This window comes from Podarcis muralis, chromosome 9 (genome assembly GCF_964188315.1).
Source record: "Podarcis muralis chromosome 9, rPodMur119.hap1.1, whole genome shotgun sequence".
Lineage (NCBI taxonomy): Eukaryota > Metazoa > Chordata > Lepidosauria > Squamata > Lacertidae > Podarcis > Podarcis muralis.
The window spans coordinates 60774403-60915900 of NC_135663.1; the positions used below are offsets into that span (position 1 = coordinate 60774403).

A 141498-nucleotide genomic window follows, 5' to 3' on the forward strand; every position below is an offset into this window, starting at 1 on the left:
CTTCCTGTACTCAATCGGAAGCCGTGTCAGATGTTCAGATTCAGAAAAACATTCGCAAACCGGAACACTCACTTACAGGTTTGTGGCGTTCGGGAGCCAAGCCGTTCAACTACCAAGGTACCACTGTATTTGAAAATGATTCCTAGATGGTATTTAACTCTCAGTAGGTTGGCTAAGATGTATAACATAGAATCAGATACATGTTGGAAATGTAAAGAAATGGGAGGTACCTTTTTTCATATGTGGTGGACATGCAGAAAGGTGAAAGAATATTGGGAAATTATTTATAATGAGCTGAAAAAAATGTTTAAATTTACCTTCCCCAAAAACCCAGTCCTTTTTGTTGGGAATAACCCAAGTAGAAATTCCCAGGTGCCAGTAGTTTATTTCTGTATGCAACAACAGCAGCCCATGTTTTGTTAGCCCAAAAAGAGGATTGGCAACTTAAAGATGTTAGAATATGCAGAACTTGCAGGTTTAACCCACAGATTAAGAGAGCAAGAAGAACATCTGTCTAAAGAAGAGTGGAAAATATTTATTGAATATATGGAAAATATTTGTACACAGCTGAAAACACTGGCAGCATTAAAATAAATCCAACATAGTAAATAGTAACTGATGTAAAAGTTTGAAAATTGATTTGAATGGTTAAATATAGAGGAAGCCATGAACCATGGAAGGAGAAGCAAAGTCACTGGATGTTTCAAAGTTTGTAAAATGTTTAATTTGTTATGAGGCAAAATGAAAACTAAATAAAATATATATAATAAACAGGCTTATAAAGTTAAGACACACACATCCCATCCCACAGATGTATGCCTCCTCAAGTTAGGCGTGAACTCTCCATTACATTTGTATATTTCCAATATTTTTATTTTTATTTTTGCTACTATAAAATACCGTGCTGAAATGTTTAAAAGTCTCTGATGATCATTGAATCTTCCCGCCAGCCTTGCCATCCTCTCCTGGCGCGCCTTTGGAGAACCACTAAATCGCACCCCGTTCACGCCGCGTATTCAAAGCCACGCCACCTCGCACGCTAAGAATTCTGGGAGCTGTAGTTTGCCAGGGGTGCTCCTAAGCAGGGTGAGGCTCCCGCTCCCCTCACGGAACTACCAATTCCCAGTGAAGAAAGAGATGTGGTGGTCAAGCCACTCCGGCCACAGCCTTTTATCAAAAGGTCGCTGCGTATCCCGTTTCCCTAAGCAACACCCAATAAAAGCCTCCATAAAAAAGTAAAAATAAAATAAAATTTCAGCCGTGAGAGGGGCGGCCGCAGCCGGCTTTCTCCCCCCCCCCCAAATGCTTTACTATCCCCTCAAACGCGGCCTGTCTGGACGGAGGAATCGAGGCGCTCGCTCGGCCGTCCAGAGACGGAGCGCGTGAGGTAAACCCTGACCAGGCCCAGGAAAAGCCACGTCGCTGAGGCGGCGGGGCTGGGAAGATGGGCCGCGTAAGCGCTTCTCGTAGTCCCCGCCGCTTCAGGGCGCTCGCCTGGGTGTGCAGCGAGAATTTGAGGCCGAGCTCCGGGGCAGCAGCAAGGCCGAAGCGGCCCCGGAGGCCTTGCCTGCCGCCACACCCAGCCCGCTTCTCTTAGCGCGGGAAGCCAGAGGCGACTAGGCCTCGGGCAACGGCAGCAGCGTTTTCTCGCTGGGGAAGAAGGTAGAGGCCGGCTTGGGAGCCTCGGCCCAGAGTGACTGGGGAAACCTAGCCAAATGGGCGGGGTTTAAATTTTAATAATAATAAAAATATCAGCACCTTCGCCAGAAGAAGGAGGCGGAAGCGAGAGGCAGAATAAGAGACTCCGCTCGTCCCCTCAAGATCCTTGAGGACACCTCGCTCTCCCAAACGATTCCCACCCGCATTTTATGCTTCCCCATAAATCTCCCCGCCTCTTCTCTCCGGTAGGAGCTGCTCGCCTCGGCCGCCTCCAAATACCTCCAGGCTCCAAAAATAAATCTCATTTCCCCTCACTGCCACCTCTTTTCGTCCCCGATCCCTTGCATAGGCTTTGCTTTTCCTCCCTCCGAGATCCAGGGATCCTTCGCCCCCCTGCGGATTTCTTCCAGCTCTCTCGCTCTTTTCCAGCCATCCCAGTACTGCTTTCCCAGTAACCCGCTTCCATTCATTCATCCATCCATCCTGCAAACTCCCAAACATGCCGGCGGATTCCTCGTTGGCTCTTCCGCAGCGCGAGATCTCCTAGCCCGATCGCCGCCTTCCTTTTTCGCTCCTCCCGGCCAGATCTTCGCCATCCTCCCGCCCCCGGGCCCCACTTTTCCCTCCCACTGCCCGGGCGGGAAAGGGGAGGGATCCGCCGCTGCCCTCCGGGGGGGAAATAGAGGAAAGCGGCTCTTTAAAAGCGGGGCGGCGCCGGCGCCTGGGATCCACTCGCCTGCTCGATCCCTGCCTGGCCGCATCCGCTCCTGCTCCGTCCAGCTGCGGCACAGCCTCCTTCGCTTCCTGCCCATCCGAGGCACCGGGACCGCGGATCGCTGTATGTATTCCCTTCCCTCTTTAAAATGTTTGCGGACTTTCTCCTCTTCCCCACCCTCGCTTTTCCGGGGTTGCTTCCCCCCCTTGCGCAGGATGAAACCCTTTCACCAAAGCCTTTTTCTTACCGGACAAAGGGATCGTTTGATTTTGCTAGGAGGTTTAAGGGTGTGTATTGCCTTGAGTTTCCGTGTATATTTCGCCTTTCGCTGATGTTAAATTTAATGGCTTTCCCTGGGAGCTTGCTGTTTAATCTAAGGCATGCCAGAGATACTCCCTTTTCAGAAGAAGCCTGCCTTTGTCAGGGCGTTTGAATGACTCTTGTGGGGGTTTTTTTCCCAACTGCTTTGCAATGCTGCTTCCTCTATCGGTGCGTGGTATCCCTTACATGTACACACACAGGAATTTAAGACTCCAAATAACTTGAGACTTCAGTTCTTCTGAAAGCTGTTATTTCAGAATTGCTCTGAAATGCTCCCATTGTCTCCTTACTGATGCTTGCATATAGATCTAGTGAGTCCGTTTTGGGGGTTTGTTAAAAATGGGGCTCCTCTTTAGAAGTATTCGAGAATAATTTATTTTGCACAAAGATCACTCCACCAGTCTGTGATCTGTATAAATTGATCTGGAATAACTACCACACCCACTTAATACTCTCTGTGTGCAGATTTAGTCTTCTGGAAGTCAATCGGGAGGCAATTTATATGTTGCCATTACTAATTTTTAACAACACATCCCATTTTACTATACTCATTCCTGAAGTGTTCTTACTGTAAATACTTACTTACATATGTATCCCACCTTTTCTCAAAGCTTCTCAGAACTGTACATGGAAGTTGCCATGTTTTATCCTTAAAACTACCCTGTTAAGCGAATTTGGCTGAGAGTGACTGACCTGGTGGACTTTGTGACTAGGCAAGCACTTGAAGCCAGGTTTCTCCAATCCAGCACTCTTACTAACTCAAGTTCATTTTGTGGCAAATGCTTAAATAATTATAGTGGCTCCTGGTTTATTTCTGGGCCCAGAATATTGGTGCCAGTGTTACCTTCAGACTGAGGTCTTTGCAGTTTGGGACTGAGCTCCCTCTAGTACCTGAAAGAACACCTGCCTCCCTGTCATCCTGCCCTTTATGTTCAGATATTCTGCCTTCCTCTGGGTACCCATATTCAAGACAGGGGCTTCTCAGTGGTGGCACCAGACCTATGGAATGCCCTTCCCAGAGAGGGGCACTAGGATGTGCCTCCTGGCTTTTGGCACCATTTAAGGATTTTGTACTGAGAGAGCAGCAATTTCACTAGCATAGCAGTGATATATCTTATCCCTATAATTGGTATAGGATTGCTCTGCCCATGTTATTTTGTTATATAGAGTTAGCTCACTAGTTGGGCTCAGCCTCCATTGCAATATAAGGAATAATAGACTTATCTTGAGATTGTTATTAGGATTACAGCTAGACAACACATGTGAAATGCTTTGAACACTTGGAATAATTATGCAAATGTTATTAGATAGATCCATAAAATATTAGCTATCATTGTTAGCATAGACATTCCATACTTTTGAAGCTGCATTCTCATGATTGAATTCAGAGGTAAAAAAGATAGAAGATTGTTCTTTTCACTGACGACATGTTTTCAATGAGTCTTTCGCTGGAACATATGTTAGCATGCACACACACGCATGTAGCTGGAACATATGTTAGCATGTTAGCATGCACACACACATACATACACCTTCTCCTGGTAGCATGAATAATTCAGCATAAGAATATAATATAAGCAGAGCTGGATCAAATGTAAGATCAGTATTCTGTTCTCACAGTGAATGACCAGATGTCCATGGAAAGTCTGCAAATAGGACCCTAGTGCAGCAGCCGTCCCCCCACTTGTGATTCACAGTACAGTGGTACCTTGGTTCCCGAACTCAATCTGTTCTGGAAGTCCATTCGACTTCCAAAACGTTCGCAAACCAAGGCGCAGCTTCTGATTGGCCCCAGAACCAATGCCGACAGCTGAAAAGGACGTTCGCAAACCAGAACACTCACTTCCAGGTTTGCGACGTTCAAGAGCCGATTTGTTTGGGAGCCAAGCCATTCAGGAACCAAGGCACCACTGTAATGGTATTCAGAGGCATCTTGCATGGCCATCATGACTAGCAGCCACAATCTAGAAGAGGATAGTAATTCTTATCTTGCATGAAAAGGAGTTGAAGTGGTCTGCAGGAAGAAAACTAGAGCTGATGGAATTTCATTGGGGTAGATATGCTAAACCAAATGTTTAGCCAGCAGTGGCGAAAAGCCTCTTGGTTTTAATGGAAGATGCATCTAGCTTGACTTGTAATTTCTGCCTAGGCAGAATTGTGATAGACAAAGTCTGGAAGCTGGGAGAGAAAGCCAATCAAACCAGCCCCAAAACAAATTGCCTGAAGAAGGGAAACTGAGAAATGTTGTAATTTGAACTGTTTGGGTCAGCTTCTGAGAGGCTAAACCACAAGCAAGCACAAGGCAAACCAGTTCTTGAAATCCTCACATATTCGGTTGAGTGTCTATTGCACAACAGACCCCTTTCCTCATTCCATCCAAGTTCAATGATTCATTTTCCTCTGCTGGCAGGGGAAAAGATCCTGTTTCAGAGAGGCTTGTGTGTTTGCCAGTAGCTAACAACACTAATAACGGTTGACCTTAAAAACTTTTACTTCTATTTTCCTTAAGAAAACTCAGTATCTCTCCTATGTCAATTTGCCTGCAACCACACGGTGCCTGAGATTCTGTTCTGTTCCTTTATTTTATTTATTGCATTTATACCCTGCCTTCCACCCCAAGAAGTTCAATGGTGTACATGGTTCCCCCATCTTCATTTAATCCCCCCAACAGCCTTGTGAGGTAGGTTAGGCTGAGAGGTGGGCCACACAGTGAACTTCATGGCTAAGTGAGGATTTGAACCCTTGGGTAGTAGTCTGACACTCAACCACACTGGCTCTTTTTATTTCTCTCTGTAAGCCTGAAGAGCAACAATAACCCATTGCTAATATCACATCTTGAGAAAGGGCTTGAATGCTACTGTAATGTTCGGACCTTTTCTCCATACTCTTATCTTGAGCTGCCCATGTAAGCCTGCCTGGAGTTCTTCTGACATCCCCCTTGCAAGGTTTGTTACTCAGTCATCCTTCAGCAAGGCCTCTTGGGAGCATCAGCTGGTAATCCTATTTTGTGGCTACAATGCAGCTTTTGAATTTTTCTGTGAATATAGGCCCTTCACTCTAGCTGCTGGAGAAGTCTACAGTGTTTATCCAGGGGAGGAGGACTTGCAATGTACCATACTGTGGCTCTTTGCAAAGGCTGGTTCTCATCTAACAGGCCTGCATTTTTAAAAAAACCACTTGGTTAGCAACAGACACAACCTCATTTGTGCCTCTTTTCCTCCTACCAGTTATATGCCTGCCAGATCTCTCTTAATTCTGAAAACTCATTCGCTCAGTGATTGTGTCCAGGAGAGACATTGAGATTCTGGGGTAGGGAAGAGAGTTGATATTGTGCCAGAGGGGCCTCTCAGCACCTTGCATAGATGCCTACCTGTGCGTAGGTTTGGATTGCACAAATTCGGAGCCTACACGCCTTGCACAAAGGCAAGAATAGAAATGTGATGAACAACAAATGAATGTTGGATGTGCTGGAGAGGCAGGGTCAGTTGGCATGATTGTGATACCCCACTTTTATAGGGAAACCCAACATTTGCAAGGACCACTGAGTCAGAGACCAGTGGTGCATTCAGCCCCATCAGAATACTCACTGAGGACCACATAGGTAATTGCCATAGTGTTGCCTTGTTTCCCTGGCTGGGTAAGGGACAGTTTTATGACAGCTTGGGTGCCTTCATACTCCTAGTCTACCATAAGAAAAAAGATTAGGAGAGCAGTGTGCACAGAACTCTGTAGCTGCCATAGTGCAAGACTCGATTTCCCCAACGGGGAAACATACAGTGCTCTTACGGCTGCGGGGTGGAGAAGCAGTATTTGTGAGCTATGTGGGTGAGGTAGCCCCCACAAATAATTGCTTGTGAAGCTGTTTAACGCTTTTCTACAACGGAGACACTTGTGTTTTCACTTGGTCTTGCTAGAAAAATGTTGTTGTCTTCATAATGATTCACAGATGTTGTTAAATGTCTTGCTGAGTTGGCGTAAGCCGGGCTTTAAAACGCTTCCAAATGGAGACGGAGAATGTTTTATGCCATATTTGCTGTGAATAAGTATCCAAAAATGTTCCTTTTTAAATTTGTGCGCAATATAAGAATGTGACTGGGTTTTAGTGTTCACAGTAGTTTTAAACTGAACATTACCCACTTTTTTCTTCTTTCTCACCAGAACAATCATGTTTGAAATTAAGAAAATCTGCTGCATTGGTGCTGGTTATGTAGGTGGACCAACGTGTTCTGTCATTGCACATATGTGTCCGAAAATTAAGGTCACTGTTGTTGATGTCAATGAAGCTAGAATCAATGCATGGAATTCCGATACACTTCCAATTTATGAGGTAACTGAATTTTAATAATGCAGTTTTCCATTCTTACCTTACTATACTTGTCATATCATATATCTCTTCCAGACTGTATCTCATTGTTAGATGCCTCCAAAAATGTGTGCTTCCTTTTTTTCCCTTCCTTTTTTCTTTTCTTTTCTTTTTTTTTTTTTTTGCTATTGCTATTTTTTAATGCTATTGTCATTATTAGCATGTGTATCCCACTCCAAGGAGTTCAGGGTGGTCCCAGTTTACCTTCACAACAGTCAAGTGAACTGAGTAGAACGGAGCAGTAGTGACTGACCCAAGGCCACTTAGTGAACTTCATGATGGAAGTGGAATTTACTAGTAATATAATAGCAAAAGAGGAGGGCTTGGACAATGGCTAAGCAGTGAGTCATATGCAACACTTCTAAGAGCTTGAAATCATTTGTGCCCCTTTAAAGAGGTGCTTAACTTTGCACTAGGAAACAGAGCACAACCAGTAACATATCACAGGATGTAGTGTGGACTGCTCTCTTTTAGTTGCACAAATAGCAGGAGGGAAACATAATTAAAACTGCAGGTGTGGGCACAGACCTGGAATTCAAAGGAAAAACTCTGGCCTCTTTTTTTATGTGTAAGAGTCATATAACACATCCATGTCATTGAAAAGGTTGAGTTCCTCGATGTGGCTTAGCTCCCCGAGCCAGAAAAGTAGCCAAGTTTGTTTGTAGAAGGAACAAGAGGCACTCAATCCTTTTCACTCTATGAGGCACAAAATTGATTTGAATGTAAATGGCTGGAAGTTGTTCCAAGTTTACAGGATTAGATGCTTCAGGACAGGGCATTAGATCTGGTTATTTTCAGGCTTCCCTAAAGAACATAACACTTTACGAAAGGTTATTCTTTTGATGATTAGGGCCTGGGTTTGCCATTTGGTTATTTAAAATGAACATGCATTGCACATCCAGGAATTGCACAATTCTGTGAAGAGTCAGCACATTCTTTCTGACTGTAGAGCGGTGATTCAATTTTATCTACCTCACAAATGGTTTATTAATGGGAAACATGTCTGTTTCAAGACATGGGGAAGTGGTTGCCACTGACATCAGAGCAGTGGTTAATGCTGTTTTAGGGTACACTGGCAGAAGCACAGCCATGTTTTTCAATAGAACATTGAATTATTGTTTCTGTTTAGAAAATTGCTGCAAATTGTGGCACAGAATTACACTAAATGACATGTTATTTTTAGTCAGTCTTCAAAAAGGGATGGGGCACTTAGAATTCTGAGTTCCTTAAAATTATTGGGATTTAAAGTGCTTCCTTATTTTTTGAATATATGACCCGATAGGGTTGCTATCAAAGGTTGTTGATCTTTTTTTAAGGAAACTCTTGACATTGTTGAGCTTCTTTTTACAAAAACTTGCCTAAAATCCAGGACAAAGCACCACCCTTGAAATCCCGGGGGAAACCAGACCTTTGGCAGCCCTATGACCTGAATATGTTACTCTTAAAACAGCTGCTGGAGTTTATAGTTCAGGTTGCATCAAGGGTAAATAATGGCAAGTGGCCTTTGTTAAAGCCCTGTTTCTCTGGATGAGTTAAATTTTAATCCAGAGTATAAAGTATATATACTGAAATGGCTCAGTGGGAACTGGGTATGCTTCTTAATACAGTGGTACCTTGGGTTAAGTACTTAATTCGTTCTGGAGATCCGTTCTTAACCTGAAACTGTTCTTAACCTGAAGCACCGCTTTAGCTAATGGGGCCTCCTGCTGCTGCCGCACCGCCAGAGCACGATTTCTGTTCTCATCCTGAAGCAAAGTTCTTAACCCGAGGTACTATTTCTGGGTTAGCGGAGTCTGTAACATGAAGGACCTCTGGAACGAATTAAGTATATAACCAGAGGTACCACTGTACATGCCAGACATTGTGGTTGGGTTTGCACAGAATACTATACCATGTTTTAGGGTTGCATGTACTAATTTATGCAAGCCTATCAGAGCCTCTGGTCTGAGCAGTCACCTCTCCTCCTCCCACAGAGGCTGGGAGGAACAATGAGCCCACGATTCAGTTTTGCTTTCCCTGATTCTTGACGTTTTTATCTGCAGGCCAGAAATCCTGGTTTATAATAAACTCCAGTTAATTGGAAAACAAACCGACTTCACACCATGGTTCTGAAGTGGGCTTCTTTACCAAACTAGAGTTTATTTTGAACAATGATTCCTGGTTTGTTCATGATCACAAGCCAAGCGTTAGAACAAAATATATCGATCAAAGGGGTTGGGGGTCTCTTATGGGGAATGCATGCTGCTTGTTCAGGTATAAAGCACATTTTAACCCTTAAATAACTTGCTGATATTTTTCCAGCCAGGGCTAAAAGAAGTGGTAGAATCCTGCAGAGGAAAGAATCTCTTTTTTTCTACCAGCATTGATGATGCCATCAGAGATGCTGATCTTGTGTTTATTTCTGTAAGTAATTACTTTCCCCCTTGAATAATGCTAGGGGCAGAGATTTTGGGAAGTGGAAGAAAACAGTCTCTTTCTCCGTCTGTCTTAATAAGCTACTCTCAGCTGGCTGGTTCATGTTAGGGAGGGAGTGGTTTGCACAGATATACAAAAACCTTTCTGCCCTTTTTTGTGAGTTCCACAAGCACAAATATAAATAGTAGCAGCACTGACAATTTTGTGTGGTGCCTGCAGATTTAAATGGTAGTTTAAATAATTTTGCTTTCAGATAGGAGTTCTTCCTAACCTTACCTGAAAATATCACTTTCCACTTTTTGTGTGGAAAACATGTACTGTACTCCGCCACTGAGTCATAGCCCATCCCATAAAAAGTGTTGGGGGTGAGGAGAGAACGCCCCAACTGGACTTTGAAAAATGAATTGCAAATCTCATCTTGCTAACAGTATGTTCTAGATAATCAACAAATTGGAAATCAATGTTCAGAATTCTTTTTGTGTGTTGGGACTCAGACGATTCAGTTGCTGAAATTCACTCCTTTTCCTAATTTAAGAGAAAACAACTCAAAGGGTATGGGGAAGCAAAAAGCAATTTTGCCTCCAGAATAAAGATTTCAGAGCGCTACAGTTGAAGAGATGTCATGAATGGCCTTTTCATAAATTGGGCATGAGCTTAGGGATGCTTCTTTAGTAGCTGTGTTGTGATAGATGGCTCTGCTAGCTCCTTCATTCACTGTGCCAGCCAGCAGCTGGATGAACAAATGGAACAGAAATCTCTCTATGTTGGAAGGAATTATATCGGCAGTTCTTTTTTGTGGATGTAGCCATTCACATAAAGAGGATGCAAGTTGTACCGAGGCCTGTTTTAAACTACTTTTTCTGTGAAGCCTGCCCCCACTCCCCAAACCTAGAAAGGGTTTTCTTCATTCAATAAATTAGGGTGCATGCAAGCTGTGTGACTATATGTGTTTCTGTGTTTCTTTGGGAGAGGTGGCCTGTTTCAAGAGGGGGAAAAAGAACAGCAGAGTCCTTAAGTTGAGCAGGTGAGAGAGCTAGTCTGATCTTAAAGCTCTTATAGGCATTTGGCTTTGCCACATAATCTGCATTGAGCTGTGCTGAAGAGGCCTCTGGTGGAATCCCTGAAAATTCCTCCTTTGATTGCAGCTTAATAAATATACTCAGGCTGAATCCCTGCCTGATATTATTCCTCAAACACCAATTGAGATTGTAGGCTTGAAGGCAAATACACCACTGTAGTACCTAACATCTGGACTTTCATGGAAATTTGGTTTCCTTAGTTAGCCAAAGTTGAATGAGAATTTTACATTAACATGACAGCCAAGAAAGGGGATATCAACATTTTTTCAACCTCCTAAATAAATGTCCTTTGCTTATACCTGCAACCAGGTTAATACCCCAACAAAGACCTATGGCATGGGAAAAGGTCGGGCAGCAGATCTGAAATACATTGAGGCGTGTGCGAGACGGATCGTGCAGAACTCAAACGGATACAAAATTGTGACTGAGAAAAGCACCGTCCCTGTCCGTGCTGCGGAGAGCATTCGTCGTATATTTGATGCCAACACGAAACCTGACTTAAATTTGCAGGTAAAATAACCATTTTGAATTGAGTGCATTTTGATCTCTCTCTTTTAATGCATTTGGGATTGGACTAGATAACCCATGGGGTGTCCCTTCCAACTTTATCATTCTGTGATTCAGATTCAGTCTTTGGTCTTTGTGTGCAGGTTCTGTCTAACCCAGAATTTCTAGCTGAAGGCACAGCAATCAAAGACCTGAAGAATCCAGACCGCGTGCTGATTGGTGGAGATGAGACGCCCGAGGGTCAGAAAGCAGTTCGCGCTCTGTGTGCTGTCTATGAGCAGTGGGTGCCCAAAGAGAAAATCCTTACAACCAACACTTGGTCATCTGAACTTTCCAAACTGGTTGGTATCCTTCGAAATTCTGACATCGACAAAGTAGAGAAAGTATGAAGTATCGGCTTAGCAGTGTTAGATCTTTGGTATTTTGTTAGCCTCTGAAAAGCGCTGTTACAAAATATCAGAGAAGAAGCAAGTTTCATCTGTCTGTTTCCACAAAAAGGCTTTTGCTGCACCACTGATTCGTACTCCCAAGGCATCAATACAAAGGTTGATGGCATCTGGGCAATATTTACATGCTGTGACTGTCTGTAGCATGTTGATCCCAAGTCCTCAGCTGCTTTATCCATGACTGTGTGGCCCACTGGTCAGATCAGGGTTGTTAAGTCAGTAGCAGCCAGAGGCTCCCTAGGCCTACCCAGGTCCTCGTAGTAGCAGAGCAGCCCATGTGAATAAGCCTGGAAACTGCTGCCTTGGCTTGGGAAAATCCCACTGCTGTTTACAATCAAACCTTGGTTCCTGAACGCCTCCATTTTGGAATGTTTCAGCTCCTGAATGCCAAAACCCTGGAAGTAACTGCTCCGGTTTTCAAATGATTTTCAGAAGCCGAACATGCTACACGGCTTCTGTTTTGAGTTTCCCTACTGCATTGAGGCTTCCGCTTTCACTTTGCGGTTTGTCAAACATTTCAGAAATCAAACGTTCGACAACCAAGGTTTGGACTGTACCTTAAAGTTGATTTTGCTGATTGAGCACAAACTACCTGCCTTCATCAGATTAATTTTGCAACAAGCCCTATTTCATTTTGGTGGGGTTAGACAGTGCCTGTTAGAAAACCTAAAGCAAATTAAATCCAACACCAGGTGGGTTTATAAAGGAAGAGATCTGAAACAAGTGGCCTGTCACTGGCTCTCGTGGCTTTAGAAGTAAACTTGGCAATCAGTATCTCAGAATACTTATTTCTTTGTCCAGTGCCAAGTTTACACTATCAGGTAATGTGATAAGACATATGTGCCTCTGGTATCGGGGAATTGTGTGGGGGACTGTGGTTCTGATAAAGAAGTCATTATGCTCCTATAAAGTAGCTATGTTCTAACACAGATGTAATATAATAAATAGCTTTGCTAACAAAGATATATGGATTTTCTAGGACCCATTTTCTAACATTCCGTTCCCATAATAGATGTACTGTCATACTTAATCTGTCGTCCGCCATTCATTTCAGCAGAAAGAAGAAGAAGAAGAGGAGTTTGGATTTGATATCCCGCCTTTCACTCCCTTTAAGGAGTCTCAAAGCGGCTAACATTCTCCTTTCCCTTCCTCCCCCCCCCCCCAACAAACACTCTGTGAGGTGAGTGGGGCTGAGAGACTTCACAGAAGTGTGACTGGCCCAAGGTCACCCAGCAGCTGCAGGTGGAGGAGCGGAGACGCGAACCCGGTTCCCCAGATTACGAGACTACTGCTCTTAACCACTACACCACACTGGCTCATTCTGAAACATTCTGAGGTTGTTTTCTTGTTTCTTTGTCATCTCCAGGCAGCTAATGCTTTCCTCGCCCAGAGAATCAGCAGTATCAACTCCATAAGTGCTCTTTGCGAGGCAACAGGTGCGGACGTTGAAGAAGTTGCAAGAGCCATTGGAATGGACCAAAGGATTGGAAGTAAATTTCTGAAAGCCAGTGTTGGTAAATGCGCTCTCTCTCTCTCTTTCTGTCTTGGTTGTGACTTTTGGCAATATGGTGTTTAGACAACAGGCCTTTCTAAACATGAGTTTTGTGGCCTTCTTAAGTCTGTTCTTCAACCCAGATTTTTCTCAGTAACAGTTGCCAATTTTTTTATTTTTTTCTCCCAAATGTGTAATTCCTTTTTTGGACTCTAGCTACAAAATCCTGCTTATTTTAACAAGACATAGAATGTTCTCGGGAGAGAAACTTCTTAAGCATATTCATTTATTTGGAAGGCTCTTAAAACTGGTCAGCATTGATCCTGAAGCAAATAAGTTTTTTGGTTAGCTATCACTGGATATAAAGACACCCATCAGGTGTTTTTAAGGTTACAAACACCTGGGAATAAGCTCCATTGAACTCTTTAGGGGTGTGCATCTCATTAAATGTACCTAGGATCAGAGTGCACAAAGAGAAATCATACAGGTGGAGTAATGAGGTTCTTCCTCCCCCATACAGGATTTGGTGGGAGCTGTTTTCAAAAAGATGTTCTGAATTTGGTTTATCTCTGTGAGGCTCTGAACTTGTCAGAAGTCGCTCGTTACTGGCAACAGGTAAGAATGTATGCAGTGGAAATTAAATCTCTTAATATAATTACTCTCCTACCTTGTTAGCAAGTGTTTTGTTAGAACTGAGAATAGCATCTATTTTCACATCACTAATACTTTTGTTAATACCCCTTTTGCTGCTTTTCAGGACCAAATTATTTATCACTTTTGAGTCCCAATTGGGAAGAAAAACTATTTTCAAATATGGCAACATTTTCATTCATTTATATAGCTTTGGGATTGAGTGACAGTCTTACATCAAATACATTGCTTGGAAATAAGTCCTATTGAAGCCAACAGGGCACTGCGCAGTAAGGACTGATGTAGATATACCTGGATGAGCACTTTGGGCATATTGGACAAGTCTTTTAGGCAGCAAGGAAACTACCCAGGGGAAGCAAGAAGTTGGAGTGCCCGTAGAGGAATTTATGGATTTGGCAATGGGTTCTATAATTCTATAAAGTAAAAATCCAGAGATACAAAGTTCAGGGTTAGCATGGAGAAGGAGAAGCCAGTGTACAACAGAATCTGCACCAGCAATTGCTTAGGGTGAAGCTGACAGCCTAAGCAGTCTGCCTCGCCCAACTACAAAAGTAGTCCCGGAAATCGACCTCACAAAATGTGCCTAGTTCTGATTCTTTCTGAAAGTCAGACTGCCCAGAGGGTAGGACATAGGCCACTAGTGATCCATTTTTTTCCACTTGCAGAAATTGGTAGGGAGGAGGAAGCTAGGGCCCCAGGAAATTTGACCTCTTGGTGTGGAATGGGCCTCTGGCACTGGGGCTGAGGAGGAAGCAGACTTCTGCAACCAAAGGTCCTACAGGCTTGAAGTAATCACAAGATCGGCTTTTTCTCCTGCTGGGTTCAGAAATTAACTAGCCACATCGGCCTTTTCATTATTATTTTTTAAGAGCATGGGTTGGATCCAGACTATTAGTTGAACTTAAGTCACATTGAAATCAGCGGCACAGGTTAGTCATGATTTAATTGCTCTCATTCAAATCTATAGGACATAAGTGCAACTCACTGAAGACTAGATCCAGCCTCCTGATTCTAAGCCATGTTGTAGAGAAACATTTGAAAATGCTGAGTGATGAAGAGTGGGAGTTTGGTGGACATTTCTGCTATCTGGATCCCCGTCATGGTCTTCTGTGATCAAATCAGAATAGCCCAAATAGCTGCTTTGCTGCCGTGATATTGCTCCTAACTTTAAAATAGCCATTTTAGACCAAATGTGACTAGGAAGAATATGTACATTAATGCAGAAGAAGCACATGTGTACATGTAATTGAGCTGCATGCATTTTCTTTATCCTTTGGCATTTGAGATCCTGCGCACTCCTTTTATCAAGTGCAGACTCATGGAAATTACTACTAACATTGCATTACCATTGATTTAGATTCAGGTAGGTAGCCGTGTTGGTCTGACTGAAGAAGTGTGCATGCACACAGAAGCTTATACCAAGAACAAACTTAGTTGGTCTCTAAGGTGCTACTGGACAATTTTTTTATATATTACCATTGATGTGGCTCTCTGCTTCCAATCCAATTGCAGGTGATCGACATGAACGACTATCAGAGGAGAAGATTTGCTTCTCGGATCATTGACAGCTTGTTTAACACTGTCACCGACAAGAAGATTGCTATTTTGGGATTTGCATTCAAGAAAGACACCGGCGACACAAGGTAACACAAAGTGAGCTCAAGCCGCAGTTGTAAAAGATACCTGTTCTCTGAGCTACTTCATGCCATGAGCCAAAATAGACCCAACCTGCGTTTAGAGGAAAACAGGACACTGTTCCCAAAATAAATGCCAAAGATTATACCCTAAGGTGTTGCACTGATATAAAGCTTCCATCAGCAGAGTAAAGAGGGGAGCTGTTTCAGTACATTCCCTAAATTTGCTCTGGAAGGAAGCCCTTGAGGAAGATTTGGGTGAGTGGGTGTGCTCGGAGGGCTGTTGGAGGGAGGGGAAACTGCTGGACACAGCTGCTTTCCATTCTGCTGACAGAAGTCTCCCCCCCCCCCCAGTGGAGCAACACTGTTGCATACAACCTCAATAACTTGTTTACTACTGCAGCATTATTGCCCATTTTTCTATTCAAAAGGCTCTTTGTTTTTGAACGAGGTCCCTTTAACAGTCTTGCTGCATAACCTATGGACATTCTCAGTTGCGTGAACTTTAAAATCTCTTTTCCAAGCAGCGATGTAGCTTATGAAGAGGAGAACTCCACAAGTAAAGGAATATGCCGTATGAGCCTCTGCTTCTCCCACTGATTCACTGGAGGAGAAACCCTTGCATGTTGGGGAACTCCTCTACCAGTTCTGAAAACATTGGATGGGGCATGTGGGACTGTGCCACAATGGGGAAAGGCAGTAACCTGGGATGCTCCCATGTCCCAAGGAGAGAAGGTTGTGCTCACCAACTTTCTCCCCCTGACCCTGACCCTGACCCTCGATTGGTTGAGTCAGGGAATTCCCCCTCTTTCATCTTCTGGCCCTCACTTTTGACTCTAGAGAGAGTTGTGCAGTTGGCGCATGTTGCAACAAGCTTGTGCCTTGAGACACAGGTTTCTCTGAATCTGAGTTTCTCCCTAAAGGGGGCAATTTGCAGGAAACGGTTGCTAAATTCTCACGGACCAATTGATCCCCTGTGACCCATTTGCCTTTGGGGTTTTCTTGCAGCCACTTACCCATGCCCCCTGGGCAGCCTCCAGCCTCTTTGGCCAACCCATCAATCATCCCTGTAACCCAGAGGGATATGTTGCATAGAGATTCCCAAAAATGGGGAGAGGTTTCGACTCAAGGTGGAAATTCTGCCCTATTAAAGAGGGGGTTTTTTCTGGCCAGAATTCCAAGAACTGCACAAGTAGTTCCTTGTGCCCTAGGACTTGTCTTAAACAGTAGCCCACTCCTGAAGACACCTGTGCAAACTGCTTTTGAAACCAAGGTGACTTTTAGAAGTAATTTGTGCTATGGCATGAAGCTGGGTTGCTTTTTAAAGAAAATAACAAGATTTAAAAATCCCACTAGGTATGTCCAAGCCCTAGGTGCCTGTGAAAGTACTTTTTGCATTCTGCTCTTTGTAGGTTCTATCTTTATGGGTTCAAAATGTCATCTATAGGACTCTGAGGGCTAGAAACATTCTTGTTATAACGTTGAAAAAAGAAGGCTGTGATAGTTAAGAATGGGAATTCTGTGGCAGACACCAGTTTCTAGTGAACAAAAGGGTAACTTTCCTGGTTTTGAGTTCATGATACAAGCCAGGTAATTGGATAACAAAATATCTGATAGGACAGATAATTTCCCCTTGACCTGTTAAATTGATGGAACTTTGTTATTTACCCGAGCTTAGCTTATTTGGAGCTCTGATTTATCTGCCCAGCAATTGTTCTTGGCTTGTGGTGAGTTCAATGCTAGCTAGCTGTGCAGACAGATGTTCATCCAGTTGCTCAGCAGTGCAGCTTGATTGAGTTTTAGTGCTACAGACCTCACAAAAGATCAAAAACCAGTCTGATGGGGCAACAGACCATACAGTGGAAGCTTAACTGTGTATCCAGTTGTAATGCAGTGAAAAACAGATTTTGGTCATATAAACAGGTGACGTGGAAGATCAGATTTGGCGCAAGTTGAAAGGGGGGTTTAATTAAGGCTCACGTTAAGACAGTGGAATAGTATGAGACAGAGGAGGAGGGAGTTGTATTTTTTAAAAAAGTTCTGTAGACACTGACTCTAATATAATGTAGTTTCTGTATAATATGCAGCTAATTTGCCATCTGATAACTTCTTTTCTAGTTACCTTTGGCCTGGAGTGGCCCTTCTCTGTTTATGGCTTTAGGATTAACAGAGTAAGCCAAGGCCATGACTCAGCAGCAATTCCCTGATTTTACCGTTTGAGTTGACAAACACTCTGTTAACCACAGATTTTAAGAGGAAAAGATGGCGTTTTTTTGAGACCTTTACAGTGCAGAATGGCAAGCTTGGAAAAATGTTGTGGCAAGGATGGAAAAGCTGCTGAAAAGCTGTGTTTTGTTTCTATTCCTTGTTTATTCATTTGGTTTTGCTACTAGCAATATAAGACTTACTCTTGCAAGATAAGACTATGACAACAAGGGACACTGTTTCCCCAGGTTTGTCCAATCATGATGATCATGCAAATGATTTGATTTCCGGGAGGCTTCAGATGCCAGATTTATAGTGCTAGCCTTTGTCTGTTTACTTGGAAATAAAGTTTCACTGTGTTCAAGGGGACTTACTCCTTAGTAAGTTAAGATCCTGTAGGACACCAACTACCTCCTGCCCACTTTCATTCCACAAATCACATTGCAGCTTGTAGTTACCAAATGCAACTTTCTCATGAAGCCTTCTCAGTAAAAGGTTGATGGGGTTGTTGTTTTTTTCTGTAGAGAGTCCTCCAGCATCTACATCAGCAAGTATTTAATGGATGAAGGAGCGAAACTTCATATCTACGACCCTAAAGTGCTAAAGGAACAAATCATTCTAGATCTTTCTCATCCAGGTGTATCTGAAGATGATCAAGGTGAGTGGGGCTTGCTTTTTACAAGCTCCTCCAGCTCTGAGGGTATAGGCTTGTCTGTACAATAAAAACAAGCTACTCTTCTTCTTCTTTGGCGATCACTCGTAGCCGATTGTCTTCCATGAACACAGTCTTAACAGCGAGTCTCTAAGTGACTGTGGAGGCTAATTCTGGATCCACGCGTCCTTCCACAGTGGGGACATAGGTTTCTGGGTGCGATTTGATCACAGGTGAGGGTTTGCCAAGCATGCCTTCCTCTTAGCACGTTTCTCCTTTTCGCCCTGAGTTCGTGCTTCTTCAAAGTCCATGACACCTTTGGTAAAGGCTGTTTTCCAACTGGAGCGCTCACAGGCTAGTGTTTCCCAGTTATCAGTGGGAAGCCCTTTAAAACAGTAGCAAAACCTAGAGCACATTCCTCCTTCCATCTAGTGCAGGACATTTTGGAGTAAAGCTATTTAAGAGTCAGAAGTGAAGAACACCGATGTGTCCCTTGCAAGAGGTAGTTTCGCAGGACTGAGGCATAAACTGGAAAACTCCTGTTCCTTACTGCCGACAACTCAAATGCTCAAATGGAACAGGCCTCCCATTGATAACCATATAAGGCAAGCGAGCTGATTTGTTAGGCTGTAATTAAAGTTGAGTTTGACCAAACTGCAGGATGCAGTGGAAGACAGGAGTGCCTGGCATGCTCTGGTCCAAGGGGTCACGAAGAGTCGGACGCAACTAAACAACTAAATAACAAATAATTAAAGTTGTAGGTAGGCTGTGTATCTGTGGAAAGTGGGGTTGGGGCAGTTCATAGTATGGTATGTGGGGTCCAGAGACTCTCATTTTGTTGAGTTTTAAAGCACGTTTCTAGCCCTCATCACTATACAGTTATGCTTGTAAAGGAGATGAATTTATTTGACCCTATCTACATCAAGCTATAGGGACGCGGGTGGCGCTGTGGGTAAAAGCCTCAGCGCCTAGGGCTTGCCGATCGAAAGGTCGGCGGTTCGAATCCCCGCGGCGGGGTGCGCTCCCGTTGCTCGGTCCCAGCGCCTGCCAACCTAGCAGTTCGAAAGCACCCCTGGGTGCAAGTAGATAAATAGGGACCGCTTTCTAGCAGGAAGGTAAACAGCGCTTCCGCGATGTCACGCTGGCCACGTGACCCAGAAGTGTCTGCGGACAGCGCTGGCCCCCGGCCTCTTGAGTGAGATGGGCGCACAACCCTAGAGTCTGTCAAGACTGGCCCATACGGGCAGGGGTACCTTTACCTTTTTACATCAAGCTATATTTTATCCTTATCATCAAACTCCGAATATAATTACACACTGTATTAATTAACATCATTTTTAAATATATTAGTGGCCATGTGATAATTTTAGCTTATAAATTTTATAGTTTAATGTCTTAATTTGTATATTAAGGTACTTTTATAGCTCTGTTTAGAGTAGGTAATGTCTTGATAACATAAATGTTTTAAGTTTTTTGTATCAATCCAGTATATTTTCTTTCAATTGTTGAATGATTCTGTGTACATTGCGGCAGCCTTTGGCTATGTGCAATAAAACTGACTGACTGACTGACTTTCAGCACTTGAGGTGTGCTGCAGCCAAAATTCAGCCATCCTCAGTGCTCGGCTTTAGTTACTGATTTATTAGTACAGAGTACACAGAGTCCTGACTGTAACTGCATACTGAAGTATAATAGCAGAGATCGCAAGCTATTGCCCAGTCAAAGTCCTTTATGCTTTCTAAGTGCTCGGCAGAATAATCCTAGGCTGTCACTGTACTACGACTAGAAAGATGGTGCTGCTGAAATGGTGGGACAGCTGCCATCACCAGTGTGTGCTCAGTCTGGAAAAGGAGAGGCAAAATGCACAACTAGAAAATGCACATGGCAGGGAAAGAACAGGCATGTCCCCAGTGTCCCTGGAAACTGCCAGTGCCCACCAGTTGGGGACTGTCCTACTGCCAGTATCCAGATAATGCCCATACATTGGGTGGGTGGGGGTTATGAATTCTCCACAACTGATACACACGCATGCCAGCATCACACAGGATCATACGACGATGCCTCCATTTGATCAGCCCCAATGGCACAGCAACCAACAGCCCAACTACTCCCAGTCCCCAGGCAGCCCTCCAGGTGGGGGTGTGGAGCTCCTCCTATGCCTTTACCACCTTTGCTTTCAAGCCCAAAGGGGGGAGAAAGAATCACCACCCACCACCCATGTAGTTACTGGCTGGGATGCCTTCAGACATCACACACAGCCCTTCTGGGCCAAGAGTTCAAGACCAGCCTGTGGAATGGTTGGCAGCATGTTCCATCAGTGCATCTGAAGCCTATCCATCACAGCAGCGAGATGAGCGCCACGCACCATAGTCAAATTTGACTGGAATTTACTGTCCAGGGGTCCTTTACAGGAGCGGTGTATCTGTCCTTGATTTAAAACATTTTCATCCTCTCCTTCAGCCAGAAAAAACCTCCCCAAGTGGCTTACTTGTGTCATTGTGGTTTGTTTTTGCCAGCAACATAGACCCTGTGCCGGCAAATCTTTGGCATAAAATGGTGCCACAAATCTCTCATTGAAATCAATTCACAGTTATAACCTCAGGGAGAATACTATGAAGATGATGTGCAGATGGCATCAAACCCTGGCAAAACTTGCCAAAATGAATAAAAACAGATTACCGTATTTTTCCCTCTATAACACGCAGATTTTTTCTCCTAAAAAGGAAGGGGAAATGTCTGTGCGTGTTATAGAGCGAATGTGTGGTCCCTGGAGCCAAAAAATCAAGCAAAAGTCAAATCGTGAGTCACGGAGAAGGGAAACCTGAAAAGAGGAAGAGGCTGCTTTCCTGCATTCTGCCTCAGGGTCTTACTGCCCACCCTCCTCTGTTTCGTTGCTGTGATTGCTGAAACGGAACAAAGAGCAGGGAAAGCCCCTCCCCTCCAGGCAAGCAGAGGAATTAGAATTCTTTCTAATTCCTCTCTGTGCTCCGGTGCTGCTGGGGGAGAGGGAGAGAGAGTGGGGGAGGGAGAGGGAGAGGGGGGGAGGGAGAGGGAGAGGGGGGGAGGGAGAGGGAGAGAGAGGGGGGGAGGGAGGGAGGGAGAGGGGGAGAGAGAGAGAGAGAGAGAGAGAGAGAGAGAGAGAGAGAGAGAGATGGCTGGTTGGGGGGGAACTTTTACCTTTCTTTCCTCCCACCCGTTAAATCCCTCTCCAGCATTCTTAGCCAGCTGCTTCTCTGCACACCCCTCTCATGTCCCTTCTTTGTTTTTCCTTCGCTCCCCACTTAAAATGTGGTTACAAAGCATAGATCAACATGGATCCTCTGGATCTTTGCATTGGGTCACCCCAAATTCACCATCAGATCACATAGCATGTCCATGGCTACAGCCTGCACCCAAAAAATCACGCACCCACTGTTGCCTGGGGCTGCAATGGTGCAAAAATGTGGTTACAAAGCATGGATCCACAGGGATTCTCAGGATCTTTGCATTGGGTCATCCCAAATTCACCATCAGATCACATAGCATGACCATGGCTACAGCCTGCACCCAAAAAATCATGCACCCACTGTTGCCTGGGGCTGCAATGGTGCAAAAACGTAGTTACAAAGCATGGATCCACAGGAATTCTCAGGATTTTTGCATTGGGTCACCCCAAATTCATCATCAGATCACATGTCTGTGGCCACAGCATGAAGCACAAAAATGATACATCCACTGTTTCATTCAGAATGTTTTTTCCCTTGTTTTCCTCCTCTAAAAACGATGTGCGTGTTATGGTCAGGTGCGTGTTATAGAGCGAAAAATACGGTACCCATGTGTTGGAGATGTAAAAAAGAGAAAGGGCCCTATCTACACATGTGGTGGAATTGTATAGAAATCCATGAATTTTGGAATAATATATACAAAGAACTCAAAAAACTACTTAAACTTACTTTTTAAAAAAGACTGGAAATTTTCCTCCTAAGCATGCTGCCAAAGGAACTTGGAAAATCAAAAAGACAATTGACCATGTATGGGATAACAGCTGCCAGAATATTAGTGCCAAGAAACTGGAAGAGTCAATCAATACCCCATATAGCAAATTGGCAGAATCTAATGGTAGAATACCTGCAGCTAGCAAAGATGACAGAAGGAGTTAGAGGTCAGACAAAACACAGAGACTATAAGGAATGGAGAATATATAAAGAATACTTAGAAAATTATGGTGTAAACAGAAATCTGGCAGAATTAGACTGATCCTTGAAATTCATAAAATGTAACTGAGGTATAATGAAAAATCACAAGAAACAGGTAACTGTGCTGTATAATGTATATAACAGATAAAGTACAATGAGAATACTTGGAAGTCTTTTTAAATGTTTGCAGCACTTTTTATTTCTAATTGTGTGAATAATCAATGTATTAATAAAATACTTAATGTTGAGGAATTCCATAATTACGTATGTTTTTTCTTTTTATTTTTTCCTTGATTTTTATACCCTTGTCCTTATCTTGTGTTTTTCTTTTCTTTCTTTCTTTCTTTCTTTCTTTCTTTCTTTCTTTCTTTGTTGTGAAAGAAATGGCAAATACTGTATCGATGTATTCATTTTAACTCAATAAAGATCGACCTAAAAAAAATAATGAAATCAATTCACAGTCCTGCTGTTTCTCTCCCTCTCTGCTCCTTACAGTGTCTCGACTGGTCACCATTAGCAAAGACCCGTATGAAGCCTGTGATGGAGCCCATGCCCTAGTTATCTGCACCGAGTGGGACATGTTTAAGGTAAACAGAGTGCCATTTAGCAACATTCAGAAGAACCAGGGCTAGCAACTGCCGTCCCTGAAACAGTCTCTGAGTTGTTGGGTTTTATATATATATATGTATATAGGAGCTGGATTACGAGCGAATTCACAAAAAGATGTTGAAGCCAGCGTTCATCTTTGATGGCAGAAGAGTCCTTGATGACCTTCATAATGAATTGCAGGGCATTGGCTTCCAGGTAAGTTTTGCTTTTGCCCATCCACTAATTCACATTAAAATCCTTGCATGGTTTTAGAGGGAAGCAGAGCAAGGATTTATTCAATCCCTACACCAACATGGCCTCTTTTGGTATTACTGAGAGTGCTGTGTATTTTCTGGGCTTTATAGAATCATACAGTTGGAAGGGGCCCTGGGGGGTCATCTAGACCAACCCCCTGCAATGCGGGGATCTCCACTAAAGCATCTATGACAGATGGCCATCCAACCTCCAATGAAGGAGAATCCACCACCTTCCAAGGGAGTCCATCCACTGTCAGAACAGTTCTTACCATCAGAAAGTTATTCCTGATGTTTGTTTGGAATCTCCTTTCTTGTAACTTGAAGCCATATGATAAGTCAGAACATAGAAATGATTACCCGTGTTGTTCCAGGCAGGTATTGGTTTGTAGGATGTTGGTGGGCCTGAACATGTCTTGGGCAATATATACCTTAGGCTGCATACTGTGGTGGCGCCTTGGGCCATGCCAGAGTCTTCAGCAGCAGTGAATTACACTTATCTGTGGAGATACCTTTGCACAAACCTTGAGTCATCCCTAGATGTAGCTAAGTTACTTGGTCTAAACCACTGAGCCTCTTAAGCTTGCCAATCAGGTCAGTGGTTTGAATCCCTGTGACGGGGTGAGCTCCTGTTGCTGTGTCCCAGTTCCTGCCAGCCTAGCAGTTCAAAAGCACGCCAGTGCAAGTAGATAAATAGGTATCACTGCGGCAGGAAGGTAAATGGTATTTCTGTGCACTCTGACTTCTGTCACGGGGTTTCGTTGCGCCAGAAGTGGTTTAGTCATCCTGGCCACATGACCCGGAAAGCTGTCTGTGGACAAACACCAACTCGCTTGGCCTAAAAGCAAGATGAGTGCCACAACCCTGTAGGCACCTTTGACTGGACTTAACTGTCTAGGGGTCCTTTACCTTACCTTACCATGAACTTACATGCTTTTGTCCTAAAAGTTGCCAATATTCTGAGTTACTGTAAATGGGGCGGGGGGGGGGGCGGGACACCAGCTTGGCAAGCAACTAGAGAAAAAACTAAGGACGATTCAGCAGAAAGCTTTGTACTCACACCAAGGATATGTGGCTGACCATCCCATTCAGAATAACGAAAAGGTTTTCGTCCAGATCAAATTGGCTAGAAACCCAGGTTATTTATCATTTATTATCTTAGTTGTTAAATTTCTATACCGCTCTTCATCCAAAGATCACATGTTCTTTCAATATAAAAGCACAATCTGGAGCTCATTTTCCTGTCTCAAGTGTGCCGGGTTGATTTGGGGTGAACCATTGTCTGCATTACGTAGGTCGATCTGATGTGCATGGTCCTGATTTTGGGTGGGGGACAGGAGTAAATTGTCTTTAGTTCCCTCATTATACTGTTGTAAGGATTTTAATACACCTTGTGAGAATAAGAACCAGCCTAAGGCGTTCACACATCCTCCCTGTCTTTGCAACATTTATCTGGCATAGAAGGCAATAGTTGTGGAATATTCTGGTTCAGATATCTGAAGGAAAGATGTCTCTGAACTCTAGATATTGAAACCTTTCTGTAGCACTAGCAACATTCAGGATAAGGGAATTCCTACATTTTAAAAACAAGGGATCATCTGGCTTGAGTGCTGCCTTCTCTATGCACTGATCAGAACCTGGTAGAAACACACAAACCTAGGCATGTTCTCAGTCTTAGCACATTAGAGATGTTGGGATGGGGCGGGGCGGAGAGGGAAGCTTATGCCTGAACTGGCCTAAGAGGACCGTGTGACTTCAGAAGGTACTTGTGAAATCACATTTTGGGTCCTAACATCATTTTGGGAACACCAGCGATTGTATACTTTGTCTGACTTAACATCCCTATGTTTTGTTCCCTTTAGATTGAGACAATTGGGAAGAAGGTGTCGGCAAAAAGGATTCCGTTTGCTTCTTCATGTGACATACCAAAGTTTAGCTTGCAGGATCCTCCTCTGAAGAAGCCAAGGGTATAGGTTTCAATTGTCACCGAAGGGCTCTTCCCATGTGAGCTGTAAACCAGCATGAATTAAAACAAAAAAACGGGGGGAAATGGGACACAATGGAGCCAAAGTTAAGTGCTTGTCCTTTTGATATCAATGGGACAGGTAATCATGTCCTCAAATATTTCCTTTTGAGATCAACAGGACTAAAAAGTACTTAACTCTGACTGAATCATGCTGAATATTTTCTCATAATGAAGACATTTTTTTCAATAATAGCATTGTAGCTGGGACATTTCAATCCAGAATCTGTTTTATAATCTCTATTTTTATAATACTGGAACTTTTGTCATTGAAGTGAAAAACTGTACAGTCATAGATGATTTTAGTAATTTTTATATATATATATATATATAAACTCAGCTTCAACCTTCCAAGACTTCCTACTCTGTGAGGTTTACAAACTGCACTTTAAATTTTTATGATGTATGTTGCAATCCAAAAGAGAAAAGGGATTTTCCCATCTTGTTTGATACGCTAATCTGTACTATGCCATGCAACATTGCTCATTTTAATTTGACTCTAGGCAGGTGTGGGCAGCTTGCTCAAGGATAGCTTTTCTTTTCACCATAATATGTGAACCACGGGGCTCAACGGAAGGTCTGTTGCTCCCATGAAACACCACATCTTCCTATTTTGGTGTTGGGATGGCTGCAGAGATGGGTTTTCAGGATCAGAAGGCAGCCTGAAGTCAATACATTCCTTGTGGTAACGTTATAATAAAATCAATGATTGGTTATTTGTTATCCTGAGACTTGCTGCCTGGGACAAGCTGCCTCATTCCTATCCTATCCTTTCAGCAGCAGGTTCTTGTCTATAAAATAACATGCCTCTATAGAACTGGCTGAAAATATGGTACTAAGCAGTGTATGAATGCAATATAACTTTACAAACCTGAGAGCCCTATTAAAGAGGAATGGTCTGGATATGTGCTCTATATTTTGCTAACTGTTCTACCATTACAGCACGACTAGCCACAAACCTGATCATCAGAAGTCATTAAAAATCCTCCCAAAGCAAGCAGGAAGATAAGCTTTTTATAACATGGAGTCTGTACTTTATTCTCTTAGGTACACAAGCATGGGCTAGTAGCTTTTACAGCCTCCGCTGAAAGTTAGAGAATAAGGAAGATTTCACTTCCCATTGTAGCCAAAAGCTGCTTCTATTTGGTTTCAACAACTTTTGATTTCATCCAGAAATAAAAGTGGTTTTTCCAAGTTTCTGCAGTGGCTCTGAAGTCAAATCCCTACTACAGCAAATGCTGTCTTTACTAGAAGATCACACTATGTCCAGTTCTTTCTAGATCATAGATTTAATTTTACTAGAGCAAGGGTTCTTAAAGTGAAAGCTCTGCATGTTGGTAAAAACAGGCAGATTCTTCCTTTCCAATTACCAGGGCATTGAGCTAGGAAGCGGAATTCCAATCAGCGTATTGTTAGTGGCTCTTTAATCTACACCCCCAATTCTATTCAACTTGCTAAAAGTCATACAACGGCCACCTGTTTTTAATTGTTTTTTGGGGCTTCCTACATTCTTATACTTTGGGAGTGGAAGCATAGCAAAAGCTCACAATCCTTCCTCTTTCCTTCGATCAACTGCAAGCACTGCTCCCTAGAGCTGCCTTTCTGGCAAAACAGTCTCCCAAACCATTTTCATTAACATATTTTTTTGCATTAAGTCCAATTTCTGGAAGGGACATCACTCATAAGGCAACCGCATATCATTCATGACTGCCGTGAAACACAGTGGTTTCCCACTGCTGTTTCAACACTTAACGCTCAAGAATATTGCCAGAACAAAAAGTTCACAGAGTTCCAGCAGAACAGAACCTTATGTCATATATTATAATCTGCTTACTACCTCATTGTGATTACAAAAATAAATATTTGTCTACTCATTGGTAACGGTCTACTGTGATGCTTAGCTTTTTCCAGTATTAAGTTGGTTCTATTACAGTGGTGCCCCGCAAGACGAACGCCTTGCAAGACAGAAAACCCGCTAGATGAAAGGGTTTTCCGTTTTGGAGGCACTTCGCAAAACGAATTTCCCTATGGGCTTCCTTTGCAAGACGAAAGCCCATAGGGAAATCTCCGGGACAGCGGGGAAGCGCAGCGCGTCTTCCCCACTGTCCTCGGACCTCCTCCGTAGCCTGGCAGCGGGAGGAGGTCTCTCTGCCCCCCCGCCAGGCTTCAGAAGGCTGCTCCGAAGCCTGGCGGGGGGAGGAGGTCTGTCCGCCCCCTCGCCAGGCTTCGGAAGGATGCTCCGAAGCCAGGCGGCGGGAGGAGGTCTCTCCGCCCCCCTGCCAGGCTTCGGAAGGCTGCTCCGAAGCCTGGCGGGGGGAGGAGGTCTCTCTGCCCCCTCGCCAGGCTTCGGAAGGCTGCTCCGAAGCCTGGCGGGGGGAGGAGGTCTCTCTGCCCCCTCGCCAGGCTTCGGAAGGATGCTCCGAAGCCTGGCGGGGGGGGGGCGGAGAGACCTCCTCCCGCCGCCAGGCTTCGGAGCAGCCTTCCGAAGCCTGGCGGGGGGGCGGAGAGGTTTTTTAAAAACCCTGGGACAGCGGAGGACTTCTCCGCTGTCCGGGGCGATTTTAAAATGCTGGCGGGCGAGAGCGAAGGCTTCGCTGCCGCCCGCCAGCATTTTAAGATCGCCCCGGACAGCGGAGAAGTCCCCCGCTATCCCGGGGTTTTTTAAAATGCTGGCGGGCGGCCGCGCTGTCCCGGGGTTTTTTAAAATGCTGGGGGTGGGAAGAAAAGCCCCCCCCCCAGCCTTCAGAAGAGGTCGGGGGACAGACTGTCCCCGGACCTGGTCTGAAGGCGGTTTCCATAGGAACGCATTGATTGATTTTCAATGCATTCCTATGGAAAACCGTGCTTCGCTAGATGACAAAACTTGCGGAACGAATTAATTTCTTCTTGCGAGGCACCACTGTATATACCTTTGGGGCGGGGGGGGGGGGACATTCCCGGCGTGAGATATATAACGAAAACCATGGTATTCCTCCCAGCCCTAAAAAGGATCAAAGAAGATGCTAAATATTACCAATGTGGTGTAATTTTCAAATGATCTCATGCTGTTGTGAATCTGTTGAAGGGTTTCTGCAGTCCCACCCCACAATGAACAGACCTTCACTACACCTTATTACGGTACAGTTGTTTCATAACTGTAATAATCCATCCTTCCACCCCTAAATTGTTAATACAGTACACAGAAATTTCAGTGATCCGTACTGCAAAATGCAAGACTTAAGTGTGAAGTATAGAAATATGCCACATATTATGGCACAAACTTGATGGGGTTAGAAAAGAGGCCCTCTCCCCCTTGGAATTGATAAAACACCTCCTTAGATCAATAGCAATTCTTGGGTTTTAGTCCCAGCTGTGCAGTGCTTAATTTCTAACTGTTTATGTTTGGACAAAATTTCTAACTGTTTATGTTTGGACAAAATACTAAGATCAATTTTTCCTCCTCCGTAAGGGATAATTTCAATTTCCATAAAGTTCCATTCCCTTTTCTTGAAATTGATTAGTTGAGACTGACATAAGGTATATTTAATTAGAGAAACCAAGCCAACTTTTCTGAGTTTTCTTTTGTACATCCAGTGGAGGTCCTTCGCCTTTGCACTCAGCGTCTCATACAATTTGTGTGTGCGCAGAGTGATGGTGACATCATAAAGAAACACTCGTGTATGCATGCAGCATTTGAACAGTTCCATTTAAAATGAGTTTGCTCTTTGAGCAGGAGCTCTTTTGTGGAAAGTTTCATATTGCATTGCCTCTTCAACAACAAGTGCTGTGTAAAAGCTCCAGTAAATGCTGTGTGTGGTTCATATCCACATCTTGGAATTGCAACCTATTGCTGATAATGCTATCGCAAGCCCATGCTACACTGCTATCCCTATGTTCGCTAGCACACCTGCTGATGAGATCAAACTTTTCACAAAGCAATGTTTGAATAGTGAAACGCTAAGGGATGCTATCGATGCATGGTAAAATCCAGCCAGATTTAACCATATATCTGATGGTAAAGGACGTGCTCTCTCAATCAATATTGACAATTTTGACTGTGCCTCATAATGTTTGCACATTGGCTTGTAGAATTTTTTTTTTTAATTGAAATGACAAGAGTGTAAATATGGGTGCATACAAAGTTTGAAGAAATGCTGCACACTGTGTTCAGCTGTTTATTACTGGTATTATCTGCAAGATATTTAAAATATGCATCTAACTCTCTTAATTTTCCCAGTGGGTATATCTCATGGTGCTTCATATGTTAGAAAGCAGAGGTTTTCTAAGGTGGATCTGTACCACTTACTTAGAAAGAAGACCAACAAATCCCTTAGAACTTAATTTTGAATGTATATGTATAGGATTGCACTGTAAGCCATATAACACACATTAACATTTTTTAAACTACAGTAGAAGATAGCTGAGTTCAGAAACAACCTGAATAATTCATGGCTAAGTTTAAATGCTTGCAGGGGCAACGACAATAACAAAAGCATCTTGAATGTTCTTCCTTTATTTGTGATGCTGCCATCTGGAATCCATTAGAGTTGCAGAGTTCTCCCTGTGAACTTTTTACATTTCAGATGTCTTTCTTCTTCCTCTTCTGTACCAAATTCTTCAAGAAAAATTCGCCTGCACAGACAAAAAGAAAACATGCATCTATTTTAACAGAGTAGCAAGCATCTTGTGACTGTATTCTTTAGCCTGTGTTGTAGGAAAGAAACGAGCAGTAGCATCTACAGGAGGCAGCTGAAAATAATCCTTGCTGCCTATTACTCTCTTAGCACTGCAGGAATTAACCCTGTGTCAAACCGGGCAAGTCACATAAGCAAACTACCGTATTTTTCGCCCTATAGGACACACTTTTTCCCCTCCAAAAATGAAGGGGAAATGTGTGTGCGTCCTATGGGGCGAATGCAGGCTTTCGCTGAAGCCTGGAGAGTGAGAGGGGTCGGTGTGCACCGACCCCTCTCGCTCTTCAGGCTTCGCACAGCTCTCCGCAAGCCATGGGAGCCTGCGCCAGGCTCCCACGGCTTGCGGAGAGTTGGCTGCATGCTGAAGCTTGGGCGCGCTGAGCTCAGTGCGCCCAGGCTTCGCGCAGCTCTCCGAAAGGTGCGGGAGCCCGGCGCCGGGCTCCCACGGCTTGCGGAGAGTTGTCTGTTCTGGGGGCTGGGGTCGGGGGAAGCTCGGGCTTCCCCCGCCCCAGCCCCGCGCCTGGGGGGGAAATAAATTTTTTTTCTTTATTTCCCCCCCAAAAAACTAGGTGCGCCTTATGGGACGGTGCGTCCTATAGTGCGAAAAATACGGTATTTCCCCCAGCATAAATCATCTTGGTTCTTAAAAGGTTTTAAATGAGAAAGACTTGGAATGTTAGGCAGCAGAAAAAAACAAGAGGCTTTCTAAACCTTCTGATGATATTTAATCAGAGGTAAGTCACACCAGTGTCAATGTAATAGGATTGCTGCATTTAATGAATATTTCCTCTTGCTGATCGGCTTGGCAAAGGAGCCGCTTTTGGATCGGGAAATAGCAAACCTGGAAAACTTGCAGATGGTGGTTTCCCTGAAATTTTAACACTGAACACGCAAATGTAGGGAAATGCTAGCATCGTGGCAACTGTGCTGTTGATGGGGAGGGAGGTATTCAGTTGCTGTGCTACCCATAGACTGCTAGACTATTTTGGATGGCTGTGAAAAGGAATAGCACAATCCTTGTGTGGGTTATAGTTGTCAGGCATGGCTTCTCAGCATTTGTCACTCACAGATTTTGCACTGAACATTATATGTAACTCTGAGGACATAGATAAATCTCAGGAGCAGCACAAGACCTATGGGCTGCACATTATTGGGTGCTTCTGTAAATCATGGTACGGCCAGAAAGCAAATGATAAAAAAATGGACCTTGAACTGACACTTCTGTAAATCATAGAAGAGCCAGGAAGCAAATAAATTTTAAAAATTCTGGCCTTTAGCCGTTTTTGTTTTTTTGCCATGCTTTCTGCAGCAAGTTTGTTTGTTTAATTCACACCAGCAGATATAATCCCATGTTGAATGCAGTATGTACAACTTTAAAATAAAACTAAATTAGATCACTGTAGTTCACACTGCATATGAACTACTTGCTCTACTGCTTTTGCCGCCTAAAAGATTACAACTATGAAGATCTATATTTCAAGCTTCGTAAGTAATATTTCCCATCTAAGTTGTATAACACACTAAGACTATAATCAGTGTCAGAAGCAAGTCCCATTGAATACAGGTATTAGTTTAAAGGGAACTGTACTTAAGAGTTTGCATGTCACAACAAAAGCTGCAAGTTACCAATTTATATCTGAATTTTAGCTATGGCCACAATCTATTGTATCTTGCCTCTATCCTATTGCCATTTCTCCACTGGCATGAAGGAACATGATACAAAATGAAGAACGTGATGGACTGCACCCCAGGCAACTTGCAACACATGAGACAAAATGCCTAGGCCGATTATCTAACTATTATGGAACAAATAACATTTTCTATAGCCAAGTTACAGGGAACCAGGCAGAGGGCCTTCTCGGTAGTGGCGCCCGCCCTGTGGAACGCCCTCCCATCAGATGTCAAACAGAAAAATAACTACCAAACTTTTAGAAGACATCTAAAGGTAGCCCTGTTTAGGGAAGCTTTTAATGTTTAATAGATTATTGTATTTTAGTGTTTTGTTGGAAGCCGCCCTGAGTGGCTGGGGAAACCCAGCCAGATGGGCGGGGTATAAATAATAAATTATTATTATTATTCTATAAATCATGCCTGTCTAGCTAGACTTCAAAAGTAACATGATGGGCAATATTCAGTTGCACTAATGTTAAGGATTAGTGCTAGTGCAAGTGGATTCCACCCCAGTGCTCCACATCCAATTCTATGCCATCCCCAAATCTGTTCCAGAGGGTTGGGAGAACCCCGCCCGGAAAAGATTTAAAGGACGAGGGGAGAGAGACCTAGAGGGACAGAATGTTTTGTTGGGCAAGGAGAAATCCTTGGGCTGCACTCACAGAACATTTTGCTTAGTGTTACACTGAATAAAACCCAATGCCTGTACATATAAAGCTAAAGGTCTATTGCACTTGCTGATAAGGGGCAAGTTTAAACCAAAGTTTGCATAAATTTATATAGTTCAGCTAATCTAGCAATCTCACCTGCTTTGTAGGAGGAACGCACAAGAGGCCCACTCGCAGTGTAATGAAACCCAAGATCATTTCCTACGTTTTCCCAATGTTTAAATTTCTCAGGAGTAATATATTCTTCGACCTGGAAAGAAGAATACATTTTCATCATGATTCAGTCATTTCAAAATGCATATATTCCTAACCTTAACAAGCACAGAGTGCAACATCCACAACTAAATTGTACATGGATCTGTGTTCCAAAAGAAACTGAGGCTGACATAATTGCCTCACCTTAAGATTCCCGTCCCAGAAGGCATATCCCAAGTCACTTTCAGCCTTCAATCCAGAAAATGTGATATATTTTCAAACAATAAACTTCCAGTACAATTTTACCTTTAAATGTCGCTTTGTGGGTTGCATGTATTGTCCCAAGGTCAAACAGTCTACGTCAGCCTCACGTAATACTATAAAAATTAAACATATTATTTAGTGAATGACAGAAATATAGCATTGTTTATTCTTCTAAACCTCACTGGCGCCTGTTTTTAAGCAGCACATTTAATAGAGCAGATAAAGTATGTTTGTTGAAACTGCCAGGTTTAACTCCCTAAATGAGGAAGAAAAAAACCCTATCAAAAGTTAAGAAAGAGACCCAAAATGAAAACTCTTTTCAATCTCCAATCAGCTTGCCCCATATCTGAACTCAATATGCAGGAATGACTTTGCTTTAAGGAGTGAGCCTCAGAAATTGTGCATGGACAGCTTAGCATATGGCTATTGGAATAACATGCTCCAACACTCAGCTATGGTCCCTACACAGCTTACAGTCATAGGAAAAAGAAAGTGCACTCTCTTTGTTGCAATGGCCCAGTCAAAATCCAGACCTCAATCCAATTGAAATGCTGTTTATAAACAAATGCCAGCAAACCTCAATGAACTGAAGCAACGTTGTAAAGAAGAGGGGACCAAAATTCCTACACAACGATGAGAGAGGTGGATAAAGTCCTACAGAAAACAATTACTTCATGTTATTGAATCATAAGGTGTATTTAGTTTTTCACAGAAAACTTTTCCATTTTGGTTTTATTTCTGTTAAACAAATCACAACACAGTGTAATATGTCATGTGTTCTTCATCTGAGGTTGTATTTACCTAATTTTAAGACCTACTAAAGAACAGGTGAAGGGACGCGGGTGGCTCTGTGGGTTAAACCACAGAGCCTAGGACTTGCCGAACAGAAGGTCGGCGGTTCGAATCCCCGCGACGGGGTGAGCTCCTGTTGCTCGGTCCCTGCTCCTGCCAACCTAGCAGTTCGAAAGCATGTCAAAGTGCAAGTAGATAAACAGGTACCGCTCTGGCGGGAAGGTAAATGGCATTTCCATGCGCTGCTCTGGTTCGCCAGAAGCGGCTTAGTCATGCTGGCCACATGACCAGGAAGCTGTACGCCAGCTCCCTCGGCCTATAGAGCGAGATGAGCACTGCAACCCCAGAGTCGGCCATGACTGGATCTAATGGTCACCGTCAGGGGTCCCTTTACCTTTACGGAACAGGTGATTGTTGTTATGTCTTCATATGTAAAACTACCGAATTCAAAGAGGGTGCACTTTCTTTTTCCTTGAATCTGTGAATCATGGCCTCTACCCCCACAAAATCCTGACTTACATTTCAATGTGTTGTATATTTGTTCATCTGTTTCACCAAGACCAAGCATGATGGATGTTTTGGAAATTACATCAGGCTGAACTTTCTTAGCATGCTTCAAAACACTGAGGGACTGGTCGAAGTTTGCGCGAGGATCCCGAACTTTTCTTTAAGAAAAAAAAATAGTAAAGAATAATTTAGCATAACAAGAATGGATCTTGTCATACCTCTGAAAAATCTTCTGCAGAACCCACTGGATTAGATGAGTCAAACTTAGGAAGAATACACAGATCAAGAATACCTTCTCAAACATTTAATTGAAAACTCATTCACCGTAACTAGATTGAAAGGGTTACAGGAATTTGGCAATGCCCATCACAACAACAACAAAAACTAGCCTTATCAGGGAATGAAAGATGGTCAGATACTGTATTGTCATAGTTCCAGAATCTGCCTTTCATAACTGCTTCCAAAGTTTTTTGTTTGTGTGTACACACAATTTTTCTTCTATCTTTATAACATTACCTTCAATGTGTATCAGGCTGAAGAACATCACCCTTGCTCTGAGAAAAATATTCAAAAGAATGACAGAGAGAACAACACTCTCTATGCTGGGTGATATCCTCATTTAATCAAAATGGGGCAACTATTGCAAGTTATTTTTTTTTCACCTGCATAAGCAGACAGATGTCTTGGTATGAATGACTAGTACATGTGATCGGATTTATGACAAGCCTATGAACAGCAAAACAGAAATCTAGGAGACAATTCTCAAGCCACTTAAATATTTGGCTTTTACAAAAGGCATTCATTGTGCTGACGGTCCTAAAAGTAACTTCCAGGGATCAATCCTTCATGGAATATGTAAAATATGGAATGTCAGTTTGGGGTAAAACACCTCCAGTTTAATCACTACCACTGGAGTTTGCTTTCATTTGATGGCAAAGCATACATTTATTATGACCAGTAAACAGCTAGAGTATAGAGAAGCTCATTCTGATAAAATCTGAGAACTGTAGTTATACGAAGCAAAAAGAGGTTCTTAAACATGTCTAAACAACACAGTACAGCTGCAGTGACACTAAGGATGCAGAATAAGTCTTCTGGGCATGAACCATTCTGTGGGACCCACTGTGAACAGAAGACAAAAGCAGATTCACTACTTACCATATTTTTCGCTCCATAAGACACACTTTTTTCCTCCTAAAAGGTAAGGGGAAATGTGTGTGCATCTTATGGAGCGAACGGTGCTGCGCCTCTTCAGTGAAGCGGGAGGAGAAATGGAAGGGGCTCCGTTTCTCCTCCCTCTTCGCTGGATAGGTGCTGCGCAGAGAGGGCCACCGTAACCTCACTGGGTTGTTGTGAGGTTGTTGTGTGATAGGCCTTGCTTAGCCCCCTGAGCAACTTGACGAACAGACAAGAGAACATTATTCTTGTTTTCCCTCTTCAGACAGTCTTGGATTCCATCACTGCCCAAACCATGTGCCTCTGTCTCTCCAAATGGCCAGATGATCCAATTTTTTTTCGGGGGCTTTCTGTGAGAGAATGAAATCCAAGCACTAATGCCTGTTAAAATGCTTCTACTGTTCACTTGCAAAATCAAGCTTTTGAAAAGAGGCTCTACAGAAATAAAAGATTCAGAATATTTTTTTCTTGTTTTCCTCCTCTAAAAACTATGTGCGTCTTATGGTCGGGTGCACCTTATAGAGCAAAAAATACGGTAGTTTTCAACAAGCAGAAAATGGCTTAGCACTAATGCAGGCAGACTGCCAGTCCCTCCTAATAGCATCTTCATGGAACCATCTCTTAAATTGAAATAGACTGCTCTCACAAATCTTGTTTTACTTTATCAGTATATATCACCTTTCATCACCTCTGCAATTCTGGAACTGTTTCCACATTGTGAGCATAGACATCGAGCCCTGACAGAGCAACTGTCTCCACAGCTTTCAGGTCCCCTCTGAAATCAGGAGTTAAACATTCCACAAGAATTTTGGGATTCCTGAGACACGAGGGTTGGAAAAAACAAAACAAAAGTGCAGAGTGGTCAGTTGAAAGCTGCATTAACCTTGCCCCAAAAGCAATCCATTTAGTTTTTCTAATATTCACTCCTTACCTTTCTTTTAAGTGCGATACGGTCTTTGCAAAGTGTGCTGCTCCACCATCTGAAACATCTAATAATAGAAAACGGCAGTTATTTTACAGGAAGAACAAATACCATATTTTTTGCACCATAACACTCACTTTTTTCCTCCTAAAAAGTAAGGGGAAATGTCTGTGCGTGTTATGGAGGGAATGCCTACGGGTGGCATGCCTACAGATTTTCCTCCTCTAAAAACTACGTGCATGTTATGGTCGGGTGCGTGTTATAGAGCGAAAAATACGGTACCTACTTTTACATAGCTATAGTGGCGTCGAGGACCATTTGTGTAAATTTAATGCCTGCAAATATTAACTATTGAAGTAGAGAACAGCGATCTGCACAGCTTACAAATACCTTAGATGAGATTTCTGCATACAGAATAACTGTATTTGCTTTTGAGGGAGGAGTCTTTTTTTGTAAATAATTTTTATTTGACCTTAAGAAGATATAAACATATAACAAAAGGAATTAAAAACCCATATAAAGAAATTACTCTGAATCTCGGGACACCCCCATCCCCTCCATGGGTCCTAATGACAATGTTTACAACTGCATATCAATTTGTTATCTGCATTTTTTATCCATCTAAATTGTCCATATTGTTGTTACTTTACAAATGTGGTTAAAATCCTGCTAATGGACTCCTAATTATATTATAAATTTTTCCCATTCTTTTTTGAAGTCCTCTTGGTTTCCGAGCTTCCCAGTTAATTTTGCCATTTCAGCATAGTCCATCAACTTGGTTTGCCATTCTTCCTTGGTTGGAATCAGCATAACTGTATTTTCAAAAGGAGTCAAAATTAGAAAGTTACTTACCATCTCTGTCCACGGAGGTCAATACAACATAATCCAGCCCCCATTCAGCAATTGCATTCGCTGTGTTATATGGCTCTTCGGGATCTAATGGAGGGGGACTTCTTGCTGTCTTCACTGAGCAAAAGAGACAGCCTCTTGTACAAGTGTCCCCCATCAGCTGAAACAGGAAACAATTGTTTTTAAAAAATAATAATACTTCAAGAACCTTCTATAACGAATATTAAAAGAATCTCAACAGCTCAGCCAGCAGATGAGAAAGAAATTATTATATAGTCCGGAACTACCCTGAGCCCGGCTTCGGCTGGGGAGGGCGGGATATAAATAAAATTTATTATTATTATTACTCTGAGTAACATATGATACATGGAGCCTGAGACCCACATAACCTCTTGTTTCCTAGAATGGCTAAGTACAAGCAATGCCATGAGACAACAGCCTGGTGAGTGCATCTTTTTAAAACCACAGTTCAAATTAAACTCATTTAACTCAATTTTACAAATTTAACTCAATGTGAATGAACAACATTCTAGCTCCCTCCTCCCCTTCCCCCTCCTTAAGTGTGCCAAGGAAGACACAAGCCAGAGCCTGGCTTGTCTATACATGCATAATTCTGTCCCCCCCCCTCTCCTAACAAACCACAATGGTATATCAAGGTTTTCTTGTGACTGCAAGCTCGCCTCTGGTTTGTTTCCTCCTCGACGGAGGAGAAAGGGGAGGAGTAACTCATTGTTTTAGCTATGGTTTAGTATTATCTGCTCTCTGAGCACAGACGAAAACAGCAGGAAATTCCCCCAATTTTCATATTAATAGCTTGACACCAATAAGGGCAGGCAGGAAGAGGATATAAAATCATCTGCACGTTTAAGAATTCCCATCTTGTCCCCTAGATGGGCAACACTGAATGACATTTACTGTGAAATGGTCCTTGCAGCCAGTTCTTATATTAACACAGCAGAAGGGCTGCAGCAGTCAAGTAATTGCACACAGTACCAGTAACTGATTTAAATAGAAAGATCACGTTGTAGGTAAACTGGTTACTCCCCATGCCAGCACCACACCACCCTGGGACCACATATTATGGGGTGCAGCCATGCTATATGCACCTCTCCGTGTGGTCTGCTTGCTGGAATACCATGAGATGAGACTCCGCAGGAGCAACCCAGTCAGATGGGTGGCATATAAATAAAATCATCATCATTTTCCAGATAATGTACAAGGCATCCTTAAGAGCCCTGGTTGCACGACTGCTTTCTAGAATGACAAAAGCAAAGACATGCAGTCCCTCTCACTCCATTCCCTTTATTCTCTGCAAATACCTCTGAGTAATACAGAAATGGAGGCAGTGAGAGATTTTACTTTCTTGGGCTCCATGATCACTGCAGATGGTGACAGGACGCCTGCTTCTTGGGAGAAAAGCAATGACAAACCTAGACAGCATCTTAAAAAGCAGAGACATCACCTTGCCAACAAAGGTCCGTATAGTTAAAGCCATGGTTTTCCCAGTAGTGATGTATGGAAGTGAGAGCTGGACCATAAAAAAGGCTGATCGCCGAAGAATTGATCACCTTTCGAATTATGGTGCTGGAGGAAACTCTTGAGAGTCCCATGGACTGCAAGAAGATCAAACCTCTCCATTCTTAAGGAAATCAGCCCTGAGTGCTCACTGGAAGGACAGATCCTGAAGCTGAGGCTCCAATACTTTGGCCACCTCATGAGAAGAGAAGACTCCCTGGAAAAGACCCTGATGCTGGGAAAGATGGAGGGCACAAGGAGAAGGGGACTACAGAGGACGAGATGGTTGGACAGTGTTCTCGAAGCTACCAGCATGAGTTTGACCAAACTGCGGGAGGCAGTGGAAGACAGGAGTGCCTGGCATGCTCTGGTCCATGGGGTCATGAAGAGTCAGACACGACTAAACGACTAAACAACAACAACAATACACAAGACAAATATGGGACAATTTTGATGTGCTGTTTCCAATAAGACCATCAGTTGTCAGTGGTCAGCTTACCATTATAGTCGCTGTAGCAGTAGCATATTTGCCCCCTCCCCAACACTCTCCGATGTTTGGACAACGCGCTTCCTCACACACCTACAGGCAATGAAATAGTTATTAACACTGTGAGAAGGACATAAAGTGCATTGGCTACAAGGAGTCTCACCACTGTAAAGCTAATGATGAGGTAAGTACTACTGTTACAATGAAAATTATTTCACATGGCAATACCCAATGAGGGTATTGCATGTTGGTACAACCCTGGTCTGCTCTCAAGCTGTTCAGGGAGGGTTTCAATGACAAAGAAAACAATGTGATAACTACTCCAGTGCAAGCTGCTATTGTAACTCTCTGGAAACAAAAGAAAAGTCATAAACACAACAGCTGGGCTCTAAACCTACGGAAGCAAGTCCACTGCAAAGGAATTTACTTTTAACTAAGTGTGCCTATGATGGGAACTTTAACTGCATAAACAACACTCAACAACACAGTAAATCATCTAGTACAATACAGGCATTAGAATTACCGTGTGGAGATTTAAATTTCTCAACGAATTCTTCAATTTGTTATAATTTTTTCCAATTGGAATCTCAGTTTTCAGCCATGGAGGAAGTCGCAGCCTATAAAAAAACCAAAAGCCGTACTTATTTTGCTTTAGCAGGTAATGTTTGTAAGTCTGAGAAATTAACTGACTTTCCACACAGCTGACCTATTTTGTAAACACATCGTTCTACTCATTCTAATGAGGTAATTAAGTTGCTTTAAATACCTTTCTCCTTTCTGACGCTTTAATTCGCCTTTATAGTCTGCCCACTTTGTTTTGTCTGAAAGTTCTCCAGACATAAAGTCTTGCAAATCAGGTCCATTTTGCAAAAGTCCCTTCTGCTCCTCTGGCAATGAGCTTGATGCTCTCCACTGTTTGTGCCGATTGCTTTCACAGGTCTAGGAAAAAGCATATGCACTTTTATTTCCAAATAACACATTTCCAAATAATTTATTAATTTTTTAAATCAAAAGTTACAACACAGCTTTGTCCCCTGCTATATTTGTGCACTTATTTCCAACTAATGAGGTATAAAAGCTTTATCCAGAAGCTGGAATTTGTAGATCATGGGTTGGAAGGGATCACAAGGGTCATCTAGTCCAACCCACTCACTGTGAAAAGTGAGATTACAGGGAACCTGGCAGAGGGCCTTCTTGGTGGCGGCGTCCGCCTTGTGGAACGCCCTCCCACCAGATGTCAAGGAAATGAACAACTATCTGACTTTTAGAAGACATCTGAAGGGAGCCCTGTTTAAGGAAGTTTTTTAAAAAAAAATAATAATTATTGGTTTTTCCATGTATAGATCCTCTAACAATATTCTCTAACAATTTTCCATATTCCCCCCTCACCTGGACTTCCCTCATATTCCCATTTTGTTTTATTTCCAAATTACTCACCCTCCGTGTTGTTTCTCAAAATTTTCCCAATACATATAGTCTTACTTTTTGTTATATACAATTGTTTTTGTTTATTCAAACCCTGCCAGTGAGTCCAATTCTTTATGATGTCTCTTCATATATGTTGTAAATGATTCCCATTCTCTTTTAAAATCTTTGTTATCCTTTTCATGTAATTTATCTGTTAATTTTGCCAGTTCTGCATATTCCATAAGTTTCCCTTGCCATTGTTCTTTTGTTGGTATTTCACTGAAGGCAGCCCTGTTTAGGGAAGCTTTCAGTTTAATAGGTCATTGTATTTTAGTGTTTTGTTGGAAGCCGCCCAGAGTGGCTGGGGAAACCCAGCCAGATGGGCGGGGTAGAAATAATAAATTATTATTGTTGTTGTTGTTGTTGTTGCTGTTATTTCTTCTGTCTTCCAAGCTTGTGCTAATATAATTCTTGCCGCTGTTGTTGCATACATAATTTCCATTTTTCTTTTTTTAAATCTTGATCTAGAATTCCTAGGAGGAATGCTTCTGGTTTCTTGGGAAGCTTTTAATGTTTGATGTTTTATTGTGTTTTTAGTGTTTTGTTGGGAGCCGCCCAGCGTGGCTGCGGAAACCTAGCCAGATGAGCGGGGTATAAATTATTATTATTATTATTATTATTATTATTATTATTATTATTATTAAGACCAGGGTTCGAATCCCCACTCGGCGGTGAAGCTCGCTGGGGGCGACCTTGCGGGCCAATGACTAATCGCTCCTTCGCCTAGCCTACCTCGCAGGGTTGATGTGCGAGGAGGGGAACCACGCAAACCGCCTTCCGCTCCTGGGGGGGGGTGTTAAAAGTGGCCTATAAATGCCATTAGCAAGTAAATAAATGATAATATTGGGGGCAGGGATTCTCCCAGAGGGAAGGTACCAGGGAAAAGGGCTACACACAAGCCTATCCCTCCTCCCCCCCATATGCTCACCAGCCTCCCCAGTGACGTCAGCCTCCTCAGGTTCTCCCGGGGGAAGCCTAGGTGGAGCAGAGCCATGTCGTCTCGACCCCGACTCCTTCCTCAGGCTCGATGTACTCGGCGCTCGCCTACCTTCCCCTTTCCTCCTGCCGTTTGGGCTCGGAGACGATTGCTGTCGCCTTCCGGCGCCTTGACGCCCCACCCCGCGGAACGCGCTGGCGTCACGCCGCACGGGGTTCAAGACCGTGGTGACGTACGACGCTCTTCCTTTCCTCCTCTCCGCGAACAAGGAGGTGAGGCCCGGCTTTCTTTTTTCCTGGCGAGGTGAGGGGCGGTATCCGGTTCCATCCGGGGCGCCGCGGCTGCCTCTTGCCCCGAGCGCCCCGCGGAGGCCGCGGGCAGGGCTCAGAGAATGAAACGGGCGTCGCTCCGAGGTTGGGTTCGGCGGGGGCTCCTGAGAGGGAGGCCTAGAAGCAGCCGCCCCCCCTTCCCCTCAACGGCTTTGGTCTCTCTCGCGCGCCCCGGCTTCGTGTGCGCCTGCGTAAACTGATGCCGGGTGAAGCGGGGGGGGGGTCCTCGTTTTTACGGCGCGCCCCTAAGAAGGCTGCTTTCGTGGCAGAGATTATTTCAGCGCAAAATTGCACGGCTGCTTTCTCAACCTTGCTTTTTATGTTGGATTACAAGTCCCGTCACGCTTCTCCACTGGCTGTGCTGGCTGGGAATTATGGGAGTTGTAGTTCAACGAGGTCTAGGGACCCAAGGCCAAGAAAGGCTGCAGGCTCTCTGCTTCAGCAGCGTTACTTTAAGGTTTCCCAGAGCTGAAAGTGCCGGTTTTGCTTCCTGCCTTCTGCAATAATATATAGTGGGGTTTTTTTGTCATGCCAGGGAGTTCTCGCTAGGCCTAGGAAAAGTTTAAGCCAGGGTGGCTGTCTGAATGTTGCTGCACTTCTCATTATTATCTCTTGCCATTGGACATGCTAGTAACATCTGGAGTGCCACAGCTTAGCCACCCCTGGTATAAGCACTGTGTGAAGAGGAGCATGCTTTTTATATGGCCTTTGAGATTGGTAATAGGAGTGGGAAGTGATGGTGGCAGGGGGAAGTATTGGTTAAAGCAGAACTTTCCAAGCACTGTCTTAACAAATTAGTGTGTTAGCTGCAGTGTGTTGGTGTGTCGCACGAACGCTCCCTGCACTCATTCCAGCGATGGAAAGGGGTTGGCTTAACCTCCAGTTTGCTAGTAAAACTGAATTACATTGTCACAAAATGATGCATGTCTAAAAAGTGTGAAACCAGCGTGAAAAGTTTGGAAAGCTCTGGGTTAAATCTTTTGCGGGGCCAATGCAGTTGATCATAATAGTTTTAGTAATATTTCTCCGTTTTGGGGGTGCTCTGTGGCAGTTTGTTTCCTGGGGTAAAATTCTAAAAGAACCTAAACAACTTCAATCCAAAGCTCAACAACTTCGGGGTAAAAATCCTAACAACTTTGGTTGGCCCTCACAGCCTTTCACTTCATCAAATTTGTCCCTCTTTGAAAAAAGTTTGGACACCACTGATCTAAATTGATGTTAAAGCCACAACACAAGGGTGTTGCAAAGGGTGTGGTCCAGGTGATATCAGTATCATGTTAAACCTGAAGTTTTTCATTTTGCTTTTCCTGTTAGATTTAAAATGAAGACCATTCTCAGTAACCAGACGGTCGACATCCCAGAAAAAGGTATGTGCATCCACTTGGATGTTTTTACTTTTGGTACTGCCTCACACCCCCCCCAATACCCCAAAATCTTTAATGTTCTTATCACTTGAAGTTGCTGTATGTTGTGCTAATGTTTAATTATCTTCATCCAGTCGAGGTTCGTTTGAAGGGACGGACAGTTATTGTCAAGGGCCCCAGAGGAACCCTGCGAAGGGACTTTAATCATATCAATGTGGAACTCTCTCTCTTGGGAAAGAAACGCAAGAAGGTGAGCAATTTGTGGGTATTGTGAGCGGTACTGTATATCATGTTTCTGCTGACAAGGGAAGCTGTTGGCCCTCTGCAATGTTTTCAGATTCCATGTTAGCTTTGTATTCTCAGTAATGGTTGCTGGGTTCTATGGCTAGAATTTCACGTTTGCTGGTAGATGTGTCAGTTTGTGAAGCACTGCACCAAGGGGGCAGTTGGCTGTGGAAAACCAGTAGGTGGGAGGAGGGACTTAATCCTTTCCTTTCCAATTTTTTTCTTTACAAACTTCATCTCCGAGCTGCTTTTCTTTGGGAGAGTTGCACAGGGAAAGTGGCAGGCAGAAAGGCTTAGTATCTGTTTACTGTTTTTCAGTGCTTTGGAGCAGACCTGTGTACTGTAAAACATGTAATCTTAACTTTTTGAAAGTGAAACATGCACTTATTTAAGATCCATATGTACTTATTTACAGAGGTTTCTAAGCAGTTTATGGAGACAAAGGGTACTTTTGGGTGTTTTTTTCTGATAAATGAACCTCTTGCATATGATGTTTCAAGTGTGAGATTTCCAGAGGACGTTGTTGCATCCTACAGCACAGCCAGTTAGTCTGCAAGAAAAATGAGTCCCCCGTTTTTTGTTTCAGGTGCAAAAATGCTTGTGGCTGATTCATGTTAAAATAAACTATGATGATAGGCAGTGGACTAGATCAAGACATTTGGTGCTATTAGAGCTATTAATAAATTGAAGCAATACTAACACATGCCAACTGGTTCCCAATCTCTGTGAATTGTTGTGTTTTAATTAAGAATAATTTGGAGCCGTGAGTTAGCCTTTCTTCTATTAGCAAATGTCAAAGGTATTTTGTCTTTGGTTTATTGTTCACTGAATTTTAGTTTTCATTGTAATTAACAGGACATGGCTCTTGGCAGTGAATACGCACCATTCACTTTTCAGAATGTTAAAATATTTGTGTATTACTCCCATTATATGGGAGGCAAAGTGTACTGACAGTAGTCCACTTGTACTCCAAATGTGAGTCCCGACATAGCCAAAACAGTAGCTCCATACACGAGAGGGACCTATGGCAGCAACTCCAAAGTTTGCAGTACAGTTGTACCTTGGAAGTCGAACGGAATCCATTCCGGAAGTCCATTTGAACATTCGGACACCAAAGTGCAGCTTCTGATTGGCTGCAGAAAGCTCCTGCAGCCAATCAGAAGCCCCATCGGACGTTCAGCTTCCAAAAATAGTTTGCAAACTGTAACCGTCACTTCCGGGTTTGTGACGTTAGGGAACAGCTGTTCGAAAACCAAGGTACGACTAGTTTTCTATGGGGGGGGGGAGCCTCAGAGGCTGGGTACCAATGAGGATCCAGTGGTCAAAGAGGCACTTACTGCATGTGCTGTAGAGGGAAATGAGGGGCAGGTGGAGCTCATCAACCTAGGAAGGTACCTATCTAGGAGAAGGAACAGCCTGGCCCTTAACCTCCACTGTCTTGCGGCTTTCATGAGAATGGTTTCAGGAGTGAAAACAACGTGAGAAGCAGCAGTTACGAGTTACTGCTCTCCACAGCCACAACAAGCACTGTGATTCTCCAGTGGTTTGACTTCACCCCTGTAGGTACACTCCATTGCCTCTTGAGACATACAGATGCCAACAACAACAGTTAGGGAAAAAGGTGGCGGCGGTGGAAATTTAATATTCTAGAAAGACTATATCACTGTTAGTCTAGAATCCTGAACAGGAGCACTCCACACTGCAATATTTTGTATAGCTGACTACACAGTTGAATAAAGACAGTCATTGAGGCTTGCTGCTCTCTATAAAAAAATTTAAAGAAACTCTGAACTAGTTCACATAAGATGTGTTCTCCACGTAATTAGTCCTGACCATCCCTGGGCATTCATTCCTACAGATACTATAATGTGTGAACCGAGTAATTACATTAAAATACAAAATACAGCTGCTGTTAAAGTGCTGGGTGTTGCATCAGATGAAGGTAATTATATGAAGCAGTTAATGTCTTGTGTGAACTTGGCCTCAGTTTCTCTAAAGTAGTAGCACTTCCTTTAAAACCGTATGTGTGTGTTGCTGATACAAGAAACACATGTAGCAATGTTGACTTGGCAGTTGAGGATAGCAGTACTACTTGATCATTTGATAAATACCAGTCTATAGAAATTGGAAATAATCATATTTGCTGGTGTGGAAATTCATTAATCTAATAAAACTTAATTCTTGTAATGTTTACATGGAAAACTTGTTTTATACTTGGAAATGAGCAGCCTGTTTTTATACACTTCGTTGTTTTTTTCATTTCCGTAGCTGCGTGTTGACAAATGGTGGGGTAACAGAAAGGAGCTGGCAACAGTCCGCACAATTTGCAGTCACGTGCAAAATATGATCAAGGGTGTCACATTGGTAAGTTTCCAGTGGGAATTTGCTATTAAGTGTTGATATTGCCAACTTCATCTTTGCAGCTACACTACAGAGTGGCTGGGGAAATCCAGCCAGATGGGCGGGGTATAAATAAGTTGTTGTTGTTGTTTATTAACATACTATTTGTAGCATAAAGTGCTTTAAGAGTCAGTTTGGACAAAAGTTTCTCCTTTCCCCCTGTTTGATTTTAAATGTGTATGATTCCAGGGCTTTCGTTACAAGATGAGGTCAGTGTACGCTCACTTCCCCATCAATGTGGTTATCCAGGAGAATGGCTCACTTGTGGAAATCCGTAACTTTCTTGGGGAGAAGTACATCCGTCGGGTGCGCATGAGGCCAGGTAAGGAGCTAGTTACTGTGGCAATATCTGTTACCAAGATTGATATAAGAATTGGGGGGGGGGGTAGTCACACCTATGCTTCAGATGAATCCTATAATGTCTGAAAACCTGTATTTTTCCAAGCAAGTTGTTTGTACCATATGATAACTGGGGGAAAAGCTTGCAGAATCGGATACTTGTCTTTTGGAGTTCTGCCTTGCTCTGGATTACCTCCATTTTTCAAGTTTAAAGTATTTTGAAAATGCAAAATTAATATGCACTAATCTGTAAAACATAATTGTGATAATGTGCCCCCATTAAATTTCTGTAATGAGAAAACCTCCAAGCACTGGTTTCATTCCTGCTACAGAAGCACAGATTAATGGGCATGTATTACAATAATTCTGTGTCTTGCATGTCATGTGACTTCAGGAACAAAGATACAGAAAACGCCTTTTCCCCTGCTACTGATGTAGGAACTTAATGTCCCAGTAGGCTAGTTAAGATGGTATTTTAAGTTTGGGAGTTTTATGATGGAGTATGGACAAATTAAAGTACCTTTTTTTAAATAAATGATTTTTTAAAAAAAAAATTCATTAATAACACTCCAATGGATACAATACAAAATATTGCCACATCATAATACAAATAATAAAGCCAATTATACATTCCAAATTATATATTTTAGGTGACTCCCCATGTTCTGGCTGACGGGAGAAAAATTTTATTCCTTGTTCCTGTTTCTCCTCTTGTTTATTCCCCATATACCAGTTCCGATCTTAATCCTTTATCTTATTTTAGCAGCCACTGGTGTGAGACTTTGAGTCATATTTAACAGATCTGTACGTGTATCAGCATGCAAGAGGGATTTTTATCCTATCGTTTTTGTCCTTCCTGTTGTTGTCCACCAATTGCATTGGGCAGAACCCCATCAGCAATGAGTGCCCACTTCCCTCAGGCCTGTTGGTCTTAGTACTGTGCTATGTGCGTACAGGATACAATTTATGCTGGTGGCGCTGTGGTCTAAACCACTCAGCCTTTTGGGCTTGCCGATCAGAAGGTCAGCGGTTCGAATCCCCGTGACGGGGTGAGTGTCTGTTACTCTGCCGCAGCTCTTGCCAACCTAGCAGTATGAAAGCACGCCAGTGCAAGTAGATAAATAGGTACCGCTGCGGAAGCAAGGTAAACGGCGTTTCCATGTGCTCTGGTTTCCCTCATGGTGTTCTGTTGCTTCTGAAGCAGTTTGTCCTACTGGCCACATGACCCGGAAAGCTGTCTGTGGACAAACACTGTCTCCCTTGGCTTGAAAGCAAGATGAGCGCAGCAACCCCATAGTCACCTTTGAGTGGACCTAACCGCCCAGGGGTCCTTTACCTTTTACCTTTTTTTACAGTTTATTATAGTAAGGGATCATGGCTAGATAGCTGAGATATTCAGATAAGTATGCAAATGTATGTGTTCTATTTTTTAAAAAATGGTGGACTTGTATGAGAAGGATAAATTTCTTTGATTGGAGAAATGTGTGCTTTTTTAAACATTTTTAAAGGGGTCAACTGTGCAGTATCGCAAGCCCAGAAGGATGAGCTGATCCTTGAAGGAAACGACATTGAATTGGTATCAAACTCTGGTATGTCAGTTAATGATTGTATTGTGGAAATAATGGTTTTACTTTGATATGGTCCATAAAGATGCAACATCTGCCATTTAGTTCAGCTTGCGTTGTCTGTATACTACTAAAACATTGGAAAACTTATTTTAAATAATGTCTAAAGTTAAAAGAGAAGCTTATTTTGTTGCAGTGTGTTTAGTTAAACTAAACAAGGTTAGTTGTTTTGTCTTCCATAGTCTGTTGCTATTGATTCTCCAGCAACAAATAGGAACAAGTGTTGCTAATGGGACATTGACTTGACAATGAAACTACCTAGCTTGATTTGAAGTTAGCAGTATCTGTCCCGGTTCTTGTTGAATTGGCTTGTTTGATTAAATTGGGAAAATATGATTGCTTTGTTAAGCCAGTCTTGCTTAAATTATCCTCTTTTTGTTACAGCTGCCTTGATTCAGCAGGCCACCACAGTCAAGAATAAAGATATCAGGAAATTTTTGGATGGTATCTATGTCTCTGAGAAGGGAACAGTACAACAGGCAGATGAATAAAGCTCTATAAATAGGTTTGTGTTCTTTTCACATTTCACAGATGGTGTATTCTATAAAGCAGTGTTTTTCAACCACTGTTCCGCGGCACACTAGTGTGCCGCGAGATGTTGCCTGGTGTGCCGTGGGAAAATTGAAAAATTCGAAAGATTAAAAAAAAATGTCAAATTTTCGCCCACTAGGCGGGCGCCGGACTGTGTCCACCCTATTTTCCATCCGTCCTGGGTGGGGATCAGATCGGATGGGATCGGATGAGAGCAGACAGGCGGTCCGCTCTCATCCGATTCCCCATAGAGAGCAGCGGGGCTCTGACATCTCCCTCTCCGGACACAGTGGTGGTGTGCCTCGTGATTTTTTTCATGAGACAAGTGTGCCTTTGCCCAAAAAAGGTTGAAAAACACTGCTGTAAAGGACCAAGTTTTACCATATAGGCTGGAGGGTGAAATCTTATTTGGAAGATGATTTTTGGTATCCAAAATATCACAGAGGTTTCTATGCAGCAGAAATCCCTGGTTGAAATCTTATCTTGACCACACTGGGTTACACTGTAAGACTAGCTTGGAATCTTAAAAGGAGCATATCTATTTTCTTTCTTTGCAGTGGAAGCCATTTGTATTCATAGTGCATTCCCAGTTCCTTGAATGCAAACTGCTTTCTCTGCAGAGCACAGGAAATGCTCCAATCTTAGGAGCAGGTTCCCCTCTGTAGAGACTCACTGCACCAGCCGAATCCAGGTCTCTGCTCCAACTAAGAGAAGCCAGCATAGCAGTTGCTGCACCATGTGGCTTGTAATAGGAAGAGCACAGAGTCTTCCAGCTTTGGATCATGCTTCCTGATCCAAACCTGAGTAAAACCTAAGTAACTTCGTAGACTTGAATTGTCTTTCTGAACACCAGAAAGAATAATAAATTGTGGTTTTTTAAAAATAATAATAATGCTGCGTTTCTTCTGCAAAAGCATTACTCATGGTAGCTTGCAATGTATAAAATTAAATTTTCATAAAACCAATGATAAACAACTAAACAGGGAGAACAGGTGTTAGGGGTCTAGTGGTTCAAAATCTTAGGCTGCAGACTTGGATGATTTCTGCTTCTTATTTGCGTGTCACATGAATTCTTGATGATTATTCTCAATATTCTCCCATTATTGGAACGTGTAGTAACTTTAAACCATATTTCTCATGTTATTTTGTAGGTGCTTAAAAGGGGATTGCAGTTGTAAAATGTTATTTAAAGCTTTAGTTGTTTTTAATAATCCAATCTGTTTCATTGTTTCAGATCCTAAATTGACAACCAGGGCACAAAGGAGTATGGCATGCAGCAAGCCTTCAATTCACATCAGGAGTTGGCTGTACGAACCAAACAGTTTGACATTGTTTGGAGAAAAATTAAACAATATATTTCAATATTTTATGTTTTGTCATTGAGCTTTCAGCCATTCTAACATTTTGGTTTCCGGCATAAGCATTAAATAGCTTATTAATTAAATATATTATATATTACAGTGGTACCTCACGCTAACCCAGAAATAGTACCTCGGGTTAAGAACTTTTCTTCAGGATGAGAACAGAAACTGCACAGTAGCGGCACGGCGGCAGCAGGAGGCCCCATTAGCTAAAGTGGTGTCTCAGGTTAAGAACGGACCTCCAGAACAAATTAAGTTCTTAAACCAAGGTACCACTGTAATCTGGAAAAGTGAAAATGGGGTAAATGGGTGGTATCCCACTCTACTTGGTGGAAGGCATCTGTCATGAAGGAAGGAGGCATTTTTGGCAGTTCATCCCCTGCTGTCCAGCATATCCCCCCCCCCCCCCACCTCCAGAACAGATTGGGGGCAGATGGCGCAGCTATAGGGATAAGGAGGAATGAATCATCTGTTCACTAGCAAGCAGCTTCCATCAGCATAAGAAATATTGGATTATCACCCAATGTAAAAACCCAGTACAGTAAGTGGTTTTCAGGTTGTGTTTTCAAGAGTTTCCTCATCTCATAGTATAATATTTGAGTGTCTAACAAACTTTACAGTGAAATGGAATAGTTGTCAATTTGCAACCCATTTCATCTCTGACAACGGCCTAGCAGTTTTTACCTTTAGGGAGGAGACATTGCCAATAGACAAACAATGCCATGCATAATGTTAAGATATGGGTTTAATTGGATACTTCCTTGGAGTCAGTCACACTGACCAAATGGACATCCTTCTAGAAGGTACTTCTGTCTTGAAGCAGTAGAGTCGAATACAAAAACCTGAGAATTCCTTTAATGTCCTGGTTACATCAAATGATAACTGCTTGGTTCGTTTTTTTTCAGCGATTCCCCTCAAACTTTGTAGTGCTGGTTTTTAAACAATGATGCATAATGGCTGGTTTATTTTTTTTAATGAATTAGTAACCCTGCTGAAGGTTGGGGCGGGGGGTGACCGGAAAACGGCAGCTGAACCGATGTTCGTTTTACTGACATCTCATGAAAATAAGCAACTGCATGTATGAAAGTGGGGGATGGGGAACCTTTTTGTTGTTGTTGTTGTTTTGTTGCCCATGAATCATTCCCTCTCGGCCAACACCCTGGGAGTCAGGTGCAAACCCACTGATGCAGCAGGTTCCAATAGAGATCCTTTTTCCAGACCTGATCATGGTATCAAAGGGACATTTTTGCTAGTGGTCCACAGCACATAAATAAAGGTAAAGGGACCACTGACCATTAGGTCCAGTCACGGCCGACTCTGGGGTTGCGGCGCTTATCTTGCTTTATTGGCCGAGGGAGCCGGCGTACAGCTTCCGGGCCATGTGGCCAGCATGACTAAGCCGCTTCTGGCGAAGCAGAGCAGTGCACGGAAACGCCGTTTACCTTCCCGCCGGAGCGGTACCTATTTATCTACTTTCACTTTGACGTGCTTTCGAACTGCTAGGTTGGCAGGAGCAGGGACTGAGCGACGGGAGCTCATCTAATCGCGGGGATTTGAACCGCCAACCTTCTGATCGGCAAGTCCTAGGCTCTGTGGTTTAATCCACAGCGCCACCCAGGTCCCACAGCACACAGGGAAAGTGTGAATAACCTTTCCCTCATCAGCTGCCTGCCAAAACAGCCATGTGCACTTCATTGAGGGTGAGGGTGGGGAGGTACCTGTTAGGGCCTGAATTATATTGGGGGTGTTTAACTGTCCATCGCTAGCTGCAATTCCAATTCATATTAACACACCCCAATAGTTGCACAGTGGGAGGTACAGGAGAAAGAGGACATGCTGCAGCAGGGGTGGGTAACCTGTGGCCCTCCAGATGTTTCTGGATTTGCATCCCCTATTGTCTCTGATCATTGGCTGTGCTTACTTGGTCTGATGGACGTTTCCCAACCCTGAGCTGCACATGGATCTGGAGGTCAAATGCAGCCCCTGGGCATTTGATTTTTCTCCCCTTCCTCCCGCCCCAGTATTAAATGTTGGCTCTGTCCCACAAGTTGTAAGCCAGGTTCTGCAACATGCACCCACTTAGTATCTTTTTAAATACTTTCAAAGAAGCATATTGGCTGCTGCTTTTTTGGCGCTGGGAACTCGACACATTTCTGCAGCTTGCGAAAATAAAGACTTTCATGGGTAATGTGCATATCAAAGAGTGACAGATTCAGAGCAGGACCACCTTGTGTGCACTGAAAGTTTTAATATGGATAAAGGTTTGTGTGGTTTACACATCTCATAACTGTAACTATATAGTTCATTGATCCACAGAGCATGCCTTTTATTTTTAAATAAAAGGGTGTACACAATAAAGTGGGTCAATTTTTTTAAAAAGCTGTATTTGTGCCGATTTGATCCTGAACAGCCTAGACTGTATCCCAGCTTTTAAATATATATATATATATCTGAATCATCCATTGAAAAGGAAGGGAACTTTGAAAAGCACAAATGCACCAATATTTCCCAATTTCATTTTAGAACAGTGGTGTTGTTCATGCTTCCCAAATATGGCTGTCTCCTAGGAAAGTTGGCATTTCTCGCTAATACAGGATCCCCCCCCCAAAAAAAGTACGCCAATTTTTAGTATGTGGGTCCTGCAGCAAAACATTCCATTTCTCTGCTTCCCCAGGCCCTAGTTTCCCATTTTGGAAGATCGGAAGGTAGCCCTCTCAGGAGCGTTTCCCAATTTATTTATTTGTATACCCCCCCAGCCTGCTAATACTCTACCCACCCTTATGTACAGATGGTGTTGTTTTTATGGCTGCATAAGGACTCAGAACTGCAATTGCAGTTTGTATGTATATGATAATCTTAAATACACACAGGGCTTTCCAGTCTAATCACCCCCCATATTCAACTGCTAAAGTATTTCAGACCAACTTAAACCTCCCTATTGCTAGCCTCTTCTCCTTTAAGATTGCTGACATCATTTGATCTGAAGTAGACATAACAGGTATTATATATCAGGACTTTCTCATTTACAACCTGGGCTTGAAGGAGAGGCTGCTGCAATCACATGCTCTGGACATGTTTTTGAGGCGCCGCTAATGCAGCTTTTAGCATTTTGTTTACAACCATGAGGACTAGAACACTTCTGATCTAGTTGACATTTTCAGTCATATGATAGATAGGGTACCTGCCCTACTGGAGCTTCCGCAAGCCAAAACAAGCAAAACGAAATTGTGCAAATGTTACACCTGCAATCCACAACAGCTGCAGGCATAGCACCACAAATTATGAGACATTTCTGTAAAAGTGCACAGATTGTGACGCATACCCTTTTCATGTCAAATTGGTTCCGTCACTGTACTAGGTTACCAAAGGAAAGCATTTATGCTTGAACTGTAATATATTGGACTAACACCATTTTTAATTCCTTCGTATACATCAGTCCCTGCTCTCGTCCCGAGATTTTCAGGCATGACAACAGCTAAAGCTTCCTTTATGTAATCGAGTCTTACTCTGAAGATGGGAAAAAAAGGTTGAAAGGAAGGTAGACACTCTTGTATCGTTTCTTTTCCCTGTGTCTTTTCATGGTGTACGTTGATGTAAAAAGCAAAGGACTTGGAGTTCTGAGTGACTTTATGATAAACATGAACACACAAGTAAACCTGGGATTTCCTGACAGCATAAACATGGAACAAGGGTTCTTGATAACAATCCTGAATCGACTATCATGGGAATTCTCATGCAAAGCAGCATTTTTTTGCAAGTATCTTGGAGTGATTTGGAGTGCTTTCAATAACTTATCCTCGCCATTGACATTCACATGCAGGAAAAAAAAGACCACTCTATATCTGGTTGAGAACTTTCCTGTGTCTACTTTTGACAGGAATGCACATGTACTCCATATTTTTCGACCAATACCATTTTCTCCTTTTCCTTTTGTGGAAGACAATAATGCTTAAGAGCAAGATGAGAGTCGAGCAAAGGCAGCACCCAAAGAACACGAGCGGCTTTTTCTGTGCTAGAAGCAGGCAGAACGTGCAACCTGCTTCTTCCTCGGGCTGGTCACAGATGTTGCTTGCAGTCTCCAAGAGAAAGCCGTTGTGGCTAATGAGACTGTTGTAGAACGGAACGGACGCCTTGGCCTTGGCTTCGTGGGTGAAGAAGCCCAGTCTGGGTTTGGATTTTTCATCGGAGAGTTTAAACGCAAAATAGCCTCGGATGTTGACTTTGTCAATGTGGTAAGCTGGAAACGACAAGAAATAAGCGAATTATTCACTGTTAAATGGCGTTGCCCGACTGTGTGAAGCAAAAATATGCTTTTACAGTGGTACCTCGGGTTACATACGCTTCAGGTTACATACGTTTCAGGTTACAGACTCCGCTAACCTAGAAACAGTGCTTCAGGTTAAGAACTTTGCTTCAGGATAAGAACAGAAATCGAGCTGTGGCGGCGCGGCAACAGCAGGAGGCCCCATTAGCTAAAGTGGTGCTTCAGGTTAAGAACAGTTTCAGGTTAAGTACGAACCTCCGGAACGAATTAAGTACTTAACCCGAGGTACCACTGTATAGTATTTAAAACAGATTGGAGAGGCTTGGCATGTCGATTGGACGCCTTCCTCCAAACATGCCGCTCCCTAGAAACAGCCCTTTCTGTAGTGGTGGCAGTCACTTTTCCAATGTTCTCTGGAAATGCTTCACATTAAGTACAGTAAATGAATTCACAGAAATTGCAAATGCTTGTATGCGTTGCTATGTGTTTAAATTTGCTCAGTTGGTAGCTGAATTCTAGAGAGTTCTCTAGTAGTTCTCATGTGATTGGCTAATCTTAGTCACCTGGCAGGTATCCGGTGAAGGAGAGACTCCCATTTTATGTGAAGCAAGATGGCTGTGTTTTAGAAACACTGTGAACCCTGCTAAGTTGAATTGAGCGTTGCAGGGCTGCTTCTTGGCTTGAAAGAAAGAGCAAAGCTGTAGGAGAAAGTAAAAGTGGAAATCTCTCATAGGAGCTGCAAGGCATGACCTGAGATACATTGATCTCCGGAAAGGGAGGGAAATAAAGTTGTTAGGAAGTTAGAGGAAAAGTCTATAACCCATGCTTAGAAGCATGTGACTGTAAATATTATGCTTTATTCTTCTATAGCTTGGAGTTTCTGCAAGCAAAGTTTCTGAATGTTAAAGCCTGGGCATTGGTTTAATTTTCAGAGAAGGGTGTCAGTCATATACCATATTTTTTGCCCTATAGGACGCACTTTTTCCCCTCCAAAAATGAAGGGGAAATGTGTGTGCGTCCTATGGGGAGAATGCAGGCTTTCGCTGAAGCTATCCGCAAGCCTTGGGAGCCCGCAGGCTTCAGGCAGCTCTCCCAAGGATTGCGGATAGCAGCCTGTTCTGGGGGCTGGGGTCGGGGGAAGCTCAGGCTTCCCCCGCCCCAGCCCCGCACCTGGGGGGGGGGGGAATAATTTTTTTTCTTTATCCCCCCCCCCAAAAAAAAACTAGGTGCGCCCTATGGGCCAGTGCACCCTATAGGGCGAAAAATACGGTATATGCTTTGAGCTTCTTGGCTACGATTTCACTGCCCTTACTTCAGCATTTCAGTGGTAGGCAGGTGGAGGAGCATTTGAACGAGAGCTATCTCCAGCTCCCATCAGTGGTGGCTGCCTGCCACCTTAAATTATAATCCTGCTTGGACTGTAGCTCTATGACATCTATGAACCAGGGCATAACATTTTGGGTAACTTAAAAGAGCAGAAAAATGGGTCACCTGGGGTGGATCTAGACACAGGGGGGAAAAACCTGCTATAAATAAATCAGAAATTAGATAGTTATAACGAATTGAATTTCTATGGAAAAATCACATTTTAAAATTTCCTGCTCTTTGGCGCCATCTGGTGTTGCATGTTTATAGCGCATTCAAATCGCTGCTTCTTTACTAATGTAGCTACTGGGGAGCAAGGAGGGGAAAGTACCATTGCACAAGTGTGCTGTGCTAGCAGAACAGCTGTGGTGTTGTTTATTAAATTTGTATGCTGCCCTTCATCCGTAGATCTCGGGGCTGTTCACAGCATAAAAATACAAGATAAAAACAAAAATAATTACAAGATAAAAACACATTATGTGTCTCTTCTAGATTAGCATCTTTTACCATCCACTCACCTTTTAAGGCTTCCTGGACATATTTTTCAATATAGTATTTACGAAGTCCATCGTCAATTAAAGACTGATCATCTATCCCGTTTGCCGTGATGTAGATATTTAGGTCGCCGTAACGTTTTCTAATCCACTTCAGGATTTTGCGTAAGCCGGCAGGCACGACCGCTGAGCGAGATGGGGAGTTTAGGCAGGTGATGTCTTGCAGAAATTGAACGTCCTGATCAAAGTTGTACCGACTCCCGTTTTTCGACTCGTGGATCACAAACCGCGTGGTGAAATGATTGAGCGCGTAAAAATCAGCAGCCCCTTTCACCAGTTCCTTCTCTTCCTTTGTGAAATACGGCAGAGAAGAACGAGAGAGCCCTCTGCTATTCTTGTAGTCGAGGTATTCTCTCATAGCTGCAGGATAGTCCCCCGTCTTAAAGATCGGATCGGAAAACCAAGCTATTTCAAACTGAAGGAATCTCTCGGCAGCTTCCCAGTGGGTGTCCACAAATGGGTTGGCGGGTTCTGCCCAATCAGAATGCAAAGACAAAGAGATCTGACCATGCTGCGTGGATCGATACTGTTTATCGTAAACATGCCAAGCCGAGGCATGGGCTATCAATAGATTATGGGCGGCCTGATAGGTGTGGTTACTGCTGCTGTTATAAATATCGCTGAGTCGATTAGGTTCATTTATTGTGATCCAGAATTTAACCAAGTCCCCAAGCTCCCGAAAACACATCTCTGCGTAGGTCCGGAAAGCCTGGACGGTGGACTGGTTCACCCAGCCACCATTCTGGACTAAAGGACCAGGCAGGCCCAAGGAACGGTGAGTTGGATAATATAAGGTGACCACAGACTTGATGTTGAGTTTGAGCAGCTCACTGATCACGCATCGATAGTAACGAAGGACTTGGCCGTTGATGGATTTCAAATCGCCGCTAGGCAGAAGCAGGGACCAATTCAGCGCAAATCTATAATGGGTGATTTTCAATTTGGACAGCAGGTCAAGTTGCGTTTTAATGGTAACAAAATCCGTACATTGAGCCGGTCGGGTTTTCAGTTTCACTCCCTTCACCTGGTAGAAAAGTCCATCTCCGGTAAGATTCCAGAGATAGAGGTTTGGATCGCAGAACTGTGGTGAGGAAGCGACAGATTCTGCCTGCAAATGACAATCACATAATTTGATTTTTAATTTAATAAAGGTGTAGTTTCACAACTCCAATACTGACCAGTTATATAAATTGTTCTCGTAAGCTGTAACGCTACCAGTCTAAATGATAAACAGGCTTTTTTCTCTGTATCACTAGGTGTCACTATAGCAGTTCTACAGAAATACAAAGAAGCATGTAAACACAGTCTGGCAGAGATGGTGAATTCTCCAACTTGCTTGGACCGCCGTTCACATGCAAGCAACAAAAATGGAGAGCAGGCCAGCTTGTGCAAAGGACTATAGTTTTAGAAACGTGGTTCTCCCAAGCAGCCTTCATCAAGCTGATGTCCTGTATGTGTTTATAACTATTAGCTCCAGCCAACACAGATGTTTGGGAGTGGTAGTCCTAAACATCACAGAATAAATGGGCGCAGGTGACCCTAAATGTGGCACTTTATGTTGTAGAAGTCTTTTTAAGAAATGCAAATAGGAGCCGCAGGAGGGTCAATCAGTCTTGGGGTTGGGGGAACAGGTAAATGAGATTGCAGCACACCTCTTGCAAAACTTTCCCTTCCAAAACTGATGCTTGATGGAAAATAAATAAATATTTGAGTAGATTAATATTAAAGGTAAAGGGACCCCTGACCATTAAGTCCAGTCGTGACTGACTCTGGGGTTGTGGCGCTCATCTTGTTTATTCGCCCGGCATACAGCTTCCAGGTCATGTGGTCAGCATGACTAAGCCGTTTCTGGCGAACCAGAGCAGTGCATGGAAACGCCGTTTACCTTCTCGCTGGAGTGGTACCTATTTATCTACTTGCACTTCGACATGCTTTCGAACTGCTAGGTTGGCAGGAGCAGGGACTGAGCAACTGGAGCTCACCCCGTCGTGGGGATTCGAACCACCGACCTTCTGATCGGCAAGTCCTAGGCTCTGTGGTTTAACCTACAGCGCCACCTGCGTCCCAGATTAATATTAGGGGGGGGGCTTGAAAACCAGGCTGTGTGTGACAAAGTAGAACATTGAGGGAGAAATAAAAACATGGCTGCTGCCATGAAGAGCCAAAAGCTGCAGGCTCTCCTGCTATTTGGGTGAGGACATAACCTTTCTGCAGGGATGAAAACATTAGGTGCCACCAGCCATTGTAGAATCAGGAAAGAGCGGTGTCAGCAACATCTACAGCAGTGCTTTTCAAGCTTGGTTGTTTAGATGTTGGAATACAATTCCCATCATCCACTGCCAGCTTAGCCAATAATAATAATAATAATAATAATAATAATAAATTTTATTTATATCCTGCTCTCCCCAGCCAAAGCCGGGCTCAGGGCAGCTAACAACAATAAAACAGTACAAAAGTACAGCACAAACAACACTCTAAAATCATTCATTATAAAATTAATTAATTCGTCAGGAAGGAGGAAGTTCTGGGGATCTAACATTGAAGAGCACTGTGCGTAGGCACACATTTTACATCCCCAGCTCCCTCAGGACCTCTAACTCCTGCCCAAATCCTTCGGACTCAGCTAGACTGGTAAAGAAAAAGCAATTTATATGCATTGTATGTGCGATATAACATTGCGCCACCAGATGGCGATGTGGCGTTCAGTTTTTCTCTACCCGTTTTCCCTGTTTACCTTTACAATGCTTTGAACTGAAACGCTGCTTTGATGTTTCTAGATCCAGCTTTTATTAGGTGTAATTTTCCTGTTATTTCCAGAAAATCATGACAGCTGCCTTGGAAGTCTCTTGTCAGGCAGATAAATAGGACAGAACTTTTTAAAAGTGAATGATTGTGAGACACACACACACCTCTCTCAAAATAGCACCTGCAAGGCAACAAGCGATTGGAAGTGCCCCCTCCCCAAAGGAGCAAATGCAGATATGTGTGTGTATACATTTATATCTGCTATTATTTCTGCTCTCTTAACTGCATTTTCCATCTTGTTGCTGCTGCATTGTTTTATTCATATTTCATCGCTCTGAACTGAAACCATCTGTTTCTCTGCCAAATTAGCCTCTGCAGACCTAACAAGGTTTTCTACTAAAACTAATAAACACAATGCTATATCCCCAAACTATCTATTAGTGCAGATGGATGTCCTTTTTAGCATGATATCCACAGGCTTTCTTGCGGGTGTGCGTGCGACTGGCTGAAACCGAGCCGAATTAGGTTTCATTTGCCAGCCTGTAAAAGTACATCGTTTTGCTCTGCTTCTCGAGAAGAATAAGCCCTGACGAATGTGGAAAGGAATATTTTAAGAAAATTATGGCTTGGATCCAGCACCGTGAAGCTCCGTCACTGCTTGGATCCAGAGGGTTCCTTGTATGAGTGGGAGATGCTACAGGATGTGTCAGTGGTACCAAAGGAAAAGACTTCAGAGCAAGCATCTAAGACAGGCACCCCCAAATTTGGCCCTCCAGCTGTTTTAGGACTACAACGCCCATCATCCCTGACCACTGGTCCTGTTAGCTAGGGATGATGGGAGTTGTAGTCCCAAAGCAGCTGGAGGGCTGAGTTTGGGGATGCCTGATCTAAGGCCTCCAAAAGCAGAATGAGCAGAAGGGCGCCCAAATATGTTGTGAAGTAAAATATGTTTCTCTTTAAATAGCCCTCCCACCATATAAAGCAATTAAGTTCAGCATTACTTAGCTGTGGGTGTGTACCTCAGCACGTGTGCTGGTTTGGCCAATTTCCAATTCTTTGCCCCCCTGTGACCAAGTAAAACCTGACCCTCTTTTTGGTAGGCAGAAGAGGCTCCAACAGATCAGAGGTGGGTGACAAAGTCCCGCTGCAGATGCTGCACACGGTATGCAGTTCCTTGGATCAGAGCCAGTACAGTGGTACCTTGGTTCTCAAACGCCTTGGTACTCGAACAACTTGGAACCCAAACGCTGCAAACCCAGAAGTAAGTGTTCCGGTTTGCGAACCTTTTTCGGAAGCCGAATGCGCTCCATTTTGAGTGCCATACTTCCGTTTTGAGTGTTACGCTGAGGTCTGTCTTTGTTATTTATTTTGCGTTTTTGTTTTTGTGGCTTTTTTGTGACTGTGTGGAACCCAGTTCAGCTCCTGATTGATTGTGTGACTGCAGTACATTGGTTATTGCTTTCATTTTATGGATCAATGGTCTCATTAGATAGTAAAATTCATGTTAAATTGCTGTTTTAGGGGTTGTTTTTAAAAGTTTGGAACAGATTAATCCATTTTGCATTACTTTCTATGGGAAAGTGTGCCTTGGTTTTGGAACGCTTTGGTTTCGGAACAGACTTCCAGAACCGATTAAGTTTGAGAACCAAGGTGCCACTATATCATCTTAGCCTCGGATTCACAGCTAATTATTCTACTGCCGCAGTTCTCAGGGAGTGATGCACATTTCCTTGAGAATGTATGGGTAGTTGCTAGGAAAGGAATGATGTAAGTAGGCACTGAAATCCATTCTGATCCATGTTTGCCACTTGCAGTGCTGTTTCTGTTCTGCTGCAGTTTGGCTTCAGACAAAAAAAATGTGCCACATGCTGTCTACTGCGGTGGAATTTTACACACTGAATTACGTTGTTCTGCAATGTTGATTTCAGTGCAAAGTAAATGCAAATTAAATGAAGGGGGAAAAACCTCATCAGTTGCCTATCCTTTCTGTGGACGGTTGTACTTGCTGGGTTTATTTCCATTCTAGGCATGTGGCAAATAAGACAACACAGGCAATTTCTGTTTCCTCCCAAATCCTCTCCAACCCATATGTACCAAGGAGCAGAATATCAACGCACCTGATTGGCACCTGTCTTTCACATGCCAGGCTGCCTTAAAGTGCTAGGAATCAGTGGAATCCTGCCAGTGTCAAAAACTACCATTGCCAAACATGAACCTTAGACTATGTGACAGGGTTTTTGCCCTCATGTAGCCTGTGAGGAATTTGTAACTTATTTGGATTGGAGATCAATTATTATGGAAATTGTGGGTGGCTCTGACTTGTAGTGGCGAGTCATACTTTACTGTGAAGCTGTTCAATTGAAAAAATAGATATAAAAGGAGAATTCTCTGGATGCCAAGATCCAGGTTTGGGGCAAGTACTCTTTGGTGAGAGAACCCCAGCAGAGATTTAAAATCACAAAACATGCAGCAAAGTAAGGCTTGGAAATATAGGCTGCTAAACCTTTAAAATATGCCCTTGTGAGTTCCAAAACTTCCCTCTTCTCCCAGTGTAGGAAAAGACCACACACTTGGTAAGTTAAAAATTGGTTTACAGTGGTACCTTGGGTTACAGACGCTTCAGGTCACAGACTCGGCTAACCCAGAAATAGTACCTCGGGTTAAGAACTTTGCTTCAGGATGAGAACAGAAATCGCATGGTGGCAGCAGCGGGAGGCCCCATTAGCTAAAGTGGTACCTCAGGTTAAGAACGGTTTCAGGTTAAGAACGGACCTCCAGAACGATTTAAGTTCTTAACCCAAGGTAGCACTGTACTTACAAACTCTCCAAAGGTCAGGTTCGTGTGCTTTTCCATACATCAGTCAGAAAAGTTGCACAGGCAGTGAAGCTTGGCTCAGTTACCGTGGTGAAAGTTCCTAAATTATTGTCATAGGAACTGAAGAGTGGCTGGCTAAGCTGGAGCAACCAGCTGACCCTCTTCACATGCTGAGCTTCTCAGGTAGACTGGGGGAGACCAATAGGCTTGATTACCCATTTCCTCCCAAATTAAGGGAATTGGACAGAGATATGCCCGACAGGATGGCTTACTCTATGGTATTAATCCCTTCATGCATTAAACCCAGTATGCATTAATTAGACTTAAGTATGTTGGTTATGGCCGGGACGCGGGTGGCGCTGTGGGTAAAACCTCAGCGCCTAGGACTTGCCGATCGCATGGTCGGCGGTTCAAATCCCCGCGGCGGGGTGAGCTCCCGTCGTTCGGTCCCAGCTCCTGCCCACCTAGCAGTTCGAAAGCACCCTTAAGCGCAAGTAGATAAATAGGTACCGCTTTATAGCGGGAAGGTAAACGGCATTTCCGTGTGCTGCGCTGGTGCTGGCTCGCCAGCTGCAGCTTCGTCACGCTGGCCACATGACCCGGAAGTGTCTTCGGACGGCGCCGGTTCACGGCCTCTTGAGCGAGATGAGCATGCAACCCTAGAGTCGGACACGACTGGCCCGTATGGGCAGGGGTACCTTTACTTTTACCTTTATGTTGGTTATGGGACGCAGGTGGCGCTGTGGATCAAACCACAGAGCCTAGGACTTGCCGATCAGAAGGTCAGCGGTTCGAATCCCCGCCACAGGGTGAGCTCCCATTGCTCAGTCCCAGCTCCTGCCAACCTAGCAGTTTGAAAGCACGTCAAAGTGCAAGTAGATAAATAAGTACCGCTCCAGCGGGAATGTTAACGGCGTTTCTGTGTGCTGCTCTGGTTTGCCAGAAGCGGCTTAATCATGCTGGCCACATGACCCGGAAGCTGTACGCCGGCTCCCTCGGCCAATAAAGCGAGATGAGCGCCACAACCCCAGAGTCGGCCACGACTGGACCTAATGGTCAGGGGTCCCTTTACCTTTACCTTTTATGTTGGTTATATGAGGCTGGTTATCCTACAGAAGCAGTAGGCAGGAAGGAGAGCTTCAATTTATCATCACCTGCTTGCTCTCCTTTAGCATCACAACTGGTGAATAAATATTAAGTGTCCCCCATTCTTTGTTTCACATGGCATCCTCCTCCTGCCATTTCTGCCAAATATGTACTCTCCCGTATTCTCATAAGGAAGTTATCTTATACAAATCTGTCCCAGAACTTTTTACTAGGTGAAAAGAAATCCTCTTGGTCTAAACTGTGTTTTGGTGGGCATTATGTAGCAGCGTATTCTGCCATTTGTGTCGCAACGTATATTGTACTTTGATGGGCAGAATCTTTTGTCTAGTCAGATGAAAGTTGGTTTAACTGTCGTCATTGGGGGGGGGGGGGAGACCTTAACTGACAACAGAGGAAGGATGGAAGTTAGAACTCTCAGTATGCAAAAGAGGGATCAAAAGCATGCATATTCTGATTGGTGGCTGGAGGTTTAGAATTGTTAGTGATTGGCTGTGGTGGCCTATGTGATTGGCTGTGGTGGCCAGAAAAAGTGAATATATGGCTGGGTGCGAGTCAGCCAGAGTCAGTTTCCATCAGTGGACAGCTGGAAGAAGGGTCTCAAGACAGAAGACTTGAGAGGAAGCAGCAATGGATTTAGGTCAGTGCAGGCAGCCCCCCCCCCCACATAGGGTGCCAAGCTGAGGGGGTGTAAAATAAATAAATAAATAAATAAATAAATAAATAAATAAATAAATAATATACATTTATACAGGGAACCTACTGAGAAGATCCATAAAAAAGCAACTGTACTAAAATGAATTATCTGAAAGCACCTATAGAGTTCCCCATCCCTTTCTTTTTAAACAGCTTTATGCCTTTGTGTTTCATTTGTTTTCTACTTCTGCGTTACGAGGATGGCATACAAATGCTGTAAATAAGTAAAATGCCACTCGAGGAAGCAGGGAGCATGGATATATGCCTGCATTAATTCTATTTCCAAAATGAACCAGGCACAGTGTTCATACAAATCTAGGGAGAAACTTCGAACTAAATTCATTTGTCAAACTATTATAACCGGGTGGCAAGATGCTAAAGAGAATAAGGTGGAATCTACATGCATATTAAAAAACACTGTGAAAATGCTTTTTTAAAAAAAAGTTTTGAAAAATAAATTGAATTTTCCATAACTCACTGTTGCCATCTAGTGTCACATTTGTATATTGCACTTTACATCACACTTAAAACATTTTATTAGCAGCTGTATAGCTGAGTCCTAAGTCTCCTGCATCTTTAATAGCTGAGTAGAAAAGCTTGCAGAACTGGGTATGCCTGTTGAAATTCTACATAACTATTATAGGTGAAAAAGATCCATCTCTACCCTAAATAAGAAATAACATTAACAACTCAAATAGGTCTTATAGATGCATTTGTGACTTTTTGGTGACTGCAGGAAGATAACGTTGTTGTTAAATTTAGCTCAGTCCAAGGAGAGACTTGAGATGCTTACACTTTTATTATGCCTACCTTAATAACTGACTCTGTCACACCCCAGGAGAAGTCACAGGGAAACTGGCCGTGGAAAGCTGGTTCTTTCAGAGGAAAGCCGTTTTCTTGTATGATTTCCTTGTAATAAAATGCAGATGATTTGGGAATCCTTTCTTTTTCTTCGCTATTAAAATCCACATAAAATAATCCACGTCGGTTATTGTAGGCATGTTGCCATTCATATCCATCCAGGAGGGACCAGGCCATGTAACCAAATACATCGATTTGATCGTATTTAATTGCTGCACAGGGGAAATTAAAGTAAAGGGACAATATTAGAAAACCAGACTATGATTTGCATTACAAAGTTTGCACAGTAAAATATTTGGTTTTGAAACAGGATATTCATGAAGTTCCTTTATACTCAGCCCATAGTTGTATAGCTTTGTACTGTCTCCATTGAATGGTAATGGTTCTCCATTGTTTCAGAGAGTGTTATTCCCAAGGTTACTTGGAGATGTCAGTGACTGACTCTTCTCCTAAAGACATATTCTCGGGGGGTGGGGACCCTATTTTGAAGCAGGCATTTGCTCTGCATGAAAAGCCTACACTGGTACCAAGTTCTACTGCCTGTGTTTTCTGACTGATGCATGGAAAAGCACATGAACCTGACCTTTGGAGGGTTTGTAAGTAAACCAATGTTTAACTTGCCAAGTATGTGGTGATATTCTGAACATACTTAGGACAGTTATGGACCAAAAGAGGTATGTAGCTTTTATTCTGCAAGTCACAGATATTTCCAGTGATCAAAGGGTAGGACCACGTGAATATACTACTAAGAAAAGAATTGAACTAATTGAATATTAGCTTCAGGGTTTCCCCTCAGGATTGCAGTAGTTAAATTCCCTTTCTATGCCTGCTGTCATCCTCTTAATTATCAGTCATCTCCACCCCCCTCGACAACTGATTATAACTGCATTTTTCATGTAAAAAAATGTAATAGGCTGCATGTGTACATTCATACATAAACCATAAGCTTGTTTAAGGCTGCTTATTTGTTTACAGTGCCACACGTGAGCCTGCCTGTTTGAATGTATGTGATGTGTAGAGTGAGGTTTGGGTCCAAATTCCTGTTTGGATAAGTGAATTTCCATGCTTGAATAGCGGGACCTGCATGTACATTCATTCAGATCTGTTGGGTGCATTCAAAAACCCAATAGCTTCACAAACCTTGCAAGACCTTATTAATAAAATTCTTCATCAAGTAGATGACTGTGGTGTCTTCCGTTTTCACGTGGCTGTTGGTAAACCAGCCGTTTTCTGCGATCAGGATTCTAGGATTGTTATATTCCAACTTAATCCAGTTCAACACTTCCCTCAGGTTGAGCGAGAAAACCTGTCCCATTTTGGGTAGTTTCTTTGGGGGTATAAAGTTATTTGGACCAAAGGAAAATGCAAAGAAGTCAGCGGTCCCTTTAATGTAGTTCTTCTCGGTCTCAGTACTGTTTGGCAAGAGAGAGGCAAATTCCGTCTTCAGCTCTTCTGGGTAATCTCCATCCCCATGTATTGGCTTGGCAAACCACCCAAGCACTCTCTGCATGGACTGCTGACACTTTCTGATGTCTTCTTTGTTCTTGGATCTGCTCGGTTCGATCCAGTGGGATCCCAAAGTGATCGACAAAAACCCTTTCTGTTGTGGTCGGAAATGTTGGTTGTAATTATGCCAGACTCTTGCATGTGCCTAATGAAGAAGAAGGAGGAGAAAATACAAATGGAAACGTCCTATCAGTAAGTATTTTGGATTTGGTGTTAATATACTACTGACGGGGTTTTATTATCATTTTTACAGAGATGCAAATAGATTGGCAACATAGTCAAACGAGAGTCTAATTGCTCATTCATTCATTAGTTGTTGTTGTAGCAGCCTCACATCGAGCCAAAAAATCAGTTCAGTTCAAGATATTTTGGTTTCAGAGACATACAGTCTATAGCAGTGTTTCCCAACCACTGTTCCGCGGCACACTAGTGTGCCGCGGGAAAAATTAAAAAATTGAAAGATTATTTTTTTTAAAAAGTCAAATTTTCGATTGGGGCGCCGTCACTAGATGGCCCCTGGGGTTCCCTCCCTCCCTCCCGCTCTGCGCCTCCCTCCTCCTCCTCCGGGGAGGCCCTTCCTGGCTCTCGGCCAAGGCTTGGCGGCTGCCACTCACTCACTCGCTCGCCCACCCGTCCCTCCATCCCTGCACCCAGCCTCTCCCCCTCCGTCCCCGGCGTGGGGGCTGCCGGGATCCGTAGTCCCCTCGCCCTTGGGCTCCGCGCCCGCGCGGGGTGCGCAAACTACGTTTCCCAGCGTGGCCTGGCGGGCCGGGCGTTTTGTTTGAAGCGCTCCATGGAATGAGCGCAGCGGCGGCGGCCGGGCGGGCAGGGGCTCTTCCGCGCAGACCCTGCGCAGCCTGCCTGCGCCCCCGCAGAGATCGGGCGGCAGGATGGAGGCCGGGGATCCCCGCGGAGGCGGAGCGGCGGAGGCGGAGGCTGCCCCCCAGGTAGGGCTGCGTCGGGGGTTTTTTATTTTTGCAATGCTGCATCCGCGCCGGAGGGGACGCATCGGACCGCGGGGAGACCCCTTGGCGGGCGTGCAAGGCAATGCATGCGTGCAGGCGTTGCATGGAGTGCAGTGCAATGCAATGGCAACGCGGCGCCCTGCATGCATGCATGCAACTTCCACCGGCGCTCCGGACTTGGCAGGTTAGGGGGGTCCCCAGTGGGCGGCAGAGAGAGCTGGGAGGGCGAAGGGGAGCCGGGGGGGAGCAGCGCTGCTCCCCGAGCCGAGCCCGGGGGGAAACTTCGGCGTCGTTGCACCGGGTGTTGGAAGCGGAGGCTGGCGGGGGCCCCTCACCTGCAAAACCTGGTCGCCTCTCATATATTTCGTGCATTGCATTCATCGCCCGCTTTCTCCTCCAAGGAGCTCCCGGGGGCGCGCGTGGTTCTCCCCGTGTTATCCTCGCAACAACAGCCCTGCGAGGTGGGTCAGGCGAGTGGCCCAAGGGAGCACCCAGGGATTGTCCTGGCCAGGTGGGGTGATTTGAACCCTGCTCTCTGCCCGGTCTTCGTCCTCATTTAGCCCCCACATGTGCATGACTGTGCATGACTGAGGTTTTCCCCCCTCGTCTTGGCTATGGTGTGAGTCTGTGCTGTTAATTAATGGGGTTCTGCCTTTGGAGAAGATGAGCCAGCCCTCAAGGAGGTGATTATGTAATTTGCTAGCAATTCATGTCCCTCCCGGCGTGACGCTGCGCGCTGACGTCACGGGGCTGTAATGGTGGTGTGCCTCAAGATTTTTTTCATGAAACAAGTGTGCCTTTGCCCAAAAAAGGTTGGGAAACACTGGTCTATAGGGCACGTCTGAATGACAAAAATAGAATAAATGAAATAAGTGAACCACTTATTTATTTATTACACCTCTGCCTTGCCTTTGCTTTACTTTCTTGGGCTCCATGATCACTGCAGATGGTGACAGCAGCCACGAAATTAAAAGACGCCTGCTTCTTGGGAGAAAGGCGATGGCAAACCTAGACAGCATCTTAAAAAGCAGAGACATCACCTTGCCAACAAAGGTCCGTATAGTTAAAGCCACGGTTTTCCCAGTAGTGATGCATGGAAGTGAGAGCTGGACCATAAAGAAGGCTGAACGCCGAAAAATTGATGCTTTTGAATTATGGTGCTGGAGGAGACTCTTGAGAGTCCCATGGACTGCAAGAAGATCAAACCTATCCATTCTGAAGGAAATCAGCCCTGAGTGCTCACTGGAAGGACAGATCCTGAAGCTGAGGCTCCAATACTTTGGCCACCTCATGAGAAGACTCGACTCCCTGGAAAAGACCCTGATGTTGGGAAAGATGGAGGGCACAAGGAGAAGGGGACGACAGAGGACGAGATGGTTGGACAGTGTTCTCGAAGCTACCAGCATGAGTTTGACCAAACTGCGGGCGGCAGTGGAAGACAGGAGTGCCTGGAGTGCTCTGGTCCATGGGGTCACGAAGAGTCGGACACGACTAAATGACTAAACAACAACAAGATGAGTCCCTGTTTTCCACTCCAATGGCCCCTGTTTCACATCTTACTCTTCACGTTCTTTATTTGAGTAAGTTATCCCTGAACCTGAGCACTATGATCTCTGGAAGACCAGCAGTATGAAAAAAAAGCAAAACAATGTTTGGAATGGGATGAGAGAGTATCAGTTTTGCTTAGAAGGGTCATGAAGGGCATTTCAAATGTATTTTACTTCCACGAGGCAATTTGACCTCTCCTCCTGAGATAAAGGTGCATGCCAGATTATCTCGCGTTTACCTTTGCCTCTGACGTGGACTTCTTTGCCTTTGTCTGAAGAGAACATCTCTTGACATATGGAGAAAACGCTGACCAATGTTGGGAAACGCTTCTCAAGAGCCGAACCGTCAATGACTCAGCAAACTAATTCTGCTCAGAAATTACCATATTTTTTGTTCTATTAGACTTACTTTTTCCCTCCTAAATATGGAGTGAATGCAGGCTGCGCAGCTATCCCAGAAGCCAGAACAGCAAGAGGGATTGCTGCTCTCACTGCGCAGCGATCCCTCTTGCTGTTCTGGCTTCTGAGATTCAGAATATTTTTTTTCTTGTTTTCCTCCTCCAAAAACTAGGTGCGTCTTGTGGTCTGGTGCATCTTACAGAGCGAAAAATACGGTAGTTTGCTTTGAAATTCTTACTTATGTTGCATGCATGGGTGTAGCCGGGGGCTGCCCCCCCAATCAAGTAAATAATAAAAAAATACTTAACTAACTGCCCAATCGAGTCACAGATAGCTTGGTACTGCTGATTCTAGTTGCAGAACCTGATTCAAATAGTGAAGTAGCAACCAAGTTGAGGATTATTTCAGACTGGCAGCATGGAAGAATCTGCAATCAGTTGTTTTATGGGCTTCCAATGCCGCAATCTATGTCAGGACATCTGCCCAAGGTCTAGACATTAGCATTAACCTTTGAGATGGAGGGAAAAGGGGGAGAAGTCTGCATTCAAGGCCTGTAAGACAGAGTTGTTCCACCTGGCCTTTGGCTTAGAATCAATTCGATTCCCTCTCCCCCTTTCTTTTTTCCTTTCTCCTGTGATGAGGCTGCATTTTAAGGTTTTAATTGTTTTAATGTTGTATTTTAATATTGTTTTTAAAGATTTCAATCAACTTGTTTTTATTATTAGTTGTCTTGGCTGGGGAGAGCGGGGTATGAAAAAAATTATTAATTATTTTTATTATTATTATTAGACACGTACCAATGAGTCATATCCCTGCTCAACCATGAAACTCTATGGTTGGTGTCTAGCGGACTCAATGGATTGTTGAGTGGTTCAGGATATGAACATAGGAACAACCTTACTAGATCATACTAAAGGACTGTCTAATTCAGCATTCTGCTTCCCATGATAGCCAATCGGATGTTTCCGGGAAACCCACAAGCAATAGCGAAATAGATCTCCTCTCTGAATCTGTCTAATCCCCTTTTAAAGCTGCCTGAGGGCCTGTTTATTGAGCATTCATCCTGATTTGCTTGCAGGAAGGTTAGGTAGCATTAGGGATGCCGCATTTCAAAAAGTGAAAATCCGGACAGAAAACTCGCCAAGCTTTTATGGGAAGTCGGCAAAAACGGCATTGCCGACATGGGCTGCCATGTGCCTGGATTTCCCCGAGCACTTTGCCAATTTCTGCCCGGACACTGCTGCCGACTGCCACAGTATTCCAGATGTGGCTGGGAAATCCAGGACGTATGGCAGCCCTGGATAACATTGGCTATTTAGTAAGCCTTCATCCTGATTTGTTTGTGAGGAGGTTATATAATGGTGCATTGGGTGCTCTCCCACACATTATAGTGCATGTTCCCATCACTTTCCTTATTGCAAAATGAAATATACTCGGAGTCGAGAGTGGATTTCATGCTCTTTATTCAGCTCATAGTGGTGAGGAGAAATGGAAGTTCCCCCAGAATGTCTGCTTTATATACATTATTTACACAATGGGCCCCACGTGATTGGCTAATTCCAGGAGTATCCTGTAGGCCAATCAGGTTGCGGAGTCACTTCCACCTGGAGCTGGATTGGGTGGCTCCTGTGGACCAGACTAATGCATTCTGGGTCCTATTGTTCTAGGACCAATCAGACTGCTGCATTCTGAATCCTATTGTTCTAGGACCAATCAGACTGCTGCATCTTGGATCCTATTCAACTCAGTACATAACACAAAACATATGATATTTGGGGGGAAGTGGGTTTGTTGCAAAGGACTTCTCAATCGACTATATTTGCACAACTGGAATTTGCCAGTGTCTGAATGAATCCCACTGGGAAATGGCGACTGCCTCAAAGCCCCATCGATTCATCTTGAGGTAGCAAACTCCACCATTTAACGATGAGGCTGCCTCTTGTACTTCTTGTACCCGACGTGCACTGCTCTGAACTCATTGCAGAAAGAATTAAATACAAATGTGATCTACATAAAAATCAAGATTTGGAGACACCCTGTAACTTTCCACCTCTGGCACTTATTCCTGACACCTCAACCTGATTTGTGCTCCGACTGATAGACCTCAGCAACAGATTATTAACTGCAAAACAAACAAGCATAAAAATTAAGACTGACCACAATACATGGATTTTTATTTTCATTTTTTAAAAGCAGGTCTTGATTGCAGTTGTTCTCCCCCCCCCCCCCCGGGTCGCTGCTCGATACCTAATCTGCTTTGCACCTTGAAGATCAAGGCTAAATGTAAAGGCTAAGTAGATAGTGGCGGTACAATCAATAATAGGTGCTATATCCTCGCAGGTACACGGGGTTTTCTGCACATTTCCCTGTTCCCCGTGCATTTGATGTACAATGCTAAATTAGTTAATATAAATCCATTAGGAATGCTTAGAGCAGTCAGGAATGTACTCCTGAACAGATATTAATTTTTACAGTATTGCAAGAGTCGAGCAGCAGCTCCTATTTGTAGTTCACAACATGTGGACTGCTTGTAACAGGCTAAACAAGTTCCGGAAACAGAAGTCTCTTCCTAACTAAAAAGTCTGCATTGCCATTTCTTGATCTCAACGCCTTGCTTTATCTTGCTTTGATTTGCTTATATCACTTATTTTGAATATCTCTGGGGTACCCTGGCTATGTGAAATTTAACAAAGAAGCGGCAAAATTAAATCCAAATATCTTGTGCTTCTGCAAGGGTATCCACGACCTCTTGTGCCAGCTGGAGGATGGCTGCATATTGCAGGGTTGTGTGAACGCTTGCACAAGCACTTACAGCAGATCTGCACCAGCATATATTTATTTACCCTTACTGCTTCTTCTGATTTCATTGCTTGTTTACCATCTGGGGAGGAGCCGGGGTTCTTGTGAGCCAAAAGATAAAACTGAAATAGAACAGGGGGAGCTAATTTGCTGCCCCCTCTCCGCAAAATCATGTTGTTGGACTACATCTCCCACCAGCCCTTACCACTAGCTATGCTGAACAGGGCTGATGGGAGTTGGAGTTCAACATCATCTGGCAGATAACATGTTGGCCACCCATAATATAGGGAAATGAAACAAATAAGTTAAAACTTGTGCTGTGGTGACGGTTCCAGTTTCCTGTTAGCTTCTGAACCTTTGTTGCAGAAAAACAAAATGAAAAAGCCTGCCCTGCACTTCTGTCATCTGTCAAAAATTGGTTATGCTATGTTTAAACGGTTTTCTCCAAAAGTGACTGGAAGTCAACGCTATAACCCTCCAACGTTTTTCTGATGAAAATAGGGACGTCCCATTCCATAATGATAATTTTACTATTTACAGTGGTACCTCGGGTTACATATGCTTCAGGTTACATACACTTCAGGTTACAGACTCCGCTAACCCAGAAATAGTACCTCTGGTTAAGAACTTTGCTTCAGGATGAGAACGGAAATCATGCTCCGGTGGCACGGCAGCAGCAGGAGGCCCCATTAGCTAAAGTGGTGCTTCAGGTTAAGAACAGTTTTAGGTTAAGTACGGACCTCCGGAACGAATTAAGTACTTAACCTGAGGTACCACTGTATACCTCACACACCTTACTGGGTTGCCCCAGCCACTCTGGGCAGCTTCCAACATATATATAAAAAAATAACAAAACATTAAACATTAAAAAACCCTTCCCTATACATGATTGCCTTCAGATGGCTCAGGGGTTGGATAACTCCATACCCTCCAACATTTCTCCAATGAAAATAGGGGCATCCCAAGGAAAAGTGGGTGGCGCTGTGGTCTAAACCACAGAGCCTAGGGCTTGCCGATCAGTGGTTCGAATCCCTGCAACGGGTTGAGCTCCTGTTGCTCTGTCCCAGCTCCTGCCAACCTAGCAGTTCAAAACCATGTCCAAGTGCAAGTAGATAAATAGGTACCACTCCGGCGGGAAGGTAAATAGCGTTTCCGTGCGCTGCTCTGGTTCGCCAGAAGCGGCTTAGTCATGCTGGCCACATGACCCTGAAGCTGTACACCAGCTCCCTCGGCCAGTAAAGCGAGATGAGCGCCGCAACCCCAGAGTCATCCGCAACTGGACTTAATGGTCAGGGATCCCTTTACCTTTAAGGAAAAGTGAGACATTTCAGGATCAAATCGGAAACCGGGACGGCTTCTGTAAATCAGGGACATCCCTGGAAAATAGGGACACTTGGAGTACAGTGGTACCTCGGGTTACATACGCTTCAGGTTACATACGCTTCAGGTTACAGACTCTGCTAACCCAGAAATATTACCTCGGATTAAGAACTTCGCTTCAGGATGAGAACAGAAATCGTGCTCCGGCGGCACGGCGGCAGTGGGAGGCCCCAGTAGCTAAAGTGGTGCTTCAGGTTAAGAACAGTTTCAGGTTCAGAACGGACCTCCGGAACAAATTAAGTACTTAACCCGAGGTACCACTGTATTTGCAACAGGGCTGGGGGTGTAGCAAAAGGAAATGCCATGCTTTTTTTATAACTGAAAGATGTGACAGAGGTACGCTTACAATATATTATACATTGCATTTTACCATTTGAAAACCTTCCAGAACATTTTTTGTGTGGAAGATGCTATGTGGCAGTTAATTAGTGTTGACCAAACACAGATAGCATCTAGTCCTTGGGCAAAAGATTATCTTCAACCACCTTCCTTATTGTGCAAGAGAAACTAGGGGATCGAGTGATATTGTGCTAGTTAACCAAGCCCCATCTTTCATCCTAATTAAGCCAAGGACCAACTCAGGAGTGACAATACCTTTCCAAGTATCAAAGGTCTTATGCCGACTAGATACCCAAGATTAGGTTGCCAGCTACCAGCAATTTCAGTGGTTACTAGATAACCAAGATTTTATCTATAATTCTATAGTAAATAGGAACTCATTGGGGTGGGGGGGAGAACCAAGGTACAGTCTGCATTTATTTTATTTTGTAATCTGGAATGCAATCTGCTCCCTGACCCGGCCACAACTTTTGATTTGGGGAGGTGCATGGCATTTTACAAACCGAGCACCCAGTTACGTTGCCCTGATAGACAGAAAACACATAGTCTGGCTCACATGGTGAAAAGGGCCTAAATCCTTTGCAAACTCCAAATTTGAATGTCTCTAAATGTGCAATGTTGAGATAAGTGAAACTAAAGCCGCTATGTTCTGCTACCTGAACAACACCCTGAGCAAACTCTTGCACAAATAGAAACACGACCAGAGCGGCAGAATCTTATCTATGCAGACTCTTGCAGAAGCTCCCATTCAAGGCTGTGTATATATTACATTTTCAAACCACATTCAAAACACATTCTTTCCCACAGAGAATTCTGGGCACTTAGTTCTCCCCTCAAAGAATTATAATTCCCAGCCATGCTTAACAAACTACAGGGCCCAGAATTCTTTGAGGGGGAAATGTGTTTCACAGGTGCTTTCAAGTTATCATGTGAAGCATATTTGCTGACCAGTGTGAGTGGATATTTTCTTTCTGTCCACAGGCCTTTGAATCGGGGTCCTTCTCCAAATTCATTTCAGCATTATAACACTTTGATGGTTGAGACAAAATTAAACTTACACTTCTGTCATCATGCCCCCAGTCACATTTGTAACTGAATGTTAAATTTATATGTCAGGATACCTCAGGTGATTAGAGCGTGATGCTGACACAGCCAAGGTTGCAGGTTCGATGCCTGTATGGGACAGCTGCGTATTCAGGTTGGACGAAATCACCCTCAGGGTTCCTTCCAACTCTATAAGGATTGCCATATGTCCAAAATTTCCCAGACATAGCTAGAATACAACGTTGGAAACAGCATCTGGGCGGAAATTGATATAATGTCTGGGAAAATCCAGACATTCCATGTTGGAAGTCTAAATTTTGGCGAATTTCCTTAAAAATAGCTCAAACACTTCATTGTTATTTTTTAAGATTTTGCAAAAAAAAAAGAAGCTAAATAACTTGCTTAGTCTACTGCTGATTAATCTAGCCTTCCTTCACCCCACTTCAATTCTCTTTTCTCAATAGTTTAAATTTGGTTTAAATTTGAATTCCTACCACAATGTATCTCTTCAGAAACACTTTTACTCAGATTATGCACTACTTACCATGAACAGCAAATGCCACGATCCGTCTGTGGTTTTCCATCAAAAAGCATATGACACCAAGGAAATTCTTACAGCCTAATCCTATACACGTTTACTTGCTTGGAAATCTCATTGAATTCAACTCAGCTTCTGCCCAACCCAAGTCAGTGTAGCCTCACATCTCTACACTAACAGCAAAGTCATTATTTGAGTCCTGATCCTTATGTAGCCAAAACTGTGCCATCCACTCTCAAAAAGCAGTATCAGTAGGACTGGTTTTGGAGAAAAAAATCTGTAGGAAAATAAACTGAAATGGCAGGGGAAAACCCAAAATCTTTCAGTGAGGGCTGAGAGTGTGCTCAGTGAGCAATAGAGTGCAGCGCATCTGTTGGGAGGAGAAATGGAAAATTGGGTTGCAGATGGAGTATCCTGGAAAGGAACATGGCTAGCTGTCTGGAACTGAGGCTTAACGGGAACACTCCAAATTATTTAATGTAATGTGTCATTTCAAAGCAATCCTCAGCCTTGAACTCTTTTGCTGTAGGTTGCCCTGATCCTTGGTGACACCTGAGCTCTGAAGCTGAAGGCCATTGGAGGGTCATGACACCTCTGCCTTAGTAGGTCCACTGTGACACTGAAGAATGTTCAGGGAAGGTCAGCTTGCAGCTTTCAAACAGGGGTTTGGGCTGGGTGTTTGTCAGTATGCGGATGATACCCAGCTCTACCTGTCTTTAAAATCAGAACCAGTGAAGGCGGTGAAGGACCTGTATGAGGGTCTGGAGGTGGTTGGAGGATTGATGGCAGCTAACAGATTGAGATTGAATCCTGAAAAGACATAAGTACTGATTTTGGGGGACAGGAGGCAAGCAGGTGTGGAGGACTCCCTGGTCCTGAATGGGGTAACTGTGCCCCTGAAGGACCAGGTGTGTAGCCTGGGAGTCATTTTGGACTCACAGCTGTCCATGGAGGCACAGGTCAATTCTGTGTCTACCAGTTCCAACTGGTACACAGGCTGAGACCCTCCTTGCCTGCAGACTGTCTCGCCAGAGTGGTGCATGCTCTAGTTATCTCCTGCTTGGACTACTGCAATGCGCTCTACGTGGGACTACCTTTGAAGGTGACTCAGAAACTACAATTAATCCAGCTAGACTGGGGACTGGGAGTGGCCACCAGGACCATATAACACCAGTCCTGAAAGACCTACATAGGCTCCCAGTACGTTTCCGAGCACAATTCAAAGTGTTGGTGCTGACCTTTAAAGCCCTAAATGGCCTCGGCCCAGTATACCTGAAGGAGGATCTTCACCCCCATCGTTCAGCCCGGACATTGAGGTCCAGCTCCGAGGGCCTTCTAGCGGTTCCCTCCCTGCGAGAAGTGAGGTTACAGGGAACCAGGCAGAGGGCCTTCTCGGTAGTGGTGTCCGCCCTTTGGAATGCCCTCCTATCAGATGTCAAGGAAATAATAACTACCTGACTTTTAGAAGACATCTGAAGGCAGCCCTGTTTAGGGAAGTTTTTAATGTTTGATGTTTTATTGTGTTTTTAATATTCTGTTGGGAGCCGCCCAGAGTAGCTGGGGAAACCCAGCCAGATGGGCGGGGTAAAAGTAATATATTATTATTAATATTATTAATTATTATTAATATTATTAATTATTATTAATATTAATTATTATTATTATTATTATTATTATTATTATTATTATTATTATTATTATTATTACCTGGAGATGCCCACCATGTTTCTTATGGAGAGAATAACATTCCATAAGAGAAGAGACTGTAGTCATTAATTGACTGGCTTCCACTGCTAGCAACATGTATGTCTCCAAGTTTATTACTTTGTGACAAATGGTTAGTTAACAACTGTCTGGGAAGGGCGCGATATCAGTAGTACAATGGGCATCATAATCCTTGTGTTTTCTCTATGGGGTTCTTGCATATCTTGTGACAAATTAGAGGTAAATCATTCCTTGATTTTAGGGCCTATACTTGAATAAAGTAAAGATTCCTTTATCTTATTATTTTTGCACAGCTCCTATGAACATCCATTTTAACCCAGGGACATTCACAATCTTACATTCAGCGTCTCTCTTTCCTGGTTAAACAAAATGAGTATTCCTAATACAATTATTAGCAGAATGTGGCTCAGTAGTAGAAGGTCCTTGGTTGGATCTCTGGAATCTCTGGGGAACGACTCCTGCCTGAAATTGTGAGCAGCCACTATTGTCTGTCTTGCAATAAGGCAGTTTCTCATGTTCCTACCCTGCCCTGAAAGAAAGTAAGACAGGGAAAAGTCCAGCTGACTCATTCAACTTATGTTGGTGAAACAATTCTTATCTGCCTTTGTTGACAGGTGGAGGGAACCCCACCAACTGACTCCAAACGGAGGTCAAAACATGAGAGTTTGCTATAAAAATAGAGCACACCGTGTTCTTTAATTTCTGCCAAATGGAGGAAAACCTGGCACCTGCACTTCTTTTGTTTTGAGAGCAAAAGTGTAAATCAGATTTTGAAAAAGAAAGTCAGCAGCAAAACCTGTTTTAAGCATCATGGAAGGCTTAGAGGGCGTACCAGTCAGGATGATGGACAATAACTTTCTGTATCATAGGCAAGAGCAGAATAGATACAGAAAACAAAGTCCAGTGCCATCTAGTGACTAAACGATATAATGACACTATCCACATAATGTATCCACTCCAAGTGACACTCAGCCTAAAAGACAGGGCTGAACCTGAACTTCCTACTGATTCAGACATTTAAACACTACATTGGATCGGCTCCTTTTCATGCTTGTTTTAGGAGATCATAGAACCATAGAACCATAGAATTGTAGAGTTGGAAGGGATCCCAGGGGTCATCTAGTCCAACCCCCTGCAATGCAGGAATCTCAGCTAAAACTTCCATGACAGGTGGCCTTGGTGGATCAGGCCAATGGCCCATCTAGTCCAGCATCCTGTTCTCACACACAGGCCAACCAGATGTCTGTGGAAAACCCGTGAGCAGGATGTGAGAACAGCAGCCCTCTCCCCTCCTGTTGTTTCCATTAACTGGTACTCAGCAGCATTGCTGCCTTCAAAAATGTGCAGGCAGAGAACAGCCATTATGGCTAAAGGTAAAGGGACCCCTGACCATTAGGTCCAGTCGTGGCCGACTCTGGGGTTGTGGCGCTCATCTTGCTTTACTGGCCAAGGGAGCCGGCGTACAGCTTCCAGGTCATGTGGCCAGCATGACTAAGCCACTTCTGGCAAACCAGAGCAGCGCACGGAAACGCCGTTTACCTTCCCGCCAGAGCGGTACCTATTTATCTACTTGCACTTGACATGCTTTCGAACTGCTAAGTTGGCAGGAGCAGGGACTGAGCAACAGGAGCTCATCCCATCGTGGGGATTCGAACCACCGACCTTCTGATCGGCAAGTCCTAGGCTCTGTGGTTTAACCCACAGCGCCACCCGCATCGTAGCCACCAAAAGCCCTCTCCTCCATGAATTTGTCCAATCCTCTTTTTAAAAGGTTTCCCACTTCTGGTGTAGACAATTCTGAGCAAGAGTGCACCAGGCAGTTTCCTGTGACACAACAGCAGGAGTGGAAGAAAGGAGCAATTAAGCTGGGCTCCAGTGGAGCCCCCCCATGTATCCTCTGGGGGAGGCTAGTTGTCAAATGCACCCCTCGCTTAAGAAACCTTCCTTCACTGGACAAAATTTCAAGGCCTTGCTTTCTGCTGGATAAGTGGGACTTGTAACTCTGTGAGTTAGTCCAAAATCAAGTGCCAAATGGTCAGCTCCTAGGAACATCTACTGCTGTTGGCTCCTACGGTGGTGGTGGCATCCAGAATTTGGCTGATTTCCTCCTTTCCATTCTACTACATCATGTGCTGCTTTTTCTCCCCTTAAACTCTCACTCACTCACTCACTCACTCACACCCAGTGTACCTGAGAGTTGCTCCACACGTATCGGACCACCACCTGATGACTTACAGTTGAACAGAACAAGGTGACATTAACATTCTATGTTTAAATGTGTGGAACATTGCAATTTCAGGAAAAAAATACATTTAGCTTAAAATTAATTCAAGGCAAGGTGCAACCTTTAGATTTTTGTGAAGTGTGGTGGGATTTTATACAATATGCTAATAATAATAAATTAAATGTATTGATTCCAGAAGCAAATAAGAATGTTTGGCTATCATGAGAATGTCAGAATATAATTTCAATTACGGTCCTGATGATTATGCCATGATATTAGTTTATGAATATCACAGCAGAGCTATGGTGAAAAATAATAAAATTTACAAGAATAGAAGTAAAAATGTGAAATGCCTGAAAACAGATAAAAATATTGGAGAGGGGGACATTCTGGCTGTGTTTGGTTTGTGATGCTCACTTATTCAATCAGGTCATCATTTGATGTTGCAACGCGCAGGTGTGGACCAACTCTCTCCAAACTCCTTTCCTTGCCTTCACTCATTGTTGAGCCTCTGTCTAAGAAAATTCCCAAGACAGGTTTGGCAATAGCCACTTATGAAAGACTCACTTCAAGGGAACTCGGATTTTAAGGACCCTTTTTGCTAGGGCTAATGGGAATTGTAGTCCAAAACACCTGGAAGGCACCAAGTTTGCAACGGCTAACCTAGTTACTTTTTGTGGGCTGAATTGCAAAATGATTGTGTATGTGGAATTGTAGACAAGCCCTAAGTTACCACAAGAAAGACCAATGGATATTATTTTGGCCGTTCTGTTCAAGGGATGCTTTTCTCAAATGATGCCGTTGTAGTGGGGGCTGTACTTTTCTTCTTATACCCCCTCCCCCAAATTATGCAGAGTATTTCTGTGTACAAATTTTAGGGCATGATCCACAGTTGGAATAAGAGCTCTGATTTCACTAAATGATAACCAAGTCAACAGAAAGAAGCTAACTTCTGTTGGATATATAATTCAGCTAAGGGAGGGGTAGCTACCCTAGCTCAATTCTAATAAACAGCTGAAAGCAGAATTGGCTTGACGTCATTCTTCAGGTCTTCAATATTGACATAAAGGATATTTCTCTTCAGACAATTAAAAAATACTTGGTAACATTGTTTGTTCAGTATAGTGGCTACTATTTGCGGTGTGATTGTATCAGATTTGGCTGCATTATTTAATTATTCTCTATGTTTGATTGCTTCATCAAGCTACAATTTGTCAGCTTTAGGACAATTTAATATGTGTTTCTTTTAGGGAAATCAAATAATATCAGCATATGCAGGCTATCCTTATGGTCCAAGGCATGAAAGGGAGTGCAAGGGGTTTTCTTTGACAGACAAGCTGTTATTAAGGCTACAATCCAACCAGACTTCAAGTGCTGTAAACATATTTTGATTTGAATGGGAATATACTGTGCCATCATAAGCATTGCTCAAAACGTAACACCTATTGAATTTGATTAGGCTGGTCCCCTAGTCAGGGACTGCAGATTAAGAGACACATGCTTGACTTGAAATTTATGGTACTGAAAGAGTCATATTTAACTAAATTCGTCTCAGAGCAGCAGACCCACTGAAATTAATGGGCCTAAATTTAAACATATATATCCAATAACTTCAATGGGTCTTCTCTGAGTAGAACTGGCATTGGCTACAACCCAATAAGTCCTTAATTTATGGGGGACCAGAGCTCAGCGGTTGGCAACATGGTTCAACTTCCGACATCTCCAATTAAAAAGGATAGGGTGAAATGCAATGGGAAAGACCCTAGCTGTCAGTCAAACAACTGATCTAAGGCAACTTCAAGATCCACAACTGGAACATGGCCAAATTTGCTGCTTATTTTTACTTTTAATAAAACAAGTGTTGAAATCATTACATGGACAAAGACAAGGGGCAGCACGTTTGTTTCTGCCCAGGCTTTTAGCCTGCAACAAGAATACTGATTATCACAAGCATTACTCTCAGCTTTGCAGTCATTGTATAAATATTATACTGGCTCTCCAGTGGCAGTGAAATTTAAATCTGTGACAGTGAAATCTCTCTGTACTGTACCTTGATCAGATTATGTCCTACCAGAGGGACAGTGCTTTCTTCCTTCTCTCCGGGTGCATGGATCCCTGTGCCATACCCGTGCCAAGCAACTAGATAAGGATTGTGGATCGTAATCCAGTACTTGACTCGATCGCCAAAAGCTTGGAAGCAAAAAGTCGCGTAGTCATCGAAAACACTGATTAGGGATTCGTTTTTCCACCCTCCATACCTCTCGTACAGAATCCAGGGCAAATCCCAGTGGTAAAGGGTGACCACAGGCTCAATATGCCTCTGAACCAGAGCATCTAGGAGACTGTTGTAGTATTGAAGTCCCTTTTCATTGACAGATGTCACCGTCCCAGTGGGAAAGAGCCGTGGCCATGAAATTGAAAAGTGGTAAGAAGAAACTCCCAAAAATTCCAGAGCTGCTAAATCTTTCTGCCAAAAAATGTAGCTGTCACTGGAGTCATCTGTCCTGGAACCAGCTCCCAGCTCTGAACGGGCAAACTGCTCCCATATCGATGGTCCCCTTCCATCTTTCCTTTGGGCACCCTCCACCTGAAAAGCACTGGTCCCCACACCCCAGAAGAACTTTTTGGGGAATGTGTCCCGCAGAAACATCTGGGTTTCATTCACAAAACTTGAACTGGACTCTTTCCCCCACACAGATCTTCCATCGTTGTCAAGCCCAGCAACTGTCAGTATAAAAATGAACGTCCACAAGGCTAGGGATCCTTTCAGCTGCTGCATAAACATTGCGCCTTTCTGGAGTGTACGCTAAAAGTCACATTTTCTTTTTGGCGGCGCCTGCAAATGCATCCATTCCCCGGGATCCCTGCTGCATAGCTTGTCTTCATTTGCCACAAAACTGCTGGAGTGTCTTATCAAAGCTTCAGCAGGGGGAAAAAGCAAGCTTGTGACTGTAAAAACCCTGTTAATGATTAGCTTGGCATTGCAAGACTTAGGATGGGTCACGAAAAAGCAACATAATCCCAGGGAGATCACCTTCTCATGACCACTAGGACACCTGAGGGAGATTCTTTTTTTTGCCGCAGAAAAAAAAAGAGGTTCGAATCACGAAGGCTTCCCTCCATCAATGCCTAGTTGTTCTGAATGTCTGAAATGGCAGCCTTGGCAGCTGTCTGTCAGAGAATGCTAGCGGCTGATCCAATTACATTTAAAGGGAATAGAGACAAATTGCCTTTTTGACACAATTACCCACATGCAGAAAACATGCTGCCACTGCTTAATCAAATAAATGGTAATTAATAGGAGGAAAGGCCAACCAGAATTGTCTTCAGAAGCCCCTGCAGCTACACGAGGATTTGTGAAAGGCTAGCCAGTTTATGGCAGCATGAGCTTTTATAGGTAAGAGCTCTGCATACCTTTCAACGTTTCTCTGATGGGCAAATATAGGATGTTGGACACCTGGCTTGACAGAATACACGTGAAAAGGATCTAGGGGCCTTAGTAGACCACAAGCTTGACACGGGTTAGCAGAGTGATGCAGCAGCAAGAAAAGGCTAATGCTATTTTAGGCTGCATCAATAGAAATATAGGGTCCGGAACAAGGAAAATAACAGTAGTACTGCTCTATTATTTCATGATCAGACCCCCACCAAATCTACAATTGGATGATTCTATGACATAGGACACAAATATTTGAAGAAAGGCATCTCCTCATCTGCTTGTTCAAACCTTATGATCTACAGAGGGTGAGATCCTGCTCAGCTATTATGTATTATGCAATGATTTGAGATTGGGTCTTCTCTGCCATGGTCCTGCCATGTGAAAATATAGTTGTTGTCTTCATTGACAACTCAATAGATCTTTCTTTAGGCAGAGACGGAGTGTAGTTGTAGTTAAGAATGTTTTGATAAAGTACTGGTATTTGCTGTATTTGGTTTTATGCTTCTGCTTACTGGTTTTAATGTACCGTATTTGAAATATACTCGGAGTTGAGTGTTGAGTGCTCCTTATTTTACCGATTTTGTCGGATTGTTCTTGATGATACTTTACAGATATCAAATAGAGATTAAACCAAATAGAAAGGCAATAACCATACAGGTGGTTTTACATGCTCTTGTCTTGACACATCAGTGAGTGTGTAAATTCTGTGCAAGGCTGCAGTTAGGAGAATTTAGCATGAAACAGGCATCACAAATCTTACCAGCATTTCCTTCTCTATCTTCATTAGCCTCCCTTATATGAAGGAAACGAACATATACAAGAATAAGGCAGTTGTTCCCAGCAATAGCGTATTTCTCAGCAGGGATTTTTTTAAAAAACAAAGTGATGTAGGAACCGGTCAATAAGAAAAAAAGAGGAATAAAAAGGCAATATACTGTATTTTCAATTAGATTAAATAGACACTTTTATATGTGGCTGGAACATAACTATCAGTTGACAAGGACTCCTAATATGAGATTAAGGGGAGCCAAACTATGTGCCATAACTTCCCCCTTTACTTCCCATATTTTTTTCACCATTGTTGTTCAGTTAGTTAGTTGTTGAGTGGAATTCTAGGACCTTGATATGCAAAGTTTTGTTGCCGTTTATACTCATTTCCTCTTTCTTAACCTGCCAGTGCTTTAATTCCAGACTAAAATGCACAGGGGCTCATTGCAAGCTTGCAACTTCTACGCTTGATCTTAGCAAAAAGACCAGGTCTAACATGTTCCAGCTATCACCATTTATTAGATCCAGTTTCACTTTCTGGTGAATTACTGTCCCTACATTTTCTTTTGGGGTGCCTTCAAAAATGTTAGTGCATGCTAGAGTAGCTATGTATCAGCTCACTGCCTCAGGTCTCTAGAAATCCAACATTTGAAGCAGTGTGAAGGCATCTTAGCTCAAGTGAATATGCAAGCGAATGAAGAGCTCTGCTGAATTTGTCCCAAAGTCCATCTGATCCTGTATTCCATTTTCCATAACAACCAGATGCAGATTCTACAAAGCTTCTAGGCATGGCATGAAGGCACAAGACTTCCTCTTTTGTAAGTGCCTACTATTCAGAAGTCGATTCCAGATGGCTTATTTACGGAAGCTTCATACTGATTTATTTGGGGGCGAGGTGGGTTATTTGACAATGAGTCAAGCATTAGCCCAGACTTTGCAGTGCATTTTGCTGCCACTCTCCTTATTGCAAAAAGCCTGATCTTTTGGAGAAGCAGGGCTTGCTGTGCAAGATCATTAAATCAACTTTAATTGTGCAACCTGAATTTGCCGGTATGTGATTAAATCCCACCTGAAAATAGCATGTCTGGAAGCACGCAAAGCCTTTTTGTGGACAGTATATGAGTTTAGCCACAAAGTGTCACTGAACTGAGCTGTATCTGGGGTTCAGCATTTTCTCTTGCTGGTCTGTTTTGTATGACAGACTATTATTTAAGGCACCTGTGCATCCTGGTGTTTTATACAACGCAGATGGTGAGGTTAAGGCTCCATCTGCACTACACATTTAAAGCTTTTGCCAGAGAATCCTGGGAAATGTAGTTTGTTAAGGGTTCTGAGAAGGCCCTTATTCCCCTCTCGGAGCTACAATTTCCAGAGTGATTTAACAGTATGTCCCTCTTCCATAGGAATTGCAAGTTTGTAAGGTGTATAGGGGTCTCCTAGCAAGTCTCAGTCCCTTTAACAAACTACAACTCCCAGGATTCTTTGGGGGAAAATCATGACTGCTTAAAATGGCATGATACTGCTTTAAGCGCAGATGAAACGTAATTTTAAACCCTTATGTTAGCTACTGTACTTGAAGTTGGATGGTTAGGCTAGACAGTTATATCCGCTGATAAAAAGTGGGGTGGTTTTAGTGGTAAGGCATCCCAACTCACTTCCAAACAAAAACGCTAACATACCTTACTAAATCATTAAGGAGTTCCTTGGGATGTGACCTTTGGTTTATGATTTACCGTATATACTTATTTAGAATATATATTAGCGTATCATCAGCCAAGGCTCTCAGAGCAGTGTACAAAGATACACCAATAAAATACAATAAAGTAACCAACAATAAAAACATCACTTTTTCTTTTCTTTTCCCCCAAACAATCATACTCAACTGTCCGTTTTAATCCATTAAACGACTGAGAGTATTTTGCTAAGCCAGGAGTGCAAAACGTAAGATCTATGAGCGTTTAATTCAGTCCTATGGACCTGCTCCTTTTCAATAATCTATGTCTGAATATTCAAAAATGGAATACAGTGTCTGAATATTCAAACTGCAAAATGATGATTCTTGATGTCCTAACTAGTGAATCATTTTCAAAGGCAAGAAATGGAATGATAGGATAATAAAGGAAACCAGGCAGTACTTTGTCCAGGGCTGTCTTAAGCATATCCGGTGCTGTGGTTGTCAACCTTTATTTAGGGAGGGAACACCAGCACCAACGGAGGAAGCCTCTTGGGACGGGACGGTGCAGGGCTGGAGGAGGCGGGCAGTGGCTGGAGGGGTTGGCTCTGGCAGGGAAGAGGCGGAGGCTGGACGCGGTGCCTCCTGGCTCAGCTGGACGCTTCGTGCCACAGTGACCACGGCAGGCGGAGCCTCTGGGCGTGGTGCTGTTTTGGCGCAGCATGGTGGGCGAGGGCAGCGAGCGGGCCAGGGAGATCCATGGCGCCTGATGCCCAGCTCGAAGATGAAGACGGCTAGCCTGCGCCTCAACCCGTTGGGCGCGCAAACACACCGAGTGAGCGGGCCTGTGCTGAGCAGTGGCGTAGCGTGGGGGGTGCAGGGGGGGCCGGGCGCAACATCTGGGGTTAGGGCAAATCCACAGGTTAGGGGGCGCAAATCCACAGGTTAGGGGGCGCAAATCCACGGGTTAGGGGGCGCAAATTACTTGCCTTGCCCCGGGTGCTGACAACCCACGCTACGCCACTGGTGCTGAGCGAGCGCATGTGCGCCACTCCCGCTGAGCGTTGGCTCGTTTTTTCTCCTTTTAGCCTTCTGACACCCCGCAGAATGCGGCACCTGCAGGCTAAAGGGGAAAACAACCGAGCTGACGCTTGGCGGGAGTAGTGCATGCACCCTTGCTCACTCAGTGCGCTCATTTGGTATTCCCAGGACTCTCGCCTGGCGCCCTCCAGAGCTTGGCACCCTGGCGCCCCGCACCACTAGTGTTTATGGGTAAGACGGCCCTGACTTTGTCCTTGGGGCTGCCTTGTCCGTGTCTGGGTGTCTTCGCAGCTGGAAAACCAGATATGCACACTATGACAACTGTTAGACACTTATTGAGCATAAACACAGAGGCGTACCTAACTTTTACTTATTTGTTTTGAAATGCTACCCAATTTTGTGTCTGTGTGAGTGAGATTCCCAGACAGGAGGTTTGACTCTCCATCCTTGGAGGATTTTCAGCAGTTGGGGGGGGGGACCTGCTATTTAATGACCTAGCTGAGATTCCTGCATTGCAGGGGGTTGAGCTAGATGACCCACGAGGCCCCTTCCGACTCTGATTATTCTATGTGTACACATAGACACGCGCGTGGGCAAGATCCAGCCGAAACGAAGCGCTAATTTCAGAGCTAACTGAGCACACGCTTAAATCTTAAATCCAGACTGCTGCTACTCTGAGGCCGGGGAGCGAAGTCTGGATCCAAGGAAGCTTCATCAGCGCGCCTTCACTTGGACCCGCCGGGCCCCATTTGCGCGGGAATCGACTCAGGCGAACGCCTCTCCCCTCTCCCGCGCTCCTCCTCCCCTCCCCGTCCAGCCCGTGACGCCATCACCCCGCGCGCGCCTGCGCACTCGGACCCGCGTTCGCGCATTGGCGCGAAGCTGGCGGCGGGGGATGGAGCGCGGGTCGGTTGGCCCGCCGCCAACGGCATAAACCGACGTCGCGGGAGGCGGTTCGGCAGTCGGCGTCGGGCGTAGGCATGGTGAGGGCGAGCGGGGCGGCCGGGGCCCGGCCTTCTGAGAGGAAACCTCTCGGGGCCGAGGCGGGAGGTCGCGGGTGGGACTCCTCCTTGTGCTCCATGAGGGCGAGAAACTTGTTGAGGCGGTGCATGCGAGGGATTGCTACGAAATAACCTCTTTTCCCTCGCTTGCCTAAGCCCTATTCTCCAACCCCAATGCCCCATCCCCTCCCCAAACCTTATTCTGCTATTAGGGAGTGACTGGGGGGGGGGGGAGAGGTGGGACTTAATTATTGCAAATTTCTTCAGAGAGGGAGGCTTAAGAGAGAAAAAATTCGGGGTGTGTGTGTGTGAGGAATTCAAACACGCTGTTGTTTTTGCGATGGGACAACATTTAGGTCGGTAAGTACGCTTGAGGAAGAAGCACAGAAACTGCTTTTGGAGAAGCGAAGGCTTTTAATTTTGCCTCCTGAAAATGTCAGGTAATGCTAAATAGGGTGTGTATATGTCTTCACACGTGTATGCAAGTACTTTGCAATCGTTTATTATTATTTATTATTATTTATACCCTGGCCATCTGGCAGGGTTTCACCAGCCACTCTGGGCGACTCCCAACAGAATATTAAAAACATGATAAAACATCAAACATTAAAAACTTCCCTAAACAGGGAATTATTTCTATGCAATTTTACTTACCAAGCAATACTAAATTATATTAATTTTATCAAAATAAATTTTGTGTTCCTAAGTCATGTTACAACTTTTTATAACTCCTCACTTTTGGAAAACTTCAGCATGTCCTATTCTGCCATTGGAAGAGGGGTTGTTGTTGTTATCTACCACCCCTTCATCCAATGATCACGGGAGGTTTACAACTTGAACCCTTGTCTCTCATTCTTCCCTCCCCTTCTCCTTTTTGGTGAGATACAGTGGTGCCTCGCAAGACGAAATTAATCCGCTCCGCGAGTCTCTTCGTCTTGCGGTTTTTTCGTCTTGCGAAGCACAGCTATTAGCGGCTTAGCGGCTATTAATGGCTATTAACGGCTTAGCGGCTTTAAGAAAAAGGAAACAAACTCGCAAGAACTCGCAAGACGTTTTGTCTTGCGAAGCAAGCCCATAGGGAAATTCGTCTTGCGGAACGACTCAAAAAACGGAAAACCCTTTCGTCTAGCGAGTTTTTCGTCTTGCGAGGCATTCGTCTTGCGGGGCACCACTGTATTCGGAACATCATGTTCTAGACCTTAACAAACGTAGGGACATAGGAAGCTAACTTGTACTATTTGTCCACTTAGTTCAGTATTGTCTACATTAGTTGACAGCAGTTCCTGAGCGTTTCAGACCGAGGTGTCTCTCAACACATGATTGAACTTGGGACCTTCTGCATGCATAGCAGATGCTCTGCCACTCAGCCACAGCTTCCTGTAAAGGGTTGTTATTCCAAAGCAGACTCATTACTTCTTGAGTTCGCAGCTCGCTTCAGCTGCATGCTCAGGGGTTTTTCACACATAACACAGCAGCAAAATTCAGGCTTGTCACAAAGTATAGCCTCAGTAGGGAGCCACAGTGTACTTTGGGACTCCTTGACTAATGTGCCTGTATGATACACATGTTTCCAAACATTCTTTTGACATATGTGCACTTTACATATCTAAACTATGTGTCAAGTGATGCTGGGCCCCCACTTTGCATCTTCTCTGAAGATGGCAATTTGTATAACCTGGGCTATCTTTGGGTACAGCCACATCTGCCTGACAGTTATTTCTGTGGTCCTGGCAGCACAGTTTTTGGTATGTATGTGGGCATCTGGGTGAGTTACCTGTATGCTACATGCTACTGTTATGTATCCTGTGAAAGTGAATGTATATTGCACAACTTGGATACCTTTTTGGCAATTTTTAATGCTATAACCCACCCTGAGCATTAAATAAAATAAAATAATTAAAGTGATGGGCTTTCTTTGAAGGCTAAGGAACATAATTTCTTAGTAGTTGACAGCTGTCGAATAGTGTCATATAACTGAATTACAGTTTTCTAAAATGTATGGCATCAACTGAAAAGGCAGTTTTAAAAGATGTCCCCAGCCATTCTTCCCTTAACGTTTGTGAACTTTCACACCAGTGCATGCAGGTGTGACTCAGGCTTGTTCTGATGCCTTAATAACACCTCTGTGTTCCACCTGCAAATTTCTGTATTTGAAGTTGCTGTTAAAGAGACATCCACAGAGGCTTAAATTTCATAATTTTAAATCTAAGGTTTTGGGGGTTTCTTGTTGGGATTAAATTAGGAATAGGAGCCTTTAGGTCAGAGCTGCTTATTTTTGCCGTTGAAAAACTTCCTCATCGGTGTGAGAGGGTTGAATTTTGCCTACAGCAGCCCTTCAACATATGTAGAGAAATGCTTCAGTGCCTTTATCTTCCTGTTTACACTACTTTTCAAACTGGTTGGTACAAAGGTGGTTTTGGTGAGAGCAGCTGCTTTCCATCAAGTTCAACAGACAGATCTTGTTTTTAGATACATTTTCTTCCCTGGCATCTTATCTGATTTAATCAGTTTCATTTGGGTAAAATATATCCTCTTTGTGGCTGAAAAGTCTAGAAACAGTTACAAGTATCTTTTGAAAGTTAGAATGCATTTATCTTTAAGTTTAGAATGAACAGTTGTTGCTCTTTGGATGTTAGCTTGAAAAAAGTGTGCATCTCCCAGGTGCAGTCTGAGTAAAATGACTCATGTAGCATCTTGCCATCAGCTGTTCAGGAAGCAATTTTCTAATCACAGATTAGCAGCAATTACCTGATACCGCCCTGGGTTGAGAGGGATAGGGCAAGGACACCAACCTGTAGTCCGTGCTTGTAAAAGTGGTTCAGATTAGGTCTTCAATTAGACATGCATTTAGGAGCAAGTTCTATTGAACCCAGTGGGAATTAACTTATGAGTGACTGTGCAAAGTCCCAGATTATACAGAGTGCCCTCGGTATGTAACTGTAAAACATTGCGGGTAAAGGCTTTCCAAGTTTTGTTGCTACCATTATGAGTCTGGCACTCTTTAGGGCAGGACTGGAGAATCTTTGGGCCTCCATGTGTTGCTGGACTACAACTCCCATAATGTTTGACCATTAACTATGTTGACTGGGGCAAGGAGTATCTAGAGCGCCACATGTTCCCCGTTCTTGCTTTAGAAAATTATTGAATTCACAAACATAAATTTGAGTCACAATGTTTTGGACAACTAGGTCTCTATAAGACTATGTTTCATTTAGTTAGCAGGTTTGTTGTAAAAAAAGAAAGTTCATTGTAACATTTGTAATGTCATATTTACAACAGCCATGTGAGTCGAGGTGCTGCTCAAGCTACCACTGGCTCCTGGGCCATTCAGGGATTTGAATATGGGGCAAAGTCCAACAATGTTCCATTTACTCAGTGGCATTCTTACTCAGATTTCACATGTGCCACCTTGATAGTCTTTTTAATACATTTTTTAAAAAATAAAATCTTATTTTAAACACTGTGTTATCTGACTTCTCCTTTTAAAATCTTGGTTGGCAATCCAGACTTGTACCCTGAAATTTTGGAAGATGACAGATCCTTAAATTATACCTTACCCTTTTAACTGTTTCACTTTTATTAGGATATCCGGAAATTCTTTGGAGCAGTAATTCCTAGAAATAAACAAGAATGTGACACTACCAGAAAGAATGAGAAACCCCAAAATAAGGAGGGGGCTTCAGGTGAAAAGTCAAAATTGAAGGAAATCAAGGTATGCTGTTCAGATATATATGCCTGTTACAGCTTTGTCATCTGCTTTTATCTTTACTTCTTTGCTAGTGTTCCTGTTCTTAGTTTACCTGTGGCTTTGACAATGATTGCTTGAATTGCCCTTCATTTAAAAAAAATCACTCCAGAATCCAGAGACGTCATTTTTTGTTTTTAATTTGTTGGTGTATGTGACAGTCCCTTGATCCAACAAGTGAACTTCATTGGGCTGTCTCTCTTAAGGTAGTACTTGGTAAACAAGAGTTAATGTTGGGAGAATTGTTTGCATGAGTAACTAATGAACCATTTCAACTAGGTGAAGAATTCATCTCGCGGAGAGGATTCTGGGCACAAACAGGTGAACAAGAAAAAGAGGATAATCTATGATTCAGGTAACAGTTACGACTTCTGTTGCTTTGTTTTTTCCATCTTTGAGGTAACTTTCCTCTGCTAGAGATTCTTTTGAGAGAGGCTTACAAAATCTTGGCAGGTGTCGTCTCCCAAATGAAATAATTTTCAGTTATAAATTAGGCAAAATGTGTGTCTCCAGTGATGGTATCTATTACGACCCTTAGGTCACATGGTGAATATTGCTATTCCATAGCATGGTTAATGTTTAGGGCTGTAATCCTAACCCCATTTACAGTGAGGAGAAAAAGTATTTGATCCCCTGCTAAATTTGCCCGTTTGCCCTCTGACGAGGAAATAACCTACCATTAAAATTATGGACTGGTCTATTGTAGCTGTGAGAGACAGAATAACAAGAGGGAAAACCTCCGGAAACCCAGAAGACAAAAGTCAGAGATTGATGTGCATTATAATGAGTGAAATGAAATAAGTATTTGATCCCTTTGCAAAAGATGACTTAGTACTTGGTGGCAAGACCCTTGTTGGCAATTACAGAGGTCAGACGTTTCTTGTAGGTGACCACCAGGTTTGCACACGTCTCAGGAGGTATTTTGTCCCACTCCTCTTTGCAGATCCTCTCCAAGTCAGTGAGATTTCGAGGCTGATGTGTAGCTACTCGAACCTTCAGCTCCCTCCACAGATTTTTGATGGGATTAAGGTCTGGAGACTGGCTAGGCCACTCCAGGACCTTAATGTGCTGCTTTTTGAGCCACTCCTTTGTTGCCTTGGCCATGTGTTTTGGGTCATTGTCATGCTGGAATACCCATCCTTGACCCATTTTCAATGCCCTGGCTGAGGGAAGGAGGTGCTCACCCAAGATTTGACGATACATGGTCCCGTCCATCGTCCCTTCGATGCGGTGAAGGCATAGGCGCCGACTCCATGGGGCCTGAGGGGGCCCGAGCCCCCTCAAAAATTCGTTTGGGGGGGCTCTGCCCCCCCCCAATAATTTAAGAAAATTATTAGTTATATTATGCTTTGTAAAATCACAAAATTATGTTGGTATTTTTTATTTTCCTTGTTTGACGATAGTTACCTTTTAAAATACATTCAGTAATGAGTTAAAACAAAGCCACTCCTGATCTAGAGAGGGGGTGGGGTTGCGGGCTCTCGACCCATCAACAATCTCGCGGGGCTGGCGTCAGCCCCGCAAGAAGCGGGGATTCCCCCTAGCTCATTAATATTCACCGCCCACGGCGGCAGCCAATCGGCTGCCGCAAAGGGCGGGCCCTCACAGGTTCACTTAAGGTCGGGGCAGCCCGGGGCTCGCCCCTTTCGTTCCCCCAGCAGCAGCAGCTTGGAGGTCTTGGGCCCCCCCAATATTTTTTATAAGTCGGCGCCCCTGGGTGAAGGTGTCCTGCCCCCTTAGCAGAAAAACACCCCCAAAGATAATATGTCCCCCTCCATGTTTGATGGGGGGGGTGTTCTTGGGGTCGTAGGCAGCATTCCTCCTCCTCCAAACACGGCGAGTTGAGTTGATGCCAAAGAGCTCAATTTTGGTCTCATCTGACCACAACACTTTCACCCAGTTCTCCTCTGGGTCATTCAAATGTGCATTAGCAAACTGCAGACAGGCCTGTACACTTGCTGTCTTGAGCAAGGGGACCTTGTGGGCTCTGCAATATCTGTCCTTCACGGCGTAATGTGTTACCAACTGTTTTCATGGTGACTATGGTCCCAGCTGCCCTGAGATCATTGACAAGTTCCCCCCGTGTAGTTCTGGGCTGCTTCATTACCGTTCTCCTGATCATTGCAACTCCACGAGATAAGGTCTTGCATGGAGCCCCAGACCGAGGGAGGTTGACAGTTATTTTGTGTTTCTTCCATTTGCCAATTATTGCACCAACTGTTGTCACCTTCTCACCAAGCTGCTTGGCAATAATCTTGTAGCCGAGTCCAGCCTTGTGCAAGTCTACAATCTTGTCCCTGACATCCTTGGGCAGCTCTTTGGCCTTGGTCATCATGGTTACAGTACTTTGGGATCTGCTGGATTGATTGCTTCTGTAGACAGGTGTCTTTTGTACAGGTACTGTAACGAGCTGGGATTACAGGTAAGACCTCTCCCTTACAGCAGGTGCTTCTAATCTCAGCTCATTACATACAGTGAAGATACCAGGTAGTCTGACATCTGGCTGCTTGATAGGGGATCAGATACTTGTTTAACTCGTTATAATGCACATCAATCTCTGACTTTTGTCTTCTGGTTTCTGGGGGTTTTCCTGTTGTTATTCTGTCTCTACAGCTACAATAAACCTACCATTGAAATTACGGACTTGTCATTTCTTCGTCAGAGGGCAAATGGGCAAATTTAGCAGGGGATCAAATACTTTCCCCCCTCACTGTACCTAGGAATAAGCTCCACTGAATTCAGTAGGATTTACTTCTGAGTAGACATGATTAGGATTGAATTCTTAGGCTTGTAATATCTGCCTCTTTTATATGAACAGCTGAGCATTATATTTGGCTGTTGTCCCATTCAGCCCAGTATTGCCCAGTTTAACTGACAATGCCTCTCCAAGCCCTTGGGCAGAGGTCTTTCTCAGCCCTGTTACCAACTTCTTACATGCACTCAGATTTAAATTTTTTAAACAATAAATAAACAAATTCACTCCAAATACAGATGGGTAGCCGTGTTGGTCTGCCATAGTCAAAACAAAAAAAATTCCTTCCAGTAGCACCTTAAAGACCAACTAAGTTAGTTCTTGGTATGAGCTTTCGTGTGCATGCACATGAAAGCTCATACCAAGAACTAACTTAGTTGGTCTTTAAGGTGCTACTGGAAGGAATTTTTTTTTGTTTTCACTCCAAATAGTTTGTGCAGTTTTTTTGTGGACCGGACCTCCATCAATTGACTGAGTAGAATTGTTCTTAAAGGCTGTTAAGACACTACAAAAAGTTGACAGGCTTCTTAGATATTTCTTTTTTACTGTTTGCTGAAGCATATTTCTTCTGTGGGTGAAGAAATTGTACGAGTTTGCTTCAATGTACAGTGGTGCCCCACAAGACGAATGCCTCGCAAGACGAAAAACTTGCTAGACGAAAGAGTTTTCCGTTTTTTTAGTCGTTCCGCAAGACGAATTTCCCTATGGGCTTGTTTCGCAAGACGAAACGTCTTGCGAGTTTGTTTCCTTTTTCTTAAAGCCGCTAAGCCGTTAATAGCCACTAAGCCGTTAATAGCCGCTAATGGCCGTGCTTCGCAAGACGAAAAAAACCGCAAGACGAAGAGACTCACGGAACGGATTAATTTCGTCTTGCGAGGCACCACTGTAACTGCAAAACCTGGCCTGTTATATCTTATTTCTCCTATCCCTGTGGGCCAATTTCGGCAAGTTGGTGGAACTGCTTGCAAAGCAACCAGTAGGAGCCCACTTGAAGCTCCTAGTTGCTCCTTTGGAGTCATGTCCTGGCCTGCACCTAACGTCACATAGGTGATTTGGGGAAATGACCTTGTGGGGCAAGTTGGGATTATGCTGGACCTACTTAGGCCTGCAGATCAGAGGTTCCTTGTTTCTGAATTAGAAGTGAGCTTTAGTCAGAATCTCAAGTGAATGCAGAATCGCTGTTCTCTTCTTTGGATGTTTTCCTCTTTAGATGGATATGCCAGAATTAAATGATAGCACTGTGCTAAATTGCAGATTCTGAAGAGGAGGTCCAGGTGGTGAAGAAATCTAAGAAGCCGCCAGATAGAAAACAGTCTTCAAGACCTGATAAGATTCTAAAGAAGGACCCTGTTGTTTATGTTTCAGAGACAGGTAATGAATTCAGCCTGAAGGCAGCTCATACGTGGGGTATGCGCTGTACTAAAAATGCTTATGTAAAAAGAAGGCTTTTAAAAGTTCATGGAAGCAATGCAAAAATAAACTTGCCTCTACACTATATTATTGTACTTTAACCTGCACAAGTAACATATACCCAGTTTGTTTACTTACAGATTTTTCTCTTTCAAGTTATTGTCTGTGACCAAAACATGCTGGAATTCTCAAACTTTACATTTAAAGCAGTGGCAGTCATGACCCCCCCCCAAAAAAAAATTCTGGGTCCTGTAGTTTGTTAAGAGAGTTGTTGGGGCACCCCTATTCCCCAGAGAGAGCTACAATTCCCAGAGTGGTTTAACCATAAGTCCCTCTTGCCTGGGAACTATGGGAATTGTAGCTTTGTAAGGAGAATGGGGTATCCTAATAACCCACAGCACTCTTAACAAACTACAGTTCCCAGGATTCTCTGGGGAAAGCCATGATTGCTTAAAAGTATGAGCCTACTTTAAATGCATAGGGTGCATAGGGTCTAGGTCATTTGTGGTCTAAAAAGAGGGTTATTTTTTTTAAGTATGATAACATTTTATACTTTCTACAGTAAACCAGGATGAACGGTTGTTTATGGCTCTAGTATAATTATTCAAACAAAGAACTGCATGGTTTTGTAACAACATGCAGTTTTCTATATTTTTAACACAACACCCTTTTTTAGAATGAGTGTTAAACACTGTGGGGTGTAATGTCAGACAAGCTAAATGACAGGCGGATAAATCTTCACCAAGAATGGGAATAATAAGGTTGATGAAAAACTGACTATTTTTGATGACTGAAAACTGAAAATTAATTTCCATGCTCATTGAGCTTTGGACTGAAGGGTTTTAAAATTTTTATGATGTATGTTCTCTTTAGACTTGTGTGTGTTTATATCTATATCTACCGGTATATATCTATAGAATGTCCTTGGGGATGTGCCCAGAAGTAAGGCAACCAGAGGTGTTCTGCATTAGGTAACCTGAGTGGTGTAGTTAAAGATTTCTGCATGTGACGTGCCAGAAAACATTTGGTCAAGGTTAATTGTGGAGTGTCTTGGTTGCAGATCAAGGTTATTCTTATCTAGTGATTGTAGTTAGAGTTAACGACTTAATTTGAAACGCATACTGATCAGCTGTGTATGGTTGATCTGTCCCCTGGCTCTGAGCAGTTTTTTTACAGACAATTGGCGTTACTGCTCTGAAACTGTCAATAGGCGTGTCTCAGCCTTGAAATAAATGAAAGAAGATATTGTGGTGCATAATTGATTCCTATATTAGCCACTTTACAGCACTACAGACTCCATGACTGAGCAGATCTGAAGCATTGTTTAGGTCTTCCAGACCTATTATATTGGGGGTGAGGGTGGGTTATTGGTTTGTTCTTGTTCTTGTTTTTATTATGTACTTTGTGGGGGTTTTTATCTTGTATTTTTGTGTTGTGAACTGCCCTGAGATCTATGGCTGGAGGGTGGTATACAAATTATTCTTATTGGCTTCATTCAGGGCCAGCTTTAGACTTCATGGTTCTAGGACCATCCACTGGAGTATCTCAAATTACTGGGTATTATAAAATCTTGTAATGTCACGATCAGCTAATTAACTCCTGAAAATACAAATTCCTTCAGTGCTCATGGGGTTCTGGCTAATTGGTTCAGCCTTAGGAATTCATGGAGCCCAGTTGTATTGGTTCTTAAACTTTTTGGAGATTTCTCCTTTGACTTTGACTGTTGTTCTGCTGAGGGGTATGTTGTCCAAAGGAAACAGTGGGCTCATTAGTGCCATTAGTGTTGAAGCTTTTTAGTGTCCTTTGTGTTTTGCTGTTGTAGACAGCTTGATACAAATGAAAAGGAAAAGAAATTAAATAGCACGGTGCTGGCGCTAAAGCAGTCTGATTGCAGCATTGCATTTAAAATACCATGCAGTGGCAGCAGCAAAATGATTTCTGCTGCCGTCCATTGTGCAAAGCATGATTTTGTAGTTTTTTCCCCGGAAGGAGAAAAGGAATGTGTTGAGCATGGGCTGTATCTGCTGAGAAACTAACCATCTTTTGCTTGCTATGCTGTTCTGTCCCTCGCCTTGCAGAAAAAGTATTTGCTTGGATTTGACCTGAGGTGCTGTGTCTTTTAGACTGTTGATTTCTTTCCTTCTGCTGTGTTGAATATATGTACAATATTATAGAAATGGGAAACTGTTTTACCTGCTTTCAATCTCATTCATTCTGGCCCAATAATGTGCATTTTGAAAGCAGTGATAAATACCACTCAATTTTAAAGCTATTTTTATTTTCCCACCATAATCCTTTTGGGTGTACCTTTTGGCACTGTTTCCAGCAGAAATAAATACTTTTTCACACAACCCTGACTTGAAGTCTTTTTTTCCCCTTTTACAACCAAACAGTCCAAGCTCTGGAGTAGATTTATAAATGGTTGTTGTATGACACCTCTAAGTTCAGAGGAAGCGCGCCTCTGAATACTAGTTGTGGAAAACAGGTGGATTTTTTTTTATCTGATCTAATAGGCAAGGTCAGGACATTCTTAACTTGTCCACTTGGATTCAGTCCTGAAAGCAGATAAATGGTGGCCCTTGAGCTATTTGCATCTGAAATGGTTTATTGTGTTGAATGACGTTGCTTGTCAGTTTCCAAATTATAGCTAAAGTACTTTATGAAAATTGTTAGGCAAACATGAGTTAATGTCTTCTTGGCCTGTGCCATTTCAGTTTCTCTTGAACTTGGCTTCCTGGAGATGAAATTCTAAAGTGTGTGATGATCACGTGAAAAATCACATTCTCTTTTTAATGTAGGAAGTGCCATACAGGTCATTAGGTTTATCATTTAAATCCTCATGAAACACTTTTCATCATTACTGTGTTTGGTTAAACCAGTTTCTTTTTCCTTTTAGGTTATTGATTGTCTAAGACAGAACACAATGTCTCTTGGAGAACACAATGTCTCTCACAAGTGATGGGAATATGCAGAGTGGTTTTATAAATATTTCTGTCTCTAACTAGTCTCTGGTAAATTAGCCCAGTATATTGGGAGACATCCAAATGTTTGAGCATGTTCACTAACTCACATGCGCCACTGTTTAGCTAAGTATGGGACCTTGAATGTTGTTTGTAGAAGATGACCTCTTATTGCTGCACTGAACCTTGCTCAGTTTCATAAGTGGCTTTTAATTTGCAAGGGCTGTGGTTTTTCTTCGAGTGCTTTTTTGACTGTTCATTAATGAATAGTTGAGTGTTTTGACTGATTTATTTGATAAAGTACACTTGTATCAAAACTTTCCTATGCTTTAGGTACCCATTTTTTTCTATACAAATATCTATCTTTACCCATCCCTGCAGGCCAAGTGTAACAGGTGGGTGGGGCCACCAACTGTCAGTCATCTGACATCATGCTGATGCCATGTGACTGAGAGGTAGGTGGCCCTTTCCACCTGTCAAAATTGTAGATTTGGGAGGGACCTGCTTTGTCGGCTTTCGCCACATTGAATAAATAGCTTTGGAAAGAAACCTTATCTGTTTTGGCTGCTCTGTGTTTTTCTAACTCAGCTCAGCATTCAGGACTGAAAGCAAAGTTCCTTGGTCCCCATTCAGTATAATAGAGAATCTAGTTCTGGCAATAATTGTTTTCCTTTCCGCAGAAGTGAATAAAATTTGCAAGCTTCCAAACTCTGGGCAGATATGCCCAGGGCTTTTTACGTGTTGCACCTCTGAAGTTTTATTTTTGCTTAAAAGCAAATGAAAAGTCAATAGCTTTTTTGTTTACTGCCAGATTTGGCTGCAATATGCAGGCATAGTTATCCCTTCTGAGGGGATGATATCTGCCAAGAGAGCAACAATATTTCTTTCGTAAAGGCAGGCTTTACAGTTTGGGGATGGCTATAATGGGAATCATAGGGTGGTGTTAGAAAAAAGAACGTGGATCCCCAGGGAACACTGAGATGGGGCCAATGTCACCCACCAGCAAGAACCTTCTTACCCTTAGAGTCATTGGTGAGTGTGGGCTTCTGCTACTACCTTGGATTTTTGGGAATAAAATGCAGATCTCCATTTACTTCCATAGAGAAAGGCATAGATCCACATGAAAACAATTTGTAATCCCACCAAACCTCTGTCATTGGAGTGTCTTGGGAAATCAGTTGACTGTGATTTAATGCAAAAGATCTGTCCCACCTCTTTACCCCTTCCCCGTTGAGCTCTGGCATTTCCTTAGTCGGTTTGGTTTTGTGTCTCCGGAGCTGGTGGGTAGCTTTGTTTTTCAACAAAACTGCTTGCTATTTGCCAGGTCAGACTTTCATTACAGTACTGATCATGGAAGATTTTTGAGAAAGGACCCTGGTGGTTACTGGAAACTGGAAATTCTGCAACACTGAAAGCAAAGTTCACAGAGAGCAGAATAAAATCTTAGTGATTCTCATATACCAAAGGATTCACTGGCTCTTCTGCCCTGGAAGCTGGTTCAGCGGTTTTAATACAAGTTACTGTATTAGGAATTACACGTGCTATTTTTATGATCATAGTGTATGGGCAGCAAGACGCAGTAGCCAGGATGGCTGTTGCTGTGATATGAAGACATGTCCGTGTTTGTTTTAATTTCTCTGGAGAAGTAATAAAATGGGACTAATATTTAAACAGATTCAGTTGATCAGTTTTATGTTTTTATTGCAGCTCAGGGTATTAACATTTCTCTTCAGATAAGAGGGTTGTATAATTTGCAATTCTTGCATCTCTGGAGGAAAAGGCCTGCTCACATAGCATTGAGAACAGGGTGATGACCAAGCAAAGAGGTTTAGTGTCACAGGAAGGATCTCCACGTTCAGGACGGGCTGCGCTTCATTTTCAGCACGGAAATGATTGCTGCCATAGACACAGCTGTTCAATGTGGACATTAGCTTGGTTCATGAAATGTCACTAAAGGTTGTTAGGGTCAGGCCTGGGAATGAACTTTGTGGGCTTGATCAAGGTCTCTGCAGGGGAGATGTGAACATTGAAAGCACCCAGATTTAAATGCGTGGCAGACAAGATTTCCCCTTTTACCCCTGTTTTGAAAGGCTGCATATGGTATAAACCCTGCTAGAGACCCAACAGCCATCCACTACCAAAGACCCTTTGGACCACAGGTCATTGTGCAGAGTGGAGTCACGCACTTCGTGCAGTAATTTTTCAGGGTGCAGCCTCTAAAAGCAACACCTGTGCAAATAGATGGAGATAATCTTCATCTTTTTTGCATAGGGTCTATCTTCCAAGGCCATACCCAAGAAAATATTTTTCTTTCTGTGAGAGGGAAATGGTTGAGAGAGCCCTAATACAGGGGTACCTCGGGTTACATACGCTTCAGGTTACAGACTCCGGTAACCCAGAAATAATACCTTGGGTTAAGAACTTTGCTTCAGGATGAGAACAGAAATCGTGCTCCGGCAGTGCGGCTGCAGCAGGAGGCCCCATTAGCTAAAGCGGTGCTTCAGGTTAAGAACAGTTTCAAGTTAAGAACGGACCTCCAGAACGAATTAAGTACTTAACCCGAGGTACCACTGTACCAGGTTGAGACTCTGGGCCCTTTGCATTTTTTAAATATATATATTTCCATAGTAAGGAAACATTTCTTTCAGGTTGGTGTTTTGGTGCTGAGGAGTAATTAAGTATCTTACTTTCTTTTTTCTTTTTTTGGCATGCAGATGAAGAAGAGGACTTCGTTAATAAGAAGGTCGCTCCCAAACCCAAGGAAAATGGGACATCTGTGGCTATTCGTTTTGGGACATCTGGAGCATCAAAGACTGATCCCAAACCAAAACTGAAAAATAAACCCCTGTCTCCAGTAAAACTGACACCAACCTCTGTAATCGATTACTTTGGAACTGGTAGCATTCAGCGATCAGAGAAGAAACTGGTGTCAAGCAAACGAAAAGAAGTGAGTAATTCAAGAGGGTGACTCTTCTAGCTGATGTCTGTTTATGAGCAGAAAAGTTCATGAACTTCATGAATAAACTATTGGTGTGTGGTCCATTTCATCTAGACTTCCTTTTATTAGGGTGTGAGAAGAGCAGCTTAAGTGGATTTTGGAAATGGCAGTTTGCCACGTAATATCAAATTAAGGGAAATGAGGGAGACTGCTCCCTATATAAAGAGAGTAACCGTTTTAAAAGGAGAGAGATTATGATACAAATAAGAGATGAGGAAGGTGCGTTATGTCATTTAAGATGTATGAAATGGAATAGGAAACGGTCACAGCTACATCATGCATTTAAAGTGCTTTTATGGCACTGTAACCATCATGGAGAAACATGTGATCTGTAGTTTGTTAAGGATTCTGGCTTCCCAGCACCTTTAACAAACTATAGTTCCCAGGATCCTTCATGACTGTTAAAAGTGATACAAGAATGCTTTAAATGTATGGTGTGACTCTGACCAGTGTCTGCTACTGACAACCATTGCCCATAAATCTCAAGACAAACTGACCAGATGCTTTCATATCTGTCCTCTTTACACTCATGTTGATACAAGGCCAATTCAGATTGGGGCAAGGAATGCAAAACATTTGTCCATTTGTTGTGCTGACTTTCCAGTGTTGAAGTACCATGTGCTTTGAGTCTGTGCCAGTCAAAAAGAAGAGGAAAGCAAAGCCCTTAATTCTCACTTCCTTGTCTGTGCCTAGCTTTTTGGTGTCTGCCTATGGAATGTGGCATGGTTGTGCAATAAAATGTGACGAATGTCCAGAATCAATATGTGGGCACACTAAAATACGTGATCAATATTATTGCCATTAGGTTCTCTGAAATGTTGCTTTGAAAACGTCTTTGTCACCTAGAATTAGATTTCCTCCCTGTACAATTCCTGTTCCACTTGCTCCTTGTTTTAAGCACAGGCATTTAGGTTGAGGCTTTATGATTTCCCTTCTCATTCATTATTCCATGATGCTTGTCTAAGTAATGGGTTCACTGTGAGCTCCCCTGTGATTCTTCTCTCTTTGCGGTGCAGCTGTCACAAAGCAGGGATCCCACACTAGATGATGAGGCTGTCGCCAGGCAGCTACAGCTTGAAGAGAACACAGAGGTAACAACAGACAAATAAGCATGTGCACTTCTCTGGCTTTTTTATCAGTTTTCCTCGATAACAAATATGAAAGGCTCCTCTTGCCTGTTTTGTTGCAGTACAGCCATTCCTGCTGAACCTTCCCTTTTCTATAGCATTTTTCTAGGTTGAATCTTCTTTCCTCTTCCTTCTTCCCCTTTCTCAATTTAATTTGATTCTTCTTTCTAGACGCTAGTAGTAGTTCACAACATGGAGTAGTCACAACAAATAAGAAATTGCCTTGTCCCACCATAGATATTGCCACCCACATGAATAAGACACAGTATTTAGTTCTAGGGCCAATACCGTATTTTTCACTCTATAAGACGCACCAGACCACAAGACGCACCTAGTTTTTGGAGGAGAAAAACAAGAAAAAGAATATTCTGAATCCCAGAAGCCAGAACAGCAAGAGGGATCGCTGCGCAGTGAAAGCAGCGATCCCTCTTGCTATTCTGGCTTCTGGGATAGCTGCGCAGCCTGCATTCGCTCCATAGGACGCACACACATTTCCCCTTACTTTTTAGGAGGGAAAAAGTGAGTCTTATAGAGCAAAATATACGGTATATGATAAAAGAAGAAAGACTCCTGTGCTCTTTAATTCTGTAACCATCTAAGACTGTAAAGACCTGTATAGGACAAAGGTTGTGCCTCCCAGACTAGAGAAAGTCCTTGCACAGTCATGCTATCTTCAAAGGAAATTATTCCCTTGATAAGGGGAGGCTTTTTTAAAAAAGTGGTTGGCTCTTGTGGGTAGCCTTGACTGGTTAGCTTCATAAGCATATTTGGAAAGTATTTGCTAAGATGAGAGGAAGTTTTACTCTTATTTGGTGTTTCCCTGTTGTAGACTGTGGGGGGGACAGCTACAACCTATGGATTAGCCAGCCCTGCCAATTTTATTATTGGTGGTTAGCCGCCCTGAGCCTGGTCTTGGCTGGGGAGGGAGGGGTATAAATAAAATTTATTATTATTATTATTATTATTATTATTATTATTATTATTATTATTATTTATTATTATTATTATTTATTATTATTGAAAACCACAAGTGGTGTAGTTGCACTCTTGAGTGAGATCTGGGTGGTCTGGTCTTGCATAGAGATTTAAGGCCTCAAGAGGTGTTCTGAAACTGATAAGAGTAGGTGACCAAGAGCAGTCTCTAGACCATGATGGAAAATATCCTATGCTAAGTGGAAATCGACTGAAAATACAATATTTGAAAAAATATGCAAGATGTGAAACTCTGGAAATTTTATATATACTTGTTTTGACTTGGAGGCAGGCTGATCATAGCTTTCTGCATTGGCGGCATTGGCACAGTTAGAAGGTTTTTTTCGGCGTTTCATCCTGGAGCTCCCCACAACTATAAGAGGAAAGGGGACTTTTCCTGTCTGCTGGCACAGTCACACCAATAGCTGCTACCAGTCAGAGTACAGTGTTAGAAAAAGGAAAGGATTATTTGCTAGTGCTGAAACTTGAGCATTTCATAGTGAAATATAGAAGCTGTAGATTATCAGGATTTCACTGAAGATAAAAAGCCATCCTGTTCACTGAAAATGAACATTCTCTAGTCTATGCATTTTAAATACTCAATTATGTATGCCATGTTTAAATAGCATGTTAAAGAAATTGATAATTTGGAATGGTGGTTTAGTTTTAGTGTAGTTTAAGATTTTTTAAAAAGAAAATAATAATGATCCAAGGCACTATAGATGGGAACTTTTCACTTCTTTGCCTGACTTCCGCTTTTGCTGCTGGGCCTGTCTTCATTCAGCTTCATATGGCAAACAAGAAAGATTAATGCTATTCATTGGTCCAAATATCCTTCTGTGGCTCACAATTGCATAAAAGTAAACCCTGTGGCACTCTTCTGCTTATAAAGTTATCTGTCTGAATCATGCGTTGAGGCAAGTTTTGATCTCATTGTTGCCAAAAGATTGGATTTGTGTAATGTGTGCAGAACAGCTCTTATCAATAAATCTCTTGGCAAGAACAAATTAGCTTTCCTCTTAAGAAACGATATTTGATAATAGCAGGATGCAGCAAATGCTGTATTTATTGCATTAAGGGCGGAATGAAGGAGAAATTCACTTGTTTTTTCCTTATTGTGTTTGACTGAAACTTGAGTGCATATTTGTTCTAGGAAAGAAAGCCATTTCAGAAAATAGCTTTTTGAAATGGGTTGAGGAAGTGTTGTGTTATACGAGGGGTGGGGAACTTCAGACCAAGGGACAAAATGTGGCCCTCAGCCCTCTCTGCCTGGCCCTTGAGACTCTCTCCAGGGCATACCCCTCACTGGCCCTGCTTAATCCCTTCCTTGTGTGCTTCTGCTTGGCTTGAATGTGTCCTTAATTGTGATTGTGCTTCTTACTTGCATGGATGGATAGATACTTGCCTAGAAATCTCTGAATTTTGCATGGCTTGACTGTATCCTGTTGTGCAAAGGCAAGAGCCCTGTCTGTTGCTACACCAGCTTTTAGCCTCTAGTCATGCCCACCACTGGTATTCATGCCCTAGAAGGTTGCCATGAGGAAGCATGTTCCTCATACTGAAAAGGAGTCTGCACTCCGGCTTATACCCTCCTCTCATAGCCTGCGCAGTAAAATCACAGTGTGACACATTTAGGGTGAAAGTGGGCACGGCCTTGGCGAACTTTCCTCTGACAATTTCAGGCAGGTTGTACCAAAAATGGGTGGGGTTGCAGTTGAGGAGCTGGAGGACCTGATCTGTCTTGTTTATAAATGCCAGATAACTGACTTAATATTGCTACTTGCAAGAAGGATTAGATGAAATTATTTGTGGTGTAGTGGTGGTTAGCTAATGCTTGATTTAAATTTATCCATGAGCAGTACTTCCTCCCCTCTTTGGTTTTCCTTAGATTGGCTCAAAAAATGCTGGGATAATTATCTTGCCTCCTCAAAAAGGGGGGAGGTTGTCTTCTTCTGAGCCAATGAGTTAAATCAGACCATAGGACTGTGCAATTCCTTCCCCAAGCACCCCTTCAAACTCTGTCCCATAACTGATGTGCAGGTATACCTTCCCATTTCGTGCTACTTACGCAACAAGCCAGGCGTCGCAATTGTAGTTTTCCCAGCACTTGGTGAAGACCACTTTGATTTACATTTCCCAGCATTGCTGGTGCTTGGCTTACTACCATAGCAGCAATATGTCAATCTGGGACCATTGTTGGTGGCAAGAGGAACATGGTTCTTCTCTGCCTTGAATTGCAGTCAAATTGAGTTGATGAAGAATCATCAATGGCAAGGAAGTTTTATATTCCAAGGCAATGAATTACAAAGTTCAGTAACATCCCTAGTTTAGGTAGCATAGTAATCCTCTGATTTTTAGCAGTGTCCGTTTACTTATCAATACCAGTTGTGATGCATTAATCCCTTCTTTCAGTTGGAGAGGCAACTGCATGAAGATGAAGAATTTGCCAGAACTCTGGCCATGCTGGATGAAACACCAAAGAAGAAAAAGGTAACATCTTACGAACTGGTTGCTCTGTGCAACTACTTCACAAAGGGTGGGTGCAAGTGGAACTCTGACAGTGGATCATAGTCACCTTGTATATGATGTGGGTATGACAGGGGAAGGCTTTGTTATCTCTGGCGTGTTTCTTTATTTTGAGAAAGAGCCTGCTTCTCTTTGTGTGCCTCTTCCAAACTCTTCTTCCTGATGGACCCAAGTTGAGGACTATTGCAGAGGTTTGGCTTGGTTGCCAACTCCTGTCCTATGCTCATCAGACAGACCTCCGGTCGAAACCAAATTCTGCTGCATGTCGTAGGCCATAGCTTCAAATGATTCATGCAATAGAGATGAATGTGGCAATACAGAAGTTCATCTGATGACCTTGTGTTGCATGAGCACAATCTTGTTTTGATTGGGATGGGTGCACTCAATAGTGACTATGATTTTGTGATAATCTCTTGTCACTTTCTGCCAATAAGCCTGAATTTTAAAGGACAGTGTCACCACACTTTAAAATATTCCACCCCATATACAACAACAACAGTTTTTTTATTTGTTTGCCACCCATCTGACTGGGTTGCCCCAGCCACTCTGGGTGGCTCCCAACAGACTATTAAAAACACGATAAAACATTAAACATTAAAAACTTCCCTAAACATCTTAAGTGTAAATCTGTTAATGACCATCTGTTAATGTCCTATTTGTTTTACCGAGTTTTAAATATAGACTGTTTAAAATACTTTGCAGTTTGTATTTAGCTTATTTAAAACTCAGTAAAATAATTGGACATCATCTTAAAATGATTCAGACTGATTGTTTATTTACAAAAATAGATTCCTATTTCCTATTTGTAATAGCTTCATCATAATAGTTATTCATGAGCACATCTCTCTTTAGCCTCGAAAAGATCCAGAAGAGAAACAGATAACTTCAACAGTCAAAACTAGTCCAGTTGAAGCAGAAAAACATAAACAGGCTCCTAAAGGTAATTTTTATCCAGCAAAATAGTAATTTAACTTTCAAGGCTGAGGTGGTAGCACCAGTTTTTAATCTGCAACATGTTCTTCTCTCTCCAGTAAAACCTGCCAGTTCAACTGTGGACACAAGACCTCATTCTGCAAAGGACCAGGTTTGCTCAGAAAGTACAAAAACATGGAGTCAGCACCCTGAGTCTTCCATTAGTAAAGAGAGGAAGGATTTGGGGAATAAGGTGCTGCCCTCAAAGCCAAGTTCCAAGTTGGCTGTGCTGAAGCAAAAATCAGAAAGTATTAAAGTGGAAAATGGAACTCCAAAAGGAGAAACGATAAAAAATGAAAGTAGGACTCCAAAAGTAAAGTCCGTTTTACCAGAGGAGACACCTAAAAAGGAGAAGGTTACTCCCCCAAAATCTAAGGTAAGCTTGAAGACCACACTTTAGGAACTGCAGATTTCATCGTTATTTTGAATGCATGTTGATGGAACTTGAAAGGTCTTGTGTGCCCTGACATGGATTGAACCAATGCCTTGGCATGGTAATAATAATAATAATAATAATAATAATAATAATAATAATAATAATAATTTTATTTATACCCTGCCCTCCCCAGCCAAGGCCGGGCTCAGGGCGGCTAACAACCAATAATAAAAACAAGTTGAATGAATACAATTTAAAAACAAGATTAAAATACAACATTAAAATGCAGCCTCATCACAGGAGGAGAAAGGAAAAAAGAAAGAGGGGGAGGGAATCAAATTGACTCCAGGCCAAAGGCCAGGCGGAAAAACTCTGTCTTACAGGGCCTGTGGAAGGAAATCAGATCCTGCAGGGCCCTGGTCTCATGAGACAGAGCGTTCCACCAGGCCGGAGCCAGTGTTGAAAAGGCCCTGGCTCTGGTTGAGGCTAATCTAACTTTCTTAGGGTCCGGGACCTCTAGGGTGTTGCTATTTATGGACCTTAAGGTCCTCCGTGGGGCATACCGGGAGAATGCTTTTTGCCAGGCAAGATTTAGAACTTAGCTGAACAGCTGGATATTCTCAATCCCTATTGCAGTGTGCTCTTCCAGTGCACTCTCTGCTGTCAACACTATAGTGTGAATAATACAGGACTGTATTGGGGTGCAGGGGAGATTTCAGTTCTAACATCAATTTCATCTGTTATGAACTGGCTTTGGACAAGCTGCTGAGATGAGAGTCTGTTTTAGCCACCTTCTGTTTGTAGCTTTTTTGCACAATTTTGTGCACCGAAGACATTGCTCAGAATGGGCAGAGAGCTTGATCAGCTGCTCAACACATGAGTGTGTCCAGCTTCTTGTATTTTTTTCTCTTCAGGGAGCGTGAAAGAGTAGCATCAGTTCTTGAAGAAACTGAACTGTTTTTTTAAAGGTAAAGGGTAAAGGGACCCCTGACCATTAGGTCCAGTCATGGCCAACTCTGGGGTTGCGGCGCTCATCTCGCTTTATTGGCCGAGGGAGCCGGCATACAGCTTCCGAGTCATGTGGCCAGCATGACCAAGCCGCTTCTGGCAAACCAGAGCAGCGCACGGAAACGCCGTTTACCTTCCTGCCGGAGCGGTACCTATTTATCTACTTGTACTTTGACGTGCATTCGAACTGCTACGTTGGCAGGAGCAGGGACCGAGCAACGGGAGCTCATCCCGTCCCGGGGATTCGAACTGCCGACCTTCTGATCGGCAAGTCCTAGGCTCAGTGGTTTAACCCACAGCGCCACCCGAGTCCCTTTTTAAAAATAGGTAGGCCTTAATTTGAGTGAAGATTAACATCCCAGAAGTGTGTTCAAACTTATCCTAAATGATTGGTGTACAAATAATTTGAATTTGGGTTTATCTCTATTAATGTTTGCTCATCTCTTTACATTATTTGAACTGGGTGGAACCTGATTGCTATGTGATTTTTCTTTTCAAAGTCTGTAAGTCCTGAGGACTCTGAAAAGAAGCGAGCCAACTATCAAGCTTATAGAAGCTATCTTAATCGTGAAGGCCCAAGAGCACTTGGCTCTAAGGAGATCCCACAAGTAAGTGCAAACATTTCTTGCAGAAACATATCACGAGTGATTGGTATTTCTAGTAGTATTGGGCCTAGCAACTCCTTCCAGACTTCCTCATCTCTCTCTCCCAGGCCTACTGTTGGACACCACCTGTATTCTAGCCAGATACTGTACAATCGATGTGCATTTAAGGCCAGACAGCTGAAATTGTGCATATTTGCTGACAAAGCTGTCTTCAGGTTTGCAGACTGTTCTGCAAGCCAGAAGTATGTTTATACTGTGCCAAAGATCAGTTTTCATTTCATCATGATGAAGAACAAAATCATATTTCAAACAGTGCTTTTTTACTTTTCCTCTCTTTGGAACACGGCTGCTGTAGCTTTCACTTCAACTGCCTTAAACTTAATGCTGCCCATTGGCACCGTTTTTTCTCCTTAGGGTGGTGAAAATTGCTTTGAAGGCCTGACGTTTGTGATCACAGGCATCTTGGAATCCATTGAACGCGATGAGGCCAAATCTCTGATTGAGCGCTATGGAGGGAAAGTAACTGGGAATATCAGCAAGAAGACAGACTATCTTGTGAAGGGTCGTGACTGCGGTGCAGCCAAGAGTGACAAGGTAAGTTGTTACCGTGTGGTCATGGAGCCCTTGCTTTGTCATAACAAGCGTCTCTTGCCTCTCTGACCTGTGTATCCTCTTCTCCTATCAAGCCATGTCCCGGTCTTGAGAACAGAATGGCTTCACTTCAAAATTAAGTCTTACCACAACCCCAGCCTATTTGAAATAGTTTTTTGGGTGTGTGCGCGCTAATTTTCTTTCAAGACAACTCTCTGCAGGGCACAGTGGTACCTTGGTTCTTGAATTTAATCCATTCTGGGAGTCCGTTCAACTCCCGAAACCATTGAAAAATGAAGGTGCGGCTTCCGATTGGCTGCACTCCTGCACTCAATTGGAAGCCGCATCTGATGTTTGGCTTCTGAAAAACGTTTGCAAACACTTCCGGGTTTGCGGCGTTCAGGAGCCAATTTGTTCAACAACTAAGCTGTTTGGGAACCAAGGTACCACTGTACTCGTTTTGTGTGGCTCCTTTTGGAGGGGATGCAGGAGGCCCTCTGGAACACAATGAAGTTCATTTGAGGAAGTTCCATTAGGGTTTGAAATGGGATGGCGGATTGGCGCTTGCAGATAGAGATAGTCTGCCTAACATCAGTTTACAAATGGCTGACATTGAATCTGCTCCCCCGAGGAATAGCCCCACTGATCCTCTGCGACCAGTTCCAGTCAGGCTGGCAGACAGCAGTCCTGAACACCCTTCAGAAACTGGGTTTTGCCCCTCAAGCCCTTCTAAGTGTGGGCTTGGGCCAGGCAAAAGCTACAGTCAGGCAAAGAATCATAGGCACCGAGAGACAACAGGACTGCTCAAGGTACCCCGACTATAAAATTGGAGAAATCGAGAGATATATAGCCGCACCGGCAGCATATCTCTTCTTTCTCGTATCCAAAAATGCTAGAAGGGCTTTTACACTCGCCAGAAGCTCGGCTCTGCCCTCCCCGGTCTTGGAAGGAGCCTTTAAAAAAGTCCCATATGCTCAGAGTCTCTGCGCCTGTTCATTGGGGGATATAGGAAGCCCAGAGCACTTGTTCTTTAGATGTCCCTTTTATGAAGAGGCACATAGTAAGACCATTGATCCCCTACTGGTGAGGCTCACTGACTTCCCGGAAAAGCAAAACTCCGACCTTTTCCTGTTAGGCAAAGATCATAAGACGACCCGGATGGTCACCAGATGGTAAAGATCTGTAGGCGCAGACCATCCCCCGACTCAAACTAGTTTGTGAAGAAAATCCCCAAACTCGGTTCCATGGGTAACTGGGTCATATCTGTACAGTAGTTTTAAGTGTCTGTATGCTTATCACATTTATAAATTTTAAATTTATTGTTGTACATTGTTTTAACTGTTTGTTTTCTTTCTGGGATTGTACTCCCAAGTGTGTTTTATAAGCTACTCTCCGACCATAATAAATTATCTTATCTGTCTATCTATCTATCTATCTATCTATCTATCTATCTATCATCTATCTATCTATCTATCTATCTATCTATCTATCTATATCTGTCTATCTAGAGAGATATTCATCCAGTACATTGTATTGTACATTATTGGAAATAAGCATTCCTCCTCACTCCTGCGCTACTTTAGTTAAGTACAATTGTCACCTTGCAGCTGCCCGATACAAAGTGCACCCCTCAGTGTGTTTACACTAAATTCAAGGGCACTTCCAAATAAATGTGCTTAGGGTTACAGCTTTAAATGTATCCTGCATTCAGTGAAACGGCCTTTTTCTGAGTTTCATTTTGTTAGCACTATCAACAGTACAACTCTTAGACTCAAAGGCTTTCAGCCTCAGCAATATGAGGCCAGATCTTTGTGATAGGCAGATTCTCTTCTTCTAGAGCTGAAGGTTGCTTGTTGAGGTGAGGAAATAATTAGTGGAGACCTCTGATTTCAGGTGTATTTTATTTGCTTAACCAGGTTTTACATCTGGTGCATTTGAACATGTTAGCTGGGTGTGATTGTGCTACTTTCTGACACTGAGTGCTATAAATGTGAATAACTGCAGACTTTGGCTTCTCTTATAGGCCTTAGCTTTAGGGACAAAAATAATTGATGAAGATGGTTTATTTGACCTGATTCGGAGTATGCCGGGCAAGAAGTCAAAGTATGAAGTGGCAGCTGAAGCAGAGGTTTGTACAAATTGGCTTTAATTGACAACGCTCCCTTAATTCTCTTTTTAATTGCAGAAGTAGTTGTTCTTTTGAATAACCTCAAGGCCAAAGAATGCTTGATGCCAGGAGATTCAATATCACATTTCTTGGCATTGTGTTGTTGCACAGCCTTTAGAAGGACTGTGGGCTCGTGGGGTGGGGGCTGTGAATTAGATTGCAGCGTTTTTCCAGGGCGAGTGGGTGCTCTATCCTTTCCTCACAAGCCGTGTTCACAAGAAAAAGTCGTCTTCCAAGCTGAGCAGAAAAATTATAGAAATCTTTGGGTTTTCTCCTCTTTCCTTACACAACAGAGACAAAAAAAAAAAAAAAAAAAAAAAACAACTAAAAGTGGATGAATAACTTAGTTTGTGTGCTGACACTGAGACTTAATGTTATTGCCATGTATAGTGATTTTTTTTAAAAAAAGGTTATCCATCTGACAGAATAGGTATACTATTGTAATTAGGGTTGGAGAAAATAATCTTAATTCAATGTGTGTCCCTTGCACTTGAGCAGACTGTGCCATCTCAAATCTGTGTGGATTTTAGGAAAAATCCTGAAACAGCCTCACACTTTGCCACACTTGTTTAAAACTTCTAATTTAAAAGTCCATTGTACATTATGATATGCCACCCCTTCCTGGGAATTGTATGGAGAAAAGGACGACTGCTGTGGAGGCAGCCAACATTTTTTTTTTGCAGAGTGTCCCTGGTAGCCTTAAAGGGACATAATAAATCATAATTTGGTTTTAACCACAGTTTAGGGTTCAGACCTAACAGAAAAGTGGTTCTCTTGAAAGCAGAAGGAAAAGCTTTCTCCTTCTAATGACTGGACTGGAGCAAGCCCAGGGCTCGCTCAAGTATGATTTCGTATACTTAAACTATAGTTTTGTATCTGATCGAAGCCAGTGAGCTCCCGTTGCTGATCTTTTTGAGAATCCCTTAATTCCTAGAAGCACCATTTGAAAGCTTTTGTCTCCGAGCTCAGGCCTGCTAATTCTGGCATGTCTTTCCTTTTCAAGGCAAAGAAGGCCAAATCCAAGTGTGTGAAAACCCCACCGAAAGCTGAAGCGGAAAGAAGAAAAATTAGCCCTCCCACTAGAGAGAGTGAACCCAAAAAGAAAAAAGTCACTCCTGAAAAGGACAATACTGTCAGATCTCCCAAGAAGCAAACAATGGAAGCAAGGAGGGGTCTGGACTTTGATCAGAAAGCGCCGGAGAAAAAGGATCCAAAGGATTCTGGGATCCCAATTCAAAAAGGCAGTAAAGGTGGAGCTGAGGTGTTATTATGGGTGGACAAATACAAGCCCACATCCCTTAAAACAATCATTGGGCAACAAGGCGACCAAAGCTGTGCCAATAAACTCTTACGTTGGCTTCGAAACTGGCACAGGAATATTTCGCAGGACAAACACGGTAATTGTGCAATAAATGATTCTTCTGGAACTTGACACCTTTTTCCAGGGTCTTGATGATGTATATTACATTTACACAGGACATCTTAATGCCAAACCGTAGCTAGTTGACAGATAGCATTGAAACCTGGTTTTATTTTAATCTGTTAATGTTCTGGATCTGGTCATTGCAATGTTAGCGTACAACTGAGTCAGAATTTTGCTTTTGTAGTGTGTTCCCTTCCCCTCCCAAGGAGTCCATAGCTGCTACCCCACACAGCTCTCTTACTGCCTCAGCCAATATTTGTAGATACAGTACTGCATTCAGTGAACCAGTATTAATGGTTTCACTCCAGTAAAGCTATTTATAAACAGGGTTTTCTAATTAGCTTCCCAGCTTAACACATCAAATGTATTTAATTTGGTTTAAGGAACACAAACCATGTTCCAGCGTTGCCCTTGAAGCAAGTCTGGCTGAGGACATTCTTTACAGTTGAAGCAACTTAAATCTAACATGAAGTTTAAGCCGTATTAGGTATCTATAGGTTTACAGGCTCAGTTTTGCTTTTGAAAAAAACCCTTTAATACCTTGCCATTTCAAACTGATACAAAACCCACAAAGACATTTCAGAGTAAATTTGCTTTAATTCTGCAGTGTTTTTATTTTATTTTAAAAAGTTCGTTTTTTTCTGGCATTAAGAACTGATCTACATATTCAGAATAATTGTGTGCCTCTGTTGGGACTGTACAACTTTAGATTGAAAATGGAGGCTTGCATGTGGTTAGTTTATTCATTTTAAATGTAAAACTAAAAGACTTACTGAAAACACTAGCACATGTAGCCTGGTTTTCTACATTTGGATTTTTAAAAATAATTTTGGGATGGGCAGAGATGTTCAACATGGCACTCCCTTCGTTGGATTTGTAAAGCATCGGGGGTTTTTTGTTTTGAAACTGCTTTGTTTCTGTTTCATTGAACAATCTCGTTAAACTGTTGCTTGTTTTCCTCTTGGCTGTTATATGACATGATTGGCTAAAGCTTCCCTCTCTTTTCCCTGCAGCAAAACCCAGTAAGTTTGGAGTCAAAGACGACGGTGCTAGTTCAAAAGCAGCTTTGCTCTCTGGCCCCCCAGGGGTTGGCAAAACGACCACTGCTTCACTAGTTTGCGAAGTGAGTTGCATTTTTTTCCCAAAATGGGGACTGCATGCGAAGGAAACGAGAGCATTGGGATGAACTTCTTTGGGGGCTGTTTGATGGAGGAAGTGACTGAACAACACCAGAAATGCATTTTCTGGTATTGCAGTGGACCTTGACAGCTGCTTTCCTGCTTAAGTCTATCAGCAAATCAAAGCTGGCCTGCACGTCAGTGCTCACCATATACAGCGGTACCTCGGCTTACATATGCTTCAGGTTACAGACTCCGCTAACCCAGAAATAGTACCTCGGGTTAAAAACTTTGTTTCAGGATGAGAACAGAAATCGTGCTCCTGCGGTGCGGCAGCAGTAGGAGGCCCCATTAGTTGTGCTTCAGGTTAAGAACAGTTTCAGGTTAAGAATGGACCTCCAGAACGAATTAAGTACTTAACCCGAGCTACCACTGTAACAGCATCCACCTCGGCCATTAGAAGGTTCTGAAAGTTCCCCCACTTACTGGAGGCGACCACAGTCAAATACGGTCAAACACAGTTTTTCGATTGTCTTGGCTGCCGATTGTCTCAGCTGCCGAACGCCGAAAACCCTGAAGTGAATGCTTTCATTTTCACCATTCACTTTGCCGACAGCCCTTTGATTTTTGGTTTTTGAACGTTTCAGAAGTCAAATGGACTCCTGGAATGGACCATGTTCAAAAACCGAGGTTCTACTGTATGCAGGTGGACTGGCTTTGGCTGTACTTTCACTCTCCCTCTGGCTTCCCTAAGAATTAGAGGAGCTAGGACAATTGTTTGCTTTTGATTTGCCGTATTGGCCCGAATATAAGCCGCACCCGAATATAAGCCGCAGCTTTAAAAGTCAAAGGGAAGAAAGAAAAAAAGACAATACCTGAATATAAGCCGCTCCCTTAAAATTCTGCAGGCACTCACACCCATTCTGTTTTAATGTATGTCTGTTTCAGCAGCGATATCGTAAAAGCCCATTTTTGTAAGGTTGCGAATTTAAGCCGCACTTTAACTTTTCACAGTCGGAATTTGGGGAAAAAAGGGGTGGCTTATATTCAGGCCAATATGGTAATTCATTTCTATATAGGGCTCTGAAGTCTGTTTTAAAAAAACAAGGTTGCAACTGCAACTGCATTTATTTTTTTAAAAAAGTTGAATTATAATGGTCTGTGGTATCCTGTTCTGTGGGTCAGGTCCATCTGTTTAGTTGACCTAATCCTCTTTGACTTACTGTTATAAAAGCAGAGTTGCTTGCTTAGTTTTTTCAGGTGGTCATTTTCTCTCTGGGGTCATTTTTATATTGGTGGCTAATCACAAAAACAATGACTAGTTTAGAGAAGATCCAGGGCCACAGCTGACCTCCTGAGGAATACCTTCTGACTCCCCAATTTTTAACTGGAATCAAGTGGTGTGCATAGAAGATTGGGGGTTGTGGTTATTGATCTTATTGACCGTATCCCTAGAATAAGACTGCTTGTTGGCTGCTGGACTAATCTATACAGTATAAGCATTTTGTCTGTCTGTCTGTCTGTCTTATTGACACTGCTGTTTTATTTGTGTGTTTGGCTTAGGAACTGGGCTTGAGCTATGTGGAATTAAATGCCAGCGACACTCGCAGTAAGAACAGCCTGAAGGAGGTGGTTGCCGAATCTCTAAATAACACCAGCATCAAAGAGTTCTGTTCAGGTATCTTCATTACGCTTTCTGGGCATTCCTTCTTACTGGCTAGAACAATTAATGTGGAATTGATGTCCCCAATTTCACAGTTAGGCCCTAATAATTCCCTTATGCTCAAAAATGGTATTCTATCTTGGATTGATTTTTTTGTAAGCAGCCACGTTTTCAGGAGATGGGCAGGTTCACAGCAGACAGTTTACCATGACATGAAACTGGGCCTTTCTGGACAGTAGGTTGTTTATTCTTCTATCTTAGAATGTAATAAAACACAATCCCTGTCTTAGCAATACCACAGATCATGGTTTGCTTTTCATCCAACTAACCAAGATCTGTAACCAAGGTTCATTCTTGGTTTACAGAGTTTCTTTGGGATGAAACAAACCATAATCCCTGGTTCAGATGTAATGAGGTGGTGGTTTATTTCTTCCCTGCACGAATAGGAAGGAGTGAAGTGGGTGTGGTTTGCTTGTGCGCAGTAAGTTGTACTTTGTGGCTTACTATGAATGGGGCCGTACTGTGTGGGGAGAAGATCACTTTGCCTTTTTTTACTCCATCATCCTCAGGCACATCATCTTCAGTCAGCACAAAGCATGTCCTAATTATGGATGAGGTGGATGGAATGGCTGGCAACGAAGACAGGGGCGGCATCCAGGTAGAATAACTTCCATGAAAAGTGTAAAAGTGATTATTGTGAGTTTTTTTTGGGGGGGGAGGAGAGGTGGAAGTTCAGACAGTTCATGGAACAGATCTTTATTAGCTTAAAGGATAACTGATTGAAAATGAGTATCATGTCTTTTTTGTCTCAAAAATATTTTATCATTCCATTTTGTGCCGACTGCTTCTTTCACAAAAATGTAGGGAAAAAGCTCAACCTTGCTTTGGTTTATCAAGTTGGTCTAATAGAAAGCTATTGCTTTCCTTGAGACTAATTCACTAACAGCAGCTTGAGCTGTTAAGCAGCTGGGTCATTCCTAAATGTCTGAAAGCTAGATGAGATGCATGGCAAACTTGCATCAAGTTGCACTAATTTGCAGAGCACTGTGGTTGGTAACAGCAGAGCCACACAAACGGCTTCATAGTGGGGTTGCATTCTCTAATTGCAGGAACTGATTGACCTGATTAAACATACAAAGGTTCCTATCATTTGTATGTGTAATGATCGGAATCACCCAAAGATGCGTTCCCTTGTCCACTACTGCTTTGATCTTCGCTTTCACAGACCACGCGTGGAGCAGATTAAGGTAGGCGGTTGACAGAGAGGCGGACTCTCTTAAAGTAGGACAATAAGAATTGCCTTTCTGGGTCAGTCCAAAGCCTTTCTGCAAGAGATCCAACAGATGTTTCCAGGAAGCTTAAAATAATAATAATTTAATAATAATTTATTATTTATACCCCGCCCATCTGGCTGGGCCTCCCCAGCCACTCTGGGCGGCTTCCATAAAAACCACAAATACAGTAAAATATCACACGTTAAAAACTTCCCTGAACAGGGCTGCCTTAAGATCTCTTCTGAATGTCAGGTAGTTGTTTATCGTTTTGACATCTGCTGGAAGGGCGTTGCACAGGGCGGGCGCCACTACCGAGAAGGCCCTCTGCCCGGTTCCCTGTAGCTTTGCTTCTCGCAATGAGGGAACCGCCAGAAGGCCCTCGGCGCTGGACCTCAGCGTCCGGGCAGAATGATGGGGGTGGAGACGCTCCTTCAGGTATACTGGACCGAGGCCGTTTAGGGCTTTAAAGGTCAGCACCAACACTTTGAATTGTGCTCGGAAACGTACTGGGAGCCAATGTAGGTCCTTCAAGACCGGTGTTATATGGTCTCGGCGGCCGCCCCCAGTCACCAGTCTAGCTGCCGCATTCTGGATTAGTTATAGTTGTAGCAGGGTGTAACAGTGATGGCTATCCCCTTGCTTTATTTTCCCCAACTTTGTGGGGGGTGGGCATTGCCTTAGATGGTACCATCAGACATTGCCTTAGGCATTGCCTTAGATGGTACCATCAGAGAGAAGTGATTCCAATTAGTTGTCATGGATAATAACCACTTATAAATCTATTCTTCATGAATTTCTCTAATTTCCTTCTCACAGGGTGCCATGATGTCCATTGCCTTTAAAGAGGGGTTAAAGATTCCACCACCAGCAATGAATGAAGTCATCTTGGCAGCCAATCAGGATATCAGACAAGTGAGTTATTGATCAGTGCCAGCCTTTAATCCGTAGTCATTTATTTAGTCTGCTCTCTATCCATGGTGGATGGAATTTCAGACACCAAAATGAAGCAAGCTCTAACCTTTCTGTTTTGTTCTCAGGTTTTACATAATCTCAGCATGTGGTGTGCAAGGAGCAAATCTCTGACCTACGATGGTGTCAAAGAGGATGCTAACAAAGCAAAGAAGGACATCAAGCTGGTAGGATGAACTTTGGCTTGGGAAATGCCATGTCTGTGCCAGCTTGCTTTGCAACAGGACCTGCAAAATTAGATTTTTGCCAGAAACCAGAAGTTGGGCCCCTTTTAAAACCATGGCTTCAAATATCAATCAGACAGCAGAAATGTCTAGGTGATGCCAGGAATTCTGCCTGTTTGGTTGAGGTGGTTCAGCCATCATCATCATCATTAATATTGATATTGATTTTCCAGTATTGTCCCAATAACAGCCTCATTATAAAAATACAAATTTTATCCAGTTAATACAATTATTGCCAATTATTCAAATGTCAAATTATACAATTTAATTTAACTGGCCCCCTCGCATGCTAGAGTTGATTAATTCATTCTTCTGCATTTTTTCTGCGTTCCAAAATTTTAATAATTTGCATTGCATTCCATTCCATTCAGATATAATAATCCCTTACATAACAGCTACAATCTTGTGATTTCTATTCGTGTTGGCATGATAGATAATTTATGAAGTTTCACATGTGGAACTTTAGCTGTAATCCTTATTCTTTCCTGCAGCCTTTTAAGCGTTTCACCAAGTGTAACTTTTCCCATCACTGAGGTGGGGAAGGTGCAGCTGACTGAATTTGATCATGAGCTGAGTGAGGAGAAACACAAAATACTCATAGGGCAGCAAGCATAGAGACTATAAACAAATGGGGATGGATGCTTAAGGAATTGAATCTTTGTGAATTCCTTCTGTGAGCTGCTTTTGTACCTTCTAAATGCTCTAACGTAGTGCTTGGTTCAAAAAAGTAGCAAAATGATGTTAAAATGCATATTTAAATATATAGAATCATAGAATTGGGACCCTGAGGATCATCTAGTCCAACCCCCTACGACGCAGGAATGTGCAGTTGTCCATGTTTAAACTTGGACCACAGTAACATTGCATCACGTTCTGTTTTTTTACTGTGTTACCAGGAAGGAAGAAGAAACACTGGGTGCTATTTTTAGCAGCACTCGCATCTCCAGCAACGTCTTAATTTTGGCCTTAAAAAAGAAAAGTACAATAATAGTATTGGGAACAGGCACTGAAGCTCATAAAACCCCAGATATTGTTAGCTTTGAACATGTAAACATTGAGCCAAGTCAGACTAAGGCTGCAGTCTTGACCCCACGTACCTGGAAGTAGGGCCAGTGAATTCAGTAGGACTTAATTCTGGGTAAACGTGGCAGCGATTGTGCTGCAGAGTGTCTTATTTACTGGAGTCCTTGAGGTTCAATGTAAAATATGAACCAACCTGGATCCTGCGATAATCATCTGAGGCCCTTCTTTGTGTGCCACCTCCATGAGAGGTCCAGAGGGTGGCAACAGGAGAATGGGCTTTTTCTGTGGTGGCTCCCCATTTGTGGAATGCTTTCCCCAGAGAGGCTAACCTGTCACCTTCATTACATATCTTTAGGCACCGGGCAAAAACCTTTCTCTATAGTCCTTTGGGTGATTAAAAATTCTATGGCCTTTTAAATGTGTCGGGGGGTGGCGTTATAGGTTTGTTTTTGTTTTATAATGTATTTTGTGTTCTCATGTTATATTTTTATGTTGTGAACCGCCCTGTGATCTTTGGATGAATTTAATAAATAGTAAGAAAAGCTCTTGTAGTGGATACTTGCCCAGATTCTTCCAGGGCTAATCTCTGCAATTGGTGCAGAAGCTTTCCTTGACGGTAGAATTCAGAGTCTCTTTCATTTTTGCAGGGCCCTTTCGATGTTGTCAGGAAGGTTTTTGCTACCGGAGAGGAGACCTCTCACATGTCCCTTATAGACAAATCAGACCTCTTCTTCCACGATTACTCTCTCGCCCCGCTCTTTGTCCAGGAGAACTACATCCACGTGACCCCAGCTGCTGCAGGGTGAGTTAAATGAATCTGAACAATTTGGATTGTGTAGCTGCATCAGGACTAACGAAAGTACAATTGTTTGTGAGTAATGTGAGCCATCATTTCCCCCCAGGGGTAACATGAAGAAACACCTGATGTTGCTTAGCAAAGCAGCTGACAGTATTTGCGATGGCGACTTAGTTGACCGGCAGATTCGCAGCCGACAAAATTGGAGCCTTCTACCTACGCAGGTTACCCAATTCTTTAGTTTCCAGAGCATATTGTGTAGCTGCCTGAGGGGTATCTGCTGCTGATTTGTTGCAGGCTGTGGCAGGAGAAAAAAGCCCAGGATTTGTGCAAAGTAGAGCGGGGCTGAACTTCTCAGCCATGCTTTCCCCCATCAGTTTGTTTAGCGGGAGGGAGGAGGAAGGGTGAAAACATACCAGCTAAAAAAACAGGGTGAGGTGGGGAGAATTTCAGAGAAACTTTGGAGGGGTAGAGTTTTGCCCGTGAGAAACTCTTACAAAGTGACTTGAGGAGGGTGGGTGCTCTCAACTTTAAAAGGTCCTCATGAACAGCTTTGAAAGCAGGGATTGTATTGGCTGTCAGCAGTGTAATTTCCTGATTTCAAAGGTCTTTTTTCTCCCTGCTGGGGTGGGAAGGGATTTGTCTCAGCAGCGAGCACCTTCAAAAGTGAATCTCAGAGTTGGAAGAGACCACAAGGACTCATCTAGACCAACCCCCTGTAATCTTTTGCCCCAAGTGTGGCTCGAACCCATGACTCTGAGGATCTCAAGCTCTACCAACTGAGTTATTGTGCTGGTAATCATTGACACAATTTCCATCTCAAAGCACAGGACAGGGATCAAAGTTAACAGCCACAGCCTGTGGCTACTTCCCAGTAAGCACCAACCTCTCCCCTGGAAGTTTCTCTGAACCTTCACATGTGACCTGGCCTGCCTGGTCCTTGAGACTCTCCAAGCTTTGTACCCTCAAGTTACTGTATTTTTTGCTCTATGAGACGCACCAGACCATAGGACGCACCTAGTTTTTGAAGGAGGAAATCAAGAAAAAAAATATATTCTGAATCCCAGAAGCCAGAACAGCAAGAGGGATCTGGCTTCTGGGATAGCCTCTTGCTGTCCTGGCTTATGGGATAGCCGCGTGCAGCCTTTCCCAGGCAGCAGGATGAAGGCTCCCCCTGCCTGGAAGAGGCACGTGGCTAAGGCAGAAGCCAGGACAGCAAGCGGGATCACTGCACGGCGAGGAGGGAGAAGGGCTGCCCTTCTCCCTCTTCGGGGAAAAGCCCCCAAGCTCCACGCAGAGCACACACGCAGGGAAAAGCACACACTCTCCACATGGCTTTTTAAAGGGAGCACTGAGCAGAGCCTCCCGCCTGCATTCGCTACATAAGACGCGCACACACTTCCCCTTACTTTTTAGGAGGGGGAAAGTGCGTCTTATAGAGCGAAGAATACGGTATTTTGCCTTGCTGGAATGTGCCTTTAGCCTGTGATGCCTCTTGCTTTCCTGGACGGAGAGATGTGTTTGCAGAAACCTCCTCTTTTACGTAGCTGAAATGTAGCCCACTACTTTGCCTCTTGCTGGGCCCAACACATGACCCCTGGAATTAATGGGGGCCCTGGGCTGGAAAAAGGATCCCTACTCCTGTGCTGGTGATGGGGCTTCCATCTTCACCTCTGTTCTGCTACTATTGCCTTGGGTACCATTCTGTATTTTCTGTGTAGCGTATTAGAAAATAATGGTGTCCATTATAGTCTCCAGGGAAAACTGACGGCTGTTTCCTTCATTGTTCAGGCCATTTATTCAAGTGTCCTCCCCGGGGAGCTGATGAGAGGCTACATGAAACAATTCCCAAATTTCCCAAGCTGGCTGGGCAAGTTTTCATCAACAGGAAAGCACGACCGTATCATGCAAGAGCTGTCGATGCACATGAGCCTCAGGTAATCCTGGTGACCTGTGTTGCAAATTCCCCCATTATGGGCAGTGTTAGAAACTCAGATAAATAAGCCAAACGGCACCTGAAACTTGGTTGTGGTCACCACAACAGAATGTTTTGGTACAACTCCCCCCCCCCCCCCCCCGAAATTTATTTATTGTTACTATTCATCTCATATCTACACCACTTTATATTTTTAAAAAATCTCAAAGCAGTTTGCAGCACATTAAAACATCAAATAAAACAAATGCAAGCTTCAGGGGAAATATTTCAGAACCTTCTCTAAGTGACATTTTGCTTCCCCTGTACAGTGGTGCCTCGCAAGACGAAAAGAATCTGTTCCGCGATTCTCTTCGTCTAGCGGTTTTTTCGTCTTGCGAAGCAACCCTATCAGCGGATTAGCGCTATTAGCGGTTTAGCGGCTATTAAAGGCTTAGCGGCTTAGCTGCTAAAAGGCTATTAGCGGCTTAGAAAAGGGGGGGGGGGCGGAAAAAAATTCGCAAGACTAGCAAGTCTTGCGAAGCAAGCCCATAGGGAAAATCGTCTTGCGAAGCAACTCAAAAACGGAAAACCCTTTCGTCTAGCGGGTTTTCTGTCTTGCGAGGCATTCGTCTTGCGGGGCACCACTGTATTTATTTATGTACTTAATTTATATAGCTGCTCCATAGCAGAAGGACTGTAGGAAGCCAGGGTGGTGTAGTGGTTAGTGTGTAGGACTCGGACCTTGGGAGATCAGGGTTCAAATCCCGATTCAGTCATGAAGCTCACTGGGTGACCTTGGGCCAGTCGCAGCCTTTTAATCTACCTCACAGGGTTGTTGTTAATTGTGTAAACATGGCCACAGTGATCAAGTTGCCAAAGGTTTAGAATGTGAGATTCTTTTTTACTGCTGGTTACTGAATCCCGCAAAGCATTTTGTATAATCTTCTGTAATTAGAATTCTGCAGAACACAATTTATCAACAGGAAATGGGTCAACATGCTGAGTTCTTGCACATTTTTTCAGTACCCGCATTCTCTCTTGACTGGTATTCCCATTCTGCAAGATAGATCTTAAACATGTTACATTGTCGGGTAGATGACTGCTGCATTCATAGTATTTTGGGTGTCCTTTGGGCAGAACAATTCTGGTTAGAGAGTATTTTTTGGGTGGAAGATCCTGCTGCATGACTCCTCACCTTTATCAGTAGTCCCTTGAGCCGCATTGCCTGCTTGGCACATAGGTACTTTCCAACATGGTAAGCACGCCCTCCTGCCTCTGTTTTGCCCTTCAGATGAACTTACATCTGCTTTATACCAGTCTGGAAGTATGGCTATACCTCAACCCACTGAGTGATGTTCACTAGAGTATGGCAGCGATGGGACCTGAGATTGCCTGTATGCAGAGCACGAGCCCTCCCTGCCTTCAGAAAGGCTTTAGGGGAAAACCCACATAATGCTTCTTCTCCCCCCCATAGGACACATGCAAGCAAGAGAGCAGTAAATCTGGACTATTTGTCATACTTACGAGATGCAATTGTGAAACCTTTGACATGCCTGGGAACAGATGGAGTGCAGGAGGCTGTAGCATTTATGGATACTTACTGCTTGATGAAGGAAGATGTCGAAAGCATAATGGAAATAACCAGTTGGGGAGGCAAGCCTAGTGAATTTTCTAAAATTGATTCAAAGGTAAGTTGCTCTTACATGGATTGTGTCTGCCAAAAACATTTTACAGGCTTCCTTAAATAGGATTCTCATACGTCCCCGTCCCCCCCATTTCAAAATGGAACATCGGGTGTTTGCTGTGAATGTTGCATCTGGTGCACGTAGGAGGCATACTTGGGACGCGAGTGGCCTAAACCACCGAGCCTCTTGAGCTTGCTGATCATAAGGTTGGCGGTTCAAATCCACATGACGGGGTGAGCTCCCGTTGCTCTGTCCCAGTACCTGCCAACCTAGCAGTTTGAAAGCACACCAGTGCAAGTAGAGAAATAGGTACCGCTGCAGCAGGAAGGTAAACTGCGTTTCCGCGTGCTCTGGCACTCGTCACGGTGTTCTGTGGTGCCAGAAGTGGTTTAGTCATGCTGGCCACATGACCCGGAAAGCTGTCTCTGGACAAACGCCGGCTCCTTTGGCCTGAAGCGAGATAAGCGCTGCACCCCATAGTCTTAATTCGACTGGACTCAAACCTCCAGGGACTTTACCTTAGGAAGCATCCAGAAACGAGTGAGTTAACTTTCCTCCTCGCACTGTCTAGGCATGAGTCATTGGGGGATTTAACCCTGTGTGCCCACTGGTGGAGGAAGAGTGCGGGGGGAGCGCCTCGCCCCGGTGGGGTGCCATCGCGGCTACCTCCCCACCTGCGCTGGGCGCCCTCCCCCCGCAGGCAGCATTCCCCGCCCCCAGGATGTGCGCCAACCCCGCCCTGCTCTCCGCCGCCCCCCCCCCCCCCGGGTGCTGGGCCATGAAGCTCTGCCACTGTCTGTGCCTCCTGGGAACACAGATTACTTATTGCGAATATTCCTTCTAGCAGATGTGAAGGGAGATCAAAGGCAGAGAGGGTTACGTCCCCCAGCCTAAACCATATAGGGAGTTACCCACTTGATTCCAGGTGCCTTCCACACTAACTAGGGCGTGTATAGCTCATCTTTCTCCTAACATACAAAGGTACTCAGCTAGCTGAAGTCAGTGCCTTTGCATGGTATTAGTCACTAGGTTGATTATATAAGTGGTGGGGTTTTTTTTAGAATGTTTAGATCTTGTTGTTCAAATAAGCTCATAGCAGAACAGATAAGGTTGTAGGTGGGCCAATTAATTGACTGCTTCAGAAGTCAACTAGATATGCCATATGGGATTCTTTGGGTTGCCTGATACATGAGACAGGCCCTTGCAGGTAAAGAAGAGCGAGCAATCAGAAAGGCCTAAGGAAGATCGTAACAGGCAAGGTTCAGTTTCTGTGGGTTAGAGCTCACATGTTCAGATACCTAGGCCAGTTTGTCAGTATTTGGGAGCCTCCCAAAAGTGAGAGTTTATTCTTAAGAGGAAGATTTTATTCCCTTTCAAAGATGAGGAAATACTGGCCCATGGGTCTGATGTGTCCCACAGCATGTTTGCAGTCCAGCCTACAATCTCTCCCCTGCACACAACAATTAGGCTCAATTGTGGTGGGAGGGTTAGCCCTGCCCTAGCCATAAATGGGACCTTTTCCCAAGACTAACTGCTGTGCACACAGGATATTTATGGCTGAGAAAGAAGGGAGAGGTTTTACAGAATGGAAATGGGTAGCTCCACTCTACTCCAACAACTTTAGCTTTGGATCAATCCACCAACTCTGCTCCCATCCACCCCAAGTTAGATAAACACCTCTTGAATGATTTTTATCCTGAGGAAATGTTCTTGACATTGGACTGCTCTCCTTGGCTGGGACCCTTTTCCTCCTCCTCTCATTGAAAATGGAAATCTCCTTTTCTCGTCAAAATGTTCTACCCTTGTTTTGTTTTACTGGGGGATGATGTGTCCTAGCTAACATAACACAGTGGTTTTCAAACATCCTTCCATCTTCTCATGCAACCACTGTGTGTTGCAGAGGATTCCAAGGCATGGTCTTCAGGGTTGTTGGACTCCATTACTTCATGTGAACCGAGTGAAGGCTGGCAAACACCTGCCTTCTGCATTTGCACATTACTTGAAAAGATCAGCAATAATGGAAAAGCTGTCTTTTCAGAAAACCTTGTCTGATATTATTGTCCTTAAGTGACTCCTGAATTCCCCAGAATGCTGCTTCAAAACTGCTGCTCACAGCTGGTTAAGTGGCCACAGAGAAACTTCAGTGCCTCACTCCAGATCTTTCCCTTACTGTGTGCAGGTTAAATCTGCCTTCACGCGAGCCTATAACAAAGAGGCACACCTTACACCATATTCTCTGCAAGTGGTGCATAAGGCGAATCGACGAGCAGGATCGTCGGTGGATGAAGAACTGGAACCTGAAGAAATCCCATCTGAGAACGAGCAAGAGACTATTGAAAATGATGCAATGATTAAGGTAACGTTTTTTGGCTGACAGGGCAGTTAAACACCAGGGAAAATCAAACCATCTTTAAAGGTTTAATAAAACCAGGGACTGATTTGCACAAGGCTTCGGTCATCTGCCAGTGTGTGTTTTTATTAAGTCTTGTTTACACCAGTAAAGTTATTGTTATGAAGTTTGGGCCAAAAGTGTTCAGACACCTTGATTCTTTAATCCTTAGTAACCCCCCCCCCCCCCAGCTTGCAACAGATGACTTGTTTATAGCAGGAAAATAAATTAGAGCCCGATACTGTCATATGTTTTCATAATGTTGGAAGCTGAGGGTAGCCTTTGAACGTTTGCTTTCCACGAGAGCTTTTGGAATTATTCCTCCGGAGGTGTACATGTGGAAAACGTTATGTGACAATTAATAATCCATACAGACTTTTCCAAGGAAGATTTGAAAGTGGGAAATAGCAGTTATCTTGGACCTTTGCATTTCAGACACATGGAATGCAGTTCCACTGCATACTGTGTATATTTCCATGGGAACGTGTTCCATTTCCCATGGAAGCAGATGTTGTGGGGAACCAACAATGAGTAAATGTAGTAGTGGCCTTATTTGCATTACATGGTAAACCAGGGGTAATAGTTTACAGTGCATCTAAACCTACGAGGATCGTGGTTTGTCTTACTGAAAGCAAACTAGTATTATAACATCTCTGAAAACTGGCAAGTTGATGTCTTCATATGCCATCTTTCCTTACTGAAGAAATGTTGCCATGATACATTATTCTATCATGCTAACCGTGTTGCAGTTGTGAAACCTTGCAATTTAATAGAAACTGTCCTCAATACTACTGATTTTCTGGCATTAAGTATAAAATGTGACGTTATTTTTCTTCATCTGTATAATTTTCCTTATAATCATTTGGTTTTCATTCCCATCCTTTCTAACTGTTCACTGAACTTAGAAGTGTGAGCAGGGAAGTACTACAGGAAAGATGCTTTTATTTATTTGTTCTGCTCAACTTATCCCTTCATACTTTCTCTTTCCTTACAGCTTCCCTTGGGACGGAGGGGTGGTTTGTTTTAAAAGAAATGTTGTGTGCTTTTTTGGCCTGGGTGATATATTGATACATGGGCCAGACCATGATGGCTGCTTCATGGGGTGGCGTATCGCAGGTGAGACAGCTGCTGCTCCTGAGTCCCTCTGCCACCAGAGGGACGCAGGAGTGGCTGCTGTTTCACCTGCAAGATGCTTCTTTCAGCTGCCCTGCAGTGGAGCAGTTTAATGAAGCCCCCACCTTGGGGGGGGGGTTGGCCAGCTGAGAAGCGGGTGGCTTAAGGAAGCCTGCTTCTTGGTTGATCAAGGCCCCCCGGCCACAGGCAGCTGTGTGCCCCTCGGTGGGTGGAAACCCTGCAACCAGTGGACTGTGTCTTTACTTCCAGGGTGATTGACCAGGGTAAAGACGCAGCACCCCCGCTTGGATGAAGGCAGCCAGGTGCTTTTGAGGGAGGGGCACCCAGTACCACACAAGCAAGTGGCTGGTCTTACAACTCCCAAGTGACAAACCAGGAGGAAAGGGACTGCCCCCCCCCCCACTTAAGAGGAAGCAACACAGAGAGCAGCTTAAGGAAGGGCTGGGCAATGTACAGTGGTACCCCGCAAGACGAACGCCTCGCAAGACGGAAAAGCCGCTAGACGAAAGGGTTTTCCGTTTTGGAGGCGCTTCGCAAAACGAATTTCCCTATGGGCTTGCTTCGCAAGACGAAAGCCCATAGGGAAATCTCCGGGACAGCGGGGAAGCGCAGCGCGTCTTCCCCACTGTCCTCGGACCTCCTCCCGCCGCCCGGCTTCAGAACGAAGCTCCGATGCCGGGCGGCGGGAGGAGGCGTCCCCGCCCTGCCTCTTCTGAAGGCAGGGCGGGGACGCCTCCTCCCGCCGCCCGGCATCGGAACGAAGCTCCGATGCCGGGCGGCGGGGCCGCGAAGCCTGGGCGCGCAGGCTTCGGCATGCTGGCAACTCTCCGCAAGCAGAGAAAATCTTTGTCCCCCCTGCCTGCCTTCAAAAGCCGTCCGGGACAGCGGAGAAACGCGCTGCCTTTCTCCGCTCTCCTGGGAAGGCAGGCAGGGGGGAGCAAAGACTTTCGCCCCCGCCCGCCTTCAGAAGAGGTCCAGGACCTCTTCTGAAGGCGGGCGGGGGGCGAAAATCTTTGTCCCCCCTGCCTGCCTTCCCAGGGGCTTTTAAATCGCCCCGGACAGCGGAGAAGTCCTCCGCTGTCCCGGGCGATTTTAAAATGCCGCCCGCCAGCATTTTAAGATTGCCCCGGACAGCGGAGAAGTCCTCCGCTGTCCCGGGGTTTTTTAAAATGCTGGGGGTGGGAAGAAAAGCCCTTGTTCCCCCCCCCCCCAGCCTTCAGAAGAGGTCGGGGGACAGACTGTCCCCGGACCTGGTCTGAAGGCGGTTTCCCTAGGAACGCATTAATTGATTTTCAATGCATTCCTATGGGAAACCGTGCATCGCAAGACGAAAAACTCGCAAGACGAAGAGACTTGCGGAACGAATTAATTTCGTCTTGCGAGGCACCACTGTAGCTGGCTGCTTCTTCCTCCCCTAAGATGGAGAGGAGGAAGCAGCCGGATACATTTCAGACATTATATATCACAGTGCTGAAAACCATATTGCCCAGCCCTAGTGCTTTTAGAGACCTTAAAAGCAATTTGCAAAGTGTGCAAGTATTCCTTGCGACCGAAACATTTTCATCTGACTTAAAAACTGATTTTTTCTTTTCTGCAGAAGACAACCAAGACTGCTAAGCAACCAAAAAGGAACGGAGATGTTAAAAAGGGGAAAGCAAAGAAGAAGTCTAAATAAATGGTTCAGTGCTGACAAATGCTCCAAACCAGCTATGCAACTGTTACTTTATGCTGGGGGTGTTGATAAAACAAGCTTAATCATTTTATCGTCACTACACAAATGACAAATATGTAATATACTAAATGCAATTCTCTGTCTACTGATTTGTATGCGCAGTGGCTTAGTTAACAACATCTAGAAAAAATAAACACTGGCCTGTGCATTTACAATATTTCATCTGTGCAAAGCTAATAATAATGTTGTCAATTCCTGTATATATATATATAGTATATAGATTGGTCTCTTTTGTACATTATGAGAACACAGCAATGTTTAAAAGTTGCAATAAAACTAATTTCATATTTTTAACCAATTTTTCTTTTTTATTTCTTGTATCTTACACTGACGGGGGTTTAGGCCCTGGCCTAAATAATCAAATTTGTTCTCTACTTCCCCCCTGCCCCTGCCATCTTCAAGAAATCTTGCCAGCTACATAGATTTAAGACTTAATTTTTAGCATTAAAAATTTATTGTAAACCAAAAAGGCCATTGTACAAAATTTCTATAAAAGAAATATTTACAGTTTCACAGATCTGATAAACTATAAAATAATTTCAAGCATAGCCATACCAACTCGGCTTAAAGTTTTGAAGCATCCTCTAGCGTTGCAGCATTTGGCTGGCCACTATCTCCTGAAAATAAACACAGATGTTCTAACTCTGAACATTTTGTATTAGAGAACACCAGTCTGGTAGCTAAAAACACGAAATGTCGCAAACTATAGAGATTCAACATTCTGGGAAAACGAGAACAAGTGGCAAACTTTTAAAATTATGTTTCTACATTATTTCAACAAACTCTCCTATAAAATTCCCCCCAGTGCTATATAAGACCACAAACTACCCTATATTTTTAGCATTTAAAAGTAGTCAACATTCCATTAAATTTTTGAGATTCCTGTATTGCAGTGTGTTGGACTAGATGCCCTTAGCAACACAACTCTATGATTCTGCAATCACATCACCTCTTTGATGGCTCTTGAGGGTTTCTCTGCATTCCTTCCCCGCCGAATCAACATGATGCAGACAACACTGCACTACTACGTTAATAGCCTTTCACCCAGTAAGATCTAAAAACATCCTGCCTGGGTGTCCTGTGCCATATGAAACACAGGCTGCTGCCATTTCAGAGGTAACCGCAACCTAATGGTTGAAAAGAAATAGATACCTAGGATTCCTAATTTCCCAGTGCACCCATTTTAAACCTATGCCACATTTGCATTTTTTTTATTTTGGTGGCTCAGTGATTATATAGGTCATCAATGAGGAAGTCAGAACAAGAACCATATCCCTTAATCACTGCCAGAGAAACCAGACACCAGTCTGGACAGTTTGCTCCCTTAGACATTAACAAAATAAAAATTTAGTCCATAAGATGCTATGAAGTTCTAGAAATGAGACCCAAGGTTGAAACACTTACCTGACTACAATCATTGCTCCACTTCAGGCTTGAGGTATGGTGTACAGTCAGCAGTTTTCTTAAGGCTCATAATCTCAACTTTTTCTGAACACATGGGACATGTGCTTTCATACTGTAACAAGCTGTTTAAGAAAGACACATTTTCACAACATGCCTAATACAGGGTGACCTGTCATTTTGCTTATTTTATACTGGTCAAAATAGTTTGTGTCTGTCTTTCACAGGCATAGGCAAACTCCGGCCCTCCAGATGTTTTGAGACTACAATTCCCATCATCCCTGACCACTGGTCCTGTTAGCTAGGGGTGATGGGAATTGTAATTCCAAACATCTGGAGGGCTGGAATTTGCCTATGCCTGGTCTTACAAGTGAATAATTTTGGCACCTTGGGGCAATGGACGAAGGGATTCTCTTTGTCCAAGTGCTTTGTCGATGCTGAAGGTACATGAGGCTGCATACCCTTAAAAAGTATCGCTGCCCATGTCAGCTTTCAGCACTTGGAATGTTCCAAACAGGAATAGATTCCTAATATCACCAACCTCAAAAATGCAGTGAACACATGGACTGCTCCTAGAGTCAGCTCAGTGTCCTAACATGAAGTCCAGAATACTCTGGGAGACCAGCCACTAAAAAAGGCTGTTTGCCTTTATCAGATGATCCCCAGAACTTGTAATACTAGTCATACAAGTCAAGTTAAATGTTCAGAAATATTCCTAGGGTTGTGTTAAATAAATGTGCATTTCAATTTTCAGAATTAAAAGTGCTTGGCCAGGAAGTGGAGATGTTCTCCCCACAAACCCATCATACGTGCAAATTTGCAACTTCTCAAATATGTTTATATGCATTGTTTTCCCCATTCCACTGCAGATGGCTAGAGTCTTGCCCCGTTTCCTAGAGTTATCCCAGCTAACCAAGGATCATTTAGGATGCCACAAAGTTATGTATGCAGTAAATTTTGACCACATGCTGACTTCACTGAGGGCAAATAAAGCTGGTTTGGAATAAAGGAAATGAATGCTTCTTGGACATGATCCTAGCCAGTCAATACATATTAAAATGTTAATGAAGAACTCGCAGACACACAAACACTTTCAACTGTAACCTAACTGTAATGTGCTATGGAGTTTTGTGATGGAGCCTCTGGCACTGATTGGCGGAGTTCACGGAGATGCAGGGCAGACAAGTTCTATTTGGCTGGAATACAATGATCCTAGAGAAGGGCAGGGCAGGCAGAAGGACTTATGCAAAAAGGGGCCTAGGAATGGAAAGTGAGAAAGTAATGAAGAAGAAGAAGAAGAAGAAGAAGAGTTTGGATTTGATATCCCGCCTTTCACTCCCTTTAAGGAGTCTCAAAGCGGCTAACATTCTCCTTTCCCTTCCTCCCCCACAACAAACACTCTGTGAGGTGAGTGGGGCTGAGAAACTTCAAAGAAGTGTGACTGGCCCAAGGTCACCCAGCAGCTGCATGTGGAGGAGTGGAGACGCGAACACAGTTCCCCAGATTAGGAGTCTACCGCTCTTAACCACACCACACTGGCTCTAATGGTGCTTTATGTTGGCTTAAAGAATTGATATAATGAGAAGTCTGAGCAGAAAAGGAAAAAGTATGGTTGGTGCCTATCAGAAAGGCATATTTTCTTTGGCTAAGCAGGGATGGCATAGGTTATGGTGCCACCTAGCTGAAGAGAAATCTAGTGTACACAGTGGTACAAAAGAGGTGTGCAAGGCCAAGAGTTTCAGAGGTGAGCAAAGCTGAAGTTCAATTTTTAATTCAAAATAAACTTGACAGATGATTGGTTGCAAATCTCATGTATATATTGAATCGATCTAGTGTCTGGTTTGCTTTGAGGATCATGGTAAACGTCTCTGGCATTTAAGTAATATCCTAAAGGAAGATGAAAAAGATTCCAACTTACTTTCTGAATGCTGAATACAGGGCGGGGAAGTCACAGTGGGGGCACACAGTCCAGTCATCTTTTACCATATGGCGTCCCTAAAATGAAGAGGGTGATTAAACCTGGTGGAAAATGTTCCAAATTGCTCTGCATCAACCTATAGTGGACAGGGGCCATTGGGTGCATATGCTGCAAGTGACTTGTTTCTAAACCAATGACATATAGCTGGGGGGGGGGGCACCAAAGGGTGCAAAATCTAAAAGTAACATTCAAAAGCAAGAAAATTCTGAGATTTTGTAGAGTGGAAACAAATAGTGTGAAATAGTGTGGACCACTTTCAAATAATAGGATTTTTCAGTTTCAGCATTAGAAATTTAAGGTAAGAACAGTTACACCTTCTTGAAGAATAGTCTATTATATTCAAATGATACTTACTGTGGCAATACAGTATGGGAGGTTATTTTTACAGCCAGGACAGAGCAGCTCACATTCAGGCAGCAGGAATTCACAGTAGGGACATGGGGTGGTGGGCTCTTCCGCTTCGGCTGTGTCAGGTCGTCTGTTAGTAGAAAGAAAGAAATTCCATTAAGACATTTTAACAAAGACAGGTTTTTTTTATCTACGAGGATAGCAGAAGTGCTTTCCTAGCTTACAGAGGCTTAGCTCTGCTAATGATAAATGTGAATAACTATAATGAAAGATGCTTAATGCAATAAGCAGCATGCTGATGTATGTAGCTCAAAAGTTCCAAACTTGTTCCTCCTCTGCTCCCTTGCCAGGCTGGAGGAAACAAACCAGAGGCTAGCTTTATGTTCTATTTTTACCTTCTCCTGAAAACCTGTTCAAACCATTCATAAAGAACCCATGTCTCATTCCACCTTTTTAATTGCTTTAGAGTTCCGGTGCTATTTTTCTGGGGCTATTCAAGGGTACTTTGTAACCCCCCAAAGTGTTAATAGTGTGGCAGTTACTGTGACAACTTCATGGTAATATTAAAAAAAAAAAAATAAATAAATTCACAAAAAAAAAAAAAATAAATACTGTCACCTTCTTTTTCTTTAAAATAAAAAAGCACTGGATTAGACTGATCATTCTCATGCTCTCATAAAAGGAAGTTTTTTATCTTAGTGCCTTTACACATCTAAACCTGCTGCAGGAACAATCACTAATTTTTCATCACCTGCCTTTGCTAAAAAGAACTATTCAATAGATCATTAAAATGTGCATATGAACCAGAGTCTGCAGGAAGCCAAGATTAAACTTGGACCACAACTCCAATAATCCAGCAACATCTGGAGAGCCACAGTGCCTTTATTCTTCCAACTAGATGACAATTCAGCAGATTGGCTTTGCAATACAGTTATTACTGTAAATGACTTTATTAGCTGCCTCTGGAACACTAGTACTTATGAAATATATTTTTGACATCGGTTTCTGCAAAACTCAGGAAATATTAAAACTTCTGCATAGGTGGCATTATACACAGGTGAGGCTACCCCAAATATCTAAAGAGGTCAATGCTACTTGTTGGAGGGGGTAGGCAGTCAAAGGTACTTATTTTCATATATGGTGGTTTGGCAACATTATCAAACCTTTCTGGAGTGCGGTCTTCAAATAAATCAGGTTGATACGTAACAAAACAATTTAAATGTCTCCTGGATCCTGCTTTTGCATGTAATATTATTACATGTGTTGCCTGCAGGGCACAGACTAAAATTTGTGGTTGTGGATAACTCTGCTTAACAGCCAATACCAATGCATATTTACTTAAAAGTAAGTTCTACTGCATTTCATAGGACTTACTCCCAAGTAAGTGTGCATCAAATTGCAGTTTTCGAGTACTGCCACAATGCTCTCAAGCTAACTTTTATCAATGCAGTTCCAAACTTCAGTTACACAGAGACAACTCACCTAACCATGGCTTCAATCTTCTTTTTGTATTTCAGATCAATTTTATTACGGTACTCTGGTCTCATCAACATTGCAGCAAAACCAAATGCTGACTTCTTCAGTCCTGCTCTGTGACATTCAATGACTGTTGAAGTCAGGATGGGCACAATGTCTACAAGAAGAACAATGGCAATAATTTTATTTCCAATGGCGATAGAAAGCCTTGGGCTATGGTCCTTCATTTCTGGCTTCCAGTTATAACTTTCCGGATTTTCAGAGAGTTGCTAATTGATTTGACTTTCCTGAATTTTAGAGAAAACACATGGGAAGGGATAGGAATAGCAACGTCACCCAACAGCTGGCATCGATTAGTTGCGTATATTTCTAGTAAATTCATGCAATTATTCTAAGAACGAAAGAAATGTTTCATTGGGTAAAACTGAAGTTCCACTTGCTCCAGCACCATCTCTACCAATGCTTGAATTTCATTTACATACCTCTGGGCAATTCACTAACTGGGAGTAATTCCTAAAGCAGCAATGGTTAACCCCTGGCTTGGTGGTCTGGTATAGGCCCCCAAGCAAGTTTTCTACTCCCCACTCAAGACCACAGCAATTGTGATGGTGGCAGCAAAAAGAAAAGTTGAAGTAGACATACTGCTGGAGTTGGCAGAGGTTTAGCCTTTCTGCCCATCCAGTGCCCTGACAGGGAAGCCAATTGTCCCCTCTCTGGTCATCTGATCAATTATATGACACAAAGAGGAAGTAATAACCCCCATTAACAGCTGGTCTACATGATGCAGCTTTTCTCAACCTTGGGTCCCCACATGTCATGGGACTACAACTCCCATCATCTCTAGCTACCAGGACAAGTGACCAGGGCTGATGGGAGTTGTAGTCCAACGATGTCTGGGGATGCAAGGTTGAGAATGGCAGGTGCCACTTCCCAGTATAGTTAACACTTACGGGATGGAAACTTGCTGATGTTGTTGGCCACGCGAATGAGCATACGTGCTCCCTTCAAATGGTCGCCACATTTAACGTGAATCTGAGAGAGAAATGTGAGTTATTCGCAAAGCTAAACAGTTGCAATCTTGAAGGTCTTTCCAGCCATGTTGTGTGCGCGCTCCCTCTCTCTCTCTCTCTCTCTCTCTCTCTCTCTCTCTCTCACACACACACACACACACACACACACACACACAGAGTGTGTGAGGCCCTTTGAGAACTTTGGAGCTAAACAATGAAGCATTTTCCTTATGACACATTTTCCCAAAGTGATCAGGAATCTGCTTGAGCTATTAGGAAAAGGCAGTGGTGGGCAATATGCATTTCATTTTTCACACGTTTCCATTAATATTTTCAAGGCTTTACCTTTACTAAAATATAGCTGTGTAGAATCATAAGGTTTGTAGCCATCTCAGACGGTATTTTGATTTTCTGGGTTTTCAGCTCCGAATACATACTGAAGAGAACATCATGGGCATTTCGGTAGTTCCCTTTTTTTATAAATAAATGACAAAAAATACTAATTAGGTTTCAGAAGGATACTGTGCCCCCTTATATTGCAGCTTCTCTTCGTTTCAGCTGATTTAAGTAAATTTAGCAAGACCGAGTCACCGGGACGCGGGTGGCGCTGTGGGTTAAACCACAGAGCCTAGGACTTGCAGATCAGAAGGTCGGCAGTTCGAATCCCTGCAACGGGGTGAGCTCCTGTTGCTCGGTCCCAGCTCCTGCCAACCGAGCAGTTCGAAAGCATCCAAGTGCAAGTAGATAAATAGGTACCGCTCCGGCGGGAAGGTAAACGATGTTTCTGTGCGCTGCTCTGGTTCGCTAGAAGCGGCTTAGTCATGCTGGCCACATGCCGGCTCCCTCAGCCTATAGAGCGAGATGAGCGCCACAACCCCAGAGTCGGTCACAACTGGACCTAACGGTCAGGGCTCCCTTTACCTTTACCAGCAAGACTGTATTAGTAACTGCCAGCATATAAGGCATCTTACACGGACACTACTTGTCTAGTGAAATCATGCTCACCAAAACAATTTGCATCTCCAGCCATCAATGTCTAGAGCAGGGACAGGAAACCTCTGGCCCTTTAGATGCTGTTGGACTACAGCTCCCATCATCCCTGACCATTGGTCATGCTGGCTGGGACTGATGGGAGCTGGAGTCCTGGAGGCCTACAGGTAGGTAATGCAAGCAGTAAGAAATGCTGTAGCGCAGGGAGAAAATGAGAAGCAAGGTACAAATCTCAACCCCATGCCAGTCCTAGCTTCTGCAGAGAAAAGGCAATGCACTGAAGGTGCTTCACATTCTTGTCTCCTTCCCCTTCATTCGCCCTCCTGTTCTTGTTTGTCATATTTGTTGCTCCAAACAAAACAGAAGTGCACGAACGTCACAGACCGCTGGAAGCCTAAGTGCCTTACCTGCACACTGTTCTTCTCTGGCAATTATTATGGCCGTCCGGGCAGCTTCTCGGTATTGCTTTAGTGCCATGTACAGCCGAAACAGATACTTGGCTTCCTTTATTAGAGCAAGGAAACAGATGGGTAAGAGAAGACAGTGTCTATTTATCCACACATGCATCTTAACCATATTTCAGGCAGAACTGTTGAGGAGCTTTAATCACAGCCTCGTTTGCCCAGGTTTTCTATGTGCATATGGAAAGCCTTGGTTCCACAATTTTTTTACACTACTGAGCTAGTTTGTCAAACAGCTTCCCATACATGCATAAAATCTGAACATTTCCACAGGGTTAAAGTGTTATTTTGCAATACACAATAAAATCAGTCAGCTGAAATTATCTCAGCTGAAAAAATATTTTAGTGATTACTTTTTTGAAAATACAGCTTTCCCTCCCATTTTTAGTAATAGTTTTAAAAAAATAAATAAGCATTTGTCTTTAAAGTTTCCAAACATAAAATAAGAATTTTCAGTTTCTTTTTATCAAATCAGTTTATGCCAAACAGCTATGTTTAAATTGGACAAGTTAAGCCATAAATGGTATTAGAACACTGTAGCATGCAGTTATTACAGTATACATTAGTTAATATTCCTCTGTTATCTAGCTAATACTGATTGAAATAGTTTAGATACTGTGAATATGTTCTGGGTTGAAAACTAGTTAAGTCAGCATAACCCCAGCATTATAAATTATCCTAAAACATTGTGGGATAGGGGTTCAGAAAAGCTACAAGTCATTTTCCACAAATGATGCAAACAATTTTGTGTAGGGTCTTGTCCTTTTACAGCACAATCTTATGCATGGAGTTTGATGGGTCTTACACTTGAGTAAGTGTATATACTAAAGGAAGCAGCCTCATAAATTATTTTAAAAACAAAAAGTTAAATAGCAGCTATGATTGGTTAAAGTAAAAAAATAATTACTCACAGAAAGAGACTATGGCAGATGCAGTAAAGCAGTTAGAAGAACAAAGGTTTTAAATGAGAAAATAGAACTATTCCAAATAAAACTTGTTAAATAAAGTAATGAGCATGATTACACAAGGTAAAACTATGTCTACTATTAAAAATGGATTTGGTTCCAAAGCATTTCCCATCCCAATTTTATGTAAGAGGAAGAAATGTGCAGAGATGACAAATACACAGCAAAATAAAACCAGACCCAACATCAGTCTTAGAACAGAGAATATTTTTAAGGAAACTAGCTTTTGGTATACTGCCAGGAACATCCACAGCTCAGTTCTTATACAATTTGCCAGGCTTCCTCTGCCTCCTTGTTTTAGGCTTTTATTCCAATTTCTTTGCCAATGCACCACAGATTATAGGCAAAATTCAGGAGTCATACGCAGGTCTAATGCAGTATGGACACAGTCAGTCTCTCAGAAACAGACAAAAAAAGCAACAGTCCATACAGGTAAATTGCTACCCTGAAACTAGGGCCGCTCTACACCATAGCTGTCAACTTTTCCCTTTTTTAAAGAGAGAGTCCCTTATTCCGAATAGAATTCCTCACAAGTAAAGGGGAAAGCTGACACCTATGCTCTACAACCCATTACATTAAGGCAAATCTAGGTTTGCCAATTGTCAAAGACGTTTAACAATTAATTTCTCTTCCCAAGGGGCTCTGGGAATTGTAGTTCTGTGTGGAGAATAGTGGCCCACTAACAACTCTCAGCATTCTGTAGAAACTACACTGCCCAGGATTCTTTTGGGGAAGCCACAACTGTTTAAAGTGGTATGGTACTGCTTTAAATGTATAGTGCAGATAGGGTCTGAGTTTGAAAATCTAGACCAGAGGCCATTTAATTAAAAAAAAAAAACCAAACTAATAGAGGAACAATTATATTAAACATAGGTCTATATTTGGAATTTAGTACCTTTGGTATTCCATCACTCTCTCCCATAAGGTGATTTATAAGCTGATTGGTCAAAGCTTCATCTTTCGCCTGTCCTACCTATTGAAAATAAATTGTGAATGGAGTAACACAACACACTGTAGGGAAGGTTCTTTTATGTGAAATGAACAATACTTATACAGTCAAGCCACAAATAATTTGGTATCCCAGGCCTACAAATCTGTTATTTACAAGTAATTATACCACATTGAATGGTCTAAAGTAGAGGATATATAACATAATAAGTAAAGGATTCCAATTTTGGAAGAAAAGTAAAATACAGGCTGTAAAATAAATATAAAACAAATAGTCTGGCATTGGTTCTCTGCTTAATCAATTATAGCAATGATACTGAGTTTCTGGTAAAAGGAAGAATCCTCTCCTTCCTAAATGATGTTTCTTACCGTTTCTATTGCCATTTCTATAGCCATAGTATCATCCGCATTTGGATTTTTCAGAAAGTGCTTTAATGCCTGAAAAAAACACATACAGCATTTAATGCCTTATATCTGAGTACAGTGGTACCTCTGGTTACGTACTTAATTCGTTCCAGAGGTCCGTTCTTAACCTGAAACTGTTCTTAACCTGAGGCACCACTTTAGCTAATGGGTCCTCCCCCTGCCGCCGCAGCATGATTTCTGTTCTCATCCTGAAGAAAAGTTCTTAACCCAAGGTACTATTTCTGGGTTAGTGGAGTCTGTAACCTGAAGCATATGTAACCCGAGATACCACTGTATTTCTCTACAAACAAATTACTCTTCAAATCATCTGCATTTCTAAGGAGAATGTGCCTTATGTGACTAAGTGCTTCAAAAGCTAGAAATTAATGTTAACCAATTGGCTGACTAGGTTGGTAGTTTTAAAAATGGCCAGGAGATCTAGATATGCCCCCAAAACAAAGCATCAACCTAATTCCCCAATGTCTCTACTTCATGAAAGATGTTCAGGTTCTTAACTGGATAATACACACAATATAGCGGCATTTTGTGCTCTCCTAAACAGTTGTCTAGGAAGCTTTGGTGCTAAATGTATTGCCTAAATCTCGCCTCCTCTTTTAATCATGAGGGCCACATTTCCTCATGGACAACCTTCCCAAGTCCACGCACCAATGGCGAGTGTGGCAAAAGCAGGTGTGGTCAGAGACACCTCTCTCTCCATCCTGGCAAGCAAGAATCACCTTTCAGCCAGAATAACACGAGAAATGTGCAGAACTGGGCTAGTGAGAAGTGTGGAACTGGGAGCAGTGCTGCTATTGAATGAAATTACAGGGAGAAGATAGTGGGAGAGTCCTATGTCTTTCTCTCTTCCACTCCCCACCCTGACCACTTCCTTTAAATATCTGTAAGCTGCTATTAGGCATGGACAAAAATTTTTACATTTCAGTTCTGATCTAAATTAGACCCAGTGCAGTTATTTTCAAAGCAAAGAAAATGAAACTGGAAGAGAACAGATCTCCCATGTCCCGTCTAGGTTGGCCCTTAGTCTGACTCACAAGTTTCTATACTAACCCGTGCATATTGACCACACAGAAGAAAGAATCTGCCCGCCTGAAAATGTTTCTTCTCTCCTTCAAAATATAAGGCAATGCTTTGGTAATCTTCATTAGTGGTGTCCTCAGAACCTGCAATAGAGGGGGGGGGGAGAGAAAGAAACTCAATAGGACTTTCTTACAATAATAATTTCATTATTTGTACCCCACCCAACTGACTGGGTTGCTCCTGCTTCTGATTAGACATGTATAGGATTGCACTGGCAGTGTTTTTCCAGTGGTAAACAGTATCCAAGAGGCTGCAATACTCACTAATTATATCAGCATAGATCTCCATCTTATTGTGCTGCTGGGCCAGCGAGAAAGCTTCGTTGTTACACTTGGACATCACCAAAAACTGGATGGCAGAACCATAGTCACCCAATTGCAGAAAGAATCTAAACCAAATTAACAAATCTGTTATACTATTTTCAAGTATAATGAACAGAATCCATGAAATCCATGTAATGATTTGCAGGAGCATCCACAATATTTTTAACACTGAAGCAGCATTTCTCGTTATATCCCATAACCAGTTGTAAGCTGCCTTAAGCTTACTCTTCAGGGCAGATTTTCAACAATCATATCTCTGAGCCTTCTATATCATTATTATTCATTAATAACACGTTTAAAAAACACTACATGCTGTACAATGCTTTAACAAAATAAGACAGGCCTTGTTCATAGGCTTCCATGCTATTTTAAAAACCAAGGGCATGATCTCGCTCCCACCAATGCTATGATGAGGGCAGGTGCAGAGATTCTGTATGCCTGCAAGCTCATTAGGAGTCAGGCAAGCAGAGTCACATTAGTTGGTTCCTATTCAGCCCCCCAAAATAGTCGTCTTCTTTCTTTAGTGATCACTCATAGCCGAGTAAGATTGTCTTCCATGAACACGATCATAACACTGAGTCCATTAAGTGGCTGTGGAGGTCAATTCTGGATCCACACGTCCTTCCACAGTGGGGACACAGGTTTCCAGGCAGGAGTTGATCACGGTGAGGGTTTGCCAAGTGTGCCTTCCTCTTAGCACATTTCTCCCTTTCGTTCTGAGTTCGAGTGTCTTCAAAGCCCATGACACCTTTGGTAAAGGCTGTTCTCCAACTGGAGCGCTCACAGGCCAGTGTTTCCCAATTGTCGGTATATATGCTACATTTTTTTAGATTTGCCTTTAGAGAGTCTTTAAACCTCTTTTGTGGACCACCAGCATTACACTTTCCATTTTTAAGTTTGGAATGGAGTTGCTTTGGAAGACGATAATCCGGCATCCAAACAGCATGACCAGTCCAACAAAGTTGATGTTGAAGAACACGAGCAGCTCAGTCACTATTACCAGCTGAGTGCAAGGGGGGGGGGAAGACCTCCCACCCTGCAATCATGTTCCACTTAATCTCCCACCCAAGCTACACTAACCTGAAACATGCCGAGGATACATACGTATGCTTGGCAATGTCTCAGATGGCAAATATGATGGATAAGGTTGACTAGGCAACTCCAGATCCTTAGATTTTAAGTTTGCAGCCATGCTGGTGGCTCTGTACAAAGGAGGTTGAATTATGGAACACCTCCAGGCTCCTATAACTGCAAGGATCCTTCTCAACCCTTTGCTGTCACATTCTCTGGTGCTTCATCTAAGGCAGGGATGCTGACCTCCAAATGTTACTGGACTACAACTCTCATTATTCCTGATCACTGGCCATGCTGGTTGGGCCTGATGGGAACTGGGAGCCCATTCACAGCTAAAAGCCCTAGGTTCTCCATCTCTGATTTGGGGTGGAAGGTGAAATACTCCATTTGGAGAGATCAAATTAGTCCTGAAATGTTTTTCTGCAGGAAAACTAGATACAAAATTGTATCTGGGACTTTCAGAAAAAAATTATGGAAAAAAATCTTCAATACGCTCTTTTCTATTCCTGAAATTAGTCTTAGTAAAGGTACCCCTGCCCTTACGGGCCAGTCATGTCCGACTCTAGGGTTGTGCGCCCATCTCACTTAAGAGGCCGGGGGCCAGCGCTGTCCGGAGACACTTCTGGGTCACGTGGCCAGCGTGACGAAGCTGCTCTGGCGAGCCAGCACCAGCGCAGCACATGGAAACGCTGTTTACCTTCCCGCTAGAAAGCGGTACCTATTTATCTACTTGCACTTAGGGGTGCTTTCAAACTGCTAGGTGGGCAGGAGCTGGGACCGAAAGACGGGAGCTCACCCCACCACGGGGATTCGAACCGCCGACCATGCAATCGGCAAGCCCTAGGCGCTGAGGTTTTACCCACAGCGCCACCCGCGACTAAGAAATTAGTCTTAGACAACATCAAAAGAGAACAAAACAAAATCCATGTAAATTGCATATAAAGATGTACATAAAATCATATAGAATCAATAAAAGTTTGCTTTTGCTTTTGTTACTACACCTAGAAAGCAAACATTAAAATAAAAGTTAAATGGGGTTGGTACATGTCAAAATGAATTTATACTCTTAAAGCTCAGACTCTCCATCAGAACTGTTTGAAATAGTGTTTTTTTTTTTAAAAAGAACTTTTTCCAAAAGCT

General features: G+C 43.3%; 6 protein-coding genes across 15 annotated transcripts in view; 3 read left to right on the top strand and 3 right to left on the bottom strand.

Moving 5' to 3' along the window:
- Positions 1–1370: 1370 nt before the first annotated feature.
- UGDH (UDP-glucose 6-dehydrogenase) lies at positions 1371–27060 on the top strand. 3 transcript variants are annotated; one of them, XM_028745252.2, is made up of 12 exons: positions 1371–1387; positions 6854–7022; positions 9360–9461; positions 10862–11062; positions 11203–11400; positions 12872–13019; positions 13518–13612; positions 15161–15291; positions 18012–18145; positions 22810–22901; positions 23008–23118; positions 25019–27060. In XM_028745252.2, exons 2-12 carry the CDS (start codon positions 6861–6863, stop codon positions 25127–25129), a joined length of 1485 nt encoding a protein of 494 aa, XP_028601085.1. In that variant the 5' UTR covers positions 1371–1387; positions 6854–6860; the 3' UTR covers positions 25130–27060. The 3 variants fall into 3 exon arrangements, with proteins under 3 accessions (XP_028601085.1, XP_028601086.1, XP_028601084.1); XM_028745253.2 differs by lacking the exon at positions 1371–1387 and adding an exon at positions 1517–2497 and having other exon boundaries at positions 12872–12995; XM_028745251.2 differs by lacking the exon at positions 1371–1387 and adding an exon at positions 1528–2497.
- Positions 27061–29319: 2259 nt separating this feature from the next.
- On the bottom strand, positions 29320–41548 carry LIAS (lipoic acid synthetase). 2 transcript variants are annotated; one of them, XM_077934381.1, is made up of 11 exons: positions 41414–41548; positions 39665–39837; positions 39422–39515; positions 38911–38991; positions 36900–37056; positions 36057–36114; positions 35814–35942; positions 33962–34107; positions 32693–32763; positions 32330–32441; positions 29320–29790 (listed from the first exon to the last, which is right to left on the bottom strand). In XM_077934381.1, exons 2-11 carry the CDS (start codon positions 39736–39738, stop codon positions 29738–29740), a joined length of 975 nt encoding a protein of 324 aa, XP_077790507.1. In that variant the 5' UTR covers positions 39739–39837; positions 41414–41548; the 3' UTR covers positions 29320–29737. The 2 variants fall into 2 exon arrangements, with proteins under 2 accessions (XP_077790507.1, XP_028601087.2); XM_028745254.2 differs by having other exon boundaries at positions 41294–41451.
- RPL9 (ribosomal protein L9) lies at positions 41479–49539 on the top strand. 2 transcript variants are annotated; one of them, XM_028745257.2, is made up of 8 exons: positions 41479–41574; positions 42946–42998; positions 43130–43245; positions 45549–45644; positions 45870–46002; positions 47528–47608; positions 48029–48149; positions 49410–49539. In XM_028745257.2, exons 2-7 carry the CDS (start codon positions 42953–42955, stop codon positions 48133–48135), a joined length of 579 nt encoding a protein of 192 aa, XP_028601090.1. In that variant the 5' UTR covers positions 41479–41574; positions 42946–42952; the 3' UTR covers positions 48136–48149; positions 49410–49539. The 2 variants fall into 2 exon arrangements, with proteins under 2 accessions (XP_028601090.1, XP_028601089.1); XM_028745256.2 differs by having other exon boundaries at positions 41551–41605.
- A 2818-nt stretch (positions 49540–52357) lies between these two features.
- KLB (klotho beta) lies at positions 52358–81311 on the bottom strand. The gene is made up of 5 exons (XM_028744303.2): positions 80457–81311; positions 65081–65591; positions 63890–64152; positions 55684–56827; positions 52358–53773 (listed from the first exon to the last, which is right to left on the bottom strand). Exons 1-5 carry the CDS (start codon positions 81189–81191, stop codon positions 53373–53375), a joined length of 3054 nt encoding a protein of 1017 aa, XP_028600136.2. The 5' UTR covers positions 81192–81311; the 3' UTR covers positions 52358–53372.
- A 4847-nt stretch (positions 81312–86158) lies between these two features.
- On the top strand, positions 86159–128175 carry RFC1 (replication factor C subunit 1). 2 transcript variants are annotated; one of them, XM_028745239.2, is made up of 25 exons: positions 86159–86309; positions 89911–90039; positions 90352–90427; positions 94079–94195; positions 99909–100141; positions 101209–101283; positions 104704–104781; positions 105670–105757; positions 105849–106165; positions 107674–107781; positions 108193–108372; positions 110393–110497; positions 111540–111933; positions 112973–113082; positions 114641–114755; positions 115310–115398; positions 115850–115987; positions 116831–116926; positions 117052–117150; positions 118878–119032; positions 119133–119250; positions 120818–120963; positions 122416–122629; positions 124806–124982; positions 127747–128175. In XM_028745239.2, the coding sequence occupies exons 1-25, from the start codon at positions 86307–86309 to the stop codon at positions 127822–127824; spliced, it is 3438 nt and encodes a 1145-aa protein (XP_028601072.2). In that variant the 5' UTR covers positions 86159–86306; the 3' UTR covers positions 127825–128175. The 2 variants fall into 2 exon arrangements, with proteins under 2 accessions (XP_028601072.2, XP_028601073.2); XM_028745240.2 differs by lacking the exon at positions 101209–101283.
- WDR19 (WD repeat domain 19) overlaps positions 127855–141498 on the bottom strand; it is a 38106-nt gene continuing 24462 nt past the window's right edge. For 3 of the 5 annotated variants that reach the window (XM_028745233.2, XM_028745234.2, XM_028745236.2), the window contains 12 exons: positions 139225–139349; positions 138932–139044; positions 137828–137896; positions 137406–137483; positions 135492–135588; positions 134440–134564; positions 134035–134116; positions 133091–133241; positions 131615–131738; positions 131201–131277; positions 129286–129407; positions 127855–128498 (listed from right to left, as the gene is read on the bottom strand). In XM_028745233.2, the coding sequence (XP_028601066.1) occupies positions 129296–129407; positions 131201–131277; positions 131615–131738; positions 133091–133241; positions 134035–134116; positions 134440–134564; positions 135492–135588; positions 137406–137483; positions 137828–137896; positions 138932–139044; positions 139225–139349 (1153 nt within the window). In that variant the 3' untranslated portion in view covers positions 127855–128498; positions 129286–129295. Of the gene's footprint in view, positions 128499–128538; positions 129009–129285; positions 129408–131200; positions 131278–131614; positions 131739–133090; positions 133242–133279; positions 133372–134034; positions 134117–134439; positions 134565–135491; positions 135589–137405; positions 137484–137827; positions 137897–138931; positions 139045–139224; positions 139350–141498 lie in introns of those variants that run through there. The other 2 variants (XM_077934382.1, XM_028745235.2) reach the window with 2 other exon arrangements.

Excerpts from the sequence above, each read along its gene's own strand:
- UGDH (XM_028745252.2), top strand. The coding sequence starts at position 6,861 with ATGTTTGAAATTAAGAAAATCTGCTGCATTGGTGCTGGTTATGTAGGT. Across the intron at positions 7,023-9,359 it reads ATACACTTCCAATTTATGAG|CCAGGGCTAAAAGAAGTGGT; the intron begins GTAACTGAATTT and ends ATATTTTTCCAG. Across the intron at positions 15,292-18,011 it reads AAAGACACCGGCGACACAAG|AGAGTCCTCCAGCATCTACA; the intron begins GTAACACAAAGT and ends TTTTTTCTGTAG.
- LIAS (XM_028745254.2), bottom strand. The coding sequence starts at position 41,359 with ATGGCTCTGCTCCACCTAGGCTTCCCCCGGGAGAACCTGAGGAGGCTG. Across the intron at positions 32,764-33,961 it reads AATATACAACACATTGAAAT|TATTACGTGAGGCTGACGTA; the intron begins GTAAGTCAGGAT and ends TAATTTTTATAG. Across the intron at positions 32,442-32,692 it reads CCACAAAGCGACATTTAAAG|GTCGAAGAATATATTACTCC; the intron begins GTAAAATTGTAC and ends TCTTCTTTCCAG.
- RPL9 (XM_028745257.2), top strand. The coding sequence starts at position 42,953 with ATGAAGACCATTCTCAGTAACCAGACGGTCGACATCCCAGAAAAAG. Across the intron at positions 42,999-43,129 it reads GGTCGACATCCCAGAAAAAG|TCGAGGTTCGTTTGAAGGGA; the intron begins GTATGTGCATCC and ends ATCTTCATCCAG. Across the intron at positions 43,246-45,548 it reads TGGGAAAGAAACGCAAGAAG|CTGCGTGTTGACAAATGGTG; the intron begins GTGAGCAATTTG and ends TCATTTCCGTAG.
- KLB (XM_028744303.2), bottom strand. The coding sequence starts at position 81,191 with ATGTTTATGCAGCAGCTGAAAGGATCCCTAGCCTTGTGGACGTTCATT. Across the intron at positions 65,592-80,456 it reads TAGGACATAATCTGATCAAG|GCACATGCAAGAGTCTGGCA; the intron begins GTACAGTACAGA and ends CTTCTTCATTAG. Across the intron at positions 64,153-65,080 it reads TATTAATAAGGTCTTGCAAG|CAATTAAATACGATCAAATC; the intron begins GTTTGTGAAGCT and ends TCCCCTGTGCAG.
- RFC1 (XM_028745239.2), top strand. Across the intron at positions 100,142-101,208 it reads TGTCAAGCAAACGAAAAGAA|CTGTCACAAAGCAGGGATCC; the intron begins GTGAGTAATTCA and ends TTTGCGGTGCAG. Across the intron at positions 115,399-115,849 it reads AAGACAGGGGCGGCATCCAG|GAACTGATTGACCTGATTAA; the intron begins GTAGAATAACTT and ends CTCTAATTGCAG.